Raw genomic sequence first — 144,179 nt, forward strand, 5'->3', positions numbered from 1 at the left:
GAAAGGTAAGGATGAGGTTGCTTTATTATTTTTCTTTTATTGCAGGAGATCGTTGGCTTCAGCTGGAATGGGCGTGATGGCAAGTATGGTTTAATTTAGAACAATAAAGGATTGTGTCTTTATTTCAATTAAAGGACTTTATTCTGGGTGTTTGTGTTTTTTTTTTAACTTTGACTATGGGGTTAGTAATGGGGGTGTCTTATAGACGCCTCTCCATTACTAACCTGGGCTTGATGTCAGCTGGCATTATAAGCTGACATCAACCCCAACCCTATTACCCCACTGCCACCGCACCAGGGCAGCGTGGAAGAGCGAGGCTAAGTGCCAGAATTGGCGCATCCTATGAATGCGCCATTTCTGGGGCGGCTGACGGCTGGTGTTTCTAGCCTGGGAGGGGGCCAATATTCATGGCTCCCTTCCTGGGCTATTAATATCAGCCCCCAGCTGTCTGCCTAGCCTTTGCTAGCTATTAAATTAGGGGGGACCCCACGTCATTTTTTTTGGGGGGTCCCCCAATTTAATAGCTAGTAAAGGCTATGTATTCAGCTGGAGGCTGATATTAGTAGCCTGGGAAGCTCCGTGGGTATTACCCCCTTCCCAGGCTTCAAACATCTGCCCCAGCCGTCTGCTTAACCTCCGCTAGAGCCTAAAATTAAGGGGAACCCCACGCCAATTTTTTTAATAATAAATCCTTTATTTTAATACTAAATGACAAGTACAGTAACCAACACTATCACTGTACTTCATATATATGTGACTGACATGTTTCTATCTATCTAATCTATGTGTGATGCTCTATCTTTCTGTTCTAAATTGTCGGGTACCGCTGCTGAATTGCCGGCCGGCTTTTTTAAAGAGACGGTGCATGAAAACACTAATATTTTTTTTAATAAATCCTTTACACTAAATGACAAGTGCAGTAACCAACACTGTCACTGTGCTTCTTATATGTGTGACTGACATGTTTCTATCTATCTAATCTATGTGTGATGCTCTATTCCTTCTTGTCTAAATTGTCGGGTACCGGTGTATGCCGCTGCTGAATTTGCCGGCCGGCTTTTTTAAAGAGAGTGTCTTCTGAGCAGTTTGTCAGCTTTTGGACACCTTTGCAGGTGTTTTCTATGTGTTTCTATGTGTTTTTGTTTGCCTGCCATTGGTTTTAACGGTGTTCGACGGTGTTCTAAGGTGTTCGACGAACAGTTCGACGAACAGTTCCTCGAACATCCCGGTGTTCGACGAACCGAACCGAACCCGAACACTACGGGGGTGGCTCAACACTACACATAACTTAAACACATGCTAAAAAGAAAGAAAGAAATGTTTATCAAATGGAAAGAGGGAGGCATATCTAAAGAAGATTATAAATCAGTCTGCAGATGCTGGAGGGCACGTATCAGGTTAGCTAAAGCTGACAATGAATTAAGGCTTGCAAGAGATGTCAAAAGCACTAAAAAGGATTTTGGGGGTATGTCAAAAGTAAAGGAAAAGTCAAAGATGCTATAGGATTTTTACAAAATTCCTATATTGCATCTGTTTTCTCTCAGAAAGAAAATGTAACATCAACTGATCTTCACTGTCCTATTAAAGGAATAGAAGAATCCAGGTTATCTGTAAACAGAAAGATTGTGAGGGAATATTTAGCTAACATAAATGAGTTCAAGTCTCCAGGTCCAGATGAATTACACCCCAGAGTACTGAAGGAGATCGTAGAAGAAATTTTAGAACCACTCTCCATAATCTTTGAAAATTCTTGGAGAACAGGAGAAGTCCTAGAAGACTTGAGAAGAGCAAATGTTGTTCCTATCTTCAAAAAGGGGAAGAAGGTGGACCCAGGGAACTATAGGCCGGTAAGTCTGACTTCTATACCAGGAAAGATCTTTGAACAAATTATTAAACAACATGTATGTAAGTACCTGGATAAGAATGAAGTGATTAACCAGAGTCAGCATGGGTTTGTAACTAACAAGTCATGTCAGACTAACTTAATTTCCTTCTATGACAGAATCACTGACTGGGTGGATCAGGGAAATGCTGTAGATATAGTAAATCTTGACTTCAGCAAAGCATTTGACAAAGTATCTCACACCATCCTTGTTGAAAAAATTACCAAGTATGGAATGGACAAGGCAACTGTTAGGTGGATTCATAACTGGCTTAGTGATCGGACTCAAAGAGTGGTCGTAAATGGCTTCACATCCAGTTGGATGAATTTCTCAAGTGAGGTACCATAGGGCTCTGTCCTGGGACATGTATTGTTCAACATCTTTATCAATGATTTAGATGAAGGAATTGAGGGTAAACTGATTAGATTTGCTGATGACACAAAGCTAGGAGGGATAGCTAATACTAGAGAAGAGAGAGAGAGGATTCAAAAAGACCTAAATAAACTGGAGCAGTGGGCAGTAACTAACAGAATGGTTTTTAACAGGGAAAAATGCAAAGTACTACATCTGGGCAATAAAAATGAAAAAAGCATATACAAAATGGGAGGAATAGAGCTAAGCAACAGTACATGTGAAAAAGACTTAGGTATACTAATAGATCATAGACTGAACACGAGTCAACAATGTGATGCAGCAGAAAAAAAGGCAAATACAATTCTGGGATGTATTAACAGAAGCATACAGTCTAGATCACGTGAAGTCATTATCGGATTTTACTCCTCTTTGGTCAGACCTCATCTGGAATACTGTGTCCAGTTATGGGCACCACATTTTAAAAAAGACATCGACAAACTGGAGCAAGTTCAAAGAAGAGCGACCAGAATGGTGACCGGTCTGCAAACCATGTCCTATGAGGAACGGTTACAGGATTTGGGAATGTTTAGCTTGCAAAAAAGAAGACTGAGAGGAGACTTAATAGCTGTCTACAAACATCTCAAGGGCTGTCACATTGTAGAAGGATCATCTTTATTCTCATTTGCACAAGGAAAGACTAGAAGCAATGGTATGAAACTGAATGGGAGGAGACACAAATAAGATATTAGAAAAAACTTTTGACAGTTAGGGTGATCAATGAGTGGAACAGGCTGCCACGAGAGGTGGTGAGTTCCCCTTCAATGGACGTTTCAAACAGAGGCTGGACAGATATCTGTCTGAGATGACTTAGTGAATCCTGCTTTGAGCAGGAGGTTGGACCAGATGACCCAGGAGGTCCCCTTCAACTCTACCATTCTAAGATTTTATGATTCTATGAACCATACAGGGTGATTACACACAGCCAAGCCTCATCTCATCCCAACGTGGATTGGGTGACAATGAGGAAGAGGAGGAGGAGGAGGAGGAAGGACAGGAGCTAGTTTCATGAACTATAAACGGTACTACCTGCACAGCTGTCATACCGTCTGTTCAGCGTGGATGGCCAGTGGACAGAGAGGAGGAGGAGGAAAGCATGGTCAGTCATCCTCTTGGTGAGAACACGGAAGTCTTGCCTGTTAGTAGTCTGGCACGCATGGCTGAGTTTATGAAACGCTGCCTTTCCCATGACCCTCGCGGTCTCAAAATTTTGGGTGACAGCCATTACTGGTTGGTGACACTTCTAGACCCACGCTACAAGGAGAATTTTCTATCTCTTATTCCTGAGGCGGACAGGTCTACAAAAATGGGACTGTACCAGAAGGCCCTTGTTGCGGAACTATTAAAAAAATTCCCATCTGAAAATGCTGGCGGCAGAGGGCACACTTCGTTGGACAACCAAGGAGTACAGGCGAGAGAGACACAACTTCAATCCAGCAGAGGCAGGGGAACACTGTCAAAGTTCAGGGAAAGTTTTCGCAGACCCTCCCATCGGACAGGCCCTGAGGCGCGGGGTACTCTCACAAGGAGTGCAAAGTTTGGGAAGATGCTGAGGGAGTACCTTGCCGACCGTACCAACGTCCTCCGTGATTCCGCTGTGCCTTATAATTATTGGGTATCCAAGCTGGATACGTGGAATGAACTGGCTCTCTATGCCTTAGAGGTCCTGGCCTGCCCTGCCGCCAGTGTTTTATCAGAGCGGGTTTTTAGTGCCGCTGGTGGAATTATAACTGATAAGCGCATCTGCCTGTCAACTGAAAATGCTGACAGTCTGACTCTTATAAAAATGAACAAGGTCTGGATTGGGCCAGACTTCTCAACACCACCAAATGATAGCAGCGTAACATAAACTCCAATCCAGTGTCTTTTCTTGAGAGGTGTATTCCCATGCACATTTTCACATCCACACATGGGTATAAGCTTTCTGATTTTGGCTATTTGCTCTTGTCCTCCTCCTTCTCCTCATCCTCCACCACCATATCACCAGGGTGACCATGGTCCGTGATGCAACACCCACCTTATTTTTTTAAAGGGTGTTTATGATGCCCGTAAAAAAATTTTTTTGATACAGTATGTTCATGTATACCCCCCAGGGGTAAATGTTTGTCAGCCCATACACTTAGTACATGGGCATTACAAGTATAGGAGGCCCGCTGCTTTCTAATGGGAACATTTTTTTATGAGGCCCTCCTCCACGTCTCTTCCAAGGGGCATTGGAGTGCCTCCAAATTTTTGGCAGCCCTTGCATTCACTGCATAGGCCAACACTATGGGAGACTCTCTCCTTTCTAAAGGGAATTTGTTGTTACTGTGGCCCTGCTCTATGTGTCTTTAAATTCTTAGTGGGGTTTTTCCTAAAATTGTCAGCCGTTGGACTCACTGTGTTAACAGTATCAGAGCGCCAGGGTCTTGCCGAACATGGCTGACAAACAGCAACTGCAGCGCTATATACAGCAACTTGAGGCCAGACTTAGGACTCTGTAACAAACTGCCTCGGTGGCTGATATCACTGCAGTAGCTACCCAGGCAGCTTCTCAGGTGGCCAATCTGGTTAACACGGCTGCGGCGAATGCTGCGGCAGCTGCAATTGCCCCATTACCCTGTTTTGCTCTCCCGGAAAAATTTTTTGGTGACAGCAAATCCTGCAGAGGTTTTATTAATCTGTGCTCCATTCAGTTGGAGATGATGGAGGCACAGTCCCCCTCCGAAAGGGCCAAAGTGGGTTATGTCATCTCGTTACTCTCACACAGGGCTCTGGAGTGAGCTATCCCTCTGTGGGAGCGGAATGACCCGGTAGTGGCTAATACGGGTCTCTTTCTTAGTACCCTAAAGAGTGTATTCCTAGGTCCTCAGGTCACGCATGATACTGCTCTTAAGCTTCTTGCGTTGGTTCAGGGTTCGGCCACCGCCAGCCACTATGCCATCCAGTTCAGAACCTTAGCGGCTGAACTGGATTGGTTGCTAATCCCGGTGTTTTGGAGGGTGCTGGCTGGGCATATTAAAGATGCTCTAGCTACCAGAGAGACCCCAACCTCTCTGGAAGAGTTAATCACTCTTGCTAATCGAATAGATCTGCATCATGCAGAACGCAAGTTAGAGCTGGAGGTTTCCAGACCTCGGTTTCGGTTGGCACCTTCATTCTCTAGACCTATCTCCAAACCCGCGGCTCCCGACCCGGAGTCTGAGGCTATGGATATATCCCGGACTAAGTCTAAGTCCCCTCGTTTCCGACCTGCACATCTCTTGGAGTACCCCATTAATAAGGATTCCAAGCGGTCGGGAAAAGAAGGTGTCTAACCACCGTTGGAGGGGGTGTGTTCGATTCAGGGGCTTCTTCCTCCAAATTATTGTATGAGGTGACGTTGTCCTTCGGAACAACCACGGTTACTGCCAGGGCGTGGGTGGATTCTGGTGCCGATGGCAATTTTTTGTCATCAACATTTGCCCAGAGGCACGCCATTCCTATGGAGTTACTGCCAAAACCAATGAACATTCCGGTAGTCAACGGTTCACTGCTGGACGCGCAAATCACTCACCAGTTGGTCCCTCTCACCATGTAGTTTCCTCAGGGTCACCGGGAGGTTATCTCCTTCCTTATTATCCCCGGGGGATTAGATGAGGTGCTATTGGGTCTTCCATGGCAACGTCATCACACTCCACACATTGACTGGAATACGGGGAGAATTTCTTCCTGGGGTGAGAATTGTGTCTCTCAATGTATGGTTACAGCCGCCCGGAGGGTAGTCTCCGAGTCTTCTACTGACTTGTCCGCTCTGCCTGTGCAATATCAGAGTTTTGCGGACGTCTTTACCTCCCCACCGACCGTATGACTGTCCTATTGATTTGGTTCCCAGCACGGAGCCTCCTCGCAGTAGGGTTTACCCCCTGTCTGTCCCCGAGACCCAGGCCATGACAGATTATATCAAAGAGAACCTGGTCCGGGGGTTTATCAGAAAATCGGTCTCTCCTGCTGGAGTGGGGTTTTTCTTTGTCTAGAAGAAAGAGTGTGATTTACGTCCCTGGATTGATTACAGAGGACTAAATGCCATCACCATCAAAAATAAATACCCTCTGCCCCTTATTTCTGAACTATTTGACAGGTTATGAGGGGCTAACATCTTCACTAAATTGGACCTGCGAGGGGCATATAATCTTGTGCGAATCCGTAAAGGTGACGAGTGGAAAACAGCCTTTAACACTCATGATGGTCATTACGAGTATCTCGTCATGCCTTTCGGGTTATGCAATGCCCCTGCTGTTTTTCAAGATTTTGTCAATGATATCTTTTGGGATTTGCTGCTATCATCCGTGGTAGTCTACCTTGATGATATCCTTATTTTTTCCCCGGACCTCTCCACACACAGAGAGGATGTTCGCAGAGTTTTTGAATGATTGCGTGCAAATTCTCTGTATTGTAAACTGGAGAAATGTCAGCTCGAACGAGAGTCCCTACCGTTCTTGGGCTACATCATATCCAGTAAGGGATTGGCCATGGACCCACAAAAGTTGTTGGTGGTACAGAACTGGCAGGAGCCCCATTCCCTTAAAGCGGTACAACGCTTCATGGGCTTTATCAGCTACTACCGGCAGTTCATACCACATTTTTCGACACTGGTGGCTCCTTTGGCCACTTTAACCAGGAAAGGTGCCAATCCAAAGAATTGGTCTAAGGAGACATCCGAGGCATTCCGGGAGATTAAATCCTATTTTTCTAGAGCTCCCATTCTCCGTCGCCCGGATGTGGACAAGCCATTCTTCCTGGAGGTTGACGCTTCCTCTGTCGCAGCAGGAGTGGTTCTCTCTCAAAAGAATGAACAGGGTCGGACAAGACCATGTTTTTTCTTCTCCAAGACCTTCTCTCCAGCAGAGAGGAATTATACGATTAGTGACAAAGAATTACTTGCTATTAAGATGGCTTTTTCGGAATGGAGGTACCTCTTGGAGGGAGCTAAACATCCTTTCGTGGTATATTCCGATCATAAAAATCTTTCGTACCTACAGACGGCACAGCGTCTTAACCCAAGGCAAGCCAGGTGGTCTCTTTTCTTTTCCCGATTCAATTTTTCCATTCACTTTTTAAAAGGGAAAAAGAACCCTCGGGCGGATGCTTTGTCCCGGTCTATGGATACGGCTGAGGATGATGACGAGCCCAGGCTTATTGTTCCTCCGGAGTGTATGTGGACGGTGGCTCCAGTGTCCCTAAACCAGGTTCCCCACGGGAGGACGTTCGTTCCTCCTAATTTACAAAATGAGTTGCTCTCCTAGGCACATGCCTCTAAGATCGGAGGTCATTTTGGGGTCAAACGTACCACGGAGTTTCTCCAACGGTCGTATTGGTGGCCTCGGTTACCCCAGGACGTTAAGAAATCTGTTCAAGCGTGTGTCTCCTGTGCGAGAAATAAGTCGTCCCGTCAGAGGCCGGCTGGTCTTCTTCATCCGTTACCCGTGGCGGATAGACCTTGGGAGCTGATTGAGATGGATTTCATTGTCAAGTTACCTAAATCCCAGGGAAACCATTTTTCCAAGATAGTTCACCTGGTTCCTTTGCCTAGGGTATCTTCTTCCCGGGTTCTGGCATCACTGTTCATTCGTCACGTTTTTCGTCTCCACGGAATGCCTGATAGGATTGTCTGTGACCGGGGTCCACAGTTTTCCTCCCTGTTCTGGAAAGAATTGTGTAACTTGCTTAGCATTGAACTGAATCTTTCTACTGCCTATCACCCAGACACCAATGGTCTGGTGGAATGCACTAACCAGACGTTCGTGACATACTTGCGCCAATTTGTTTCGGCCAATCATAATGATTGGGCGATATTGCTTCCTTGGGCAGAGTTTGCTCTAAACAACGCAGTAGCGGATTCCACAGGTCAGACTCCGTTTCTTCTAAATAATGGCCAACATCCGCGAGTCCCGGTTCCTATGCCAGTTTCCTCAGTGGAACCTGGGGTCAGAGATTGGGCTCTGGAGGCGCGGGAGGTTTGGGATCATACTCAGGATGCTATATTGGCCTCCAAGAATCGGATGAGAGAGTCGGCTAACACTCATCGCCGTCCAGCCCCCGTATTCTCTCCGGGTGACAGGGTGTGGCTCGCGGCTCGCAATATCAGAGTACGCGGGGAATCTGCTAAGTTTGCCCCCCGTTTTATTGGTCCTTTCAAAATTTTGGCCCAAATAAACCCCTTAGTGTACCGGTTACAGTTACCACGACACATGAGGATTCACAACACTTTTCATGTGTCGCTCCTTAAGCCGGTTCGCCTGACAAAATTCTCGGAACCCCAACCCACTTCAGACACCAGGGGTGATGATCTCGAGATACAGGCGATCGTGGGATCCAAGATGGTTCGTGGGAAAAAAATATTACCTAGTACACTGGAGGGACCATGGATCTGAGGATTGTTCCTGGGAACCAGTGGACCACATTCATGCTCCCCTGCTCATTGAGGAATTTGAGTGTCAAGTGGAGGTGGATGTTAGAAGGTGGGATAATGTTAGGTGTCAAGTGTTTGCTGGATCTGAAATGGGTTCAGAATCATCAGTGGATTCTGTGGTCTCCCATTCTGGTCAAGCTGGGGCCGATGCTGCTCAGCATTGCCGTTGGTCCCAACGCCTAGCTGGTGCACGAGATGTACAAGTTGTCTCTTGGGTCTTTGTTCCTAGCAACATGAAGCGTAGGTTGCGGAGGGAAACAGGGCTGCTACAGCCTAAGTCCAGGATGCACTGCACTGAGCATGCCCGTGACATGGCGGACCGTGATTGGTGGTTTGGGAGTCAGCTGATCCGGTGACCTGGCACCGCCAGATTGGTCGCGGGTGACATCACCAATAATGCGACGGTGGGCAGGGCTTAATCTTTAAATAGCCTGCCCACAAACATGGCGGCGCCCTCTGATCATTGAGCTGTGATGGTGTTATTGTGTGGACGCTTGGTCGTTTGGGCTCCACGTGTGCTATTGCTGTTATAGCTTCTGACAGGCAGGTTTAGCGGGGGATAGGCAGCCTTAGATGGAGGGACGCAGGTAGCTTCGTCTGACAGTCTGGCTCCGACAAGGGGGTCGCTATACACCCCGAGCAGACTGCATACTCTGTATTCCCGGCACCGCCTGTTAGCCACGTGGAGAGATACGCCTCAGTCCAGTAGCCCGCCGGCTGGGAGCACGTATACGCCGGCGTGAGTCACACACGCATCCTAGCACCTGCTGCGTAGTCCCTGTGCAGTAAACAGGGCTACGGATACATTATTTGTCGCACATCTCTCGTGCAGTTAACGGAAATAGTGCGAATCCCTATTCCCGTTCCGGTGTGCAGTAACACGGAAGGGATTGTTATTTCAGTTGGTTGTTTTACCTTCTTACCCGGAAGGTGTTCGGCCGCAGTCCTCCAGGCTGCATCGCGGACCCCGGGTTCGGTTGCTTTCCATTATTAATAAAGTTGTTTGCAACCGACCCCTTAACACACTGCATACCCTATAACTGTATAGCAGACTCTCTCCTTTCTAATGGGAACATGTCGTACCTTGTTACTGTGGCCCTGCTCTGTGTGTCTTTAAATTCTTAGTGGGGTTTTTCCTAAAATTGTCAGCCGTTGGACTCACTGCATACCCTATAACTGTATAGCAGACTCTCTCCTTTCTAATGGGAACATGTCGTACCTTGTTACTGTGACCCTGCTCTATGTATCTTTAAATTCTTAGTAGGGTTTTTCCCAAATTTTGGCAGCCCTTGCAGTCACAGCATGGGCATTACCACTTATAGCAGACCCGCTCCTTTATAATGGGAACATTTTTTTTACTGAGACCCTCGTCTATGTCTCTTCAAAGGGGTATTGGGTTGCGTCCAAATTTTTGGCAGCCCTTGCAGTCACTGGATACACAATAACAGTATAGGAGACCCACTTGTTAATAATGGGAACAACAAAGCATAGCCGGCTGATGGCTCTCTAACAATAGCTAGGGCCGACTGCTGGCCTTTTAAGAATAGTAAGGGCCGTCTGATGTCCCTATAAAAATAGGCTTTATGACTTTCAGAGTCCCTCCATTATAAATAAAACAGGAAGTGTCTGATAATGTGGCACACACCACATTGCCAGCTAAGGTTGCAAAATGTTAAAATGACATTTCCCGGTGAATGCATTTGTCTTAAAAAAAAACAAAACAATAGGATCTTTCTTTAGTATAAAAAACAGCGTCACCAATTTAACAACAATGTAATCACATTGTTAAGCTCATGCACCTCCTCCATCTCCGAAATGACCATATCAGTCACAAGCTGACAGCGCTGCAGCACTGCCTTGGCCAAGCGGCAACAGGCTGTGCTGAAGATAACATGCTTAATGCTTAATTGACAAACCGCCCAGCGCTGCAGAGTTGTTGAAATCTATAACACAGCAGCCTGATCTGTGGCTCTCACCGCTGAACATACAGCCAGGCATGGTCGTGTGTGACAATGGGCGGAACCTGGTGACGGAGAAATGACAGCCGGGGTAGATACGGTTTCCCTCTATGCCAGTCCTTTCACCGAGCTAAAGAATATGGCTGTGGTGAAATACAACTCCCACTGAGAAGCTGTTTCAGATTGAAAAACATTGTGCCCACCAGGGGATTTGATTCTGAGGGCTAACCTTTCTCCCCCACTCAAGAGCCCCATAGCACCTGCAAAGTTAGCGCTATCATGAACTTTCCTGAGGTAGAAGCCAAGGCACACCAGAGGATTCTCTGGTGGGACCGTCCAACCCTGCCGAGAAGCAGTCCTGGCTAAGAAAAGTGAGTGGAAAGGTTCCCGGACACTCTATGGCTGCTTTTTTAATGTGGATCGGCCATGCTTATGCATGTTATTTCTCAAACCGCATTACAGATCAGGCCATTGTCCAACTCTGAATTCAAGAAATTAAATGTGCAAAGAAAGATGTGTGTGTGCCAAAGCACCACCGACAAGGGCGAGTTGATGTTGGACGGGCTGCCATTGCTTTTGCAACTAGCTGCATTACAGGACTTCCTGTGAGAAATGACATGCAGGGCAGATAGGGTTCCCCTCTATGCCAGTCCTTTCACCGAGCTAAATACAACTATCATCAAAAAAAGTTGTGGACTGGCTCCGTACCGTCCCTGGCCACATTCACCTGTCCACGTGTTTGTGGTTAGGCGGTCCTTCCCAGTAAGTGCACTGGAGAGGGCACGGGTAATGTTGTGGGACCCGTGCTTGTGGAAGGCGGAGGCGATACCGGGAAATATAGTGGCGGCTGGGGACCGAGTATGGACACCCGGCCGCCGCCGGCAAGAGGTTGTGAAAAGCTTCTGCCTCCACGAGCTTAAAAGGCCATATTTCAAGTGCAAAAAGCTGCCCAGAAATCTGGCAGTTTAGTGTTGCAGCCTGTGGGTAGATGGGTGGCTGGCTGCATACTTGCACTTGCATTCCAAGTAACAGAAAACTAAGCAGATGGTGGCCTCTATCATCATCATGGCCTCACCTCGGCACTATGAACTCTCCTGAAGAAGAAGCCAGGGCCCGCCGGAGGAGTCTCCAGTTCTCTGGTGGGCCCGTCCAACCCTGCCGAAAAGCAGCCCTGGCTAAGAAAAGTATGGGACCTGTGCTTGTGGAAGGCGGAGGCGATACCGGGAAATATAGTGGCGGCTGGGGACCGAGTATGGACACCCGGCCGCCGCCGGCATGAGGTTGTGAAAAGCTTCCACCTCCATGAGCTTAATAGGCCATATTTCAAGTGCAAGCAGCTGTCAAAAATTTGGCAGTATAGTATTGCAGCCTGTGGGTGGGTGGCTGGCTGCCTGCATACTTGTGCTTGCATTCCAAGGAATGGGGTAGGGACAACTGAACACTGCAGTGGGACAAGGATGTGGACGGTGATTGTTGCAAGTCTGCAACGACAGGTGCATGGCGGGAGGCATCTTCGCATGCGCCAAGGATCACTTATGATGGGCACACTTTTAGGCAGTGACCTGGAAGTCAGAGATGCTTCCAGAGGTCTTCCCCATGCTGTTCCCATGTCTTTTAAGCACTGTATGCATGTGTCTGATGATGTGTCACACACCACATGGCCAGATAAGGTTGTAAAATGTTAAAATGACATTTCCTGGTGAATGCATTTGTCTTGGTTGAAAGCAATGCAAAAGTGCAAAAATGCAACTTGTGAACATAGCCCAAGGTGTGGAGGAGTATTTTTGGTTTTGGTTATTTATTTTGCCTTCTATACAAGTCATTACCCTGGAAAGGATGTTCCTTAACATATTTCCCAGGAAAATCCATTTTGGTTTTGTTTTTGTATGTTTTATTGTGAGTCCGTAAAAGTGGCTTAATACTCTGACAACGTTGTGACCTGGGAGTCAGAAATGCTTCCAGGGGTCATCCCCATGCTGTTCCCATGTCATTTGAGCACTGTTCCCATCGATTTGGGCAATTTTTAGGCACTCTTCAGACTGCCGGGGGGAGCCGCCTGAAAAATGCTCGAGTTTTCCATAGACTTACATTGGGCTCGTTGTTCGGGTCGAGCACCCGAGTATTCCAATTTGCTCGACCCGAACAACGAGTACCCGAGCATTTTAGTGCTCGCTCATCACTAATCATCTTCAGTTGAGGCAAATGTCAGAATTGGAGGTAGTTGCTCAGCAAAATCACCAGAAGTTAGACTCCATATACTATTGAGAGTTTGGGCCAGATGTTTCTTGAATTGCAAATAATTCTGGTTGTCATCATGGTGAAGGTACATGGATTCCCTTGAACAGTGTAAGGAGGCAGGTCGGTACAGCCAACATTATTTTGGAGTATATGGCATTTTACCATACCGGATGCAATTTTATTATCTCATGCTTGCTAATGTGATGTTTGACAGGCCGCCTTCTGTAGTCACAAAGGTGGCCTATCTAAGTCTTAGGTTTTCAGGTCTGTGAAAATCAACAGGTATCGCGGGTCGAGCAAATTGGAATGCTGTTGTTCGACTGGAGCAACGAGCCCAATGTAAGTCTATGGGAAACTCGAGCGGTCTGCAGGGGGCCTAAAAATTGCCCTAGTTGTTGGGAACAGTGCTCAAATGTCATGGGAACAGTATACTTAAGACCCCTGGAAGCAACTCTGACTGCCAGGTCACTGCTGTGAACAATGTTGTTAGAGTATTATACCACTTTTACAGGCTCACAATAAAACCTACAAAATTGAAACCAAAAGGAACATTCTTTCTAGGGTAATGATTTTCATATAAGGCAAAATAAATAACCCCCCTAAAAAGTGCTCCTCCACGCCTTGGGCTATGTTCACATGTAGCATTTTTGATGTGTTTTTGCATTGATTTAAATGTAATTTTAACATTTTACAACCTTATCTGGCCATGTGGTGTGTGAGACATGATCAGACACATTCATACAGTGCTGAAAAGAAATGGGAACAGCTTGGGGAAGACCCCTGGAAGCATCTGACTCCCAGGTCACTGCCTAAAACCGTGGTCATCAGACATGATCGTATATTACTGCGGTAATAATACAGACATTTTTGGCAACATGAGAAGTATTAAACTCCATTTTAAATGACCAAGGCTTGTGGCAAGGAACGGGGAAGTGAACGTAATGGTGATGGTGCACGCAGAGGCCAAGGCTGTGGGCAAGATGAAACTGTGCCTGCTGAGGGAGCACAACAAACACCAACGTCATGTCGAACTACCTTCCTGTCCCAATTTCTAGGGGGCCGCGGAACACCACTCTTGAAGCCAGAGCAGTGTGAAAAGGTTGATGATTGGAAAGCATATAATACTTCCCCACCCTGTCTTCCACATGGTCCAGTCTCAGTAGCCGTGAGTCTGGACCACATTATTATTATTACTATAGCGCCATTTATTCCATGGCGCTTTACATGTGAAAAAGGGGTATACATTGCAAAAACAATTACAATAATCTTGAACAAAAAGTGACAGCGACTGGTACAAGAGAGGAGAGGCCCTGCCTGCGAGGGCTCACAGTCTACAAGGGATGGGTGAGGATACAGTAGGTGAGAGTAGAGCTGATCATGCAGCGGTATGGTGGAGCGAGGGTTACTGCAGATTGTACTCTTGTTGGAAGAGGTGGGTCTTCAGCTTCCTTTTGAAGGTTTCAACAGTAGACAAGAGTCTGATATGTTGGGATACAGAGTTCCATAGTAGGGGGAATGCATGGGAGAAATCTTTTATGCGATTGTGGAAAGAAGAGATAAAAGGGGAGTAAAGAAGGAGACCTTGTGAGGATCGGAGGTTGCGTGCAGGTAAGTACCGGGAGACTAGGTCACAGAGGTGTATGGAGGACACAGGTTGTGGATGGCTTTGCATGCCAAGGTTAGGGTTTTGAACTGAAGTCTCTGGGCAATGGGGAGCCATTGAAGGGATTGACAGAGAGGAGAGGCTGGGGAAGAATGGGGGGGCAGCAGAGTTTAGGATAGATTGGAGGGGTGCGAGAGTGATAGAAGGGAGGCCAGAGAGCAGGAGGTTACAGTAATAGAGGTGGGAGATGATGAGGGCATGCACTAGTGTTTTTGCAGATCCTTGTTTGAGTAATATGCGGATCCGGGAAAAAAAAAATTTCACTTGGAGCTGGCATATTCCTCACCCTGAAACTCCTTCCTCCCACCATTCTGCGTGCCCTGAGACAACTGATCCCATACTTGGACACTCCGAAGAGCTGTGTTGTTCATTTTTCCATTTATAGACTCTGGCCTCTCGCTCGTTGCGCTTCATCCAGGGCAACAGGAGATCGCATATAGCGATGCCCAAATATTTAAGCAGCCATGGTCACATGAAGGTGATGGTGGGAAAGTGCAATTACTGTCGCAAAAGGTGAATGATGAGGAGACAGAATGGACAGAAAGTCAGGAGGAGGACCAGGGTGCAGAAGTGTAAGACAAGGTGGTGGACGATGAAGTCACTGACCCAACCTGGCAAGGTGACATGCATAGTGAGGATAGCAGCGCAGAGGGCAAGGGAGGCATAGCACCACAACAGGCAGGAACAAGCAGTGGGGTGGCCATAGACACAGGGTGGGCATCTGTTCCCCAAAACGCCAATACCAGGGAAGTTGCCTGTCCAACTGATTGGTTGGTCTTCAAGAGTCTGGCTCTTTTTTAAAGACTGTCTAGTTAACCCCAAAAAGGCCATTTACAACATATGCCATGCCAGCATCAGCAGGAGCAGCAAAACTATCAGCCTGACCACCACCAGCATGCTCAGGCACATGACAGCAAAGCACCTGACTAGTTTGGCCGAATACCAGGGCCAAGAAACAGTGTCTGTGGGTGACACCACTGCCTGTCCATGGTGCAGGCAAACATGCCTCCTGCCCTGCACCTGTTGCTGCACACTTGCAACCATCACCGTCACCGTCCACGTCCTTGTCCCAGCGCAGCATTGAGTTGTCCCTACCCCAGTCCTTGGAATGCAAGTGCAAATATGCAGCCAGCCACCCACCCACAGGCCATAATACTAAACTGCCACATTTCACAACTGGTTGCAATAGAAATTTAGCCTTTTAGGCTCGTGGAGGCGGAAGCTTTCCGCAACCTCAAGGTGGCGGCTTGCCCTCGGTCCCCAGCCACCAATATTTCTCCCGGTGTGGCGTCCCCATCTTACACAAGCACTTGTCCCAGAACATTTTCCGCGCCCTTACCAACGCAGTTATTGGGAAGGACCGCCTAACCACAAATACGTGGACAAGTGTTTGTGCCCAGGGACGGTACATCTCACTGACGGCACACTGGGATAATATTGTGGAAGCCGTGACACAGTCGGACCCTGGGACGGAACACGTCATTTTGACGCAGAGGACTGCGGGCTCTGGGTCAATCAGGGTTGCCCCCACATTCTACAGCTCCTGCATCTCCACCTGCTCCTCTTCAGCCTCCATCTACATCACTTGATTCATTTTTTTGACAGGAGATATTCCGATTTTATGCAATTAAACTTCATGGGTGCCAATAACAATGAGCAGGACTGTATGATTAGTTGGCAAACTGGGCACCGTTGCAGAGTTGTTGAAAGCTGTAACAGAGAAGGCAGATCTGTGGCTCTCACCGCTGAACCTACAGCCAGGCATGGTCATGTGTGACAATGGCTGGAACCTGGTGGCGGCTCTGAAGCTAGGCAAGCTCGCACACGTACCATGCCTGACCCATGTGCTGAACTTAGTGGTTCAGCAGTTTCTCAAAACTTACCCCGATCTGCCAGAGCTCTTGGGAAAGTACGCCACGTGTGTGTAAATTTCAGAAACTCAGCTACAGCTTTCACCACCCTGGCAGTGCTTCAGAAGCGTTTGCAGCTTACAGCTCACCGATTGGTTTGCGATGTGACCACGCATTTGAAATCAATGTTACAGATATTTGGAATGATTTGTGAGCAGCAGAGGGCAGTTCTTGAGTACCAGCTTCAACACGCCTGTCGGCATTCAGGTCAGCCTCCGCACATAAAAGCTGATGAGTGGGCTTTCTTGAGGACTCCACCAAGATGGTGAGCGGCACTGAAGCCATAATTAGTGTCACCATCCCACTTCTCTGTCTACTGAAACGCTCGCTGCTCACAATTAAAGAGGAGGCGTTGGAGGCGGAGCAAGGAACTATACAGGGTGATGCTACTCAGCCTCATTTCATCTCAACACGGATTGGGTAATAGTGAGACGGAAGAGAACATGGACAGTCGTCCTCTTGGTGAGAACAGGGAAGTATTGTCTGTTGGCAGTCTGGCACACATGGCTGACTTTATGTTCCGCTGCCTTTACCGTGACCCTCGCGTTGTACACATTTTGGGCATTACAGAAAACTGGTGCGGCACGAGGGAAGTTTTGGAGATGCAGGTTTTCTGATTAAGAAGGATGTTTGTCTTAGATCAGTTGCAGAACGGAGGGCACGGGAGGGGGTGATAGACAGAAATGAGGGATGAGATTTAGGGCGGTGCAGAACTATGGAGAGCTTGGTGGGTGAGAGAGATGAGTTTGTATTGTATTCTGTAGTGAATGGATAACCTAACCAGTTCAATGACTGGCACAGGGTAGAGGCGTTGGTTAAGCAGCTTGATAGAAAGTCAACCCTGGCTGCTGTATTCAGAATGGATTGGAGAGGAGAGAGATTGTTTACAGGGAGACCGATTAGAAGAGAGTTGCAGTAGTGAATAAGAGCGACAGTAAGAGTTTTTGCAGTATCAAAGGTGAGAAAAGGTTGGATTTGGGAGATCTTTTTAAGGTGCAGGTGACATGAGCGAGTGAGTGATTTTCCATGGGGAATAAAGGAAAGTTGTGTGTCAAATATGACTCCAAGACAGCAGGCGTGCCGAGTGGGAATTATGGTAGCACCATCTAAAGGAAATTGCAAAGTCAGGTATTGGTAGGTTAGTAAAAGTCAGGTATAGGTAGGTTAGTAGAGGGAGGAAACAGAAGGAGTTCATTTTTGGAGTTATTCAGTTCAAACCCTTGATGAAAAATTCTAAAAAAAAAAAAAAAAATTCCCATCTGACAACGCTGGCAGCAGAAGTCACAGACAGTTCATTGGACAAACAAGGAGTACAAGCGAGGGAGACACAAACCAGATGTGGCAAAGGCAGGAGAATGCTTTCAAAGGTCTGGGTCAGTTTTCTCAGACCCTCCCAGCGCCCGGGCTGAAGGACTACCCTGGTGACCATACCTGGAGATTCCTCTCTGTGCCTTACAACTGTTGGGTATAAAAGCTGGACACGTGGCATGAACTGTCTCTGTACGCATCAGAGGTTATGACCGCTAGTGTTTTGTCAGAGATGGTTTTAGTGCCGCCTGGAGGCATTATAACTGATATAACTGATAGGCGCATCCGCCTGTCAACTGAAAATGCTGACAGGCTGACTCTTATAAAAATGAACAAGGACTGGATTGGGCCAGACTTCTCAACACCACCGAATGATAGAATTGGAACATAAACTCAAATCCAGTGTTTTTTTAGGGGGGGGATCTATTCCTATACAACTGTTCACACCCAGACATGGGTATACGCTTCAGAAATTCTTCTATTTTATGTCACTCTCCTTTTTCTCCTCATCCTCCACCACCATATCACCAGGGTGACCATCATGCCATGCCCACATAACTTTTTAAGGGTGTTTATGATGAGTGACGAGCGAATATGTCGTTTCGGATTACGATTGCCGTTTTTGCAATATTCGCCAATGTAACTGTCGAATATTTTCCAAACGCAATTGGATTCAATGGGGACCAAAACCAAACACATACACAACACCTTCAAATGGCCCAAAAGCTGCCAAAACACATCAAATTAGGAGCAGACACAAGGAAAGTGCCATCAATTGACCCAGAGTACAAGCGCCATTTATTCCATGGTGCTTTACATGTGAAAACAGGTCACCGACTGGTACAAGAGGAGAGAGGCCCTGCCCGTGAGGGCGTACAAACAGTCTATAAGGGATGGGTGAGGATACAGTAGATGAGGGTAGAGCTGGTCGTGCTGCACTATGGTGGAGCGAGGGTTACTGCGATTGTACGCTTGTCGGAAAAGGTGAGTATTCAGCTTCTTTTTGAAGGTTTCAACAGTAGGCGAGAGTCTGATATGTTGGGATACAGAGTTCCAGAGTAGGGGGGATGCACAGAAGAAATCTTGTATGCGATTGTGGAAAAGAGGAGATAAGAGGGGAGTAGAGAAGGAGATCTTGTGAGGATCGGAGCTTGCGTGCAGGTAAGTACCGGGAGACTAGGTCACAGATATATGGAGGACACAGGTTGTGGATGGCTTTGTATGTCATGGTTAGGGTTTTGAACTGGAATCTCCAAGCAATGGGGAGCAAGTGAAGGGATTGACAAAGAGGAGAGGCCAGGGAATAGTGGGGGAACAGGTGGATTAGTTGGGCAGCAGAATTTAGGATAAATTGGAGGGGTGCGAGAGTGTTGGAAGGGAGGCCACAGAGCCGAAGGTTGCAGTAGTCAAGGCAGGAGATGATGAGGGCGTGCACTAGTGTTTTTGCAGATTTGTGACTGAGGAATGTGCGGATCCGGGAGACATTTTTGAGTTGGAGTCGGCAGGAAGTGGAAAGGGCTTGGATATGTGGTTTGAAGGAGAGATCAGAGTCCAGGGTTACCCTAAGGCATCGAGCTAGCGGGACTGGGGAGAGTGGACAGTCATTGACGTTGATAGATAGGTCAGATGGGGGGGGTTGAATGAGATGGTGGACAGATGATGAATTCTGTTTTATCCATGTTAAGTTTTAGAAATCTAGAAGAGAAGAAGGATGAAATAGTGGACAGACATTGCGGGATTTTGGTTATTACCTGATCCTCCATCCTCCCACCATGCTGAGTGCCCAGAGACAACTCATCCCACACTTAGACACTCCGAAGAGCTGTTCACTTTTCCATTTATAGATTCGGGCATCTCGCCCCGGCCCACTTAAAGCAGGGCAACAGAAGATCGCATGTATGGATGGCCAAATATTTGAGCAGCCATGGTCACCCAAAGGTGACGGTGGGAAAGTGCAATTACTGTCGCAAGAGGTGGATGATGATGAGACACAATGAACAAAGTCAGGAGGAGGACCAGGGTGCGGAAGTGTAAGACGAGGTGGTGGACGATGAAGTCGATAGGCCAAAAGCCAGGGTCCAGAAACAGTGTCTGCGGGTGACACCACTGCCTCTTTCCCTGTTGTACATGCACGCCAAGCTTCCATCCATGATGCAGGCGAAAATGCCTCCCACCCTGCACCTATTATTGCGCACTTGCAACCATCACCATCAACAACCACGTCCACGTCCTTGTCCCAGCGCAGCGTTCAGTTGTCTCTACCCCAGTCCTTTGAACGCAAGCGCAAATAAATATGCAGCCAACCACCCACAGGCCATAATACTAAACTACCACATTTCTCGACTGCTTGCACTAGAAATTTTGCCTTTTAGGCTCGTGGAGGTGGAAGCTTTCAGCAACTTCATGGCGGCTGGCCCTCGGTATTCTGTCCCCAGCCGCCACTATTTCTCCTGGTGTCGTCCCCGCCTTATGCAAGCATGGGTCCCAGAACATTACCCATACCCTCACCGGCACATTTAGTGAGATGCACCGCCTAACCACAGACACGTGGACAAGTGCTTATGACCAGGGATGGTACATCTCACTGACGCATCACTGGGTTAATATTGTGGAAGCCGGGACCCAGTCAGACCCTGGGATGGAACACGTCTTCCCGATGCATTGGATTGCGAGCCCTGGGTCAGTCAAGCTTCAACACAGTGTTCACAAGATAGACAGCAGCAGTGGTCGGTCTCCTAAACAACAAGCAAATTATTCATGATGATAGAGGCCACCATCTCCTTAGCTTTCTGGTACTTTGCTGTGGGAATGAGCTTGTCTCCAACTAGCCAGGAATATTTCTAGTGAATTATGGCACACCATGGTATTAGCAGTGCACTCAGTACCAGAAGTGAAGCCATCCACAATTTCCTTCTCAGGAATTTTATTTGGTAGACAGAGTGGCTGCCCAAACATTTAGTTCCTCACAAAGAAGCTGAAGATACTGAGCGGCAGTAGGTGCAAGTTTCTCCAGCATGTTAGATATCAGAGGATTTTGTATGTTGTCCCCGTGTTTACGTGGTTTTCCCCCTCAGTAAAAAAGCATCCATAGATTGTCAGGGGACCTTCCCACACACTTTTCTTAGCCAGTTCTGCTTCTGGGCAGGGTTGGACCAGCCCACCCGAGAACCGGGAATTCTCTGGTGGGCCCTGGCTTCTCCTTCAGGAGAGTTCATAGTGCAAACCTTGCAGCTGCTATGGAGCTCTTGAGCGGGGAGAAAGGTGGGCCTTCAGAATCAAATCCTCTGGTGGGCCCAATGTTCTTCAGTCTGACAACGCTTCTCGGTGAGAGTTGTATTTCACCACAGCCATATTCTTTAGCTCAGTGAAAGACTGGCATAGAGGGAAATCGTATCTACCCCGGCTGTCATTTCTCCCAAGAAGTCCTCTAATGCAGCTTGTTGCATAAGCAATGGCAGCCCATCCAACATTAGCTCACACTTCTCGGTGGTGCTTCGACACACAAAGATCTTTCTTTACACCTTGAATTTCATGACTACAGAGTTGGGCAATGGCCTCATCGGCAATGCATTTTGAGAACTATCGTGCATAAGCACGTCCAATCCACAGTAAAAAAGCAGCCATAGAGGGCTGCTTCTCGGTGAGAGTTGTATTTCACCACAGCCATATTCTTTAGGTTGGATGAAAGGACTTGCATAGAGGGAAACTGTATCTACTCCAGCTGTCATTTCTCCATCAACAGGTTCCGGCCATTGTCACACATGACCATACCTGGCTTTATGTTCAGCGGTGAGAGCCACAGATCTGCCTGCTCTGTTACAGCTTTCAACAGCTCTGCAGCGGTGTGCAGTTTGTCATCTAAGCATAAACATATTATCTTCAGCACAGCCTGTTGCCACTTGGCCGAGGCAGTGCTGCAGTGCTTTCAGCTTGCGACTCATGTGGTCTTTTCGGAGACAGAGGCCGGAGAGGAGGACGAGGTGCAGGAGCTGTACAATGTGATTACATTGAGGTTACATTGGCAAGTCTGGTTTTTATACTAAAGATCTTGCTGTGCTTTTATATTTTTTTTGTTTTTTACGTCTCTTCAAGTGTGTATTGGAGTGCGTCCTAATTTTTGCCAGCCTTTCTAATTGCTGCATATACGAAATAACAGTATAGGAGACCCACTCTTTAATAATGGGAAGGACAATTTAAATAGATTCTGTATTCTAGAGTATTACCTGTCTTATCTGAAATTCATTTACAGGAGAGGTATCGCAGTATGGATAGCGTATTACACTGATCCAGCCATGTAGGATGCAGCAGTAGGTCCTCTACCAGAAGGAACCATACTGGCCACCATGGATGTGGAATCTTTGTATTCTAATATCCCACACAAGGATGGATTAAATGCCTGCAAAATCTTCATAGAAAATACAGGAATTGTTGCTGATTCTGTGGTCAAACTTACAGAATTCATCCTCACCCACAATTACTTTGAATTTGATAACAACATATATCTACAGGAAACTGGTACAGCGATGGGAAGTAAAATGGCTCCACACTATGCAAATCTTTTCATAGCCAAGCTTGAAAGTGACTTTTTGTCCTCATGTCCCAATAGGCCTCTGGCCTACTATCGTTCCATTGACGATATTTTAATGATCTGGGCAGGGTCTGAACAACAGCTGAAGACGTTCCATGAACACTTTAATCGATTTCATCCCACCATCAACCTAACACTCAACTACTCCTGTACTGAAATTAACTTTATGGACTCCATCATCAAGCTACAGAACAATGAAATAGAGACATCCTTGTACCGGAAACCAATCGACCATCCTACATACCTTAAATGGGACAGTTTCCATCCAAAACACATAAAAAACTCTATTGTTTACAGCCAAGTCATCAGATACAATCGGATATGTTGCAACCAGATGGATAGAGACAAACACATTGATGGCCTCAGAAAGACCTTTTTGAAACAGGGCTACCATCCAAGAACAATTGAGAACCAGACTACAAGAGCCACCAGAATATCAAGGAATCATCTCCTACATTACAAAACCAAACAAGAAAACAACCGGGTGCCTCTAGTAGTCACCTACAATCCAAATCTGGAGCCACACGGAAACTACAACCCTTACTACAAAAAGATGCCCGATTACAATCCATATTTCCAGACCCCCACTTCTGTGTTTCAGGCAGCCCCCAAATCTAAGAAGCATCATTGTCAGATGCTCTCTGTCATCTCCACCAGCTACAGGTACCTTTCCTTGCAACCAGAAAAAAAAGTAAAACCTGTCCGTTTATAACGACCACAGACAAGATAAAGATTCCCGATTCACATCAGGACTATAAGATCCCAGGTACGTTCAGCTGTATCACATCTAATGTAGTGTACTTAATTATATGTACCAAATGTCCAGCTGGGGGTCTTTATGTAGGGGAGACAGGGCAAAAACTTAGAACAAGGATGAATCATCATCGCCACACAATGAAAGAAAAAAGAATAGATCTGCCTGTAGCCAAGCATTTTTGTTCCCCTGATCACAGCATAAAAGATATGAAATTACTGGTATTAAAAGGTAACTTCAAATCTCAAAGAGAAGAATCTCAGAATATAAACTGATGATGACCTTTAACACTTTCAGAGCAGGAATGAATGTGTCGCATGGATTTATCTCATTCTACATCAACTAAGGAATGTGCCCCTCAGAATTGTGAGGCCATCACAACACTGGACCTGGTCACAGGACAATAAAACCTTCACACTCCTTATCTATTAACTGCTAAAATATTTATAGCCAGAACTGTTTATCTCTTCCATAATAACTCTGCTTTTCATCACCTGTCTTACCTATTGCATTTTTTTTTTCTTGTGTGTCTTATTGTGTATAAATATGTGACTCTTCGGATTTTGTGGTATACTATGCCTGATGAAGAGACCTGAGTAGTCTCGAAAGCTTGTAATTTGTTACCATCTTTTCAGTTAGCCATTAAAAGGTATCAACCACTGAAGACTCTCAAATCTAAATATTTTTCATACAGATTAAAAACTTATCTCAGGTGCAATGAATGCTAACAAGGTAATTATTATTACAGAAAGACTGACATGTCCAATTTATCGTTTAGTCCTAGTTGACCTTGTGCATCAGCACTTAATATCCATTTACCCTCTCTGACTAGCAACAATCGATTGCGATCACCTCCATGAGTAAGATGTTTAACGTGTTCCAAACCTGCAAATCATAAGCAGAATGGGTCAGCATTATGACATTCTCTGATGTGTTTAATTAATTTAGGTGATCTCTTTCCTGTTGTTATAGAGTTAAAATACTCTCTGAACCTAATAAAAAGTGGGCGTATGGTTTTCCCTATGTAGAAGAACTGACAAGGACATAATAAAACATATACTACATATTTAATTCTGCAAGAGATAAAATCTTTGATTTCATAGTGAATAGAACCTACTCGTATATGTCTACCTGTAATATGCATTTTACAGTACGAACAACTACCGCATTTGCCAATACTTTTGTCCACCCCCTTTTTTTAAGTTTGGTTTGGAATTATATCCAATTTGGCTTTAGGACAATTCTTTTTGTGTTTTTTTCATTGAAGACAAATTAAATGAAGAGAATAATACCAAAGAATTTGTGACTGTAATCATTTTCAGGAAGAAACTGAGTATTATCTGACAGAATTGCAGGGGTGCCAATATTTTTGGCCAGCACTGTAGGTAGTAAATATTAAACAATAATTGTGCATCAATAAGAAATTCAATAATTAAAGTGACAGTACATCAGACCATAACCTAAAGCAAAGAATTATACATATACATTCATACATTTCAGTCCAGTAAACTTAAAGTGACAGTGCTCATCTATTATATTTGAGATGTATTACTAATACTCCATGTATGTAAAGTTCAATATGTATGGGGAATATGAGGACAGAAAAAGATGCAGCAGACAAATAAATAAATTAAAGTATGATAGCAGAAGTAAAGTTGATAGACATACCAAACAGTCTCAAGGTACTAGGCACATGCACGCCACTGTCTCCCAACGCACGTTTTGCTGCCAGATGGGCTTTAGCAAGCAGAGGGAAAGCTGACCGCTGAGGGCTAATATTACTAGCCGAGGAATGGGCCATTAGCCAAAGATGTTCCTTGGCTATTAATAACTCACAGCTGTTTGCTTAGCCTTTACTGGCTAAATTACAGGGGGACCCAGAAAAAAAATTGATGTAGGGTCCCCCTATAAAATCAAACCAGCAAAGGCTAAACAGACAGTTGTAAGCTGATATTAATAGCCCGGGAAGGGGCCATGGATCTTGACCCCTCCGAGGCTAATAATATCAGCCCTCAGTGGACCCAGAAAAGGCGCATCCATAAGATGCACCAAATCTGGCGCTTAGAATCGCTCTTCCCACTGCAATCTAGCGGTGGCAAGTGGTGTAATAGGGTGAGGTTCATGTCAGCCTTGTATTGGCGGTTGACATGAAGCCCAGGTTAGTAATGGAGAGGAGTCTGTAAGACGCCCCCATTACTAACCACCGTAGTAATGTTTACGACACCTTTTCAATAAAGATACGGCCAGAATAAAGTCTTTTAAATAAAATTCCACACGGTTTTAATAATTTATTTAAAAATAAATACTCACCTAACGTCCCCGAATCCCTCGCCTCCTGTAAGAAACCAAAAATAAAAAACAACCATATCCCCCACCTGTCCGCCATCATGAAGTAATCCCAGTGTCCCACGGTGATCCGGGTCACTTCTACAGCAGCCACATCAGCAATCACTGATGTCACTGCTGTAGAAGACAGCAATGTAAACACTGACATGAGTGTAATCACTTCTGTCAGTGTATAGTGCTGAGCTCCTGCGGGGGCAGAGGTCACTTGAGTTCATCAGCTGAAGATCAGCTGAGAGCTCCAGTGATCTCACTTACGGCATCAGTGTTGCGTGGAAAAACTCCCACACAGCACCAGTGCCATAACTGAGACCACTGCAGCGCTTAACTGAGCATCAGCTGTTTGAACTCCAGTGACCTCAGTGCCGGCAGCTTTTCGTGATACACTCTGGGAGCGAGCATGCTCCTGTCAGTGTATCGCTGGCTGCTTGATAGGATGGTCACATCTCCAGATGTGGTTGTGCTATCAGGGACATCGATGTTGGACACTCGCTATATGGACTACGGTGGACAGGTGAGGATGAGGTTGGTTTATTATTTTACCTTTATTGCAGGGGACAATGGTTTTGAGGACTAGGTGTTAGATGAGTATATGGTGTTTTTTTGATTTTTTACAGGGGACGAGAACATCAGGGTCAAGTTGTAGGTAAGAGGTAGGTGAGTATAATGTGTTTATTATTTTTATTTAAATAATTATTTATTTTAACTTTTTTTCTTTTACTTTCGCTTTCAGTGCACTTACTTCTCCCATCAGAGGTGCTTGCGTAGTGTGTGTACAGTGACAGCTGGCACCAGATGATGGGGCTAGTAGTCCCATCAGCCGGCGCCTGTCACCAGCGGTAAGCTTTTTGCCACGAGTGACTGTCACAGCTGCGGGATCATGCTGACACCTGTCAGTATGATCACGCAGCGCTGTGACCCACAGTAGCGATCTTACCGCCGGTCACAGCCCCTGATTCTTGCGCTGTCACGCAGATGACAGCGCGGGAAACCGGGGATATTCGGGGCCCTGTTCGCATTCGGGTTCGTGATCGGGTGCCCGAACACAAACATTTTTTTGATGTTTGTGTTTATTCGCCGAACCCGAAGATCAAAACATTCACTTGTCTCTACCGTTGTTTTTCACCCCATGTCTACATCAATAGTCTGACATAACTACATGTTCCTTTTCCGTTTTCCTTGACTATCTGTAGTAGCTCAGAGCACCACACAACCTGTCTCTGTCTTACTCCTGTCTTGCGTTCTGTGACCCTGCAGCTTCTCCATTTACTGCATTACATACTCTAGACTACAGTGTGAGAATGCAGTTCTGGACAGAATGTACTTCCAAATGTATGTTGCCTCCTGGTAACCCTCCTTATATGTTTTACTGGTCCCACCCATTGAAACACAATGAGAAATGTGCTTGTGGCTAAAATTCTCAACAAACATCATCAAAAGTTTGCAAATTTCTAGAAGACGTTGTGGATGACTAGCCTCACAAGGAATGACACCTATTGCCACATCGTCCCTCTGTCATTTTATTTAACTTGCCTAAAGGTTACTTGAATAATTTGACTATTGACCCTATCTCTACCTTGAAATGCACTTCCCCAATAAACAACATTTTAGTTTAAACCTTGCACAAAAGCATATGAACATTGGTTTAGAAAAAATAAAGATATGGTAGACACATGTATTAAAAATTGTAATCCTTCTAACTAATGTAATACTTCTAATAGCTTCCCTACTTGGCGTGAGGGATGCCTGCGGTATAGTGTGTCAAGGAAAAATTTTCTACTCTAAGAACCAAGTATTACCATTGTCAATTCTGGTTAATGCTATATATGTTCCCACCATGTAAGACTACAGCTCCAAGTAAGACGTAAAGAATGGCTAGGGCATGCTGAGAGTTGTTTTCAGACTAGATTGCTACAAGAAAAACAACTTGTCCGCATGTCCATTCTTGATTTGATTTGCGGATGAAAAAATTGATAGTGCTTTGATGGTATCCTTGTTGCATCCTAATGCAGTCCGTTTTTTCACTGTGTAAGGCTGAGTTCACACGATGTGTTTTTAATGCGTTTCCGCGGCGTTTTTGCAGTTGCGTAAACGCCGCGGAAACGCATGAAAAACGCATGGTAGAAGGGCAGCAATGTTCCCCAATTGAAATCCGCATGTGCTGTGCCCATGATGCGGATTTTTCCGCAGCGTAAACGCTGCACTCAAAAATCCGCAGCATGTCAATTAATTTTGCGGAAACGCTGCTTTTTTGGCGCCATTGACTTGCATTAGACCGCATGGAATCCGCATCACTGTATATGTTGATGCGCATTCCATGCGGTCTAATGTGCGGATGGTACACGGGTGTGGATGAGAGGACTCTCATCCAGACCCAGGTACCATTAAAAAAAAAAGAATAAAATAAAAAATATATATATACTCACCTTCTGACGGCCCGCTCAGCGCTCCTGCTTGGTTCCCGGCACTTCGCGGTTGAATGAAGAAGGACCTTCGCTGACGTCAGAGTCATGTGACGGGTCACGTGACGCTGACGTCGGCAGGTCCTTCAGTCTTCAGTGCCGGTAGCCGGGACCGAGCGAAGCAGGACACCGGGGGCCATCAGAGGGTAAAGTATATATTTATTTTTTATTTTTTGACATTCACACACTATATAAATCCATGCTGTTTGCATGGATTTATATAGTGTGAAGTTGACAAGCACTTTCCAAGTGATGCTAAAATCGCTTGGGAAGCGCTTGTCAACCCGCATGCGGAAATGAAAGTGAAGACCGCTTCATTTCCGCATGTCCCTGGCAGGAAACCGCATGTACAATCCGCATGCGTTTTTTCCTGCCAGGGAGATGCAGAAATGCTCAGGAAAAAATCCTGAGCATTTCTGCATCGTGTGCACATACCCTAATGCTAGGATAAGCCTATGAAACCTCCTTCAGCTTTTTTGTATAGAAGAAAAACTGATGACACAGTGAAAGTTCAGTAAACACTGACTCTCAGACCAAACACTGATGAAAATCTGATCCATAACATTTATAGAAATAAGTCAATTTTTTTTGTAAGAAAAAAAACCTGTTGTGTGAATAAGGCCTTATTCTGAGTCAGGTTTTCACAGATGGTCACTAGTTCATTAGACATGCTGTTACACTGTTTCCTACAAAGAACTGCATTGTTCTATGCATATTTGCACTTTTATTGTGTGTAGCAATTTAAGAAGTATGATTCAGTATGTCATACACCAGAGTCCACAGCTCTAGGTAGTTAATTAGTTAAGATCCAGAAGGGTAAGAGCAGTGGTGTAACTAGAGTCTGATGGGCCCCGATGCAAAATTTGCACCAAGGCCCCCACCTGCATATTGGTCAGATGTATGGACCCCTGTATTGTTCTAGATCCTATAAAGACATACGCGTTTGTCCCCCATTTAATAATATCCCCCCCCATCTTGGCTCATTCTAATAATCTCCCTTGATCTGGGCCCCTTCCAGGAATAATGCCCCCATCCTGGACTCCATGCTATAATGTGGCACCCCAGGGGTCTGGTTTCCACAGTAATAGCAATATTACGTCTGAGAGCAGGTGGGAGGTCTCCTGGTCAGGAATCCTATGCATGCCACACCTCCTGCCCAGTCCTGGGAGGGGAAGAACTTCCCCTATATAAGACTGGGGCTGAGGCAGGGTTAGGAAAAAGAGGAGAAGAGGAGTCCCAGACAGAGACATAGTCTGGTCTGGAGAGGAGCAGCTATAGGAAAGAAAGATCAGGAGCTCAGTGGGAGCAGTGCTAAAAGGAGTCAGGGGCTGGAAGCTGTAGAGCTCGCCCTGATTGAAGAGTTCTCACCGGACCCGGAGTCCGAGGCTGTGGGGACTAATCCTTACCCAGCAGCAGAAACCGACCGGCAGGGGATTTCAGGTCCTCTGGCCAAGAAACCCGAAGGCACGGTCACACGCAAGGGACCAGCACCGCCGTCGTGGAGCGGAAGCTACCAGAAGGCCCCGGCCATACGGGTGAGCACCACACGGTACACTCAGGGACGTGGGCTACTTTTACCCGCCTCTAGCAAGGTAGCCAGAAGAGTACAATTAGTTGGGGAGGCCTACAACTCCGCCTGGCCAGGGGAGATCCCACCTGCTCACGGACTGACCAGGCCCCGATCGCTAGCCAGTACTCCGGGAGGGTCTACCTTTGTCATCAGTAAAGACCCTGAACTACACCGCACCGTCTCTGAGTGGTTCCTGCTACCTGCATGCTATTCTGCTACCCCCTTCAAACACGTTGGCTGCCCTGAGGCCATACCCCTCCCGTTGGGGGTTATACCATCTACGCTGCACAATCGTACCACCGGCCTCAGCGGTCTGCCCTGCAGCGGCGGCCTCATAGCCGCATTCAACGGGTGGCGTAGTCGAACATTCTAACATCTACTGCTAAATACTGCCACTCAGTTTGACTCCCTGGGCACGGACCGGGTCACCGCCACGAGACTACTACCCCTATCAGATCCGGCTCCGGGTAGGCTCCCGCGTGCGCAACGCTGCGCGACTCAGGCCCAGGGGCGCGTCAACTTTGGCGTAGTCGGCAGGATTCCGTGCCCGCAACCACCGGGTACTGCGTGCCTGAAAGAAGACTGTTAAACTTACCTGTGGTGAAGATTCCCGCCATCCGGCGCCATCTTCTGCCTTCTTCCCGCCATCCGTGAAGTTTTCCCGCCATCCGGCGCCATCTTCTGCCTTCTTCCCGCCATCCGTGGAGTTTTCCCGCCGTTGGACGCCATCTTGAAGATGCCGCGCGGGGAGAAGAGGGGCGTGGACTCTGAAAGCGCGCGAGAACTGAAGCCCCGCCTCACGTCAGGACGTTGCGTAAGGTCCTGGAAGGAGCCCAGCAGACGCCGACGTCACAGGAGCGCGACGGAAGGTCCTCAACCCTGACGATCCACTGCGGAACCGCGGCCTACGGAAGAGGATCATCGCAAGGTAGGCCACGGTCCACTAGGGGGGAGGAGGATGTCGGATACGGAGGAGAGCTTCACTGCCACAGCCACCGCCAGCGCCGCCACTGCTGCGGTCATGCCTTTCACCATGCCCTATATCCCGGGGGCAGCCTGGCTACCCCAGTACTCAGGGGAGTCACATACCCTGAATGACTTTAGAGAAAAGCTGCATAGCCTCTTCCAGGTGTACCCCCTCACAGAAGAGCAAAAAGTGAGCATCCTGGTGGCCCAACTAACCGGGGCAGCCCAAAGGGAGGTAAAGTCCTGGCCACCTGGGAGGAGGACTGTCGCAGGGATATTAACCCGGCTGAAGGACACCTTTGATACCCGCACCTCAGCCGAGATTAAGCTTAGATTCTACGGGTGCAAACAGCGAGCACATGAGAATATAAGGGACTATGCACTAAACCTACAAGAGGCCCTGAGAGCCATTAAGCAGACCGACCCTGACGGCGTGGGAAACGAGGACAGGCTGTTGACCGAACAATAAATAGAGGGACTATATTGCAATGCCCACCGAACCCAGTTGCGGGCAATGGCCTTACAGGATCCTCATCTGGACTTTGCACAGTTCAAGGACAGAGCCATCCGGGTGCTCTGAGAACCGGCACCGGGTGGCGTGGTGACCCACAGGCGCCCTACTACCGCTTACCACCAGGAGGCGGCGCCCTTGTCGGCAGGGCCTGTGGGAGCTGACGCGCAGGCTTTGAACAATGACCCGGCTCCAGACCTGCACCATCAGGTCCAAGAGCTAGCTAAAAGCGTTGCTGCGCTAACCAGAACTGTGCAGTCTTTACAGGTTTCTGCTCCAGGGAAGATCCAGCTGGCATCCGGACCGGAGGACATCCCGTGGCGTCGACCAAGGAGGACCCCACCGGCCAGAGGAAGACACAGCGACCGATACAACGAGGACGGACAACCCATCTGCCGCCGCTGCAATCAACCCGGACATATGGCAAGGTACTGTCCTTTAAACTGGCACAACCTGGGGTAGAGGGCCAACCCCCAGGAATAAGATCACCAGGCCCATCGAACTGGCGTGACAAATATGTGGGAGGACGTCCAGTCTTGCCTGTAGTACTGGATGGCATTCCTATGAGTGCCCTACTTGACACCGGGTCACAGGTCACCACCATCCCGTACGTGCTCTTCAAGCAGTACTGGAATGACTCGGATATAACCCGCTACCCTGACGACGACTTGAGTATCATTGCCAGCAATGGTCAGCCCGTGCCACAGATCGGATTTAAAGAGATGACCATTAAAATCGGTAGAGTCGAACTGGCAGCACAGGGACTGATCATTGTAGACATTGACAAGCGCGAGAGTCACCCAAAGATAACTCTAGGAACTAATGTGATTGAAAATTGTCTTGCAGAGGTGATTTTCATTTTACAGCAGGTTGCCAAGAACGCCAGCTCCGGCCAGCAGCGAGTGCTCCAAAAAGAGATCCGGGCACTGATGCGGCGGCAACAGGTGGAACTCTCCGGTGGTGAGATAGGAAGCGTGAGAATGTGTGACCCTTTCCCTATTGCCATGCCCCCGAAAAGTGAAATGATGATTTGGTGCCGGGCAGCTATTGGTCTGAGAGGTAGAGATTACCAGGCAATGGTAGAACCAGTCTACTCAGACAGTAGGCCCACGATTTTGACGGCACGGGGGGTGGTTGATGTACGCCATGGGAGGGTGCCCGTTCGCATAATAAATATCGGGAAGAGGGAAGTATACCTGCCCCGGTATGCCACGCTAGCCAAATTGTATACCATCGACCAAAATTCTGTACAGTCAGTGGAACCCTTGCCTCCATCTCACCCAGAGGAAGGTAACGGCTCTAAGAAACCAATGGAGGACTGGTGTCAGCAACTACATTTGGGAACTGACTCCACTCCCTCACACCAGAAACAGGGAGTCTATCGGGTGGTTCAAGAGTACGAGAGAGTGTTTAGTAAACACCCGTTAGACTTCGGGCGAGTAAAGGGGGTAGAACACCACATCCCCACGGGAGACCATCCTCCCATAAAGGAGAGATACCGACCCGTACCCCCTGCACACTACCAACACGCCAAGGGGATGCTTAGAGACATGAAGGAGGCTGGGGTAATCAGGGACAGCTGTAGCCCCTGGGCAGCTCCACTAGTCTTGGTTAAAAAGAAAGACAACACCATGAGAATGTGTGTAGATTACCGGAAAATCAACCGTATCACACACAAAGATGCGTACCCCTTACCAAGGATAGAGGAGTCTTTGGCTGCTTTAAAATCTGCTAACTTCTTCTCCACTTTGGATCTCACTAGCGGGTACTGGCAGGTTCCTGTAGCAGAGGCGGACCAGGAGAAGACCGCATTCACCACCCCGATGGGACTTAGCGAGTTTACCTGCATGCCGTTCGGACTCTGCAACGCACCAGGAACCTTCCAACGATTGATGGAATGCTGTCTGGGACACCGAAACTTCGAGACGGTCCTGTTATACCTGGACGATGTCATCGTCTACTCCAAGACCTACGAGGACCACCTGAAACACCTGGCAGAAGTGTTCGAAGCCCTGGCAAACTACGGCCTAAAGGTGAAACCCTCCAAGTGTCACCTCCTGAAACCAAAGGTGCAGTACCTGGGACACGTGGTGAGTGCTGACGGAGTGGCTCCCGACCCTGATAAGATCACCGCAATTAAGGAATGGCCAAGCCCCTCCAGCGTAAAGGAAGTGCGGCAGTTCCTCGGGTTGGTAGGCTACTACCGAAGATTCATTCCCGGTTTCACCAAAAAGGCAGCTCCTATGCAGGACCTCCTGATAGGCCAGTCCAGAAAGGCCAAGAACCAGAAGCCACCCTTCAGATGGGAGAAGCTGGAAGAAGAGTCCTTCCGCCAGCTGAAGATGGCCCTCACGGGGGATGAAATCCTGGCGTACCCTGATTACAGCCAGCCCTTTATCCTCTACACCGACGCAAGTAACGTCGGGCTAGGAGCCGTACTGTCCCAGATCCAGCAGGGGAAAGAATGGGTAATTGCTTACGCCAGCCGAAAACTGCGACCCACCGAAAGAAACCCTGAGAATTACAGCTCATTCAAGCTAGAGTTCCTGGCAGTGGTGTGGGCAGTCACCGAACGCTTTAGGCACTACCTCGCCTCTTCCCGGTTCACCGTGTACACGGATAACAACCCGTTGACACACCTGGATACGGCAAGACTCGGTGCCCTGGAGCAGAGATGGATGGCCCGCCTGTCCAACTACGAGTTCACGATCAAATACCCGGCAGGACGCTCCAATACCAACGCGGATGCCTTGTCCAGAATGCCAAACCTACCGGACGTAGGGGAAGATCCAGAGGAACTGGAAGAAGTTGAACTCCCCGCGTTCCACCGTCATGGGACTATCCAGTATTCCCACCGTGTAAGGGGTAAGCAATCTGCTACGTTCAACCCCTTACCTCATTACAACTGGGCGGAAACGCAAGACAGTGACCCCGCCGTCCGACTGGTGAAGGAGATGCTGACTCAGCCAGATGCCCGCCTTGACCCAGACGCTCCGGAGGAGGCCAAGCAACTGTGGGTTGAGAAGAGTCGACTGTTCCTTTACAAGGGGAAGTTGTGCCGCAGAATGGTTAACTCCCGGACGCATGAACTGATCTGGCAAGTAGTGGTGCCAAGAAGAGACGCGGCTATGGTACTGGAGGCATACCACGACGGAGCTGGGCACTTCGGATGGAAGAAGCTGGAGTTCCTGCTGCGCGGGCGGTTCCATTGGGTAGGCATGAGAGGAACCATCGAGAGGTGGTGCAGAGACTGTGGCCCATGCAACCTAAGAAGGAAGGACCGTGCTAGCCAGAAGACTCCCCTGCAGTCCATCGTCACCAAGCAGCCGTTGGAACTGGTAGCCTTGGATCATGTAAAACTGACCCCCAGCAGAAGTGGCTACGTCTATGCGTTAACCATCGTGGATCACTACTCCCGGTTCTTGGTTGTCGTCCCCGTCAAGGACTTAACGGCTCAAACAGCAGCTAGAGCCTTCCAGCAGCACTTCTGCCGTCCACACGGATACCCAGAGCAGGTGCTGACGGACCAGGGACCTGCCTTTGAAGCGGAGGTCCTCCAGGAGTTCTGCACTCTGTATGGCTGCCGGAAGATAAGAACAACACCCTATCATCCACAAACCAATGGACTCTGCGAGAAAATGAACCAGGTGGTGATAGACCTTTTGAAAACATTGCCCCTGGAAGAACGCAGTCTGTGGCCTGAGAAACTGCCTGATCTGGTGGACCTATACAACCACATCCCTGTAGGTTCTACCAACTGTACCCCGGCTTACCTAATGAGAGCAAGACCTGATAAGCTGCCTGTTGACCTGGATATGGGAGTCCTGACACCCGAGGACACTTCACCAGAAGCAGACTGGGACACAGAGAGGCAGCAGCAGTACCGGAAAGTACAGGAGAGCGTGGAGCGAAGTCTCTGTCAAGCTAGAGAAAGACAGGAGAAGACTTACAACCAGTATGCTCCCGCTGTTCCCCTGGTACCTGGAGAGCAGGTCTTGAAGAGGAAGAGACGGCTCCACAAGTTGGACGACCAGTGGGAGAAGGACCCGTACACCGTACTGCCCTCAAGCCATGAGAACCCGAAAGTCTGCACAATCAGTAAGGATGGAGGAGAAACCACAGCCATTGTATCCCGAGATCACCTGAAGAAGTGTCCCGAACAGCTACGGAACCCTGAAGAAGAACAGGAAGACCCTTGACCCGCAGAGGAAAGGGAAGATATGGTCAGTACTGTGCTCGGAGACTTCCCTCGGTCTTGGACTCAAGTCAATGGCGCTGTTGTGGTACCCGCCCTCACCTTCCTCCAACCAGCATCTCAAGTACCTACGGAGAAACAGGTAGAGCTGGAAGAGCAGCCGGTCCAGGAGGCAGAAGACCCCACACAAGCAGATCAGGAGGATCAACCCTCTGCTTATAGTGAGCCTGCCGTGCCCCTAGTGAGCCAAAGAGCTCGTAGACAGCTGCCCAGTTTACCTTTGACAGCCCCTACACCCTGTAATTCAGGACCAGTCAGTCAGCTCCGTAGGTCTACTAGGGTCACTAGAGGCCAGTTGCCCGTACGTTGGAGGATTTAAAGTGCTCAAACTGTTTTATTTGTATTTACCTGTTTATTGTTGCTTGTGAATAATTATGTATTTCTAGTTATTTTATAGGTGTCGTTTATGGATTATCCGGAATCCTTTGTACATATGTTTGGAGCGTAACCCAGGAACGGACTAAAGACTGTTAAAGACTCGGGGCAGGACAGACCCCTACCTGGTTACGGCTCCCTGTTCTTTGGTGGAATGGACACCCTTGTTTTCTTCAAAAACTGCACCCGGTTGCGGACACGCCGTGACCATCCTAATGTGTTTTTCTTTATTGTACTGTTGCTGTTTATAACTTGTTATGTTTACAAAAGTATGTTTAGTCCCGGAGTACTAAATTTCACTAGGGGGGAATGTGGCACCCCAGGGGTCTGGTTTCCACAGTAATAGCAATATTACGTCTGAGAGCAGGTGGGAGGTCTCCTGGTCAGGAATCCTATGCATGCCACACCTCCTGCCCAGTCCTGGAAGGGGAAGAACTTCCCCTATATAAGACTGGGGCTGAGGCAGGGTTAGGAAAAAGAGGAGAAGAGGAGTCCCAGACAGAGACATAGTCTGGTCTGGAGAGGAGCAGCTATAGGAAAGAAAGATCAGGAGCTCAGTGGGAGCAGTGCTAAAAGGAGTCAGGGGCTGGAAGCTGTAGAGCTCGCCCTGATTGAAGAGTTCTCACCGGACCCGGAGTCCGAGGCTGTGGGGACTAATCCTTACCCAGCAGCAGAAACCGACCGGCAGGGGATTTCAGGTCCTCTGGCCAAGAAACCCGAAGGCACGGTCACACGCAAGGGACCAGCACCGCCGTCGTGGAGCGGAAGCTACCAGAAGGCCCCGAGTCACCGGCCATACGGGTGAGCACCACACGGTACACTCAGGGACGTGGGCTACTTTTACCCGCCTCTAGCAAGGTAGCCAGAAGAGTACAATTAGTTGGGGAGGCCTACAACTCCGCCTGGCCAGGGGAGATCCCACCTGCTCACGGACTGACCAGGCCCCGATCGCTAGCCAGTACTCCGGGAGGGTCTACCTTTGTCATCAGTAAAGACCCTGAACTACACCGCACCGTCTCTGAGTGGTTCCTGCTACCTGCATGCTATTCTGCTACCCCCTTCAAACACGTCGGCTGCCCTGAGGCCATACCCCTCCCGTTGGGGGTTATACCATCTACGCTGCACAATCGTACCACCGGCCTCAGCGGTCTGCCCTGCAGCGGCGGCCTCATAGCCGCATTCAACGGGTGGCGTAGTCGAACATTCTAACATTTACTGCTAAATACTGCCACTCAGTTTGACTACCTGGGCACGGACCGGGTCACCGCCACGAGACTACTACCCCTATCAGATCCGGCTCCGGGTAGGCTCCCGCGTGCGCAACGCTGCGCGACTCAGGCCCAGGGGCGCGTCAATAACATTTTCCCCCATCCTGGTCCCCTTCCTGGTATGTTGTCCCCCATCCTAGTATAATGTTCCCATCCTGTTATAATGTCCCACATCCTGGTATAACGCCCCCCTTCTGGTATAATGTCCCCCATCAAGTGCGACTTCTGTTATTCTCCAGCATATTTTAACAAGAAAAAAGATTATTCTCACCTTTCTCTGCTCCCACGCCGCGTGGCATCCTCTTCTGTATCCGATGTAGGAGCAGGTAGCTGACTTTGGTGTGCTGGCACAGTAACGCATGACATCACTGCCAGACGCCGCATGTCACTGGCAAGCCAACGTCAGATTTTGGCCTCTGATTGGCCAGCTGCGTGAATACATTTCACCTAAATGTGTGTCCCCAGGTGACATTGGCATCGGCGGGTCCTCCTCCTGTACGGGCCCTGTTACGTTTGCACCCTCTGAGACTGGGATAATCATGCCTCAGGATGGGAGGAGTAAAAGTTACAAAAGCTGCAGCCACCGGCTGTTGAACAGAGTGCTTTTGGTTTGAAGAAAGAGAGAGAGAGTAGTAGCTGTCTAGCAGCCACAGCAAGGATGTAGATGAGTAGCAGCCTCCCTGTCTGTTTTAGTAGGCCAACATGGCAGAACTAGCTGAAGAAAATGTAGTGCAGTTATGCCTGCTTACCCCTCAAAGAGGACGAATGCCCTGATCCCTAAATGCACCCTGTTGTGCCAGGATTCAGAGAAGCCACTGTGGTGAGGCCCAGGAAGGCAATGTGGCAGATGATGGGACTGGTCACAATCTACATGTAATACTAATGAAGAATAGAGGGTATAGGGATTTGGAGGCCCTTTAAGGTGTAGCATAGTGTGGAAGATAGTCAGAAAAATAGGCATTTAGTTTAGTCTTCCAGGTTAACAAGCAGAACCTACAGACTGTTCTGGAACATATTCTACTGCATTCCCAGTTATTCCCAGTATGACTGCTTTTGTTGATGTTAACTACTATCACTGCAACCTAGCTTAAGAAAGGTGCCTCTGTGATTATCAGACGCATAACTATCAAGCTTATGTATCACCATCATGGGGTTCGCCACTGACCATCCAACCTTGAGGTAACAGTAATAGCGGAGTCAACTCCCACACATTTATCACCATGTGCCAACCACCAATGACACTAGGGATCCGACCCATGCCCGATGTACTGGATATCCTGCACACTGCAGACATATGCAGTGTTTTTAAATATACAGTGAGGTGACTAAGGGAAAAGTACCATGTATATTAAATAATCTAGTGTCCTTCACCTCACCATGATCTCCTGTGTTGCTCCTGTGAATTGAGATGCACTACTAAGTTATGGGCCTGCAAAAATCTACTTCATGTTGTGGTGTAGGGTAGAACCTCTTTATAAAAAAAAAAAAAAAAAAAGTTGGAATGCCCCTTTAAATATTTTAAGATATTACGCCCTTAGTGGTACAGTGGTTCCTAATAGTGATGGGCAAGCACTAAAATGCTTGGGTGCTCGATGCTCGGGTCGAGCAAATTGGAATGCTCGAGTGCTCGACCCGAGCAACGAGCCCAGTGTAAGTCTATGGGAAACTCGAGCATTTTTCAGGCGGCTCCCCCCGGCGGTCTGCAGAGGGCCTAAAAATTGCCCAAATCGATTGGAACAGTGCTTAAATGGCATGGGAATAGCATGGGAAAGACCCCTGGAAGCATTTCTGACTCCCAGGTCACTGCTGTCAACAACATTGTCAGAGGTATTATGCCACTTTTACGGACTGTGGTAGGACGACTCGCTCAGCCACTTCCAGAAGTAGACTCAGGAACCCGGGTTTTCCTTGCAGGCTTTATTAACAGCATAAAGCTCTGCACTCTAGCCAAATAAATACAGCCTTACTTGGCTAAACCACAAAAACAAAAGATAAACTATAGCACAGTCCATATATCAGTGTACGGGTTGCACACACAAGTTATGTCCAGCCTTCAGCTCCCTCCTGAGCTATGGCTTTCCAGTCTGGAGACCTTGCCTCTCCAAACACAACTCAAAGAAAAAAAAAACAGGGCTGAACATTTAAACGATGTTCAGCCACACCCTGGGGTGGAGGTATGGGGAATGACATCCCTCCCATCACTGTCATTCCCCTAAAACCACGCCCTTTAAGTGAGTTAACCCACCAGCATATAACATGCTGGCAGAAAGTTCATTGGTTTCAGTTCACACAGGCTAGAAACCTATGCAACACATACCTCCCCTCATATATCATACCAGTGACTCTGTCACATATTCCCCCCCTCTGCCCAAAGCCGGGGGTTTGGGCACCTTCCGATACCAGACAGGGAATTCTAGAAAGGGCATCAGCGTTCCGTGTAACTTCCCGGGCCTATGCTCTACGTGAAAGTTGAAGTCCTGAAGAGCTAGGAACCATCTAGTTACCCTGGCATTTTTACCCCTCTTTTCCCTCAACCATCTCAATGGAGCATGGTCTGTTACCAACTTAAACTTCCGGCTTACTAGGTAATATCTTACTGTATCTATGCCCCATTTTATGGCTAGACACTCTTTTTCTACTATTGCGTAGTTTTTCTCGCAGGACGAAAGCTTCCGGCTCAGATAGAGAATGGGATGTTCTTGTCCATTTATCTCTTGAGAGAGTACGGCTCCTAGACCAACCGCTGAAGCGTCTGTCTGGACCACAAACTCTTTCTTGAAGTCTGGTGCGACCAGGACTGGCTGTTTACACAGTGCTGACTTCAACAGTTGAAACGCAGTCTGTTTCCTCCATCCACTTCACCATGGTGGATCTGGTGCCTTTTAGGAGATCCGTCAGTGACGCGGCCATCATGGCAAAATTTGGGATAAACCGCCGGTAATATCCCATCATTCCCAAGAATCCTCTCACTTGCTTCTTGGAGAGCGAGTTCGGCCAGGTCTGGATTGCCTCCACTTTATTAACTTGCGGCTTTATTTCGCCTCTCCCGACGACATAGCCCAAGTACTTGGCCTCCTCTTTTCCAATGGCGCATTTTTTGGGATTTATTGTAAATCCCACCTTCCTTAGAGCATCCAGAACGGCCTGCAGTTTAGGTAGATGACTTTCCTAGTCTGGGCTAAAGACTACAATGTCGTCAAGGTAGGCTGCGGCATACTTCTTATGTGGGGCTAGGATCCGATCCATAGCCCTCTGGAAGGAGGCTGGGGCCCCCTGTAGTCCGAACGGCATCCGAGTGTATTGGAAGCACCCATCAGGTGTTGAGAAAGCCGTCTTCTCTTTGGCCGTCTGGGACATGGGATCTGCCAGTAGCCCTTCGTCAGGTCCAGAGAGGTGATGTACCTCACCGGTCCAAGCCTCTTGATGAGTTCATCGACGCGGGGCATCAGGTACACGTCACACTTGGACACCTCATTCAGCCGGAGGTAATCATTACAAAACCTCCACTCTCCGTTGGGTTTTGGCTCCGTTGGGTTTTGGCACGAGGACAGTGGGGCTCGACCATCCACTCTTTGACTCCTCTATCACACAGAGGTCTAACATCCTCTTTACCTCGGTCGAGATCATCTCCCAGCGTGCTTCAGGAATCCTGTATGGCTTCAGGTTCACCCTTATATGCGGCTCTGTTAGCACATCATGTTCTACCACCTGGGTATGCCCCGGCAACTCTGAGAACAGGTCCCAATTCTGCTGGAGTAGTTATCGACACTGTTGCTTTTGGGCTGGCGAAAGGGTCTCCGCTATCATGACATCTTCCACCTGGCCTTCGGGAGTGGCTCCCAGGCAAGGAGTTCCCATGGGTTCTCGATCTCGCCACGGCTTGAGCAGGTTTACATGGTACACCTGGTGTGACTTTCTTCGGCCAGGCTGGTGGACTATGTAGTTCACTTCACCGAGCTTCTCCACCACCTCCTATGTGCCTTGCCACTTGGCCAGAAACTTGCTTTCAACAGTGGGAATAAGAACTAGGACGCGATCCCCAGGTAGGAACTGTCTCAGCCTTGCCGACCTGTTATACACCCTCGCCTGGGCTTCCTGTGCCTGGAGGAGATGTTCCTTCACAATGGGCATCACCTTTGCCATTCTCTCCTGTAACTGGGCGACATGTTTGATGATGCTCTGGTGGGGCGTGACCTCAGCCTCCCAGGTTTCCTTGGCGATGTCTAGGAGTCCTCTTGGATGCCGTCCATACAGGAGCTGAAATGGAGAGAAGCCAGTGGAGGCTTGAGGAACTTCTCTGGTAGAGAAAAGCAGAAATGGGAGCAGGTAGTCCCAGTCTCGCCCATCCTTTTCAACGACCTTCCTGAGCATCGCCTTTAAGGTTTTATTGAAGCATTCCACTAAGCCGTCCGTCTGTGGATGATAAAATGAGGTCCGAATCTGGGCAATCTGAAGGACTCTGCATAGCTCCTTCATCACCTTGCTCATGAAGGGGGTTCCTTGGTCTGTGAAAATCTCTTTTGGCAGACTTGTCCAAGCAAAAATATGAACTAGCTCTCGGGCTATACTTTTACTGGACGAGTTCCTTAGGGGTACCGCTTCGGGTTACCGGGTCGCATAGTCCATGACCACCACGATATATTGGTGGCCTCAGGCCGATTTAACTAAGGGACCCACGAGGTCCATGGCAATCCTCTCAAAGGGAACCTCTATGACAGGTAGTGGAACTAAGGGACTATGGAAGCGGGAGGTGGGCGCGGTTATCTGGCAGGTGGGGCAGGACCTACAATAGTTTAAGATTTCCCGACAACATCCTGGCCAATAAAGCCTCCTTATTCTCTCCTGGGTTTTCTCAACCCCTAGGTGTCCCCCCAGAATATGTGAGTGTGCCATGTTTAATATCCTCTGACTGTATGAACCTGGAACTAACAGCTGTTCCACTACCTCTTCACTTTTTAGTTTGGTCACCCGGTATAATAGCTCCCCCTGAACTGCAAAGTGTGGGTACCTGGTGTCTGCCCCCGGCTCTTGAGCAACACCATTACAAACAGTAACATTATCCCACGCCCCTTTCAAGGTCAAGTCCCGAACCGGAGCTGACCCAAAGTTCTCTCCAGGCACCTCTAATTCAGGGAGGTTGACACACAGTGGGAACTCATCCACTTCCGATGTCGACCGGGGTATTTCTCTAGGGTCCTGGCTTTTTCCCACGGGAATCGGTCTGGATCCCGTCCCCCACAAGTCCCAGAACAAGGGAAAATCGCGTCACAAAATGACGTGATGTATTAGGTCCCTGACCACCCCGACCTCGTGGGATTGGGCACCACAGTCTGTTCCGACTGTCACTCTGGCCACCGGGTAGTTCTTGACGTCCCCATGTATGCAGCGGACGCCCACAGATTTGGTATGGATCAGCTGGTGGGGAAGGGTGGCACTGATTAAGGTTACCAGACTCCCAGGGTCCAACAGTCCCAGGACCATCACTCCATTAATGGATATGTGGCACCCCGAGGTCTGGTTGCCACAGTGGCAGCAATGTCATGTCTGAGAGCAGGTGGGAGGTTCCCTGGTTGGGGACAATTAGCATGCAGCACCTCCTGCCTCAGTCCAGGGAGGGGAGAAATCTGCCCTTTATAAACTGGATCTGGGGCGGGGCTAGCTCAGAACAGTGAGAGTCCAGAGAAGTTGCAGATAGGGACAGGTCAGCAGCAGGCTGAGGAGTCCCTGTAGGCAGAGGAGGAACACGAGGCCAGGAGGGGAGCTAGCAGAGCTCGTCCTGCCTAAAGACTTGCAAAGCCGGACACTGGAGTCCGAGGCTGTGAGGGTTATAAGCCCAGCAGCAGAAAACCACCACACAGGGGACTTCAAGTCCTCTGGTCCAAGGAAGCCCAGAGGCTCAGCCACACAAGAGGGACCACTACTACCCCGGAGGGGTGAGAGGTACGGAAGGCCCGAGTCGCCAGTAATACGGGTGAGAACAACACGGTAGACTCAGAGACGTGGGCTACCTCTACACTACAGCAGGATAGCCAAGAAAGAGTGAAGTCAGCATGGTAGGCCTACAAACTCCCCCTGACCAGTGGGATTTCTCAGTAGCTCTCAGACTGACCAGGCCTCCATTGTTAACCTGTATTCCGGAAGGGTCCCTTAATACCACCAACAGTAAAGACCCTGAATTGCATGACAGACTCCGTGTGGTTACTGCTGCTCCCGCGCACCATCACCACCAACATCCCCATTTACTGCCCTGAGGCTATACTCCTCCCGTGGGGAGTTATACTACGCTCAGCTGCACCCACAACACCAGCCTTAGCGGTCAGCCCTGCAGCGGCAGTTCACTCTGACCGCAATCCACGGGTGGCGTAGTCGGACATTCAGCTTATAGACTGCCATTTGGTTTGACCACCCTGAGCCACGGACCGGGTCACCGCCAAGCGGAGACTACAACCCCCAGCATCCCACAAAAGGCCCGGTTCCTTGTTCCCCACACGGCCCAGGGGGCGCGTCAGATACGGCACACGCCTGCGAGCCCTCGCTGGGTTGACAGTCCACACTGCAGGCTGGGTAAGCATAATATGAACATCGTCTACCTAGGCTGCAGTCCATTGGCTTAGCAGACGTATGACACTGGGCGGCTTCGTGTCCTGGATTGCGACATCGCCAACAGATCACATCCTTAACAACAGTCCTTGCGGCACCTTCAGTGGAAGTGGGACACCCCCCAGTTGTGGCTCTGAACCCCTTCTGTGGTGAACCCGCCTCCTTTTGGGCACTCCAGTAGGGGGAGGTGATTATGTCGGGTTTCCCTAGGGACTTTTCGACCACTTGGTACCTCTCTGCCAGGCCAACAAGGTCGTCCGCATTCCGAGGGTCGCCCTGGGCAACCCAGTTCTGTACCGGCCTGGGTAGGGAATTGATGAACCTGTCCATCACCACACGCTCAACCATCTGGGCAGGAGTGGAAGACTCTGGCTGCAGCCACTTCTGGACTAGATGTAACAAGTCAAACATCTGTGAGCGTGGAGGTTGGTCGCCAGCATACGCCCAGTGGTGGACCCTTTGGGCTCTGACAGACATTGTCACTCCTGAGGGTGCCAATATCTCGGATTTTAATTTTGCATACTCCTTTGCATCTTGTAAAGTCAGATCGTAATAGGCCTTCTGCGACTCCCCGGTCAAATATGGCGCCAGAACCTCCGCCCACTGCTCCTGAGGTAATCTCTCCCGTTCTGCCACCCTTTCAAAAACAGTCAGGAATACCTCAACGTCATCCCCCGGGGTCATCTTCTGTAAGGTTCTCCTTACCGTTTTCCTGACGTGTGCGTCCTCACCTGGATCTGGGGGTGGAGCGGATGTCCTGCCACGGATCTTCCCTGCTAGGAGCTCCATCTGTCATTGCTGCTGCTGGATTTGCTGTATCAGGAGTTTATTTGTCTCCCGCTGCTACTCCCGTTGCTGCTGAAGCTGCTCTCTGTGCTGCTGCTGCATGCTCTGCTGGGTCTGCAAGTGCAGTTGCTGCATGCTCTGCTGGTTTTGGGCCAGGTGCTTAACGAGCTCCTCCATGCTGCCGGACTTCTCTGGCTGGCTGGCGGCCTTTACCCAGGACATCCGCTGGTCTCTGTGGCAGGTACACGTGTTCCTGGAATCTTGCACACACTCTTGCACCAACTGTGGTAGGACGACTTGCTCGGCCACTTCCGGAAGTAGACTCAGGAACCCAGGTTTTCCTTGCAGGCTTTATTAACAGCACAAAGCTCTGCACTCCAGCAAAATAAATACAGCCTTACCTGGCTAAACAAAAAAACAAAAGATAAACTATAGCACAGTCCATATATGTGTGTGCGGGTCGCTCACACAAGTTATGTCCAGCGTTCAGCTCCCTCCTGAGCTATGGCTGTCCAGTCTGGAGACCTTGCCTTTCCAAACACAACTCAAAGAAAAAAAAACAGGGCTGAACATTTAAACGATGCTCAGCCACACCCTCAGGTGGAGGTATGGGGAATGACATCCCTCCCATCACTGTCATTCCCCTAAAACCACGCCCTTTAAGTGAGTTAACCCACCAGCATATAACATGCTGGCAGAAAGTTCATTGGTTTCAGTTCACACAGGCTAGCAACCTGTGCGACACATACCTCCCCTCATATATCATACCAGTGACTCTGTCACAGGACTCACAATAAAACATACAAAGAAGAAACCAAAATGGATTTTCCTGGGAAATATGTTAAGGAACATCCTTTCCAGGGTAATGACTTGTATATAAGGCAAACTAAATAACCAAAACCAAAAATACTCCTCCACACCGTGGGCTTTGTTAACAGGTAGCGTTTTTGATGTGTTTTTGCACTTTTGCATTGCTTTCAACCTAGACAAATGCATTCACTGGGAAATGTAATTTTAACATTTTACAACCTTATCTGGCCATGTGGTGTGTGACACATCATCAGACACATGCATACAGTGCTGAAAAGACATGGGAACAGCATGGGGAAGACCCCTGGAAGCATCTCTGACTCCCAGGTCACTGCCTAAAAGTGCGCCCATCATAAGTGATCCTTGGCGCATGCGAAGATGCCTCCCACCATGCACCTGTCGATGCAGACTTGCAACAATCACCGTCTATGTCCTTGTCCCAGTGCAGCGTTCAGCTGTCCCTACCCCATTCCTTGGAATGCAAGCGCAAGTATGCAGCCAGCCACTCACCCACCCACAGGCTGCAATACTATACTGCCAAATTTTTGACAGCTGCTTGCACTTGAAATGTGGCCTTTTAGGCTAGTGGACGTGGAAGCTGTCCACAATCTTATGGCGGCGGTGACCGGTATCCATACTCGGTCCCCAGCCGCCACTAATTGTCCCGGTGTCGTCTCCGCCTTCCACAAGCACGAGTCCTACAACATTACCCATGCCCTCCCCAGTGAACTGGGAAGGACCGCCTACCCACAAACACGTGGTCAAGTGAATGTGGCCAGGAACGGTATGGAGCCAGTCCACGGCTTTTTTTGCTGATAGTTGTATTTCACTACAGCCATATTCTTTAGCTTGGTGAAAGGACTTGGGAAACCATATCTACTCCACCTGTCATTTCTCCCAGGAAGTCCTTTAAAGATGCTTTCACTTGAAATGTGGCCTTTTAGGCTCGTGGAGGCAAAGACTTTTCACGACCTCAAGCCGGCGGCGGCTGGGTGTCCATACTCGGTCCCCAGCCGCCACTATTTCTCCCGGTATAGTCTCGGGCTTCCACAAGCGCGGGTCCCACAATATTACCCGTGCCCTCCCCAGTACACTTACTGGGAAGGACCACCTAACCACAAACACGTGGACAGATGAATGTGGCCAGGGATGGTACGGAGCCAGTCCACATTAAAAATGCAGCCATAGAGTGTTCGGGAACCTTCCCACACACTTTTCTTAACCAGGGCTGCTTCTCAGCAGCTTTGGACGGGCCCACCAGAGAATCCTCGGGTGGGCCCTGACTTCTCCATCAGGAGAGTTCACCACAGCCATATTCTTTAGCTCGGTGAAAGCACTGGCATAGAGGGAAACTGTATCTACTCTCATTTCTCCTAGGAAGTCCTCTAATGTAGCTTGTTGCAGAAGCAATAGCAGCCTGTCCAACATCAGCTCGCACTTGTCGGTGGTGCTTCGACACACAAACATCTTTCTTTGCGCCTTTAATTTCTTGACTACAGAGTTGGGCAATGGTCAGATCTGCAATGCGGTTTGAGAAATAACATGCATAAGCATTTCCAATCCACATTAAAATAGTAGCCATAGAGTGTCCGGGAACCTTCCCACACACTTTTCTTAGCCAGGGCTGCTTCTCGGCAGGGTTGGACGGGCCCACCAGAGAAACGGAGACTCCTCCGGTGGGCCCTAGCTTCTCCTTCAGGAAAGTTTATAGTGCCAAGGTAAGGCCATGATGATGATAGAGGCCACCATCTGCTTAGTTTTCTTTTGCTTGGACTGCAAGCGCAAGTATGCAGTCAGCCACCCACCCACAGGCCGCAAAACTAAACTGCCAGATTTCCGGGCAGCTGCTTGCACTTAAAATGTGGCCTTTTAGGCTCGTGGAGGTGGAAGCTGTCCAGAACCTCATGGCGGCGGCAGCGGGGTGCCCATACTCAGTCCCCAGCCGCCACTATTTCTCCTGGTATTGTCTCCACCTTCTACAAGCGCGGGTCCCTGAACATTACTGCTGGTAGTTTTCTGTGGGAATCTGCTTACCTCCTAACTGCCTGGAATATTTCCAGTAAACTATGGTACGACACCATGGAATTAGCACTACCCCCAGTACCAGTAGCGAAGCCATCCCCAATTTCCTTCTCAGGAATTTTATTTGGTAGACTGAGCGGCTGCCCAAATACATTAGTTTCTCACAAAGGAGATGAAGATAGAGTGGCAGTAGGTGCTAGTTTCTCCAGCCTGTTAGATATCAGAGGGTGAATGGCAGCACATTGAATCAGTGGTTAGCACTGAAGTCTTGCAGCGCTGGGATCCAGGGTTCAAATCCCAGCAAGGACAACATCTGCAAGGATTTTGTATGTTCTTCCCGTGTTTGCGTGGGTTTCCACCTCAGTAAAAAAGTAGCCATAGAGTGTCTGGGAACCTTCCCACATGCTTTTCTTAGCCAGGACTGCTTCTTGACAGGGTTGGACAGTCCCATCAGAGAATCCTCTGGTGTGCCCTGGCTTCTACATCAGGAGAGTTCATGATAGCGCTAACTTTGCAGCTGCTATGGGGCTCTTGAGCGGGGGAGAAAGGTGAGCCCTCAGAATCAAATCCTCTGGTGGGCGCAATGTTTTTCAATCTGAAACAGTTTCTCAGTGGGAGTTGTATTTCACCACAGTCATATTCTTTAGCTTGGTGAAAGGACTGGCATAGAGGGAAACCGTATCTACTCCAGCTGTCATTTCTCCGTCACCAGGTTCCGCCCATTGTCACACACGACCATGCCTGGCTGTATGTTCAGCGGTGAGAGCCACAGATCAGGCTGCTGTGTTACAGCTTTCAACAACTCTGCAGCGCTGGGCAGTTTGTCACCTAAGCATTAAGCATGTTATCTTCAGCAAAGCCTGTTGCCGCTTGGCCAAGGCAGTGCTGCAGTGCTTTCAGCTTGTGACTGATGTGGTCATTTCGGAGATGGAGGAGGAGGCGCAGGAGCTGAACAATGTGATTACATTGAGGTTACATTGGTGACTCTGTTTTTTTATACTAAAGAAAGATCCTACTGTTTGTTTGTTTTTTAAGTTATTTTGTAAGACAAATGCATTCACCGGGAAATGTCATTTTAACATTTTACAACCTTATCAGGCCATGTGGTGTGTGACACATCCTGTTTCATTTATGATGTAGGGACTCTGAAAGTCACAAAGCCTATTTTTATAGGGCCATCAGACGGCCCTTACTATTCTTAAAAGGCCAAGCAGTCGGCCCTCGCTATTGTTAGAGAGCCATCAGCCGGCTATGCTTTGCTGTTCCCATTATTAACGAGTGGGTCTCCTATACTGTTATTGCACATGCAGTGACTGCAAGGGCTGCCAAAAATTCGGACGCAACCCAATACCCCTTTGAAGAGACATAGAGGAGAGTCTCAGTAAAAAAAATGGCACCATTATAAAGGAGCGTGTCTCCTATAGTGGTAATGCCCATGCAGTGACTGCAAGGGCAGCCAAAACTTAGGAAAAACCCTACTAACAATTTAAAGATGCATAGAGCTGGGCCACAGTAATGACATGTTCCTATTAGAAAGAAGAGGGTCTGCTATACAGTTATAGGGTATACAGTGAGTCCAACGGCTGCCAAAACTTTGGAGGCATTTCAATGTCCCTGCAAGAAACGTATAGGTCAGAGGGCCTTCTGAAAACATTGTTCCTATTATTAGGAAGTGGGTCTCCCATACTGTTTGCCTATGCACTGATGCAACGGCTGCCAAAAATTTAGTAAAAACCCCACTAACAATTTAAAACATGTAGAGAAGTGCCACAGTAATGACATGTTTCCATTACAAAGGAGCGGGTGTGCTATACAGTTATAGGGTATTCAGTGAGTCCAACGGCTGACAAAATTTAGGAAAAACCCCACTAAGAATTTAAAGACACATAAAGCAGGGCCACAGTAACGAGTACGACATGTTCCCATTAGAAAGGAGAGGGTCTGATATACAGTCATAGGGTATGCAGTGAGTCCAACGGCTGACAAAATTTAGGAAAAACCCCACTAACAATTTAAAGACACATAGAGCAGGGCAACAATAACGACAAATTCCCATTAGAAAGGAGAGGGTCTCCCATACTGTTTGCCTATGCAGTGAAGCAATGGCTGCCAAAAATTTGGAGGAACTCCAATGCCCCTTGGAAGAGATGTAGAAGGCCTCATGAAAAAATGTTCCCATTATTAGGAAGTGGGTCTCCAATAGTGTGGGCCTATGCAGTGAATGCAACGGCTGCCAAAAATTGGGAGGCACTCCAATGCACCTTGGAAGAGACATAGAAGGCCTCATGAAAAAATGTTCCCATTATTAGGAAGTGGGTCTCCCATATTGTTGGCCTATGCAGTGAATGCAAGGGCTGAAAAAAAAATTGGGAGGCACTCCAATGCCCCTTGGAAGAGATGTAGAGGAGGGCCTCAAAAAAGAATTTTCCCATTAGGAAGGAGCGGGCCTCCTATACTTGTAATGCCCATGCACTAACTGTATGGGCTGACAAACATTTACCCCTGGGGGGTATACGTGAACATACTGAATAAACATTTTTTTTTACGGGCATCATAAACACCCTTTAAAAAAAATGATGTGGGTGTTGCATCACGGACCAAGGTCACTCTGCTGATATGGTGGTGGAGGATGAGGAGAAGGAGGAGGATAAGAGCAAATAGCCAAAATTAGGAAGCGTATACCCTTGTGTGTGTGTGAAAAGGTGCATGGGAACACACCACCCAAAAAAATACACTGTATTTGAGTTTATGTTATGCTGCTATCATTCGGTGGTGTTGAGAAGTCTGGCAGAATCTAGCCCTTGTTCATTTTTATAAGAGTCAGCCTGTCAGCATTTTCAGTTGACAGGCGGATGCGCTTATCAGTTATAATTCCACCAGCGGCACTAAAAACCCGCTCTGATAAAACGCTAGCGGCAGGGCAGGCCAGGACCTCCAAGGCGTAGAGAGCCAGTTCATGCCACGTATCCAGCTTGGATACCCAATAATTATAAGGCACAGAGAAATCACGGAGGACGTTGGTACTGTTAGCAAGGTACTCCCTCACCATCTTCACAAACTTTTCACTCCTTGTGAGAGTGCCCCGCACGTCAGGGCCTGTGCGATGGGAGGGGCTAAGAAAATTGTCCCAGAACTTTGACAGTGTTTCCCTGCCTCTGCTGGATTGGAGTTGTGTCTCTCTCGCCTGTAGTCCTTGGTTGTCCAACGAACTGTGACCTCTGCCGCCAGTGTTTTCAGATGGTAATTTTTTAATAGTTCCGCAACAAGGGCCTTCTGGTACTGCCCCATTTTTGTAGACCTGTCCGCTTCAGGAATAAGAGATATAAATTTCTCCTTGTAGCCTGGGTCTAGAAGTATCACCAACCAGTAATGACTGTCACCCAAAATGTTGAGAACTCGAGGGTCATGGGAAAGGCAGCGTAACATTGGCACTCATGGCTGAGTTTGACTGCTAACAGGCAAGACTTCCGTGTCCTCACCAAGAGGACAAGTGACTATGCTCTCTTCCTCCTCCTCCTCTCTGTCCTCAGGCCATCCACGCTGAACAGACGGTATGACAGTTGTGCAGGTAGTACCGTCTATAGTGCATGAAACTAGCTCCTGTTCTTCCTCCTCCTCCTCCTCATTGTCACCCAATCCACTTTGGGATGACATGAGGCTGGCCTGTGTGTAATCACCCTGTATGGTTTCTTGCTCCATCTCATCGTGCTCAGCCTGAAATGCATCCTCTTTAATTGTGAGCAGAGAGCGTTTCAGAAGACAGAGAAGCAGGATGGAGATGCTAATTATGGCGTTATCGCCGCTCACCATCTTGGTGGAGTCCTCAAAGTTTTGGAGGATGGTACATATGTCTGACATCCATGTCCACTCCTGAGGTCTTGTGTGGAGTGTGAACTGAATACCGACGGCCTTGTTGATGCTGGTACTCAACAACTGCCCTCTTCTGCTCACAAATCCTTCCCAACATCTGCATTGTAGAGTTCCAACACGTGGGGACATCACACACCAGACTGTGAGCCGGAAGCTGCAAACTCTGCTGAAACACTGCAAGGGCAGCAGAAGCTGTAGGTGACTTTCTAAAATGGGCACACAGGTTGCGTACGTTAACAAGCAGATCCGGCAGCTCCGGGTAGGAGAATCACTGAGCCACGAGGTTAAGCACATTGGCCAGGCATGGTACGTGTGTGAGCTCGCCTCGCCTCAGAGCCGCAACCAGGTTCCGGCCATTGTCACACACGACCATGCCTGGCTGTAGGTTCAAGGGTGAGCCACAGATCTGCCTGCTCTTTCAGAGCTGTCCACAACTCTTCAGTATTGTGCGGTTTGTCACCTAAGCATATTAGCTTCATCACAGCCTGTTGCCGCTTGGCCGAGGCAGTGCTTCCAGCTTCCCAGGGCTTGCGATCCTTGGCGTCGGGAGGATGTGTTCCGTCCCAAGGTCCGACTGGGTCCCTGCTTCCACTATGTTAACCTAGTGTGCCATCATCGAGATGTACCGTCCCTGCCTACAAGCACTTGTCCACGTGTCCGTGGTTAGGTGGACTTTCCCCGTAACTGCGTTGTTGAGGGCACAGCTAACATTTTGGGACACGTGCTTGTGTAATGCGGGGATGGCACACTGAGAGAAATAGTGGCGGCTGGGGTACCGAGGAACGACCGCCACCATCAGGTAGCGGAATGCTTCCGTCTTCACGAGCCTAAAAGGCAACATTTCTAGCGCAAGCAGTCATGAAATGTGGGAATTTAGTAGTGTGGCCTGTGGGGCGTTGGCTGCGTATTTGCGCTTGCGGTCCAAGGACTGGGGTATGGACAACTGAACACTGCGCTGGGACAAGGATGTGGACGTGCTTCCTGATTCTTCTACTTGAGAGTGTGCAATGACAGGTGCAGGGCAGGAGGCATCTTCGCATGCACCATGGACAGGGGATTGGCTTGCATGCACAACAGCGGAAGCAGTGGTGCCACCCGCAGTCATTGTTCCTGGACCCTGGGGTTCGGCCCACAAAGTCGGGTGCTTTCCTGCCATGTGCCTAATCATGCTGGTGGTTGTAAGGCTGGTCGTTTTGCCACCCCTGCTGATGCTGGCCTGACAGGTGGTGCAAATGGCCTTTTTGGGGTTATCGGCAGAGTCTTTAAAAAACAACCAGACTCAGGAAGCCCTAACAGTTGTACTGGCAACTTCCTTTGTGTTGGTGTTACCGGGAACGGTTGCCTGCCTTCTTTCTGCGGCCACCACACTGCTCCATCTCTGCCTCCCTCCCCCTGTGTGCTGCTCTCCACGCTCTGCATGTCCTCCTGCCAGGTTGGGTCAGTTATTATATCATCCACGACCTTGTCTTCCACTTCCACACTCCGGTCCTTTTCCTGACTTTCTGGCAATTGTGTCTCATCATCATCCACCTCTTGTGACACTTTCCCACCGTTGTCTTTGTGTGACCGTGGCTGCTAAAATATTTGGGCATTGCTACATGTGATCTCCTCTTGCCCCGCTTCAAGTGGACCGGGCAAGAGGCCCTAATCTATAAATGGAAAATTGAACAGCTCTTCGGAGTGTCCAAGTGTGGGATCAGTTGTCTCTGGCACTCGGCTTGGTGGGAGGAAGGAGGTTCAGGGTGAGGAATATGCAGTTCAGACTCACAGCTACTGAGACTTGACCGTGTGGAAGACAAGGTGGTGGTGGTGGCTAAGTGACTGGAAGCATTATCTGCTATCCAACCAATAACCTTTTCACACTGCTCTGTGTTAAATAGTGGTGTTCTGCGGTCCCCTATTAATTGGGACAGGAAGGTCGAGCCAGAAGATGTGGGTGTTTGTTGTGGCACAATATCAGCTTGCCCACGGCCTTGGCCTCTGCATGCACCATCACCATCACATCCAGTTCCCTGTCCCTTGCCACGTGCCTTGCCCATTCTAAATGGAGGACAATATCTTCCATGCTCACTACAAATGACTGAATTTGGAGCTAACTTATATGTGATCTGTGTGACAGACAAACCATAGTTTTAAATACGTGGCCTGTAGGTAACTATTTTGAACAGCAAACTGGTGTCAATTGCTTCACTGACACACTGAAATTTTTTTTAATGGAGGCCAGAAATGGCAGTATTTTCTGAAAACGTATATGTGATCCGTGTTACGGAGAAAACATAGTTTTAAATACTTGGCCTGTAGGTAACTATTTTGAACAGCAAACTGGTGTCAATTGCCTCACTGACACGCTGAAACAAATGAAACAAATGTTTAATGGAGGGCAGTATTGTTAGTATTTTCAGTGCAATTATATGTGATCCGTGTGAGGGACAAACCACAGTTTTAAATAGTTGTAATATGGAAAGGACCTGGCTGTATTCTGCAGTGCCAACAAAAACGGTGTTCTCTGGATTGCTTTTTAAGCAAATAATGAGGATTAAGATCCAACAAAAAATTATTACTGGCCCCTGAGACCTTGGCCTTTTTCTTGAAATATCTAACAGCAGCAGCAGACAGAACTGGAATGGAGCCTCTTGTGCTATGTGCACTGCAGTCTGCTATATACCCTGCCTGCCTGTCTATATACACTGCCTGCCTGATATCTCTACAGATGGATTAGTCCTCAGAAGGACTGTTTGTTGAGATGGATATGTGTCTCTAATAGTGTTGAGCGAGTATGTTCTATTAACCCTTTCGGCGAGTACGCTCGGGCCGAGCTCCGAGTATTTACAGCTGCTCGGTGATGTGTTTGAATCGCTCCCGTGTGAATGATTTGACCGTTTTCTTACACATTCCTTCCATGTAATAAAGCTGTCAAACAGTTGCAAATCATGCACACGGGAGCGATTCAACCATATCACCGAGCAGCTGTAAATACTCGGAGCTCGGCCCGAGCGTACTCTGAACAGAACATACTCGCTCAACACTAGTCTCTAATATAATTTGGTGCACCTACACTAACTAGAAACAAGCAAATCTCCCCCTAGCTCAGCAGCACCTCTCCTTACACTGTCTGATTCGGGAGTGACTGTGACGAACATGGTGGCACCAGGTCTGATATAGACCTGATGACGCTGTGCGGCCAGCCAATCACTGTAATGCCACAACCAACATGGCTGCGGCATTACAGTGAGTGGCAGGCAATCCCTGCATGTTCATTGGCTCTGTAAAGAGCGCCAAACATGCAGGGAGGGGACCCGAGTTAATGTCGAGCAACCCCGGAAATACTCGGCGAGCACCAAGCATCTCGAGCAGTGAGATGCTCGGGCGAGCACCGAGCAGTAGCGAGGATGCTTGCTCATCACTAGTTCCTAACTCAGCTATGGAGAAAAATACTGTGGATAAATTAGAGATGGGGGCACTCCCCTAGGTAATATTGTTTGAGCTATGGTGGTTAGGTAAACAAATAAATGGTGGTTACATTGTGAGCTATGCAAATGTAGCGCCCCGGGGGTTCGGTCGCTACAGAGGTATTGCACCTCAACCAGAGGTGTGATATCCCACTCCCGGATAAGGATGGTGTGTAGACCGGGACTCAGTTAGCTGCATGCATCACACACACCCCATTTCTGGGGGACAGCTCAACGGTGCTCCCATTAGTACAGTAATGCAGGCACGACAGAACATGTCCCTGGCTGGAGTGGGGAGGGGGGAGGAAAACCCAGTGATGTAGGAGCAGATAGGGGTTGGGTTTCTGGGCATAGGTAGGAGCCCATTGGTTGCAAGTCACCTGGGCTCATACACAGAGAGGGAGGTATATAAGGTGGGCACCATCTTAGAACAGTGTTCAGTCTGAGAGAGGAAGTGACAGAGCAGGGCCTCTGTGGAGCTCTGCTCTGGAGGCGGGCCTAGCCTGTGAGGCCCAGCCAGCACTGAAAGAGAAGAAGGTCAGTTCAGTCAGGAGGAGAAGAGAAGAGGAGTTCAGCCAGAGAGGGCTGACAGGGAGCTGTGACTCAGTCTGGGCCCAGCTCCACGAGGCAGGCCTAGGAGGAAGGCTAGAGCCAGCAGAAAGGAGCAGAAACAGAAAGGAACAGAAACAGAAAGGAACAGCAAAGAAAGAGAAGTACCCAAAGTGTAGAAGGGCCCAGAGACACGAAAGCAGAAGGAACCCTAAGGACCCAGGAGATTGCGGGTGACGGGTTGGCAGAACAGGGTACCGGATCCCAAGTTGGTGGAGGCGACTAATCCTTAACCAAGGACCGGCGGTCGTGACCATTTACTGGTGCGACCCCTCACTACACCTACTAGAAAGGCACACCACATAGGGTCAGGGAAGTGGACACCCAGTCCTCCCAGGAGAAGACCCGAGGCAGCTGGACAGAAGTAGTGTCACTGGTGGGGCACGGCTGGCAAAAGGATAGAAGGGAGTCCTGTGCCACACTCCGGAATAACCTGGGGGTTGATCGAGCCCCCTGCCTGGTTGACGCAGCACGGCTCGGGCGGTCCTATCTGTGCACAAGTGACCCGGATGAGAACTGTGAGTAAAGAACCTGAACTGCAACACCTTGTCTCTGTGCTTTCTCACCGCGTCAGCACTACTAGTACTGGGACGCCCCGCACCACAACCACCATCATCGCTCCACATTGCCCTGAGGCTAAACTCTTCCCGTGGGGAGTCATACCACACTCTGCTGCCCTTACAACATCAGCCTCAGAGGTCGGTTCGGCAGCGGCGGTTCTTATTAACCGCAATCCACGGGTGGCGTAGTCGGACATTAAAACCATAAAAACCCCTATAAAAGACTGCCATTGGTTTGACCACCCTGAGCCACGGGACCGGGTCTCCGCCACAGAGACTACAACCCCCAGAGACCCGGCTCCGGGTATCCTACACTCGTGCACACACGGCCCAGGGGGCGCGTCACAAACAAGCATAGCGTTATAGAATTGCTGCTGCTCCATGCGGAGCACTGTGTCCGAGATGAATGAAATGGGTACAAAAAGAATAAAGTTCTATGGCGCTGTCGTGGAGAATACAATCCACTAGATTTATTAAAGGTACAATGGCGACCAAAAATGTGGCATTTTTTTTAAAAGTGTGATTACTTCTGTCTGGTTGTTGTGATGCCATTTCCCTGGTGATGAATTGAAAGTGCGTGAAGTTGTCGTCATGCAAATCCTTAATTTTAACCAAAATGCTTTTGAATATAGATATGGTCATTTAATTAAAGGGATTTGTCATGTCCTAGCTACTAATTACACTGCCCCCATTGCTTTGTTAGTGATGCAATGTGCATCACCAACAAGCTTTTTTCATTAAAATTAGTGGTATTATAATGATTTTATAACCTTTTATATACTTTGTCCTGCCTGCTCGTTTTCAGTCATAGGGATGTGATTCTCACATTCAGTCATGGGCGGGCGCTGCATTCAGTCAGTACTGGCGCTGCCCATGTATTTGAATATTGCTCCCGGCAAGCGCTTTTATTGTGGGGCGCATGCGCATTTGTACATGTTCGGCCGCTGGTCCCGCGCCTGCGCAGTGAGGCTGTGGGATTACCAGCAGTGAGGCTGTGTAGTTCGCAGCTTCACTGTGCACGCGCTATGATCTGTGAATCCACACGTGTGCACAGTCAAGCTGGAAACCACACATCCTCACTGCGCAGGTGTGGGACCAGGGGCCAAACATGTACAAATGCGCATGCGCCCCTCAATAATAGCGCTTGCCGGGAGCAATATTCAAATACATGGGCGGCGCCAGCATTTTAATGAAAAAATCTTGTTAGTGATGCACATTGCATCAATAACAACACTATGGGGGCAGTGTAGATAGTAGCTAGGATGTGACAGGTTCCCTTTAAAGAAATCTGACTGCCAAAAGTTTTGCATATACTATTTATTGATCACAACATAGAGAGTAATTCATTGTAATGCCATAACTTAGTATTTTGTAGCATAACCTCTTGATTTAATTATTGCACTATACCGACGGGGCATTGAAGCCACTGGGGTATTCAAGACATCTTGTGGGATCTTGCTCCATTCCATTTGCAAATCTGCAAACGATTCATCTTTATTGCTATGGGTACGGACCCCACTTCATCGCCCTAACTCATCCCATAAATCCTCATACATTTTTTCTCTTGTTATGCCCAGTCCAAAGAAAAATATTTTTACCTGTGCCAAAAGTCATACAGTGCTATAAGCCAGCTACTACGTCAGTGGCAGTCAAAGTCAGCTGGACGCAGAGCTTATGCAGAGTAACCCAAAAATATTTTTTGCTCTGAGTGATACAGCTGGCTAGATCTGAGTTTGAAATATTTTGGAGCAAATATTCTATGTCATACTGGCCTCATCCACATTCAAAAAAAAAATTTCTTCTGTTCCTAAAGTAATACAGCAGGGGACATCTCAGTTTGAAATTGTTTGGAAAATATCTCGTAGGTTTTATTGGCCTCATGCACACTAACAAATTTCTTTTGTCTGTTAGTAACGTTATACGGCAGGCCATATCTTACCTTGTCATTTAGTGTCGCTGAAATTCAGGTGTGTACTGAGCTATTGCACAGGAAAAAAACGTATTTTTCTTTAGTTAATTGCGTGCCCCTACCACTGTATCTGACCAACATGAGTGGGAAAAAGAGAGGGCGTGGTGGAAGGGGGAATAGGCTTTGTGTTCAAGGTGTAAGTGGGGTACGTGGTAATGTTAGTGAAAGCACTAGTGAACCAACACAAACAGGTCCTATCCAAAGACAACTGACAACTTCTGTTACTGGACAGCCTACTCCACTCCCTTCTTTTGGCAGCCGCACAGCGATACGCCTTGTTGATAAGGCGCAGAAAGAGCAGGTGCTCCAGTGGATGGCAAGCCCTGCTTCCAGTGCCCTGTCCTCTTCTTCCTCCACCTCAACATCACACGCAGTACAGTGCAGAAAGGTGGCACCCCAATTACCCATGCTTTCCCCCGCGTCACAACTGGCTTACTGCCCAACTGACTGTAGCGAACCACAGATGGGCGAGTCTGTAGAACTCTTCACCCATTCTACACCATGGGCATCAGAAGTGTACTCCAAACAGTCACAGAGTCAAGGGGAGGAAAGCATCTGCACCGATGCCCAAAATTTTTTTAGCTTGGATTCGGGGCAGGACGAAGTAGGGTCCGAGCAGGTTCCTGACCCTCGTCACCAGACGTTAACCACAGGGGAGGGAGGTGATCCCGATGAGACTCAGATACCTGAGGCTCATGCAGACTGTAATGTGCTATCAGGGCAACAAGAGGAGAGGGGTCACTCTGAGAACAAGAAATGGAATAACACATTGGATGATGACGAGGTTGAAGATCCTACTTGGTGTGAACCCAGAGTCACACAGCCGAGTAGCTCATTTGAGGAGGTGGAGGAGGAAGACGAGGAGGTTACATTTCGCCTTACGGCGCAGACACGGAGTGATGCAAGCACGAGGAGCATTGGATCCTTAGCCACAACCGTGGCTGTGGCCAGCAGCGGTCACGGGTCTGCAGCTCGCAGGGGCAGCAAGGGTTGCCTAGCATGGGCCTTTTTTGTCACTGCAAAGGATGAGCCAACTCACGTTATCTGCAAACATTGCCATAAAAAACTCAGTAGAGGGAAAAATTGCAATATGTTGGAGTATCAAAACAAGCTTTTAAGCAACCTTAATAGAGGTTTTCCCCAAGATAACAGTGAGGCACACAGTGTGCATCGCAGCTGTAGTCTTTCAACCTCCAGCATGTCAGTTTGTCAACGCCAAAACATTAGCAGCAGCAGAGTAAGTCGCAGAAGCAATTTCTGTGAGTCCTTTCACACATTTTTTGCACCAGCACAACAGACTACAAGTCTGACACGTGGTGAATGACTGGAGAGGATGGTGCAGGAGTATCTAGAGTTCAATATCAATACCATCAGGGAGGGTTTGGACCCTTTTACATTTTGGTATTCAAAAATGGATGAATGGCCTGAGCTCGCCTCTCAGGCCTTGGAGGTTTTATCATGCCCGGCAGCCAGCGTTCTCTCTCTAATCGTGTCTTCAGCACTGCTGGTAGTGTCTTGACGGATAAGCGCACCAGGCTGTCCCCTGAAAGTTAGTTTCCATCAAAAAGGTCATAAACATAGACTACCTCAATAAAGATTACCAATAACCATAAAAAACTGCGTTTACGTAAACCAGATTTTTTGAAAAGAGGATATGAAACAAATGATATTTAGAATTATTTATTTTTATTACATCAATTTAAAACCTTCAATAAAAGAACATAAAAGAGCAGTGGCCTATTGATCCCATGCAAGAAGTCTTCCAATTAATAGATCATAGTAATAATGTATCATATATTGTACTATTGCACAAGAGGGAGGGGGGAAAGTGATGTAAACATAAGACCAATAAATATAATGTTTATAATGTCAATTACAGCTGTAGAAAAGTCAAATATTGATCAAAAATTATTATAATATATTATATTGCACTATTGCACAAGAAACAGAGGGGGAGGTGATGTAAACAAAAAAACAATAAATATAATATTTATAATGTCAATTATAGCTATATAAATGCAAAAGATCAAATATTAGTCAAGGATTGCTCTCCCCTTGAAGAGTATTATATACCACAATTTATGGGAATATATATATGAGTGCATATATTTCCTGAAAGGAGATTATTTTCCCCAAACCATGTTCTATCAATTATGTAAATCTAATATTAATTGCAAGTGTAGGAGTAGCCTTCCATTCATCAATGTGTTATTGATTGCATAACTCTCAAAGGATTCATAATGGTGTGACTGGTGGAAGTATAAACTGGTGGAAGTATAAATCTGTTAATTACAGGTGTAATGATAAATTTCCATCAGTCTCCCCATTCTAATTATCAGGACAGTGCCTTGGAATGATCATGCAAAATAATCAACATAGAGGAGGTCCAGACAATACACTTACTGAGTGTTTCAAAGACATGGAGACAATCTCACTGCTGGTAGTGTCTTGACGGATAAGCGCACCAGGCTGTCCCCTGAAAGTGTAGACCGCCTAACTTTCATCAAGATGAACAAGTCATGGATCTCCAAGGACTTTTGCACCCCAATTGCAGACTGTACAGAGTAGGCGATGTTGTCGTTTTGAGTGTGCTGCATTGATCTCTTGAAATTGCAGTCTGTGATATGGCTTCTGTGCCTGCTCTTGCTGCTGCTGCTGCTGCAGGTTTTAGGCCCTAATTTTGGGAAATGTGGAGAATTCTGAATGTGTCTCCATCCATTGGGTTGGCTGTAGTGGGACAGGTTTGGGTCTGCGTTAAACTACTTGTAGTCTGATGACATTGATGCCACTTCGGTGGTGTTAGGCCCTCATTTAGGGCAATGTGAACACTCCTGGTTAGGTCTCTATCTCCTGGGTTGGCTGTACTGGAAGAGGTGTGGGTCTTATTTACACTATTTGTACAGTAGTGAAATTGATGCCACTTTTCTGGCGTCTGCCACAAATTTTTTCAAATGTGGGGAATCCTGATTGGGTCTCCATCTATTGGGTTGGCTTTAGAGGAACTGGTATTGGCCTCCTTTGCAATACTTATACTCTAGTGAAATTGATGCCACTTCCGTGGTGTTTGTTAGGCCCTCATTTAGGGCAATGTGAACACTCCTGATTCAGTCTCCATCTCTTGGGTTGTCTGTACTGGAAGAGATGTGGGTCTTATTTACACTATTTCTACTGTAGTGAAATTGATTACACGTAGCTGGCGTCTGCCTCTATTTTTTGGAAATGTGGGGAATCCTGAATGGGCCTGAATTTGGTCTCCATGCATTTCTATAGTTATACTGTAATGAAATTGAGCATTTGGTGCAGATATTATTCTCCCTAAACGGGTACACAAACATGATAAACTCTAAATTGATTTTCAATAAACAACCATCAGCAGCCCCATCAAAACACCTCTGCTGCTTCTTCCTCCTTCTCTGTTACCGTGCCAAGTTGTGTCATGCAGGTGTCTGAGAGAACCAGCTGTATATGTAACACGGGTACTTTAGATGCAGTGACACAGAAACATAGACCAGCCAATACAGGGTTAATAAACAGCGGAGGTTTATGATAACAGGGTTAATCTCCACGCAGGGAGTAACAGTGGAAAATATGGGGATGAACAAGGGAAGTAGCGGTAAAAGTCTATAACTGACAGTTCACAGTTTGACTAGATGTAGCAGAGTCGAACCAGTTGTTACTGGTTTTTACACTTAGCTGACTCTTATCCTCCACAAGGCAGTTGCCAGCTGATGCCGGTGTTGCTTTCTTCAGGCTTCCCAGCCCAAACAATGCTCCGTCTTCTGGCGGCAGCGGGCGGTCTCCGGTTTTACCCGCTGAGCCCCTAGTCTATAACACAACACCTCACGTGCTAGGCTCCACGGAACCTGCGTCTCTTCTCCCTCTAGTTGGCTTGACTCCTCCGGTCCACTGCACTCGGATCTTGCTCCAAGTACTGGAGCCAGGAGCCTGGACCCTCTCACACTGCTCTCCAGAGCGGTACTCTCCTGCCGGTTTCCCCCGCAAAATTCCTCGTCTTCCCCTCTGTCTAGCCACGCCACCAGTTTACCAGTCACCTGACCTCCCAGCTCTCACTCTGGACATGCCCCCAGCTTCCCAGTCACCTGACTCCTGTGCTCTCAGTCTGTCTTCCCCCTGCAACCAGAGGTACGGCCCCGGCAGTTCTGGATCCCTTGTTCTGAAAGTACTTACAGCCCGGTCTTCCCCCTTACAACCCCGCTCTCCTTTAACTCACCATTCCACGGGCGAGAGTTCCTTCACCAAACGTTCACATTCTTGGACTTCCTGGACGATACGGTGCCATATAAATTGATCTTGTTCGTAACGGTGAGGAGGCACTCCTGCTGTTGTCCGTTCTGACCGGCGTAACTCAGTTTGACCGATGGGGGGTGCAGGGTCACTCGGATTCCCATTCTCCGCTTGCCCGGTGGCTTCAACCGATGTTGTTCCCTCGGTGCCTGCACTGGGGACTGCAGATAATCGAATGCTGGGGCTCAGAGGTAGAATCAAAAATTCTTCTTCGTCCACATCGTGGCTTGGGGCAACTGTGACAGGACACTCTCTAGAAGCAGGTGATTATTCTCCATCCTCGTCATCTTTAGACAGACAGGGTCGCAGCATACTACGATGAACCACTCTGGTAGGGGCTCCTTCAGCCCCCTTGGGTTGAACTTCTTCATACACATGTCCTTCAGCGCCAATCCTGCGCTTCACTCGGTGCGGGGTCCGTTCCCACCGCCTACTCAATTTGCCCCGGGGCCGCCTGTCCCGAACCAACACCCGCTCCCCGGGCCTCAGAGCTGTCCCTCGAAGAGACAATGTCTCATGATGTTTGAGCTCCTGAAACTTTTGTTGTACCAACCATCGGAGGGTCTGCAGTCGATGCCGATGTTCCCAGACCCAGGAAGACATCCCCATCCGTGGGTAGTCCTCCTCGGGGTCCAGCTCTAGCTCTGTAATCGCTCGCCCCTTTCGCCCGAACAGCAAGGTATAAAGAGTGAACCCCGTCATACTATTCACTCGGTTGTTGTAGACCCACACCAGCTCGGCCACAAACTCTGGCCATCGTACCTTCCGATCTTCCTCCAACGTGCGGAGCATTTGGATCAGTGTCCGATTAAAGCGTTCACAGGCCCCATTTCCTTGAGGGTGGTAAGGAGTAGTCCGTGACTTCTCAATCTTGTACAACCGGTGCAGCTCTTCCATCACCCGGCGTTGGAAGCAGGCGCCTTGATCGGAATGGCAGCCGTACACCCGAATGAAGTCTCGGCAGATGGCCTGCACAGCTGACTCGGCGGTCTGGTCTCTGGTCGGGGTCGGGGTCACTACCGCAAACTTTGTGAAGTGGTCTGTCATTAACAGGCAATGATCATACCCGAGATGCGCCGGTCCAACAGTCAAATAGTCGATCATCAGCACCTCCAAGGGGGCAGAAGTCACACGGATTTGTTGATTTGTATGGGGACTCGTTGCTCCGGGGGCTTAACCAGCTCACAGCTCCGACATCTTCGACAAGTGTCTTCTATTGTTGCTCGCAGTCAGGGATGATACACCAGCCTCTGCAGCCACTGAAATGTCTTCTCTGATCCGAAGTGAGCCCCTGGTTCATGAGCCTCCTTAGCCACTACTCCGACCAACTTCTCTGGGATCACCACTTGCCAGGTGGTCCCGAACTCTCGCAGTAGCTGCACCCGTTGGTACAGCAGCCCGTCTCGCAAACACAGTCTCTCCCATTGTCCCAGCATTTTCAGTGCTCCTGGGGACAGGGTACTCCTCTCTTCTCGACTGGGGACTTGCCGCAAAGCCACCCATTGACTTAATTGAGCAACTTCTCTGTCAGTCTGTTGAAGTCGGATCCAGTCATCTCTTGGCCGCCCTAGCACTTGTTCTTCCGACATCTCTCCGATCTGTCCCTGCGCCGCAGCCAGCGGTCCCACGAAACTTCGGAGGCTAGGGGTCTCATCCGCCTCCAAATCTTCATCGCGGTCATGATCAGGCCGTTCATATGTCACTCTGGAGAGGGCGTCTGCTCCAGGGCCCCCAATTTCGCATTCTTCAGGTGGGCCAACAGGTTGTTATCTGTTCTCACCAGTATTTCGGACCCGGACAAATACTCTGCAAACTTCTCGGTCATTGCCCAAACCAGAGCCAGCAACTCTAATTTGAAAGAGCTATAATTATCTGGGTTCCTCTCGGAGTCGTGAAGGGAGCGGCTGGCATACGCAATCACGCGCTCTTTCCCCTCCTGTACTTGGGATAACACGGCTCCCAGACCATGTAGGCTCCCATCAGTGTGGAGTATGAATGGTTGGGAGAAATCTGCATAGGCAAGTATTGGGGCCTCGGTCAGGGCCATTTTTAGGGCATGGAAGGCCTCTTCCTGGCTGCTTCCCCACCGAATCACCTGATTCTTGGAGCCCGCCGGCACTCCCTTAAGTAGCTCCAGCAATAGGTTGGCTATGCGGGTGAAGTTCTTCACGAATCTTCGGTAGTATCCGGTAAGTCCCAGCAAGGCCCGAACATCCTTCACTGTCTTCGGGGTAGGCCACGCCTGTACGGCGGCCACCTTTTCCTGGGAGGGCCTGACTCCTTCACCAGACACAGTATGACCGAGATATTCGATCTGTTTGCGGAACAGGTGGCACTTCTGGGGCTTCACCTTTAGGCCATGACTCTGTAGGCGACTCAGTAATTGCTCCAGTCGCTGGAGGTGCTCCTCGAAGGTGGCTGCATAGACAATTATGTCGTCAAGGTAAATCAGTGTCGTCTCGAAGTTCAAATCGCCCAGGCACCTCTCCATCAGATGCTGGAACGTCCTGGGGGCATTAGTCAGGCCGAAGAGCATCTGATTGAATTCAAACAGTCCCATGGGTAATATGAATGCCGTCTTCGCATGGTCATGTTCGGCCACGGGCACCTGCCAGTACCCACTGGCCAGATCCAAGGAGGAGAAGTATCTTGCCTTCCCCAAGGCCGACAGGGACTCTTTGATTCGGGGTAGTGGGTACTGTACTGTACAGGCATTTAGTCGTCTATAGTCCACACAGAACCACAGGGTCCCATCTTTCTTCCGGACCAGGACAATCGTGGCTGCCCACGGATTCTGACTCTCCCATATCACACCATTCTGTAACATATGGGCTAGCATCTCCTTAACCTCTTTATACATCTGGGGAGGTATCTGCCGGTATCTCTCCTGCACTGGGGCAGCTCTCCCCCTGGGAATCTCGTGGGTAATGGCTTTGGTGCAACAAAAATCATCCTCATGGCGAGCAAAGACTTCCTTGTACCGCTCCAGTACCTCCTCAACCTGCAGCACCTGTCGAGGTGTAAGTCCCATCAATTCAGCCCGCATTCGTTCTAGGATTCTTCGTCCCCCCTTCGCACTAGCCCGGTGGGATTTCGACGGCACGGTGACCGCCAGAGTCCGGGGGTCTCCTCGTACAGCAGAGATGGACTGCTCTGCAGTGTCTGTGTCTAACGACTGCATCCTGCCGACTACGCCAAATGTAACACGGGTACTTTAGATGCAGTGACACAGAAACACAGAGCAGCCAATACAGGGTTAATAAACAGGGGAGATTTATGATAACAGGGTCAATCTCCACACAGGGAGTAACAGGGGAAAATATGGGGATGAACAAGGGAAGTAGCAGGTAAAAGTCTGTTACTGACAGTTCATAGTTTAACTAGATGTAGCAGAGTTGAACCGGTTGTAATCAACAGTTTTTACACTTAGCTGACTCTTATCCTCCACAAGGCAGTTGCCAGCTGATGCCAGTGTTGCTTTCTTCAGGTTTCCCCGCCCAAACAATGCTCCGTTTTCTGGTGGCAGTGGGCGGCTCCGGTTTTAACCGCTGAGCCCCTAGTACATAACATGGCCCCTCACGTGCTCGGCTCCACGGAACCTGCGTCTCTTCTCCCTCTAGTCGGCTTGACTCCTCCAGTCCACTGCACTCGGATCTTGCTCCAAGTACTGGAGCCAGGAGTCTAGACCCTCTCACACTGCTCTCCTGAGCGGGACTCTCCTGCTGCTTTCCCACGCAAAAGTCCTCGTCTTCCCCTCTGTCTAGCCACGCCACCAGTTTCCCGGTCACCTGACCTCCCAGCTCTCACTCTGGACACGGCCCCAGCTTCCCAGTCACCTGACTCCTGTGCTCGCAGTCTGTCTTCCCCCTGCAACCAGAGGTACGGCCCCGGCAGTTCTGGATCCCTTGTTCTGAAAGTACTTACACCCTGGTCTTCCCCCTTACATATACATGCTGCAGTTAGGCTGAGTGACAGCCTGTCAGCTGTAAGTGAAGCGGACATGCCTGCTGTGTCTGTTTGACTGAGCACACCACACGTTTCTCAATCCACCGTAACATCTCCGCCTGCACCTCACTCACGGTCTTTCGGTTTGTCTGTTTCACCGTACTCTTCCATCTCTCAGCACTGCAGCCAGCCCTCAATCTCGCTGTTGTGGTCACGTAAAAGATTGTTTCAATCTACACATGACAAAGCTAAGAGGTTGAACTCCACCATCTCCAATCTGTTGGCCACAGAAATGGTGGTGTTAGGCCCTATTTTTTTAAATGTAAACACTTTCGATTGAGTCTGCATCTCCTGGGTTGGCTGTAGAGGGACAGGTATGGGTCTGCGTTAAACTACTTGTAGTCTGATGACATTGATGCCACTTCGGTGGTGTTAGGCCCTCATTTAGGGCAATGTGAACACTCCTGGTTAGGTCTCCATCTCCTGGGTTGGCTGTACTGGAAGAGGTGTGGGTCTTATTTACACTATTTGTACAGTAGTGAAAGCCCGATTTTGGTAAGAACTTACCTGTAAAATCCTTTTCAGCAAAGGAAGGAAGGGAGACACAGATTCTCTACTTCGTGGGTAGGCGGAGCCCCATAGGATAGTCACCTCAGATTGGAAAAAGACGACCGGCCCCTCCAGTATATAGGCTCCTCCTACTCCCATGTTCATCAGTCCGTACACAAGCTAAGGAAGAGCAGACCAACCAGCAGAACAACATATCCCCTTCTGAAATTTCAGAAATGAGAGAAAACAGGTTATGTAATAGAAACACACAGTCTTAGGCATACCCCATTGGACCTGACAACTGTGTAGAGCTGGCGAAACTGGAAGGAGAGCCGTAGAGCGCTAAACCCAGTCCAGAAGATCGACATCAGGAAGGAGACGCGCTGCATCTAGAAACACAAAAAAACACTTCTGCCCTGGGAGGGTGCTGTGTCTCCCTTCCTTCCTTCGCTGAAAAGGATTTTACAGGTAAGTTCTTACCAAAATCCGGCTTTCAGCAGCAGAAGGGAAGGAAGGGAGACACAGATTCTCTACTTCATGGGACGTCCTAAAGCAGTACCTACTTAAGGGTGGGAAATAGAGGCAGAAGCTTCCATACCCCAAAACTTAGGCAAGAGCGCAAACCGCGCTAAATAACGGAAAACTAAGTAAAGGGATAACTTAAATTACCGCCGCCTGCAGGACCCTGCGTCCCAGGGCCGCATTGGCTGAAGCACTTACGTCCACCTTATAAAACTTAGTAAAGGTGTGAACGGAGCGCCAGGTGGCCGCCCGGCAGAGCTGCGATGCCGAGGCCCCCTGACGAAAAGCCCACGATGACCCAATGGCTCTCGTGGAATGAGCTTTAACTTTAACCGGACAAGGCTCGCCCTTGAGCCGGTACGCTTCCAGGATAGCTGAACGGATCCACCGAGCTATCGTGTCTTTGGAAGCACGTTGACCACGCCGACGACCTGCCGGAATTATAAAAAGAGAGTCCGACTTCCGAAAACCTTGGGTGATCGTAAGATAGAACTTCAATGCCCGCACTAAGTCCAACGAGTGCAAGGCCCGCTCCCTTGGATTCTTAGGTCCAGGACAAAGAGAAGGTAACACAATGTCCTGATTAATGTGGAATTGTGACACTACCTTAGGCAAAAAATCTTCACGAGTACGAAGCACCACGCGATCCGGAAAAAATTCCAGAAAAGGAGGTGAGCAAGAAAGTGCTGCCAATTCCGATACCCTTCTCAAAGAGGTGACTGCCACCAAGAAGGCCACCTTCCAAGAAAGTAGTGAAAGTTTAGCAGAATCCATAGGCTCAAAAGGCCTATGCTGAAGGGCTTCCAGGACTAGATTAAGCCGCCATGGAGCCACAACTGCCCTCCGTGGCGGAAACTGATGTGCGACTCCGCGAAAAAAAGAGCGCACATCCCTGCGAGAGGCAATAGCCTTCCTAAAAAGTGCGGAAAGAGCAGATACCTGTCCCCGCACCGCACTAACTGCCAAACCCCTGGCCAGACTAGATTGCAGAAAGGCCAAGAAGTTGGGGATGGAAAAAACCCTCGGGTTTCTTGAGGATCCAGAACACCATGAATAGAAAGACTCCCAAGTTCTGTGATAAATCCTGGACGTAGCAGGACTCCGGGCCGCCCGCAAGGTAGCAATAACCTCGGGCGAAAAACCGCGACGGGTCAAGATCTCGGTCTCAAGAGCCACGCCGTCAAACGAAGGGACCTCAGGTCCGGATGACGAATGGGCCCCTGAGTGAGCACGTCCGGGCGAAGGGGCAGCGGAAACGGAGGTGCCGCCTGAAGAGACACCAGCGTCGAATACCATGTCCTCCACGGCCAGTCTGGTGCTATCAGAATTATTGATACCCTTTCGAGTTTGATCCGTCGGATCACCGGAGGTAGTAAGGATATTGGCGGAAACGCATAGATCAGCTTGAACTGACCCCACGGGGCCACTAGAGCATCCACCGCCACCGCCTCCGGGTCCCTGTACCTGGACATGAACGTCGGAACCCTGGCGTTCAGCCTGGATGCCATCAAGTCCACCTGAGGAGTCCCCCAACGGGAACACAGCAGAGAAAACACTTCTGGATGGAGACTCCATTCCCCAGGGTCCACTTGCTCGCGACTGAGGAAGTCCGCCGAGATATTCAACACCCCTGGAATGTGAATTGCAGAAATTGCTGGAACTTTGGACTCGGCCCAGACCAGGATCCGAGAGACCTCCGACACGAGACTGGAACTCCTCGTCCTGCCTTGATGGTTGATGTATGCGACAGCCGTAGCGTTGTCCGACTGGATCCGGACCGGTAGACCGCTCAATAAGACCGTCCAATGTTGGAGGCAGAGAAATATTGCTCTCACCTCCAAAATGTTGATCGGGAGAGACGACTCCTTTGGCGACCAGACTCCCTGAATCCAGAGGTTGTTCCAAACTCCCCCCCAGCCTGTCCGGCTGGCATCGGTTGTCACCACCGACCATCTCGGAGGAAGGAAGGATTTCCCCACGGATAGAGTCTCCGGACGTAACCACCATCCAAGAGATTCTCGCACCCTGCGGGAGATAATGACCGAGCGATCCAGAGAAGTTAGCGATCGATCCCAATGGGTCAGAATAAGGCTCTGGAGATCCCGGGAATGAAATTGTGCAAATGGTACTGCTTCCATAGTTGCCACCATTTGACCCAGAAGGCGCATGAATTCCCGAAGGGACATTGACAGCGCCGACCTCATAGCCTGGACCAGAAGACGAAGGTTCGTCCGTTTGACAGGAGGCAGGGACACAACTGCCCGAACAGTATCGAACTGCATCCCCAGGAAAAGAATGGACTGTGCTGGCTCCAATGACGATTTCTTCCAATTGATCAGCCACCCGAAGTCCATCAGGTACTGAAGGGAGAGATCGCGAGCCGCTATTGCCTCCTCCGCTGTGGGTGACACTATGAACAGGTCGTCCAGGTAGGGGAGGATCGTAACCCCCTGTCTTCGAAGAAGCGCCATGAGAGGAGCCAGAATTTTTGTAAAATCCCTGGGAGCTGAGGCCAACCCGAAAGGCAGGGCCCCAAACTGGTAATGGGTTTGACCTATAGCGAAACGCAAGAAACGCTGGTGAGCCCTGCCGATAGGGATATGCAAATAGGCGTCGCGGATGTCTATGGACACCGAGAAATCGTACTGCGACAGGGTCGCTATCACCGATCGGAGAGACTCCATGCGGAACTTCCGTGTCCGGACGTAAATATTCAAATCCCTGAGATCCAGCACCGGACGAAACTTGTCCTCCTTTTTGGGGACCACAAAAAGGTTGGAATAAAAACCCTTTCCCTGGTCTTCCGGAGGAACCTGAACCACCACACCCTGCTGTAGGAGAGAGTCGAGCTCCTGAAACAGTGCGGCAGCCAGTCTTGGCACGGACGGAATGCCCATCAGACGAAACCTGTCTGGAGGCAGCGAATGAAACTCTATGAAATAGCCTGCCGACATAACCCGTGTCACCCAGGCGTCTGCTATGTGGGATGCCCAGATCGACCCGAATTGTAGCAGACGACCTCCCACCCGAGAGCCCTCGGGGGGATCCCTGGCGTCAGTCAGCCTTAGCGGACTTTTTATCAACCTCCCGTCTGTCCTGACGGGACCGTTGCTTCCAAGGAGTACAAGATTTCTGGGTGGATCTGCCGGAGGGTGAGGGACGACCCAATCTCCAAGAAGGCTGACTGAATCGTCTCCTGGCCCGAAAGGACCGAAGAACTCTGCCGGGCCCTGTCTTGCTGGCTGTGGATGCCACTGCCTTTTTCCCAGGCAGAGTAACATCCTTAGCTTTAGCTTTGGCAATTAGTTCCGAAAGATCTGAACCAAAGAGCTGACCGCCCTTATATGCCAGACTAAGCAATCCCTGTTTGGATACTGCATCCCCGGTCCACTGTTTAAGCCACAGAGCTCTTCTAATCGTGACTGCCGAAGCCTGAGCCCTGGACAGAATTGAAGCAGTGTCCAGTACTGCATCTCTGCCATAACACATAGCTTCTTCCATTCGCTGAAAAAGCTTTTCCACTTCTGAGCGCGAAGTCCCATCCTGCCACGCCGCACGCAGCTGATCCAACCACCGCAGAGAAGCCTCACCGGCCCACATGGCCCCCAAGGCTGCTCGGAAACCATGACCCGCGGCTTCATAGATGGATTTCGCCGCTGACTCCGATCTTCTGTCCAAAGGATCCTGAAGATTGGCTCTCCCTTTAACAGGAAGCAGGGAAGACTTGGTCAGCTGAGACAGAGATATATCCACCTCAGGAGAGGGAACCCAATTAGTAACCATCTCCTTGGCACAGGGATATAGGGCATCAAAAAAACGCGTTCCTCGGAAGCGTTTATCCGGACACTGACGCTCCTTCTCCACCACTTCGTTAAGTTCCTCATGCGCAGGTAATGTAGAACGAACACGGCGCGTCTTCTGATACAGACGGCCCAACCTAGACTGTCTTGTCGGCTCTTCAGACAGCTCTAATACTTCCCGCATGTCCTTACTAAGCCCATCTACGCGACCAGAAAGAGAAACAGAGCGATCCTGTTGATCCTCCTCTTCGGACTCAGAAATTTCATCAACCGAATCTGTTGGTGAATCCGAAGCCTCTGATGCGCTCTGCGAGGGAGACAACGCCACCATAGTCTTGCGGCGCTTTTTACCTCGTGGCATTGGGTGTGATCTAGCTGACACCCACTGTCCCAGGAGACTAGAGAGACTATCAATGGAGCGAGTGAGCCACCTTAACATCACTGAGCGTTGAACTTGATGTAGTAGAAGGCCTGAGTGTATCAGAGGCGTGCGACTGAACCTGAAACGGATCAGGAGACCGATCCGCACTCCCAGGCCCCTGATCCGACATGCCACCCACACCAGATGCCAGGATGTACAACAAGGATGGCAAAAAAGTGTGAAAGCTGCACAGCCTGTTTTCAAAACTCACTTTTTTTTTTTTTTCATATATATGCGACAGGCTCTGAAGGGGTAAAGCTCACCCTTAGAAAAGAGCTACCCCAGAAATGCCAAGCAAAAAATCAATAGGGGGAAACTCCCTTAAACACCATGTGTTTCCCCTAAAGTTCCACTTTTCAGAAGGGGTTAACATCACAGCAACTATAATACTACACAGCCTAATAGGTCAGTGAAGTAAATAGCTTTAGGAGAGAAAGCGGCAGTGCTCACGAGGACTCCTAATAGGTAGCCTGGAGAGACAGCACTGACAAAGAACCCCTGCCAGAGGCAGAGGGGACTCACCGGTACTGCGGCGACCGCTCCTCCTAAGTGTGTGGACGGACGGGGAGCAGAGAGCAGGAGGCGCCGCTGGACGCCGGAGGGAGAAGCAGGGACCGCCAGCGCACGCTCAACCAAGCGCTTCCTGCCTAAGTAATGACGGCAGGAAGCCAGGAGACGCTAAGCCATGCCCCCGCTAGGCCACGCCCCCCGCCTTATTCAAACAACAAAGATGAGGGCAGAAAACTTCCTACCTCTATGAAGGCAGGAAGCAAGTCAATAAAAGCAAGAAAACGCGCGCCAATACAGGGAGCTTCCTGCCTCAATGAAGGCAGGAAGCAAAAACGAAAAAGCATGCGCAAATAAAAAATAAAAATAAAAATTACTGGCCTCCGTCTCTGCTCCCCAGTCAAGGCAGCGTCTGAAATAGACAAGAAACACACAGGCAGTACACTTGCCGTAGCGTTCAAAGATACTCTTTAGACCAAAGAGCACTTACCCGGCTGAACGCCACAGGGATCCTCAGGGATGTGTGGCGCCATGGCCCTTTGCTCCCCCCTATGGCGGAGCACGCAGGGACCCTCTCAGATGTGTGGTGTGCGCCTCCGCCAGGGAGCGCCCTGTATCCCCCGGGGCCGGCAGGCATAAGTGGGAACCTCCTCAAGGGGTACACAGAGCTGCCAGGGGAGGGTCAGGGGTCTCAGCAGCGCCGAGACCCCCAGAGACCTCTAGACCACGGGAGGTCCAGGACTCGCTGGATATAAAATAACAACTCTTCTGAGGAGCTGCCGAAGCAGCGACTATCCTCTGAGACCTCAGATAAAAAGACTGATGAACATGGGAGTAGGAGGAGCCTATATACTGGAGGGGCCGGTCGTCTTTTTCCAATCTGAGGTGACTATCCTATGGGGCTCCGCCTACCCACGAAGTAGAGAATCTGTGTCTCCCTTCCTTCCCTTCTGCTGCTGAAATTGATGCCACTTTGCTGGTGTCTGCCACTAATTTTTTTAAATGTGGGGAATCCTGATTGGGTCTCCATCTATTGGTTTGACTGTAGTGGAATCTTCCTGTTCTGCAGTCTAAGTTGTGTAAGGTTGCGTACCAGTCCTTGCTGCACTCCTGATACAGACTCTGCCTGCTCCACTCCTGATACAGACTCTGCCTGCTGCACTCTGATACAGACTCTGCCTGCTACACTCTGATACAGACTCTGCCTGCTGCACTCCTGATACAGACTCTGCCTGCTGCACTCCTGATACAGATTCTGCCTGCTGCACTCCTGATACGGACTCTGCCTGCTGCACTCCTGATACAGAAGCTCCCTGCTGCACTCCTGATAATACTCTGCCTGCTGCACTCTGATACATACTCTGCCTGCTGCACTCCTGATACAGACTCTGCCTGCTGCACTCCTGATACAGACTCTGCCTGCTGCACTCCTGATACAGACTCTGCCTTCTACACTCTTGATACAGACTCTGCCTGCTGCACTCTTGATACAGACTCTGCCTGCTGCACTCTTGATACAGACTCTGCCTGCTGCACTCTTGATACAGACTTTGCCTGTTGCACTCTTGATACAGACTCTGCCTGCTGCACTCCTGATACAGACTCTGCCTGCTGCACTCCTGATACAGACTCTGCCTGCTGCACTCCTGATACAGACTCTGCTTTCTACATTCCTGATACAGACTCTGCCTTCTACATTCCTGATACAGACTCTGCCTTCTACACTCCTGATACAGACTCTGCCTTCTACACTCTTGATACAGACTCTGCCGGCTGCACTCTTGATACTGACTCTGCCTGCTGCATTCTGATAGAGACTCTGCCTGCAGCATGTTACGCTCACGCCCGGACTGACTGATGTGAGCATGGTTAGTGGTCCCATTGGGCCACGAACCGAGGAGTGCCTGGAGGGGCGTGACTAGGGGCCTCGCCAGATCCGACCACGAACACACGGTGGCTTAATTGACTCCATGGTCCGAGGAGGGACATGCGAGGTGGCCCAGGTGCTACTCCAGGTCAGACCCCGGTCACAGCTGTTGACCCACACCGGGGAATGCAGGAATGGGCAGGCACGGCTGGTATGCAGACAGGTGGGTATTGGCAGGCACGGCTGGTATGCAGACAAGTGGGTATTGGCAGGCACGGCTAGTATGCAGACAGGCGGGTACTGGCAGGCACGGCTGGTATGCAGACAGGCGGGTACTGGCAGGCAAGGCCGGTATGCAGACAGGCAGATACTTGCAGGTAGGAATGCAGGCTGGATAGGGACCAGTACAGACTGGGATACAGGAACAGAGCCACAGGTGCAGTGGACAAGCAGAGCAGAACCGCAGGCGTGGAGGACAAGCTGAGCAGAGCAGAGCTAAAACCGCAGGTACGGAGGACAAGCAGAGCAGAGCGAAACTGCAGGTGTGGAGGACGAGCAGAGCAAAACCGCAGGTGCGGAGGACGAACAGAGCAGAGCGAAACCGCAGGTGCGGAGGACGAGCAGAGCAGAGCGAAGCCGCAGGTGCGGAGGACAAGCAGAGCAGAGCGAAGCCGCAGGTGCGGAGGACGAGCAGAGCAGAGTGAATCCGCAGGTGCGGAGGATGAGCAGAGCAATGCCGCAGGTGCGGAGGACAAGCAGAGCAGAGCGAAACTGCAGGTGCGGAGGACAAGCAGAGCAGTGCGAAACCACAGGTGCGGAGGACAAGCAGAGCAGAGTGAAACCGCAGGTGCGGAGGACAAGCAGAGCAGAGCGCATTGCTGACTGTCCTGAAGGTATGGGGACTGGACACCCCTTGTACCTCAGCAGTCCCCCAAGAAACACCATGCACGATCTCCAGACCTGAGCGGGCACTAGATCTCTCGGCTCTGGACGACCTGTGGGTAAACCAGACAGCACCTGGAATGTGAACTTCTTCATGTGTAATGCTCCAATCTGGAGCTTAATTTGTACAGACATATTTTGACTGTTTCTGAGTAGGGCTCGTCCCTCCTCTGACAATGCCCAAACCGGATTCTGGAGTAGTCGGGCTGGGGAACTGGTGGGCTACCTACACGCATCACCCATCGGGACTGCTCCAGGATATTGGGAAGGGAAGCTTTAGCAGAAGCTTCAGTGTTAGGGTGATCGAAGGCCATTAGAAAGGCCACCAGGAAGGCCTGCAGGTCAGAGACGATAGGATCCCATGCTTCACATAGGGGGGTGATCCAATTCAAGGCATCACCCGCTAGGTAGGACATCAGAAATGCTACTTTAACCTGATCGGTGGGAAAATAGTGAGCATAGAATTTGAAATGCAGCATGCATTGCTCCACAAACGCACGGCTTTGTTTTGGATCCTCATAGTACCGTGGTGGAGCCGCAGGAACGAGTGCTGATAGCTCCATTTGGGCTGGTGCGTAAATCGCCTGGACCTCAACTTGAGAAAATTTTTTTCCTTGGTGCACGTATTCGCCAGACAAGGATTCAAATGTTTCCGAGAGCGAAGGGCCGTGGGGCTCAACGGGGACCATGGCCTGAGCAAACTGTTATGCTCACCCCCGGACTGACTGACGTGAGCGTGGTTATTGGTCCCACTGGGCCATGTACCAAGGAGTGCCTGGAGGGGTGTGACTAGGGGCCTCGCCAGATCCGACCACGAACACACAGCGGCTTAATTGACTCCACAGGCACGGAGGACAAGTGGAGCAGAGCAAATCTAAAACCGCAGGTGCGGAGGACAAGCAGAGCAGAGTGAAACCGCAGGTGTGGAGGACAACCAGAGCAGAGCGAAACCGCAGGTGTGGAGGACAAGCAGAGCAGAGCAAAGCCGCAGGTGCGGAGGACAAGCAGAGCAGAGCAAAACCGCAGGTGCGGAGGACAAGCAGAGCAGAGCGAAACCGCAGGTGCAGAGGACGAGCAGAGCGAAACCGCAGGTGCGGAGGACAAGCAGAGGAGAGCGAAACCGCAGAGCAGAAGGTACAGGCAGACAGGACAGGGCTCTGTTCACATGGAAGAGACTGGGAAACACAGGAAGATAGCTAGAACACAGGAGGTTGAAATGGAGGCAGGGAAACGGGACAAGCAGAACCAGATACACACAAGGTACTTGCAATGAAGTAACGAGTGGACACAAAACTCACAAACAGAAGTACAGAGACAACGAAAGTTAGGTGCAGGTTCAGACACTGCAGGAAAAGGAAAGGATCGGACATAGAGACAAATAGGTAATGGGCTAGGACACTGTTCAGACAGGAACTGAACCTGGAACAAGATACAGGAACGAGCCTGGGTACAGACTAGAAGTCACAGATACAGGTAACAGACCTGGGTACTCAGCCCCCAGGGTGGTGGAAACAGACCAAATACAGGACAGGACCTGGCAACTCAGTTGCACAGAACACACTGAAAGAAAGTATTGCTCAGGCACCTCCTACTGGGTGGAGGGGGTTTAAGTATCCAGTGACTCACAGCAATAGGCTGGGGACGCATTAGGACTGCGCACACTGTAACTTTAAGAATCAGGAAGTAACAGGACCGCCGCCCTAAGCAATCAGACAAGAGACATGCACACAGCAAGTAATGGAGCAAAGTGCGCAGCCTGGACTGATAGGTAAGTTAGCGGTCTTCCATGGTGGGAGATGGTAAGCCATGCCAGCACGCCGCCAGGGATGTTACACAGCACTCCGGATAAAGACTCTTCCTGCTGCACTCTGATACAGACTCTGCCTGCTGCACTCCTGATACAGACTCTGCCTGCTGCACTCCTGATACAGACTCTGCCTGCTGCACTCCTGATACAGACTCTGCCTGCTGCACTCCTGACACAGACTCTGCCTGCTGCACTCCTGATACAGACTCTGCCTGCTGCACCATCTAGTCTGTCCTACTGGGTCCAGCTGCTGCTCGTCCGTTTGTCTATCCTGGAGTGGCACCTGGCGTTCATCGGGAGCCAAGTCTAACCTCACCATTAGAGGCTCTAGTGAACAGTCTGGTGCTCTGTCACGCCCCTCCAGGCTCTCTGGGGTCCTTGGCACAGTGGCTCCACAAACCACGTCCATGACACTGCGCCCTCGCAGGCAGGGTCCTGTCTCCTGTTGTACCAGTCGGTGACCCCTTTTGACATGTAAAGCGCAACTGAATAATTGTCGCTGTCACGGTAATAATAATTATAGTACTTGTACTCTGGGTCACTTACCTGGTGTCTACACCTAATTTGATGTGTTTAGGCAGCTTTTGGTCCCGATTCTAGGTGTTGTATATGCACTTCTTTGGTCCCTCCATTGACTCCTATTGGATTCGGAAATGTTAATAAATTCGTCGAATATCAATTTGTTTGAACTTTTCGGAACCGAACATTGAAATTCGCTCATGCCTATTCCATAACCTTCTTTTTCTTTCTATAATATACGTGACACTTGACTCTGAGAACAGTTCAATTACATAGCTACTAGTGTTGAGCGAGTATGTTCTATTAACCCTTTCACCGAGTATGCTCAGGCCGAGCTCCGAGTATTTATAGCTGCTCGGTGATATGGTTGAATCGCTCCCGTGTGCATGATTTACAACTGTTTGACAGCTTTATTACATGTGAGGAATGTCTATTTCTTACACATTCATCACATGTAATAAAGCTGTCAAAAAGTCACAAATCATGCACACGGGAGGGATTCAACCATATCACCGAGCAGCTATAAATACTCGGAGCTCGGCCCGAGCATACTCAAACAGAACATACTCGCTCAACCCTAATAGCTACCTCTTTTTGGCTTTTGCCTGACTTCACTCTCAGAATAATAAGCTTCCTGATATCAGGTGATAAAATTGGCTTTGTCTTTGCCATCTTTTAACCTAAAAACACACACAAAAAAACTACCCATGACAACATATGCAAAACATTTGGCCCAGCAAATGTTGAAAACTAACACATAAAGGGATAAAACAAGGTTAAACACAATTTTCGTCCTTATAGATATGTAAGGGTGTGACAGGGCCTGTCACATGCCTCTCCCTCTCTAAACAGTGTTCATGCTGATTTGTGACTGTTATCATATGTGGAATGTATAGAGTTCTATGAGCACTAGTGTGCTCAGTTAATGTATTGTAATATAGGGAATGTATAATGTTCTTTATATAAAACATATATGGTTAAGTGTAGGACATAGGTATAGTATAGGGCTCATAGTTTAGGTTATTAATGGGAAAGGGCACTGTAGTTCAGGAAGTTAGTTAAGTTCAGTACAGAAGTAGTTAAGCATTACACCCACAGCACATGGGCCGAGTGCACAGAACCGGGGTAGGTTCTGTTCCATATACAGAGAGAGAGGCGGAGTGTGGAGGACAACTGAGCAGATAGGAAAGCAGACTCCATCAGCAGTATCAGCAGTGAAGAAGTGTTTTACTGGTGCAAGTTATCAGAACAGAATGAGGACACATTTGAGACAGAATCTGGATGCTGGCACAGTCCTAGGCTCATGTTAGAGGTGCTCAAGGCGAGGCCTCTGTATCAATAGAGGGGAGATTCTCAGCCGGGTCTGAGAAGAAGTGGAAGATGTTGCGTCTCAGAAAGGGATGAGGGCAAACACTGGAAAGGCCCATTACCAAGGGGATTCACTAACTAAAGAACTTGTCTTGATCTGTATACTACAGCTACTCCATCAGCTACATTGCTGGCAACTGAGGTCAGCGCATGCGCGGTATTTTCCCACGCTTGCGTCAATGAGTTGAACTCAGTTATTACAGGTGATCATGGGCTTCGGGGATTGGCTGTAAGGTGAGTACATGGTGTTTTTTTATTTTTATTTTTTGCAGGGGCGGAGAACATCGGGGACAAGGTGTAGGTTAGTATAATGTGTTTTAATTTTATTTGAATATTTTTTTATTACTTTAACATTTTTTTTACCTTGAGCACAGGCACCACTGGTGAGAGACTACTGCTCCCATCCAGCGGCGCCTGCGCTCGCTGTTTCTTATGGCAGTAGGCGCCGGCTGATGGTGGTAGTAACATAGTAACATAGTTTTTAAGGTTGAAGGAAAACTAAGTCCATGTAGTTCAACCCACAGCCTAACATGTTGATCCAGAGGAAGGCAAAAAAAAAAAACACGTGGCAAACACTAAGCTCCACATTGGGGAAAAAAATTCCTTCCTGACTCCACATACGGCAATCAGACTAGTTCCCTGGATTAACGCCCTATCAAGGAATCTAGTGTATATATAACCTGGAATATTATACTTTTCAAGAAAGGCATCCAGGCCCTTCTTAAATTTTAGTAGTGAATCGCTCATTACAAACTCATGAAGCAGAGAGTTCCATAGTCTCACTACTCTTATAGTAAAGATTCCGCGTCGGTGATTATGATTAAACCTTCTTTCCTCCAGATGTAGAAGATGCCCCCTTGTCCCCGTCTCAAGCCTCAGAGTAAAAAGATCAGTAGAAAGGTCTTTATATTGTCCCCTCATATATTTGTACATATTGTGGCAATAAAAACATAATTTTATTCAATAAGGGTTACATAATAAGACATACCAAAAGAAATTCATATGGACAAGACAAGAGGTATAAAGTGCAAGGTGCCAAGCACACTAGGGACACACGGGCTTTGGGCTCAGAAGTGTTGATGGTAAATAAGGGCATAAGAAAGAGGCAGACGAAACGCGCGTCGGGACGGGTGTGCTTCATCACCACCTGCACACCAGGGGCACTTTAGACCAGAGGGCTTCATACTTCTAAACTTTTGGGGTGAGTGGCACTTGAGACCTATAGTTCTGGGGGCGGCATAATATGCTGTGTATCAGATGGTAGTTCCTATATACAGTACAGACCAAAAGTTTGGACACACCTTCTCATTTAAAGATTTTTCTGTATTTTCATGACTATGAAAATTGTACATTCACACTGAAGGCATCAAAACTATGAATTAACACATGTGGAATTATATACTTAACAAAAAAGTGTGAAGCAACTGAAAATATGTGTTATATTCTAGATTCTTCAAAGTAGCCACCTTTTGCTTTGATGACTGCTTTGCACACTCTTGGCATTCTCTTGATGAGCTTCAAGAGGTAGTCACCGAAAATGGTTTTCACTTCACAGGTGTGCCCTGTCAGGTTTAATAAGTGGGATTTCTTGCCTTATAAATGGGGTTGGAACCATCAGTTGTTTTGTGCAGAAGTCAGGTGGATACACAGCTGATAGTCCTACTGAATAGACTGTTAGAATTTGTATTATGGCAAGAAAAAAGCAGCTAAGTTAAGAAAAACGAGTGGCTATCATTACTTTAAGAAATGAAGGTCAGTCAGTCCGAAAAATTGGGCAAACTTTGAAAGTGTCCCCAAGTACAGTTGCAAAAACCATCAAGCGCTACAAAGAAACTAGCTCACATGAGGACCGCCCCAGGAAAGGAAGACCAAGAGTCACCTCTGCTTCTGAGGATAAGTTTATCCAAGTCACCAGCCTCAGAAATCGCAGGTTAACAGCAGCTCAGATTAGAGACAAGGTCAATGCCACACAGAGTTCTAGCAGCAGACACATCTCTACAACAACTGTTAAGAGGAGACTTTGTGCAGCAGGCCTTCATGGTAAAATAGCTGCTAGGAAACCACTGCTAAGGACAGGCAGCAAGCAGAAGAGACTTGTTAGGGCTAAAGAACACAAGGAATGGACATTAGACCAGTGGAAATCTGTGCTTTGGTCTGATGAGTCCAAATTTGTGATCTTTGGTTCCAACCACCGTGTCTTTGTGTGACGCAGAAAAGGTGAAAGGATGGACTCTACATGCCTGGTTCCCACTGTGAAGCATGGAGGAGGAGGTGTGATGATGTGGGGGTGCTTTGCTGGTGACACTGTTGGGGATTTATTCAAAATTGAAGGCATACTGAACCAGCATGGCTACCACAGCATCTTGCAGCGGCACGCTATTTGACCAAGAAGGAGAGTGATGGGGTGCTACGCCAGATGACCTGGCCTCCACAGTCACCAGACCTGAAGCCAATCGAGATGGTTTGGGGTGTGCTGGACCGCAGAGTGAAGGCAAAAGGGCCAACAAGCGCTAAGCATCTCTGGGAACTCCTTCAAGATTGTTGGAAGACCATTTCCGGTGACTACCTCTTGAAGCTCATCAAGAGAATGCCAAGAGTGTGCAAAGCAGTCATCAAAGCAAAAGGTGGCTACTTTGAAGAACCTAGAATATAAGACATATTTTCAGTTGTTTCACACTTTTTTGTTAAGTATATAATTCCACATGTGTTAATTCATAGTTTTGATGCCTTCAGTGTGAACGTACAATTTTCATAGTCATGAAAATACAGAAAAATCTTTAAATGAGAAGGTGTGTCCAAACTTTTGGTCTGTACTGTACCTTGGTCCACTTGGACTTTATTAGTTTTAGGGAATTCCGTTGCCATTTATGCCCTTATTTACCATCAACACTTCTGAGCCCAAAACCCGTGTGTCCCTAGTGTGCTTGGCACCTTGCACTTTGTACCTCTTGTCCATATGAATTTCTTTTGGTATGTCTTATTATGTAACCCTTATTGAATAAAATTATGTTTTTATTGCCGCAATACTCATATTTTCTCCTTTTTCAATGCATACATTGTCTGAGTAGGCTACAATCGGCCCATGTCCTGGTATTTGCGACAAGGGACCATGGTTCGTCGAGTAGATTAAGGTGGGCCATCTTTTGTTTATATATTTGTACATAGTAATAAGATTACCCTTAAGCCTTCGTTTTTCCGAACTAAATAACCCCAAGTGTAATAACCTTTCTTGGTATTGCAGACCCCCCTGTCCTCTAATAACCTTCGTCGCTCTTCTCTGCACCCACTGTATTTCAGCTATGTCTTTCTTATACACCGTAGACCAGAACTGTACACAGTATTCCAAGTGTGGTCGCACTAGTGACTTATATAGAGGTAAAATTATGTTCTCCTCATGAGCATCTATGCCTCTTTTAATGCATCCCATTATTTTGTTTGCCTTTGCAGCAGCTGCCTGACACTGGCCACCAAACGTGAGTTTGTCGTCCACCAATACACCCAGGTCTTTTTTAGTGACAGTTTTGCCCAGTGTTTTACAATTAAGCATATACAACCTGTGAGGAACTGCCCACTTACTAAAGACTATGATACTTTTCCAGCAACGGACCACCATTTTTGTCAATATTATTATTGTGTTTTATTAGTGATTTACTTGTTATGTTTTATATAGTTCTGCTTACTTGTCAGTATGTAAAGGCCCTGTCACACTAAGCGACGCTACAGCGATCCCGACAACGATACGACCTGTCAGGGATCGTTGCTGCGTCGCTATGTGGTCGCCTGTGAGATGTCAAACAGTCAGATCTTCCCAATGACGCAGCAGCGATGCAGCGACCCGTAACGATCTGTATAATGATGCACGCCTATGTGTTTCTGTGTCTGAGTCGGCAACAAGGTCGTTGGTAAGGTGTCAAACACACCAATGCATGCTACCCAGCGGGGCCTCAACGATCAAAGAAATGTCCAGACCATTCCGACACGACCAGCGATCTCACAGCAGGGGCTTGGTCGCTGCTAAGTGTCACACGTAGTGAGATCGCTACTGAGGTTGCTGTTGCGTCACAAAACTTGTGACTCAGCAGCGATCTCGCTAGCGATCTCGCTTAGTGTGCCGGGGGCTTTAGATTCACTTGTAAAATGTCCAGCATTCCACTAATCTCATATTTATCTCAGGAGTCCATTGTTTCAACAGACAATAATCTCATTAGGTGAGTGTAGATTGAGACACAGTGGAGCCATCACCACAGGAGGTCTTACATGCAGTCTCAGATGAAGGCTTCTAGAATATTCTTCATTGTTTTAGAGAACAGTGAATGTTTAAGGGGGAGGGTGTGATCACTTCTGACCTGGGAGGGGACTGAGCCCAGTGGAAGAAAGTGGAGACATGGTTTAGAGAGAGTTGTGTGGAAGGAGTGAAGGAAGAGGATGGAGACCGGAAGGATAAATGGATAAACATTATGGATTATGTCGTTTGGATTTACCCTTTCTTAAAAGGACTGCTGCTACTGGATACCTGGGCTTTCATCATTTTATCTGCTGTCTAGAGGATCATGGACTGTGGCTACAGACTATACTGGCTAGAGATACGAAATCTGTGGGCCAACCAAAAGTTGGGAGACAGTGAGTATGGCCTTATACAAAACCAGTGGAACTACTGAACCCAGATTGGGAATTTGAGGACTGAGAGAACTGTATTTTGGCCATTTACCTGGAATTTTTATATTACCATGGCTGTGATCAATAAAATATTGCTGCATCGTTAGCCTGCCTAGGTGATTACTTACAACCCACAACCTCAGATCTTTACACAACCCCTGGCAAAAATTATGGAATCACAGGGCTCGGAGGATGTTCATTGTTTGTCACTAGTGTTGAGCGAGCATGCTCGACACTGCTCGTTACTCGCCCGAGCATCACGCTACTCGGGATGTTCGGCGAGCACCGAGCATTTCTGGGTTACTCGGGTCTCCGCCCTGCACGTTTGGCGCTCTTTACAGAGCCAATGAACATGTGACGCGCCCCCTGGGACATATTCCTTTTTGAGGGGAATACCCGGCACCGGATCAGATGGGGGGTTGTAGTCTCCGAGCGGCTGTGACCCGGCCCCGTGCCCAGGGCGTCAAGCTCAGTGTTATGTGGCAGTCCTACAGATGTTATTAAGAGTTCTTTTGTGTCGACTACGCCACCCGTTGTGATGCAGTCACTGTGGCCGCCGCTGCAGCAGGGTCCGCTGAGGCTGATGGTGGGTGCGCAGCTTGGTGGGATAACCCCCAACGGGAGGGGTATAGCCTCAGGGAGGACAGGTGCAGAGGATGGGGGTTGTGGTGGTGCAGTGCAGACGGCAATGAAGACAGAGTCGGGTTGTGCAGTTAAGGGTGTTTACTTACTGCAGATGTTGTACTGGTCACTCCAGCTCCGAGTGACCACCCGAGCCGTGCTGCGTCCACCAGGTCCTGGATCCAGCCAACCCCCAAACAAGTCCGGAGCGTGGCCCTGAGCTCTCCTTCTGTCCCGTTCTCTGGCCGTCCCCACCAGTGATCCACCTAGGTCCAGCTCCCTCGGGCCTTCTGTTGGGACACCCTTGGCCTTGGGTTCCCTGACCCTTCATGTGGTGTGCCTTCGGGGTGGATGTGATGGGTGGCCGTGGCAGATGCTGCCCACGGCCTCCGGTCTCTGGCTAGGGTGTGTTTTCTGCCCCCACCAGCTTGGGTTCCGATACCCTGTGCCGACTCCTCACCCGGTGCTTTAATTTGGGTTCTTGGGTCCTCTCTGTTCTCCCCTCTGGGTACTCCTTCTCTGCTCCTCTCTCACTCAGGGACTGCTCTTCTCCCTTGCTGCAGGCTGACTTCCTCTCTGCTTGCTGTCTGCTCCTCTGCAGCTGTCTTGCTGTCTCCAACTGACTTGTTCTCTGCATCTGACCCTGATCTTAGTTGGTGCCCACCTTATATACACCCTCTATGTGTGAGCTCAGGTGACCAGCACCCAATGAGCTCCTAACTTTACCCAGGCTGCTCCCCCTATCTGCCCCTACACTACTTGGGATGTACCACCCCCCTCCCACTCCAGCCAGGAACAGACTCGGTCGTACCTGCACATTTCTAAGTGGGAGTACCGTCGGCCTGTTCCTCGGAAATGGGATGTGTGTAGTGCATGCAGCTGACTGAGCTCAGTTCCACTCTCCATCCTTGCCCGGGAGTGGAATATCACACCTCTGGGTTGAGGTGCAATACTCCTGTAGCAGCCGAATCCTCAGGGTGCTACACATGCAGGGATTGCCAGCCAGTCACTGTAATGCCGCAGCCATGTTGTTTGTGGGCATTACAGTGATTGGCTGGCCGCACAGCGTCACCTCGAGTATTTAAAACCGGGCGCCACCATCTTGGACACAGTCGCTCCGGATCAGCCAGTGTAGGGTCAGTGCTGCTGAGTTAGGGAGAGATTTCTAGTGCGAAATAGGTAGTGTAGGGTCTCTAAAGCCTTCCAAATCAAACAAACAGTCCTTCTCAGGACTAATATCCTTCCTAGATATCAGGCAGGCAGGCTGTATAGGAGACACAGTGGTTATACCTGCAAACGCTGCATTACAGTCCTGTGTGCTCCTGTTGGTCAAATTGCTAGACTTATCACCCTGGTCTCAGGGGCCAGGAATTTTTTTTTTTTTTAATCTAAATCCTGTATTTTTTTTTCCTCAGTCAGACTGTACAAATACGCGTCTTATTAAACTTTTGGTATCCCCCCCCCCAAAAAAAAATTGAGTGTGTCTGTGACTGTTCAGACACCAATATATCTGTTTAAAAGAGTCTGGTGTAGGCAAGAAAAATAGAACTGTGGTTTTGCAGTTCCACGGGTCAAATCTCTGTATTATCCTGTTTTTGGCATTTTTTGCCGTAAAAAAAAAACTGTAATAGTGTCTCCCTGACTGGTCAGACACCAATATATCTGTTTAAAAGAGTCTGGTGTACGCCACATAATTATAACTGTGTATTTGCAGTTCCACGGGTACAAATCTCTGAATTATCCTGTTTTTGGCATTTTTTACAGTAAAAAAAACCTGTAATAGTGTCTCCCTGACTGGTCAGACACCAATATATCTGTTTAAAAGAGTCTGGTGTACGCCACATAACTATAACTGTGGTTTTGCAGTTCCACGGGTCAAATCTCTGTATTATCCTGTTTTTTGGCATTTTTTGCCATAAAAAAAACAGTAATAGTGTCTCCCTGACTGTTCAGACACCAATATATCTGTTTAAAAGAGTCTGGTGTAAGCCAGAAAAATAGAACTGTGGTTTTGGAGTTCCACGGGTCAAATCTCTGTATTATCCTGTTTTTGGCATTTTTTGCCGTAAAAAAAAACTGTAATAGTGTCTCCCTGACTGGTCAGACACCAATATATCTGTTTAAAAGAGTCTGGTGTACGCCACATAACTATAACTGTGGTTTTGCAGTTCCACGGGTCAAATTTCTGTATTATCCTGCTTTTGGCATTTTTTGCCGTAATAAAAAAGCAGTAATAGTGTCTCCCTGACTGTTCAGACACCAATATATCTGTTTAAAAGAGTCTGATGTAGGCCAGAAAAATATAACTGTGGTTTTGCAGTTCCACGGGTCAAATCTCTGAATTATCCTGTTTTTGGCATTTTTTGCCGTAAAAAAAACAGTAATAGTGTCTCCTAGTGTTGAGCGAGCACTAAAATGCTCGGGTGCTCGAAGCTCGGACCAAGATTGCTGTAATACTCGGGTGCTCGACCCGAGCAACGAGCCCAATGTTAGTCTATGGGAGACCTGAGCATTTTTGCGGCGGCACCCCCGGCAGTCTGTAGAAAGCCTAAAAAGTGCCCAAAACGATAGTGACAGTGCTCAAAAAACACGGGGACAGCATGGGCATCGCCCCAGGAAGCATTTCTGACGCCCAGGTCACTGCTGTCAACAACGTGGTCAGAGGTATTAAGCCACTTTTACGGGCTCACAATAAAACGTTCAAAAACGAAACTGAAACGGTTTTCCTGTGAAATATGTTAAGGAACTTCCTTGCCAGGGTAAAGACTTGTGTATAAGGTAAAATAAATAACCAAAAACAAAAATACTCCTCCACACCTTGGGCTATGTTCACAAGTAGCATTTTTTATGCACTTTTGTATTGCTTTCAACCGTTACAAATGCATTCACAGGGAAATGTCATTTTAACATTTTACAATCTTATCTGGCCATGTGCTGTGTGACACATGCATACAGTGCTGAAAAGACATGGGAACAGCATGGGGAAGACCCCTGGAAGCATCTCTGACACCCAGGTCACTGCCTAAAAGTGTGCCCATCAGAAGTGATCCTTTCCGCATCAGAAGATGCAGACTTGCAACTATCCCCGTGCAAGTCCTTGTCCCAGGGCAGTGTTCAATTGTACCTCCCCCATTCCTTGGAATGCAAGCGCAAGTATGCAGCCTGACACCCACCCACCCCGAGGCTGCAATACCATACTGCTAGCTTGCTTGCACTTGAAATGGGGCCTTTTAGTTTGGAGGAGGCTGAAGCTGGCCACTACCTCATGGCTGCTTCGGCAGCGAGGTATCCATACTCAGTCCCCAGCCGCCCGGCGTCCGGGTGTCCACGCTCGGTCCCCAGCCGCCAGGGGGCAGTCAGGTGTCCATAAACGGTCCCCAGCCGCCCCCATTTCTCCTTGGATCATCCCCACACACACTTTTCTTAGCCCTGCCTGCTTTAGGGCAGCATTGGACAAGCCCACCAGAGAACCAGACTCCTCCCGTGGGCCCTGGCTTCTCCATCAGGGTAGTTGAGAGTGCCAAGGTGAGGAGCATGATGATGATGATAGAAATTAGCATCTGCTTTGTTTTCTTGGAATGCAAGCGTAAGTGTGCAACCAAACACCCACCCACCCCCAGCCTGCAATACCATACTGCTAGCTTGCACTTGAAATGGGGCCTTTTAGTTTGGAGAAGGCTGAAGCTGGCCACTACCTCATGGCTCCTTCGGCAGCGAGGTATCCATACTCAGTCCCCAGCCGCCCAGCGGCCGGGTGTCCACGCTCGGTTCCCAGCCGCCAGGGGGCGGCCGGGTGTCCATACTCGGTCCCCAGCCGCCCCCATTACTCCTTGGAACATCCCCCCACACACTTTTCTTAGCCGGCCTGCTTTAGGGCAGCATTGGACGAGCATTGGACCACTCCTCCGGTGGGCCCTGGCTTCTCCATCAGGGGAGTTGAGAGTGCCAAGGTGAGGAGCATGATGATGATGATAGAAGTTAGCGTCTGCTTTGTTTTCTTGCAATGCAAGTGCATGTATGTAGTAGCGGCTAGGCCTGAGGTGGTCAGCGTTTTCACGCATATCCTACCTCCTCCGAGGATTGCTGGATGCTTTCCTGCTACTATCCCAGTTCTATGACTCCCGTTAAAACAAAGCTTCAGGTGATGAATGATGGATGAGGTGGTGGCAAAGGAGAAAGAGCAGGAGGAACAGAGACCATTCACATCAATATAAGGCCAGTCAACCACACATGTCTTGTAGGATATGTTTCTGTACCAAAAGGAGGGGTTCGGCTACAACGTTAAAGGGCATGCAGTGAGTACAATACCTACCAAAAATTTCGAGGCACTCCAATGCCCCTTGGAAGTGACATGGAGGTCAGAGGGCCTTAACTGAACCATTTTTTCCATTTATAGCAACTGGGTCTCCTGTACACTGTTGGCCTAAGCAGTGAATAGAAGGCTTTCCAAAAATTATGAGGAACTGCAATGCCCCTTGAAACAGACGTGGATTACAGCATACTAAAAACCTTCTACCCATTATTGGGGAGTGGGTCTCCCATAATGTTCGAATATGCATTGAAAAGCAAAAGCTGACTAAAATTAGGAGGAAATGCAATGCCCGTTGGAAGAGTTGTGGAGGTTAGAGGTAATTAAAAACAACATTTCAATGCCCCTTGGAAGAGCTGTGGAGTTCAGAGTGGTTTAACAAGAAGGTTTTAATGCCCCTTGGAAGAGACGTGGAGGTCACAGTAGCTTAACAAAACGGTTTTAATGCCCCTTGGAGAAGTGGTGGAGGTCGCAGTAGCTTAACAAGACGCTTTTAATGCCCCTTGGAAGAGACGTGGAGGTCGCAGTAGCTTAACAAGACGGTTTTAATGCCCCTTGGAAAAGTGGTGGAGGTCGCAGTAGCTTAACAAGATGGTTTTAATGCCCCTTGGAGAAGTGGTGGAGGTCGCAGTAGCTTAACAAGACGGTTTTAATGCCCCTTGGAAGTGTGTTGGAGGTCACAGTAGCTTAAAAAGACAGTTTTAATGCCCCTTGGTAGAGCGGTGGAGGACGCAGTAGCTTAACAAGACGGTTTTAATGCCCCTTTTAAAAGTGGTGGAGGTCGCAGTAGCTTAAAAAGACGGTTTTAATGCCCCTTGGAAGAGCGGTGGAGGTCGCAGTAGCTTAACAAGACGGTTTTAATGCCACTTGGAAGATACGTGGAAGTCGCAGCAGCTTAACAAGACGGTTTTAATGCCCCTTGGAATAGACGTGGAGGTCACAGTAGCTTTACAAGACGGTTTTACTGCCCCTTGGAAGAGCGGTGGAGGTCACAGTAGCTTGAAAAGATGGTTTTAATGCCCCTTGGAAGAGCGGTGGAGGTCGCAGTAGATTAACAAGACAGTTTTAATGCCCCTTGGAAAAGTGGTGGAGGTCACTGTGGCTTAAAAACATGGTTTTAATGCCCCTTGGAAGAGCAGTGGAGGTCGCAGTAGCTTAAGAAGACAGTTTTAATGCCCCTTGGAAAAGTGGTGGAGGTTGCAGTAGCTTAACAAGACGGTTTTAATGCCCTTTGGGAGAGCGGTGGAGGTCGCAGTAGCTAAACAAGACGGTTTTAATGCCCCTTGGAAAAGTGGTGGAGGTCGCAGTAGCTTAACAAGACGGTTTTAATGCCTCTTGGAAAAGCGGTGGAGGTCGCAGTAGCTTAACAAGACGGTTTTAGTGCCCCTTGGAGAAGTGGTGGAGGTCGCAGTAGCTTAAAAAGACGGTTTTAATGCCCCTTGGAAGAGCGGTGGAGGTCGCAGTAGCTTAACAAGACGGTTTTAATGCCCCTTTTAAAAGTGGTGGAGGTCGCAGTAGCTTAAAAAGACGAGTTTAATGCCCCTTGGAAGAGCGGTGGAGGTCGCAGTAGCTTAACAAGACGGTTTTAATGCCACTTGGAAGATACGTGGAGGTCGCAGCAGCTTAACAAGACGGTTTTAATGCCACTTGGAAGATACGTGGAGGTCGCAGCAGCTTAACAAGACGGTTTTAATGGCCCTTGGAATAGACGTGGAGGTCACAGTAGCTTTACAAGACGGTTTTACTGCCCCTTGGAAGAGCGGTGGAGGTCACAGTAGCTTGAAAAGATGGTTTTAATGCCCCTTGAAAGAGCGGTGGAGGTCGCAGTAGATTAACAAGACAGTTTTAATGCCCCTTGGAAAAGTGGTGGAGGTCACAGTGGCTTAAAAAGATGGTTTTAATGCCCCTTGGAAGAGCAGTGGAGGTCGCAGTAGCTTAAGAAGACAGTTTTAATGCCCCTTGGAAAAGTGGTGGAGGTCGCAGTAGCTTAACAAGACGGTTTTAATGCCCTTTGGAAGAGCGGTGGAGATCGCAGTAGCTTAACAAGACGGTTTTAATGCCCCTTGGAAAAGTGGTGGAGGTCGCAGTAGCTTAACAAGACGGTTTTAATGCCTCTTGGAAAAGCGGTGGAGGTCGCAGTAGCTTAACAAGACGGTTTTAATGCCCCTTGGAGAAGTGGTGGAGGTCGCAGTAGCTTAAAAAGACGGTTTTAATGCCCCTTGGAAGAGCGGTGGAGGTCGCAGTAGCTTAACAAGACGGTTTTAATGCCCCTTTTAAAAGTGGTGGAGTTCGCAGTAGCTTAAAAAGACGGTTTTAATGCCCCTTGGAAGAGCGGTGGAGGTCGCAGTAGCTTAACAAGACGGTTTTAATGCCCCTTGGAGAAGTGGTGGAGGTCGCAGTAGCTTAAAAAGACGGTTTTAATGCCCCTTGGAAGAGCGGTGGAGGTCGCAGTAGCTTAACAAGACGGTTTTAATGCCCCTTGGAAAAGTGGTGGAGGTCGCAGTAGCTTAACAAGACGGTTTTAATGCCCCTTGGAGGAGCGGTGGAGGTCGCAGTAGCTTAACAAGATGGTTTTAATGCCCCTTGGAAGAGACGTGGAGGTCGCAGTAGCTTAATAAGACGGTTTTAATGCCCCTTGGAATAGACGTGGAGGTCACAGTAGCTTAACAAGATGGTTTTAATGCCCCTTGGAAGAACGGTGGAGGTCACAGTAGCTTTACAAGACGGTTTTACTGCCCCTTGGAAGAGCGGTGGAGGTCACAGTAGCTTGAAAAGATGGCTTTAATGCCCCTTGGAAGAGCGGTGGAGGTCGCAGTAGATTAACAAGACAGTTTTAATGCCCCTTGGAAAAGTGGTGGTCACAGTGGCTTAAAAAGATGGTTTTAATGCCCCTTGGAAGAGCAGTGGAGGTCGCAGTAGCTTAAGAAGACAGTTTTAATGCCCCTTGGAAAAGTGGTGGAGGTCGCAGTAGCTTAACAAGAGGGTTTTAATGCCCTTTGGAAGAGCGGTGGAGGTCGCAGTAGCTTAACAAGACGGTTTTAATGCCCCTTGGTAGATTGGTGGAGGTCGCAGTAGCTTAACAAGACGGTTTTAATGCCCCTTGGAGAAGTGGTGGAGGTCGCAGTAGCTTAAAAAGACGGTTTTAATGCCCCTTGGAAGAGCGGTGGAGGTCGCAGTAGCTTAACAAGACGGTTTTAATGCCCCTTGGAAAAGTGGTGGAGGTCGCAGTAGCTTAACAAGACGGTTTTAATGCCCCTTGGAGGAGCGGTGGAGGTCACAGTAGTTTTACAAGACAGTTTAACTGCCCCTTGGAAGAGTGGTGGAGGTCGCAGTAGCTTAATAAGACGGTTTTAATGCCCCTTGGAATAGACGTGGAGGTCACAGTAGCTTAACAAGATGGTTTTAAAGCCCCTTGGAAGAGCGGTGGAGGTCACAGTAGGTTAAAAAACGGTTTTAATGCCCCTTTGAAGAGCGGTGGAGGTTGCAGTAGATTAACAAGACAGTTTTAATGCCCCTTGGAAAAGTGGTGGAGGTCGCAGTAGCTTAACAAGACGGTTTTAATGCCCTTTGGGAGAGCGGTGGAGGTCGCAGTAGCTAAACAAGACGGTTTTAATGCCCCTTGGAAAAGTGGTGGAGGTCGCAGTAGCATAACAAGACGGTTTTAATGCCTCTTGGAAAAGCGGTGGAGGTCGCAGTAGCTTAACAAGACGGTTTTAATTCCCCTTGGAGAAGTGGTGGAGGTCGCAGTAGCTTAAAAAGACGGTTTTAATGCCCCTTGGAAGAGCGGTGGAGGTCGCAGTAGCTTAACAAGACGGTTTTAATGCCCCTTTTAAAAGTGGTGGAGGTCGCAGTAGCTTAAAAAGACGGGTTTAATGCCCCTTGGAAGAGCGGTGGAGGTCGCAGTAGCTTAACAAGACGGTTTTAATGCCACTTGGAAGATACGTGGAGGTCGCAGCAGCTTAACAAGACGATTTTAATGCCCCTTGGAATAGACGTGGAGGTCACAGTAGCTTTACAAGACGGTTTTACTGCCCCTTGGAAGAGCGGTGGAGGTCACAGTAGCTTGAAAAGATGGTTTTAATGCCCCTTGAAAGAGCGGTGGAGGTCGCAGTAGATTAACAAGACAGTTTTAATGCCCCTTGGAAAACTGGTGGAGGTCACAGTGGCTTAAAAAGATGGATTTAATGCCCCTTGGAAGAGCAGTGGAGGTCGCAGTAGCTTAAGAAGACAGTTTTAATGCCCCTTGGAAAAGTGGTGGAGGTCGCAGTAGCTTAACAAGACGGTTTTAATGCCCTTTGGAAGAGCGGTGGAGATCGCAGTAGCTTAACAAGACGGTTTTAATGCCCCTTGGAATAGACGTGGAGGTCACAGTAGCTTTACAAGACGGTTTTACTGCCCCTTGGAAGAGCGGTGGAGGTCACAGTAGCTTGAAAAGATGGTTTTAATGCCCCTTGGAAGAGCGGTGGAGGTCGCAGTAGATTAACAAGACAGTTTTAATGCCCCTTGGAAAAGTGGTGGAGGTCACAGTGGCTTAAAAACATGGTTTTAATGCCCCTTGGAAGAGCAGTGGAGGTCGCAGTAGCTTAAGAAGACAGTTTTAATGCCCCTTGGAAAAGTGGTGGAGGTCGCAGTAGCTTAACAAGACGGTTTTAATGCCCTTTGGGAGAGCGGTGGAGGTCGCAGTAGATAAACAAGACGGTTTTAATGCCCCTTGGAAAAGTGGTGGAGGTCGCAGTAGCTTAACAAGACGGTTTTAATGCCTCTTGGAAAAGCGGTGGAGGTCGCAGTAGCTTAACAAGACGGTTTTAATGCCCCTTGGAGAAGTGGTGGAGGTCGCAGTAGCTTAAAAAGACGGTTTTAATGCCCCTTGGAAGAGCGGTGGAGGTCGCAGTAGCTTAACAAGACGGTTTTAATGCCCCTTTTAAAAGTGGTGGAGTTCGCAGTAGCTTAAAAAGACGGTTTTAATGCCCCTTGGAAGAGCGGTGGAGGTCGCAGTAGCTTAACAAGATGGTTTTAATGCCACTTGGAAGATACGTGGAGGTCGCAGCAGCTTAACAAGACGGTTTTAATGCCCCTTGGAATAGACGTGGAGGTCACAGGAGTTTTACAAGACAGTTTTACTGCCCCTTGGAAGAGTGGTGGAGGTCACAGTAGCTTGAAAAGATGGTTTTAATGCCACTTGGAAGAGCAGTGGAGGTCGCAGTAGATTAACAAGACAGTTTTAATGCCCCTTGGAAAAGTGGTGGAGGTCACAGTGGCTTAAAAAGATCGTTTTAATGCCCCTTGGAAGAGCAGTGGAGGTCGCAGTAGCTTAAGAAGACAGTTTTAATGCCCCTTGGAAAAGAGGTGGAGGTCGCAGTAGCTTAACAAGACGGTTTTAATGCCCTTTGGAAGAGCGGTGGAGGTCGCAGTAGCTTAACAAGACGGTTTTAATGCCCCTTGGAAAAGTGGAGGAGGTCGCAGTAGCTTAACAAGACGGTTTTAATGCCTCTTGGAAAAGCGGTGGAGGTCGCAGTAGCTTAACAAGACGGTTTTAATGCCCCTTGGAGAAGTGGTGGAGGTCGCAGTAGCTTAAAAAGACGGTTTTAATGCCCCTTGGAAGAGCGGTGGAGGTCGCAGTAGCTTAACAAGACGGTTTTAATGCCCCTTGGAAAAGTGGTGGAGGTCGCAGTAGCTTAACAAGACGGTTTTAATGCCCCTTGGAGGAGCGGTGGAGGTCGCAGTAGCTTAACAAGACGGTTTTAATGCCCCTTGGAAGAGACGTGGAGGTCGCAGTAGCTTAATAAGACGGTTTTAATGCCCCTTGGAATAGACGTGGAGGTCACAGTAGCTTAACAAGACGGTTTTAATGCCCCTTGGAAGAACGGTGGAGGTCACAGTAGCTTTACAAGACGGTTTTACTGCCCCTTGGAAGAGCGGTGGAGGTCACAGTAGCTTGAAAAGATGGTTTTAATGCCCCTTGGAAGAGCGGTGGAGGTCGCAGTAGATTAACAAGACAGTTTTAATGCCCCTTGGAAAAGTGGTGGTCACAGTGGCTTAAAAAGATGGTTTTAATGCCCCTTGGAAGAGCAGTGGAGGTCGCAGTAGCTTAAGAAGACAGTTTTAATGCCCCTTGGAAAAGTGGTGGAGGTCGCAGTAGCTTAACAAGACGGTTTTAATGCCCTTTGGAAGAGCGGTGGAGGTCGCAGTAGCTTAACAAGACGGTTTTAATGCCGCTTGGTAGATTGGTGGAGGTCGCAGTAGCTTAACAAGACGGTTTTAATTCCTCTTGGAAAAGCGGTGGAAGTCGAAGTAGCTTAACAAGACGGTTTTAATGCCCCTTGGAGAAGTGGTGGAGGTCGCAGTAGCTTAAAAAGACGGTTTTAATGCCCCTTGGAAGAGCGGTGGAGGTCACAGTAGTTTTACAAGACAGTTTTACTGCCCCTTGGAAGAGTGGTGGAGGTCGCAGTAGCTTAATAAGACGGTTTTAATGCCCCTTGGAATAGACGTGGAGGTCACAGTAGCTTAAGAAGATGGTTTTAAAGCCCCTTGGAAGAGCGGTGGAGGTCACAGTAGGTTAAAAAACGGTTTTAATGCCCCTTTGAAGAGCGGTGGAGGTTGCAGTAGATTAACAAGACAGTTTTAATGCCCCTTGGAAAAGTGGTGGAGGTCGCAGTAGCTTAACAAGACGGTTTTAATGCCCTTTGGGAGAGCGGTGGAGGTCGCAGTAGCTAAACAAGACGGTTTTAATGCCCCTTGGAAAAGTGGTGGAGGTCGCAGTAGCTTAACAAGACGGTTTTAATGCCTCTTGGAAAAGCGGTGGAGGTCGCAGTAGCTTAACAAGACGGTTTTAATGCCCCTTGGAGAAGTGGTGGAGGTCGCAGTAGCTTAAAAAGACGGTTTTAATGCCCCTTGGAAGAGCGGTGGAGGTCGCAGTAGCTTAACAAGACGGTTTTAATGCCCCTTTTAAAAGTGGTGGAGGTCGCAGTAGCTTAAAAAGACGGGTTTAATGCCCCTTGGAAGAGCGGTGGAGGTCGCAGTAGCTTAACAAGACGGTTTTAATGCCACTTGGAAGATACGTGGAGGTCGCAGCAGCTTAACAAGACGGTTTTAATGCCCCTTGGAATAGACGTGGAGGTCACAGTAGCTTTACAAGACGGTTTTACTGCCCCTTGGAAGAGCGGTGGAGGTCACAGTAGCTTGAAAAGATGGTTTTAATGCCCCTTGAAAGAGCGGTGGAGGTCGCAGTAGATTAACAAGACAGTTTTAATGCCCCTTGGAAAAGTGGTGGAGGTCACAGTGGCTTAAAAAGATGGTTTTAATGCCCCTTGGAAGAGCAGTGGAGGTCGCAGTAGCTTAAGAAGACAGTTTTAATGCCCCTTGGAAAAGTGGTGGAGGTCGCAGTAGCTTAACAAGACGGTTTTAATGCCCTTTGGAAGAGCGGTGGAGATCGCAGTAGCTTAACAAGACGGTTTTAATGCCCCTTGGAAAAGTGGTGGAGGTCGCAGTAGCTTAACAAGACGGTTTTAATGCCTCTTGGAAAAGCGGTGGAGGTCGCAGTAGCTTAACAAGACGGTTTTAATGCCCCTTGGAGAAGTGGTGGAGGTCGCAGTAGCTTAAAAAGACGGTTTTAATGCCCCTTGGAAGAGCGGTGGAGGTCGCAGTAGCTTAGCAAGACGGTTTTAATGCCCCTTTTAAAAGTGGTGGAGGTCACAGTAGCTTAAAAAGACGGTTTTAATGCCCCTTGGAAGAGCGGTGGAGGTCGCAGTAGCTTAACAAGACGGTTTTAATGCCACTTGGAAGATACGTGGAGGTCGCAGCAGCTTAACAAGACGGTTTTAATGCCCCTTGGAATAGACGTGGAGGTCACAGTAGTTTTACAAGACAGTTTTACTGCCCCTTGGAAGAGTGGTGGAGGTCACAGTAGCTTGAAAAGATGGTTTTAATGCCCCTTGGAAGAGCAGTGGAGGTCGCAGTAGATTAACAAGACAGTTTTATTGCCCCTTGGAAAAGTGGTGGAGGTCACAGTGGCTTAAAAAGATGGTTTTAATGCCCCTTGGAAGAGCAGTGGAGGTCGCAGTAGCTTAAGAAGACAGTTTTAATGCCCCTTGGAAAAGTGGTTTAGGTCGCAGTAGCTTAACAAGACGGTTTTAATGCCCTTTGGAAGAGCGGTGGAGGTCGCAGTAGCTTAACAAGACGGTTTTAATGCCCCTTGGAAAAGTGGTGGAGGTCGCAGTAGCTTAACAAGACGGTTTTAATGCCTCTTGGAAAAGCGGTGGAGGTCGCAGTAGCTTAACAAGACGGTTTTAATGCCCCTTGGAGAAGTGGTGGAGGTCGCAGTAGCTTAAAAAGACGGTTTTAATGCCCCTTGGAAGAGCGGTGGAGGTCGCAGTAGCTTAACAAGACGGTTTTAATGCCCCTTGGAAAAGTGGTGGAGGTCGCAGTAGCTTAACAAGACGGTTTTAATGCCCCTTGGAGGAGCGGTGGAGGTCGCAGTAGCTTAACAAGACGGTTTTAATGCCCCTTGGAAGAGATGTGGAGGTCGCAGTAGCTTAATAAGACGGTTTTAATGCCCCTTGGAATAGACGTGGAGGTCACAGTAGCTTAAAAAGACGGTTTTAATGCCCCTTGGAAGAAAGGTGGAGGTCACAGTAGCTTTACAAGACGGTTTTACTGCCCCTTGGAAGAGCGGTGGAGGTCACAGTAGCTTGAAAAGATGGTTTTAATGCCCCTTGGAAGAGCGGTGGAGGTCGCAGTAGATTAACAAGACAGTTTTAATGCCCCTTGGAAAAGTGGTGGTCACAGTGGCTTAAAAAGATGGTTTTAATGCCCCTTGGAAGAGCAGTGGAGGTCGCAGTAGCTTAAGAAGACAGTTTTAATGCCCCTTGGAAAAGTGGTGGAGGTCGCAGTAGCTTAACAAGACGGTTTTAATGCCCTTTGGAAGAGCGGTGGAGGTCGCAGTAGCTTAACAAGACGGTTTTAATGCCCCTTGGTAGATTGGTGGAGGTCGCAGTAGCTTAACAAGACGGTTTTAATTCCTCTTGGAAAAGCGGTGGAAGTCGCAGTAGCTTAACAAGACGGTTTTAATGCCCCTTGGAGAAGTGCTGGAGGTCGCAGTAGCTTAAAAAGACGGTTTTAATGCCCCTTGGAAGAGCGGTGGAGGTCGCAGTAGCTTAACAAGACGGTTTTAATGCCCCTTGGAAAAGTGGTGGAGGTCGCAGTAGCTTAACAAGACGGTTTTAATGCCCCTTGGAGGAGCGGTGGAGGTCGCAGTAGCTTAACAAGACGGTTTTAATGCCCCTTGGAAGAGACGTGGAGGTCGCAGTAGCTTAATAAGACGGTTTTAATGCCCCTTGGAATAGACGTGGAGGTCACAGTAGCTTAACAAGATGGTTTTAATGCCCCTTGGAAGAGCGGTGGAGGTCACAGTAGGTTAAAAAACGGTTTTAATGCCCCTTTGAAGAGCGGTGGAGGTTGCAGTAGCTTAACAAGACGGTTTTAATGCCCCTTGAAAGAGTGGTGGAGGTCACAGTAGCTTAAAAAGACGGTTTTAATGCCCCTTGGAAGAGCGGTGGAGGTCGCAGTAGCTTAACAAGACGGTTTTAATTCCCCTTGGAAAAGTGGTGGAGGTCACAGTAGCTTAACAAGACGGTTTTAATGCCCCTTGGAAGAGACGTGGAGGTCGCAGTAGCTTATCAAGATGGTTTTACTGCCCCTTGGAAAAGTGGTGGAGGTCGCAGTAGCTTAACAAGATGGTTTTAATGCCCCTTGGAGAAGTGGTGGAGGTCGCAGTAGCTTAACAAGGCGGTTTTAATGCCCTTTGGAAGAGCGGTGGAGGTCGCAGTAGCTTAACAAGACGGTTTTAATGCCCCTTGGAAGAGTGGTGGAGGTCGCAGTAGCTTAACAAGACGGTTTTAATGCCTCTTGGAAAAGCGGTGGAAGTCGCAGTAGCTTAACAAGACGGTTTTAATGCCCCTTGGAGAAGTGGTGCAGGTCGCAGTAGCTTAAAAAGACGTTTTTAATGCCCCTTGGAAGAGACGTGGAGGTCGCAGTAGCTTAAAAAGACAGTTTTAATGCCCCTTGGAAAAGTGGTGGAGGTCGCAGTAGCTTAACAAGACGGTTTTAATGCCCCTTGGAGGAGCGGTGGAGGTCGCAGTAGCTTAACAAGATGGTTTTAATGCCCCTTGGAAGAGACATGGAGGTCGCAGTAGCTTAATAAGACTGTTTTAATGCCCCTTGGAATAGACGTGGAGGTCACAGTAGCTTAACAAGATGGTTTTAATGCCCCTTGGAAGAGCGGTGGAGGTCACAGTAGGTTAAAAAACGGTTTTAATGCCCCTTTGAAGAGCGGTGGAGGTTGCAGTAGCTTAACAAGACGGTTTTAATGCCCCTTGAAAGAGTGGTGGAGGTCACAGTAGCTTAAAAAGACGGTTTTAATGCCCCTTGGAAGAGCGGTGGAGGTCGCAGTAGCTTAACAAGACGGTTTTAATGCGCTTTGGAAAAGTGTGGAGGTCACAGTAGCTTAACAAGATGGTTTTAATGCCCCTTGGAGAAGTGGTGGAGGTCGCAGTAGCTTAACAAGACAGTTTTAATGCCCCTTGGAAGAGCGGTGGAGGTCGCAGTGGAGGTCGCAGTGGAATAAAAAGACAATATCAATGCCCCTTGAAAATGTGGTGGAGGTCGCAGTAGCTTAACAAGACGGTTTTAATGCCCCTTGGAAGAATGGTGGAGGTCACAGTAGCTTAAAAAGACGGTTTTAATGCCCCTTGGAAGAGCGGTGGAGGTTGCAGTGGAATAAAAAGACAATATCAATGCCCCTTGAAAATGTGGTGGAGGTCACAGTAGCTTAACAAGACGGTTTTAATGCCCCTTGGAAGAGACGTGGAGGTCGCAGTAGCTTATCAAGACGGTTTTACTACCCCTTGGAAAAGTGGTGGAGGTCGCAGTAGCTTAACAAGATGGTTTTAATGCCCCTTGGAGAAGTGGTGGAGGTCGCAGTAGCTTAAAAAGACGGTTTTAATGCCCTTTGGAAGAGCGGTGGAGGTCGCAGTAGCTTAACAAGACGGTTTTAATGCCCCTTGGAAAAGTGGTGGAGGTCGCAGTAGCTTAACAAGACGGTTTTAATGCCCCTTGGAGGAGCGGTGGAGGTCGCAGTAGCTTAACAAGACGGTTTTAATGCCCCTTGGAAGAGACGTGGAGGTCGCAGTAGCTTAATAAGACGGTTTTAATGCCCCTTGGAATAGACGTGGAGGTCACAGTAGCTGAACAAGATGGTTTTAATGCCCCTTGGAAGAGCGGTGGAGGTCACAGTAGGTTAAAAAACGGTTTTAATGCCCCTTTGAAGAGCGGTGGAGGTTGCAGTAGCTTAACAAGACGGTTTTAATGCCCCTTGAAAGAGTGGTGGAGGTCACAGTAGCTTAAAAAGACGGTTTTAATGCCCCTTGGAAGAGCGGTGGAGGTCGCAGTAGCTTAACAAGACGGTTTTAATGTCCCTTGGAAAAGTGGTGGAGGTCACAGTAGCTTAACAAGACGGTTTAAATGCCCCTTGGAAGAGACGTGGAGGTCGCAGTAGCTTATCAAGACGGTTTTACTGCCCCTTGGAAAAGTGGTGGAGGTCGCAGTAGCTTAACAAGATGGTTTTAATGCCCCTTGGAGAAGTGGTGGAGGTCGCAGTAGCTTAACAAGACGGTTTTAATGCCCCTTGGAAGAGCGGTGGAGGTCGCAGTGGAATAAAAAGACAATATCAATGCACCTTGAAAATGTGGTGGAGGTCGCAGTAGCTTAACAAGACGGTTTTAATGCCCCTTGGAAGAATGGTGGAGGTCACAGTAGCTTAAAAAGACGGTTTTAATGCCCCTTGGAAGAGCGGTGGAGGTTGCAGTGGAATAAAAAGACAATATCAATGCCCCTTGAAAATGTGGTGAAGGTCGCAGTAGCTTAACAAGACGGTTTTAATGCCCCTTGGAAGAGCGGTGGAGGTCACAGTGGAATAAAAAGACAATATCAATGCCCCTTGAAAATGTGGTGGAGGTCGCAGTAGCTTAACAAGACGGTTTTAATGCCCCTTGGAAGAGCGGTGGAGATCGCAGTAGCTTAACAAGACGGTTTTAATGCCCCTTGGAAGAGCGGTGGAGGTCGCAGTAGCTTAACAAGACGGTTTTAATGCCCTTTGAAAGAGTGGTGGAGGTCACAGTAGCTTAAAAAGACGGTTTTAATGCCCCTTGGAAGAGCGGTGGAGGTCGCAGTAGCTTAACAAGACGGTTTTAATGCCCCTTGGAAAAGTGGTGGAGGTCACAGTAGCTTAACAAGACGGTTTTAATGCCCCTTGATAGAGCGGTGGAGGTCGCAGTGGAATAAAAAGACAATATCAATGCCCCTTGAAAATGTGGTGGAGGTCGCAGTAGCTTAACAAGATGGTTTTAATGCTCCTTGGAAGAGCGGTGGAGATCGCAGTAGCTTAACAAGACGGTTTTAATGCCCCTTGGAAGAGACGTGGAGCTCGCAGTAGCAAAACAATATGATTTTAATGCCCCTTGGAATAGACGTGGAGGTCGCAGTAGCTTAACAAGACGGTTTTAATGCCCCTTGGAAGAGACGTGGAGGTCACAGTAGCTTAACAAGATGGTTTTAATGCCCCTTGGAATAGACGTGGAGGTCACAGTAGCTTAACAAGACGGTTTTAATGCCCCTTGGAAGAGCGGTGGAGGTCACAGTAGCTTAAAAAACGGTTTTAATGCCCCTTTGAAGAGCGATGGAGGTTGCAGTAGCTTAACAAGACGGTTTTAATGCCCCTTGAAAGAGTGGTGGAGGTCACAGTAGCTTAAAAAGACGGTTTTAATGCCCCTTGGAAGAGACGTGGAGGTCGCAGTAGCTTAACAAGACGGTTTTAATGGCCCTTGGAAAAGTGGTGGAGGTCGCAGTAGCTTAACAAGACGGTTTTAATGCCCCTTGGAGGAGCGGTGGAGGTCGCAGTAGCTTAACAAGACGGTTTTAATGCCCCTTGGAAGAGACGTGGAGGTCGCAGTAGCTTAATAAGACGGTTTTAATGCCCCTTGGAATAGACGTGGAGGTCACAGTAGCTTAACAAGATGGTTTTAATGCCCCTTGGAAAAGCAGTGGAGGTCACAGTAGCTTAAAAAACGGTTTTAATGCCCCTTTGAAGAGCGGTGGAGGTTGCAGTAGCTTAACAAGACGGTTTTAATGCCCCTTGAAAGAGTGGTGGAGGTCACAGTAGCTTAAAAAGACGGTTTTAATGCCCCTTGGAAGAGCGGTGGAGGTCGCAGTAGCTTAACAAGACGGTTTTAATGCCCCTTGGAAAAGTGGTGGAGGTCACAGTAGCTTAACAAGACGGTTTAAATGCCCCTTGGAAGAGACGTGGAGGTCGCAGTAGCTTATCAAGACGGTTTTTCTGCCCCTTGGAAAAGGGGTGGAGGTCGCAGTAGCTTAACAAGATGGTTTTAATGCCCCTTGGAGAAGTGGTGGAGGTCGCAGTAGCTTAACAAGACGGTTTTAATGCCCCTTGGAAGAGCGGTGGAGGTCGCAGTGGAATAAAAAGACAATATCAATGCCCCTTGAAAATGTGGTGGAGGTCGCAGTAGCTTAACAAGACGGTTTTAATGCCCTTTGGAAGAATGGTGGAGGTCACAGTAGCTTAAAAAGACGGTTTTAATGCCCCTTGGAAGAGCGGTGGAGGTCACAGTGGAATAAAAAGACAATATCAATGCCCCTTGAAAATGTGGTGGAGGTCGCAGTAGCTTAACAAGACGGTTTTAATGCCCCTTGGAAGAGCGGTGGAGGTCACAGTAGCTTAAAAAGACGGTTTTCATGCCCCTTGGAAGAGCGGTGGAGGTCACAGTGGAATAAAAAGACAATATCAATGCCCCTTGAAAATGTGGTGGAAGTCGCAGTAGCTTAACAAGACGGTTTTAATGCCCCTTGGAAGAGCGGTGGAGGTCGCAGTAGCTTAACAAGACTGTTTTAATGCCCCTTGGAAAAGTGGTGGAGGTCACAGTAGCTTAACAAGACGGTTTTAATGCCCCTTGGAAGAGCGGTGGAGGTCGCAGTGGAATAAAAAGACAATATCAATGCCCCTTGAAAATGTGGTGGAGGTCGCAGTAGCTTAACAAGATGGTTTTGATGCCCCTTGGAAGAGCGGTGGAGATCGCAGTAGCTTAACAAGACGGTTTTAATGCCCCTTGGAAGAGACGTGGAGGTCGCAGTAGCAAAACAATATGATTTTAATGCCCCTTGGAATAGACGTGGAGGTCGCAGTAGCTTAACAAGACGGTTTTAATGCCCATTGGAAGAGACGTGGAGGTCACAGTAGCTTAACAAGATGGTTTTAATGCCCCTTGGAATAGACGTGGAGGTCACAGTAGCTTAACAAGACGGTTTTAATGCCCCTTGGAAGAGCGGTGGAGGTCACAGTAGCTTAAAAAACGGTTTTAATGCCCCTTTGAAGAGCGATGGAGGTTGCAGTAGCTTAACAAGACGGTTTTAATGCCTCTTGAAAGAGTGGTGGAGGTCACAGTAGCTTAAAAAGACGGTTTTAATGCCCCTTGGAAGAGCGGTGGAGGTCGCAGTAGCTTAACAAGATGGTTTTAATGCCCCTTGGAAAAGTGGTGGAGGTCACAGTAGCTTAACAAGACGGTTTTAATGCCCCTTGGAAGAGACATGGAGGTCGCAGTAGCTTATCAAGACGGTTTTAATGCCCCTTGGAAAAGTGGTGGAGGTCGCAGTAGCTTAACAAGATGGTTTTAATGCCCCTTGGAGAAGTGGTGGAGGTCGCAGTAGCTTAACAAGACGGTTTTAATGCCCCTTGGAAGAGCGGTGGAGGTCGCAGTGGAATAAAAAGACAATATCAATGCCCCTTGAAAATGTGGTGGAGGTCGCAGTAGCTTAACAAGACGGTTTTAATGCCCCTTGGAAGAATGGTGGAGGTCACAGTAGCTTAAAAAGACGGTTTTAATGCCCCTTGGAAGAGCGGTGGAGGTTGCAGTGAAATAAAAAGACAATATCAATGCCCCTTGAAAATGTGGTGGAGGTCGAAGTAGCTTAACAAGACGGTTTTAATGCCCCTTGGAAGAGCGGTGGAGGTCACAGTGGAATAAAAAGACAATATAAATGCCCCTTGAAAATGTGGTGGAGGTCGCAGTAGCTTAACAAGACGGTTTTAATGCCCCTTGGAAGAGCGGTGGAGATCGCAGTAGCATAACAAGATGGTTTTAATGCCCCTTGGAAGAGCGGTGGAGGTCGCAGTAGCTTAACAAGACGGTTTTAATGCCCCTTGAAAGAGTGGTGGAGGTCACAGTAGCTTAAAAAGACGGTTTTAATGCCCCTTGGAAGAGCGGTGGAGGTCGCAGTAGCTTAACAAGACGGTTTTAATGCCCCTTGGAAAAGTGGTGGAGGTCACAGTAGCTTAACAAGACGGTTTTAATGCCCCTTGGAAGAGCGGTGGAGGTCGCAGTGGAATAAAAAGACAATATCAATGCCCCTTGAAAATGTGGTGGAGGTCGCAGTAGCTTAACAAGATGGTTTTAATGCCCTTTGGAAGAGCGGTGGAGATCGCAGTAGCTTAACAAGACGGTTTTAATGCCCCTTGGAAGAGACGTGGAGGTCGCAGTAGCAAAACAATATGGTTTTAATGCCCCTTGGAATAGACGTGGAGGTCGCAGTAGCTTAACAAGACGGTTTTAATGCCCCTTGGAAGAGACGTGGAGGTCACAGTAGCTTAACAAGATGGTTTTAATGCCCCTTGGAAGAGCGGTGGAGGTCGCAGTAGCTTAAGAAGACGGTTTTAATGCCCCTTGGAGAAGTGGTGGAGGTCGCAGTAGCTTAGCAAGACGGTTTTAATGCCCCTTAGAAGAGCGGTGGAGGTCGCAGTGGCTTAACAAGACGGTTTTAATGCCCCTTGGAAGAGACGTGGAGGTCTCAGTAGCTTAACAAGATGGTTTTAATGCCCCTTGGAATAGACGTGGAGGTCACAGTAGCTTAACAAGACGGTTTTAATGCCCCTTGGTAGAGCGGTGGAGGTAACAGTAGCTTAAAAAGACGGTTTTAATGCCCCTTGGAAGAGCGGTGGAAGTCGCAGTAGCTTAACAAGATGGTTTTAATGCCCCTTGGAAGTGTGGTGGAGGTCACAGTAGCTTAAAAAGACGGTTTTAATGCCCCTTGGAAGAGCGGTGAAGGTCACAGTAGCTTAACAAGTCGGTTTAAATGCCCCTTGGAAGAGCCATGCAGTACAGCATCTTAAAAACATTATTCCCATTATTGGGGAGTGGGTCTCCCATAGTCTTTGCCTATGCCTTCCAAGCAAAAGCTGCCAAAAATTAGGACGGAGGAACTTGCAATGCTGGCAGCACGGACGAAGGTCACCCTGGTGGTATAGTGGTGGTGGAGGCTGAGGATATGGAGAAGAGCAAAATACAGCCAAAATGAGGAAGCGTATACCCATGTGTGGGTGTGAAGCGGTGCATGGGAATACACCTCCCGAAATAACACAGTGGATTTGACTTTGTTACTCTGCTGTCATTTGGTGGGGGTGAGAAGTCTGGCCCAATCCAGCCCTTGTCCATTTTGATAAGGGTCACCTTGTCAGCATTGTCAGTTGACAGGCGAGTGCGCTTATCTGTTGTAATTCCCCCAGCGGCACTAAAAACACGCTCCGATAACACGCTAGTGGCAAGGCAGGCCAGGACTAGAGATGAGCGTTGTTCGACTCGAACTGTTCGCCAATCTCAAATTCGAGCTGTTTTGGGCGGTGTTCGAGCCGTTCGGCGAACACGAACGATTTGAGAAAAATTCGGCTGTTCGAGGTTATTTTCGATAACTGTTCGTGCACCAAAATCATAACTGGATTTTTTCTCAGTAATGATGAAAATTAATGTTAATACGCAGTTTGAGTGTACAGCGGGGTGGGGGGAGGGTCAGGGGATGGATCTCTGCAGGAATAATGAAGATCTCCATTTTTTTTTCTCTTTCCCGCATTTACAGTGGGGAGGTGCAATCTGTCAGCCTATCAGCAGCGCACACACGGAGCGAAGTGCTTTTTTTCACACAAGCAAGGGCATGTGTCATTGGCAGTGTATGTCACATGTCCTTGCCCTATAAGACCAAGCCATTTTCCCCGTCGCCACCATTTTCTCACTGCTGCAGCTGCGTGTTAGACGGCACCGCTGTTGCTGTGTGCGCTATACCTTGTTAATTTCAAGCCAATTTTCGCACAAATCTACAGATAGCTTGGGAGTAGGGAATAGTTGTGATTGCAGTCCTTTTAAGGACTAGGTTACAGCATTTCCTACGACTTTTATCAGGCAGGTCTGTGCTCTTAAATAGATAGATTGTGGGAGTAAAGACTAATTGTAATTGCAGTCCTTTTCAGGACTAGGTTACATCAGTTCCTATCAGTTTTTGCCAGGCAGGTCTGTGCCAGTGCTGTGCAAGTTTTTTTCACAGCATTTGGCTGAATCTAGCAAAGCTAATCCTTTTTGGCCTATTGCAGAGTGTGTTAGTCAGTGGAGTAGCCTATCTGTGTTGCAAGATATACCACCTGTGTATAGAATACCAATTTTTTTACTGCACCTAGTGAAGTAAAATCTTTTGGGCATAGCATCATTCTATTAGTCCATCTATACTGACCTCCATCAGGTTGCAAATTGAATATAATTTTTTTCTGCATCTAGCTCTGAAAAAATATTTGGACTTCTAGCAGTGTGTGGGACTTGTTCTATTAGTCCATCTATACTGACCTCCATCACGCTGCAAATTCAAAATAATTTTTTGTCTGCATCTAGCTCTGAAAAAATATTTGGCCTTCTAGCAGTGTGTGGGACTTTCTCTATTAGTCCATCTATACTGACCTCCATCAGGTTGCAAATTAAAAATAATTTTTATCTGCATCTACCTCTGAAAAAATATTTGGGCTTCTAGCTGTGTGTGGGACTTGTTCTATTAGTCCATCTATACTGACCTCCATCAGGTTGCAAACTGAATATCATTTTTTTCTGCATCTAGCTCTAAAAAAATATTTGGCCTTCTAGCAGTGTGTGGGACTTTCTCTATTAGTCCATCTATACTGACCTCCATCAGGTTGCAAATTAAAAATAATTTTTATCTGCATCTAGCTCTGAAAAAATATTTGGCCTTCTAGCAGTGTGTGGGACTTTCTCTATTAGTCCATCTATACTGACCTCCATCAGGTTGCAAATTAAAAATAATTTTTTGTCTGCATCTAGCTCTGAAAAAATATTTGGCCTTCTAGCAGTGTGTGGGACTTTCTCTATTAATCCATCTATACTGACCTCCATCAGGTTGCAAATTCAAAATAAATTTTTGTCTGCATCTAGCTCTGAAAAAATATTTGGCCTTCTAGCAGTGTGTGGGACTTTCTCTATTAGTCCATCTATACTGACCTCCATCAGGCTGCAAATTAAAAATAATTTTTATCTGCATCTACCTCTGAAAAAATATTTGGCCTTCTAGCTGTGTGTGGGACTTGTTCTATTAGTCCGTCTATACTGACCTCCATCAGGTTGCAAACTGAATATAATTTTTTTCTGCATCTAGCTCTGAAAAAATATTTGGCCTTCTAGCAGTGTGTGTGACTTTCTCTATTAGTCCATCTATACTGACCTCCATCAGGTTGCAAATTAAAAATAATTTATATCTGCATCTAGCTCTGAAAAAATATTTGGCCTTCTAGCAGTGTGTGGGACTTTCTCTATTAGTCCATCTATACTGACCTCCATCAGGTTGCAAACTGAATATAATTTTTTTCTGCATCTAGCTCTGAAAAAATATTTGGCCTTCTTGCAGTGTGTGGGACTTTCTCTATTAGTCCATCTATACTGACCTCCATCAGGTTGCAAATTAAAAATAATTTTTATCTGCATCTAGCTCTGAAAAAATATTTGGCCTTCTAGCAGTGTGTGGGACTTTCTCTATTAGTCCATCTATACTGACCTCCATCAGGTTGCAAATTAAAAATAATTTTTTGTCTGCATCTAGCTCTGAAAAAATATTTGGCCTTCTAGGAGTGTGTGGGACTTTCTCTATTAGTCCATCTATACTGACCTCCATCAGGTTGCAAATTCAAAATAATTTTTTGTCTGCATCTAGCTCTGAAAAAATATTTGGCCTTCTAGCAGTGTGTGGGACTTTCTCTATTAGTCCATCTATACTGACCTCCATCAGGCTGCAAATTAAAAATAATTTTTATCTGCATCTACCTCTGAAAAAATATTTGGCCTTCTAGCTGTGTGTGGGATTTGTTCTATTAGTCCATCTATACTGACCTCCATCAGGTTGCAAACTGAATATAATTTTTTTCTGCATCTAGCTCTGAAAAAATATTTGGCCTTCTAGCAGTGTGTGGGACTTTCTCTATTAGTCCATCTATACTGACCTCCATCAGGTTGCAAATTAAAAATAATTTATATCTGCATCTAGCTCTGAAAAAATATTTGGCCTTCTAGCAGTGTGTGGGACTTTCTCTATTAGTCCATCAATACTGACCTCCATCAGGTTGCAAATTAAAAATAATTTTTTGTCTGCATCTAGCTCTGAAAAAATATTTGGCCTTCTAGCAGTGTGTGGGACTTTCTCTATTAGTCCATCTATACTGACCTCCATCAGGTTGCAAACTGAATATATATTTTTTCTGCATCTACCTCTGAAAAAATATTGGGCTTCTAGCTGTGTGTGGAACTTGTTCTATTAATCCATCTATACAGACCTCCATCAGGTTGCAAACTGAATATAATTTTTTTCTGCATCTAGCTCTGAAAAAATATTTGGCCTTCTAGCAGTGTGTGTGACTTTCTCTATTAGTCCATCTATACTGACCTCCATCAGGTTGCAAATTAAAAATAATTTATATCTGCATCTAGCTCTGAAAAAATATTTGGCCTTCTAGCAGTGTGTGGGACTTTCTCTATTAGTCCATCTATACTGACCTCCATCAGGTTGCAAACTGAATATAATTTTTTTCTGCATCTAGCTCTGAAAAAATATTTGGCCTTCTTGCAGTGTGTGGGACTTTCTCTATTAGTCCATCTATACTGACCTCCATCAGGTTGCAAATTAAAAATAATTTTTTGTCTGCATCTAGCTCTGAAAAAATATTTGGCCTTCTAGGAGTGTGTGGGACTTTCTCTATTAGTCCATCTATACTGACCTCCATCAGGTTGCAAATTCAAAATAATTTTTTGTCTGCATCTAGCTCTGAAAAAATATTTGGCCTTCTAGCAGTGTGTGGGACTTTCTCTATTAGTCCATCTATACTGACCTCCATCAGGCTGCAAATTAAAAATAATTTTTATCTGCATCTACCTCTGAAAAAATATTTGGCCTTCTAGCTGTGTGTGGGATTTGTTCTATTAGTCCATCTATACTGACCTCCATCAGGTTGCAAACTGAATATAATTTTTTTCTGCATCTAGCTCTGAAAAAATATTTGGCCTTCTAGCAGTGTGTGGGACTTTCTCTATTAGTCCATCTATACTGACCTCCATCAGGTTGCAAATTAAAAATAATTTATATCTGCATCTAGCTCTGAAAAAATATTTGGCCTTCTAGCAGTGTGTGGGACTTTCTCTATTAGTCCATCAATACTGACCTCCATCAGGTTGCAAATTAAAAATAATTTTTTGTCTGCATCTAGCTCTGAAAAAATATTTGGCCTTCTAGCAGTGTGTGGGACTTTCTCTATTAGTCCATCTATACTGACCTCCATCAGGTTGCAAACTGAATATATATTTTTTCTGCATCTACCTCTGAAAAAATATTGGGCTTCTAGCTGTGTGTGGAACTTGTTCTATTAATCCATCTATACAGACCTCCATCAGGTTGCAAACTGAATATAATTTTTTTCTGCATCTACCTCTGAAAAAATATTTGGGCTTCTAGCTGTGTGTGGGACTTGTTCTATTAGTCCATCTATACTGACCTCCATCAGGTTGCAAACTGAATATAATTTTTTTCTGCATCTAGCTCTGAAAAAATATTTGGCCTTCTAGCAGTGTGTTGGACTTTCTCTATTAGTCCATCTATACTGACCTCCATCAAGTTACAAATTAAAAATAATTTTTATCTGCATCTAGCTCTGAAAAAATATTTGGCCTTCTAGCAGTGTGTGGGACTTTCTCTATTAGTCCATCTATACTGACCTCCATCAGGTTGCAAACTGAATATTTTTTTTTTCTGCATCTACCTCTGAAAAAATATTGGGCTTCTAGCAGTGTGTGGGACTTTCTCTATTAGTCCATCTATGCTGACCTCCATCACGCTGCAAATTCAAAATAATTTTTTGTCTGCATCTAGCTCTGAAAAAATATTTGGCCTTCTAGCAGTGTGTGGGACTTTCCCTATTAGTCCATCTATACTGACCTCCATCAGGTTGCAAATTAAAAATAATTTTTATCTGCATCTACCTCTGAAAAAATATTTGGGCTTCTAGCTGTGTGTGGGACTTGTTCTATTAGTCCATCTATACTGACCTCCATCAGGTTGCAAACTGAATATAATTTTTTTCTGCATCTAGCTCTGAAAAAATATTTGGCCTTCTAGCAGTGTGTGGGACTTTCTCTATTAGTCCATCTATACTGACCTCCATCAGGCTGCAAATTAAAAATAATTTTTATCTGCATCTACCTCTGAAAAAATATTTGGCCTTCTAGCTGTGTGTGGGACTTGTTCTATTAGTCCGTCTATACTGACCTCCATCAGGTTGCAAACTGAATATAATTTTTTTCTGCATCTAGCTCTGAAAAAATATTTGGCCTTCTAGCAGTGTGTGTGACTTTCTCTATTAGTCCATCTATACTGACCTCCATCAGGTTGCAAATTAAAAATAATTTATATCTGCATCTAGCTCTGAAAAAATATTTGGCCTTCTAGCAGTGTGTGGGACTTTCTCTATTAGTCCATCTATACTGACCTCCATCAGGTTGCAAACTGAATATAATTTTTTTCTGCATCTAGCTCTGAAAAAATATTTGGCCTTCTTGCAGTGTGTGGGACTTTCTCTATTAGTCCATCTATACTGACCTCCATCAGGTTGCAAATTAAAAATAATTTTTATCTGCATCTAGCTCTGAAAAAATATTTGGCCTTCTAGCAGTGTGTGGGACTTTCTCTATTAGTCCATCTATACTGACCTCCATCAGGTTGCAAATTAAAAATAATTTTTTGTCTGCATCTAGCTCTGAAAAAATATTTGGCCTTCTAGGAGTGTGTGGGACTTTCTCTATTAGTCCATCTATACTGACCTCCATCAGGTTGCAAATTCAAAATAATTTTTTGTCTGCATCTAGCTCTGAAAAAATATTTGGCCTTCTAGCAGTGTGTGGGACTTTCTCTATTAGTCCATCTATACTGACCTCCATCAGGCTGCAAATTAAAAATAATTTTTATCTGCATCTACCTCTGAAAAAATATTTGGCCTTCTAGCTGTGTGTGGGATTTGTTCTATTAGTCCATCTATACTGACCTCCATCAGGTTGCAAACTGAATATAATTTTTTTCTGCATCTAGCTCTGAAAAAATATTTGGCCTTCTAGCAGTGTGTGGGACTTTCTCTATTAGTCCATCTATACTGACCTCCATCAGGTTGCAAATTAAAAATAATTTATATCTGCATCTAGCTCTGAAAAAATATTTGGCCTTCTAGCAGTGTGTGGGACTTTCTCTATTAGTCCATCAATACTGACCTCCATCAGGTTGCAAATTAAAAATAATTTTTTGTCTGCATCTAGCTCTGAAAAAATATTTGGCCTTCTAGCAGTGTGTGGGACTTTCTCTATTAGTCCATCTATACTGACCTCCATCAGGTTGCAAACTGAATATATATTTTTTCTGCATCTACCTCTGAAAAAATATTGGGCTTCTAGCTGTGTGTGGAACTTGTTCTATTAATCCATCTATACAGACCTCCATCAGGTTGCAAACTGAATATAATTTTTTTCTGCATCTACCTCTGAAAAAATATTTGGGCTTCTAGCTGTGTGTGGGACTTGTTCTATTAGTCCATCTATACTGACCTCCATCAGGTTGCAAACTGAATATAATTTTTTTCTGCATCTAGCTCTGAAAAAATATTTGGCCTTCTAGCAGTGTGTGGGACTTTCTCTATTAGTCCATCTATACTGACCTCCATCAAGTTACAAATTAAAAATAATTTTTATCTGCATCTAGCTCTGAAAAAATATTTGGCCTTCTAGCAGTGTGTGGGACTTTCTCTATTAGTCCATCTATACTGACCTCCATCAGGTTGCAAACTGAATATATTTTTTTTCTGCATCTACCTCTGAAAAAATATTGGGCTTCTAGCAGTGTGTGGGACTTTCTCTATTAGTCCATCTATGCTGACCTCCATCACGCTGCAAATTCAAAATAATTTTTTGTCTGCATCTAGCTCTGAAAAAATATTTGGCCTTCTAGCAGTGTGTGGGACTTTCCCTATTAGTCCATCTATACTGACCTCCATCAGGTTGCAAATTAAAAATAATTTTTATCTGCATCTACCTCTGAAAAAATATTTGGGCTTCTAGCTGTGTGTGGGACTTGTTCTATTAGTCCATCTATACTGACCTCCATCAGGTTGCAAACTGAATATAATTTTTTTCTGCATCTAGCTCTGAAAAAATATTTGGCCTTCTAGCAGTGTGTGGGACTTTCTCTATTAGTCCATCTATACTGACCTTCATCAGGTTGCAAATTAAAAATAATTTTTATCTGCATCTAGCTCTGAAAAAATATTTGGCCTTCTAGCAGTGTGTGGGACTTTCTCTATTAGTCCATCTATACTGACCTCCATCAGGCTGCAAATTAAAAATAATTTTTATCTGCATCTACCTCTGAAAAAATATTTGGCCTTCTAGCTGTGTGTGGGACTTGTTCTAATAGTCCGTCTATACTGACCTCCATCAGGTTGCAAACTGAATATAATTTTTTGTCTGCATCTAGCTCTGAAAAAATATTTGGCCTTCTAGCAGTGTGTGGGACTTTCTCTATTAGTCCATCTATACTGACCTCCATCAGGTTGCAAATTAAAAATAATTTATATCTGCATCTAGCTCTGAAAAAATATTTGGCCTTCTAGCAGTGTGTGGGACTTTCTCTATTAGTCCATCTATACTGACCTCCATCAGGTTGCAAACTGAATATAATTTTTTTCTGCATCTAGCTCAGAAAAAATATTTGGCCTTCTTGCAGTGTGTGGGATTTTCTCTATTAGTCCATCTATACTGACCTCCATCAGGTTGCAAATTAAAAATAATTTTTATCTGCATCTAGCTCTGAAAAAATATTTGGCCTTCTAGCAGTGTGTGGGACTTTCTCTATTAGGCCATCTATACTGACCTCCATCAGGTTGCAAATTAAAAATAATTTTTTGTCTGCATCTAGCTCTGAAAAAATATTTGGCCTTCTAGCAGTGTGTGGGACTTTCTCTATTAGTCCATCTATACTGACCTCCATCAGGTTGCAAACTGAATATAATTTTTTTCTGCATCTAGCTCTGAAAAAATATTTGGCCTTCTTGCAGTGTGTGGGACTTTCTCTATTAGTCCATCTATACTGACCTCCATCAGGTTGCAAATTAAAAATAATTTTTATCTGCATCTAGCTCTGAAAAAATATTTGGCCTTCTAGCAGTGTGTGGGACTTTCTCTATTAGTCCATCTATACTGACCTCCATCAGGTTGCAAATTAAAAATAATTTTTTGTCTGCATCTAGCTCTGAAAAAATATTTGGCCTTCTAGGAGTGTGTGGGACTTTCTCTATTAGTCCATCTATACTGACCTCCATCAGGTTGCAAATTCAAAATAATTTTTTGTCTGCATCTAGCTCTGAAAAAATATTTGGCCTTCTAGCAGTGTGTGGGACTTTCTCTATTAGTCCATCTATACTGACCTCCATCAGGCTGCAAATTGAAAATAATTTTTATCTGCATCTACCTCTGAAAAAATATTTGGCCTTCTAGCTGTGTGTGGGATTTGTTGTATTAGTCCATCTATACTGACCTCCATCAGGTTGCAAACTGAATATAATTTTTTTCTGCATCTAGCTCTGAAAAAATATTTGGCCTTCTAGCAGTGTGTGGGACTTTCTCTATTAGTCCCTCTATACTGACCTCCATCAGGTTGCAAATTAAAAATAATTTATATCTGCATCTAGCTCTGAAAAAATATTTGGCCTTCTAGCAGTGTGTGGGACTTTCTCTATTAGTCAATCAATACTGACCTCCATCAGGTTGCAAATTAAAAATAATTTTTTGTCTGCATCTAGCTCTGAAAAAATATTTGGCCTTCTAGCAGTGTGTGGGACTTTCTCTATTAGTCCATCTATACTGACCTCCATCAGGTTGCAAACTGAATATATATTTTTTCTGCATCTACCTCTGAAAAAATATTGGGCTTCTAGCTGTGTGTGGAACTTGTTCTATTAATCCATCTATACAGACCTCCATCAGGTTGCAAACTGAATATAATTTTTTTCTGCATCTACCTCTGAAAAAATATTTGGGCTTCTAGCTGTGTGTGGGACTTGTTCTATTAGTCCATCTATACTGACCTCCATCAGGTTGCAAACTGAATATAATTTTTTTCTGCATCTAGCTCTGAAAAAATATTTGGCCTTCTAGCAGTGTGTGGGACTTTCTCTATTAGTCTATCTATACTGACCTCCATCAGGTTGCAAATTCAAAATAATTTTTTGTCTGCATCTACCTCTGAAAAAATATTTGGCCTTCTAGCTGTGTGTGGGACTTGTTCTATTAGTCCATCTATACTGACCTCCATCAGGTTGCAAACTGAATATAATTTTTTTCTGCATCTAGCTCTGAAAAAATATTTGGCCTTCTAGCAGTGTGTGGGACTTTCTCTATTAGTCCATCTATACTGACCTCCATCAGGTTGCAAATTAAAAATAATTTATATCTGCATCTAGCTCTGAAAAAATATTTGGCCTTCTAGCAGTGTGTGGGACTTTCTCTATTAGTCCATCTATACTGACCTCCATCAGGTTGCAAACTGAATATATTTTTTTTCTGCATCTACCTCTGAAAAAATATTTGGGCTTCTAGCTGTGTGTAGGACTTGTTCTATTAGTCCATCTATACTGACCTCCATCAGGTTGCAGACTGAATACAATTTTTTTTATGCATCTACCTCTGAAAAAATATTTGGGCTTCTAGCTGTGTGTGGGACTTGTTCTATTAGTCCATCTATAGTGACCTCCATCAGGTTGCAAATTGAATATAATTTTTTTCTGCATCTATCCCAGCCAATAGTTTTGGCCTAATACCACAGTTTGGCCACTCAGCTCTGCTCGGTTCCCATCCATTGTTTTTTTGTGCAAACAACTCCAGAGTTGTGAATTAGTTAACCACCAAAATGAGTGGAAAAAGGCCTGCTGCTGGTGGAAAGGGGAATAGGCGTGTTGGGAAGGGGAAAAAAGGTTGTGTCCGTGGGGTAGGTGTTAAAGCAACAGTAACATCTGCAGAAGAAAGACCATCTTCCAGCCAAACTAAAATGTCTACTTCTTTTAGCGGACAATGTGATAAGATCCCTTTCTTACGGCCACGCCAATCGCTACAAATTCCAGATGAGGCACAAAAACAGCAGGTGCTTTAACGGATATCAAGTGCTCCTTTAAGTGGGCTCTCCTCCACATCAACTTCAACATCACAAATACTCCAGTCCTCAAAGGTGTCACCCCAATCGCACTTGCTTCCTCACAGCTCCCAAATCTCCAGCTGCCCGTCTGAGTATGAGGTAGAACAGATGGTTGAGTCTGCAGAGCTGTTTACTCATACTATAGCCTGGGAATCAGAGGTCGACTCCAGCGCTTCTGTGAATCCAGACGAGGAAATGATCTGCACTGATGCCCAGAATCTTTATGAGTCGGATCCAGGACCAGACGCAGAAGGTTCTGACCATAATGTAGACCCTCATTCCCAAACTGTAACTCCTGTTGGTGGAGACAATGAGGAAGACGATGATGAGACTCAAATACCTGATTGGAGCGACAACTTTAGTTTTTTGTCAGGGCAGGAACAGGTTGGCTCTGAGGACGACGGGTGTGATAACGCACAGGGTGATGATGATGAGGTTGGAGATCCCACTTACTGTCAACCCACAGTCAGCCAAGAGATGAGGTCAGCAGAGGAGGTGGAGGAAGATGCTAGTGACGACGAGGTCAGGTTGCGCCTTCCTGGACAGAGACGTAGTACTGGAAGCACGTCAACAACTGCATCCTCAAACACAACTCTGCCTCTCACCACAAGTCGTGGTGGCTCTTCAGGTCGCATGGGTGCTAAGCCTTGCATAGCCTGGGCATTTTTTCAGATCGATAAAGATGACCCAACTCGTGTTATCTGTAACATTTGTCAGCAAAAGCTAAGTAGAGGCCAAAAAATACATAGTTTGAGTACTTCATGCATGAACCGGCACATGGACATGAAGCATAAGTTGCAGTGGGAAGCTCAGTGTGCTACAATGCGGCCTAGCCGGCCAGGCCAACCACCGTCTGCCATATCTTGTGCATCCGCGGCCTCTTCATCCTCTGTGACTGGGGGGACAGCAGTCACACCTGTTTTGGGGCGCAGACCTGCCACCTCTTTACCCGCAACAGCCAGCGTGATTGGCATGTCATCATTTTCTTTGGAGGTGGTAACACCAGCTGGTGTTGAGCGCTGTCCGACATCGATAGCACCACCTTTGGATCAAGGCAACCTAACATGTCCGCCTGCATCTTCCTCACAGACCGGCAGTTTGCCGGGGACACCGTTATCAACCCCTTCTAAGCACAATAGCCAGCCCTCGGTCCCTCAGATGTGGACAAGTAAAAGACCATTTCCTCCTAGCCATGAGAAAGCTAAGAGGTTGAATTTCACCATCTGCAAGCTCTTGGCTACAGAAATGCTGCCTTTCCGCCTGGTGGACACAGAGGATTTTCGAGACCTTATGTCCGTCGCAGTGCCCCAGTACCAGATGCCCAGTCGGCACTACTTCTCAAAGAAAGGTGTGCCTGCGCTCCACCAGCATGTCGCACACAACATCACCGCTTCTTTGAGAAACTCTGTGTGTGACAGGGTGCATTTCACCACAGACACTTGGATGAGTAGGCATGGACAGGGGCGTTACATGTCGCTGACTGGGCACTGGGTAACTATGGTGACAGCAGGACAAGGGGCTGCTGTCCAAGTCTTGCCGTCCCCACGAGTTGTGTGTCAATCCTCTTTATGTCAAAGTTCCTCCACTGCTTCTGCCTCCTCAACCTCCTCTCGGTCTTCCACCTGCACCCAAAGCCTGTCTGGTCATGCCACAAGCTTTCTAACTGCGCAGAAGGGATCCTGCACACCTCCTTACTATGCTGGCAGTAGGGCTCAACGTCATCAGGCGGTTTTTACTTTGAAATGTCTGGGAAATGTGAGTCACACAGCTGAGGAGTTGTGGTCAGCTCTGGAGAACCAATTTCATGAATGGTTGTCTCCACTGGACCTGAAACCAGGGAAGGCCGTGTGCGACAATGCTGCAAACCTGGGTGCGGCCCTTCGCCGGGGCAATGTCACACACGTGCCTTGTATGGCTCACGTGTTGAACCTGGTTGTCCAGCAATTTTTAGCCCACTATCCCAGACTAGATGGCATTCTGCAGAGGGCACGGTCGCTGTGTGCTCACTTCCGCCGTTCGCATCCCGCAGCTCAGCGACTTACATCTCTACAGAAGTCGTTGGGCCTGCCACTTCACCGGCTAAAATGCGATGTGCCTACCCGGTGGAATTCAACTCTGCACATGTTGCAGCGACTGTGGCAGCACCGACAAGCCCTGGTGCAATACGTTCTGACGTATAGCCTGGGCCAACGAGATCCAGAGGTGGGGCAAATCACGCTGGAGGAGTGGTCTCAGATCAGGGACCTATGCACCCTTCTGCACAGTTTTGAAATGGCGACGAAGATGTTTAGTGCTGACGATGCCATTATCAGCATGACTATTCCGGTGATTTACATGCTGGAGCACATGTTAAACAGAATTCGGAGTCAGGTGGTGGCACAAGAGGAGGTGGAGGAAGTAGAGGAGGAGGAGTTGTATGCGGAAGGGCTAACATCTGCAAGGTCCAGACGGTCGGCAGCACCAAGGCGGCAGGCATGTGAGGGTGGGGGAGATGGTTTTACCAGGGCGCATGGCAGCAGCCAAACTAGTGAGGAAGGTGCAGGAGCCCAGGAAGAAGTGGAGGACGAACTGATGGAAGACTCATCAGATGAGGGAGACCTTGATCACATTTCTGTTGTGCGAGGTTGGGGGGAGAGGACAGAGGAAGGAAGCATGATTGTTACCTCGCCACCAACACAACAGGGACTTGGTGCTCCTGGATGCGCAACACACATGAGTGCCTTCTTGCTGCACTACCTGCAACATGACCCTCGAATTGTGAGAATTAGAAATAATCCTGACTACTGGGTTGCCACACTGTTAGATCCCCGGTACAAAAGTAAATTTGCAGAAATTATTCCTGCCATAGAAAGGGATGCATGCATGCAGGAGTATCAGCAGAGACTGTTGCAGAATCTTACATGTGCTTTTCCACAAAACACCAGTGGTGCACGTAGTGAATCTCACAGTTCCAACTTGCCAACCGTGGGACCGTCAAGTGTTCAGCACACAAACCGTAACAGAACTACAGTATCTCCTGGTAACATCAATTTTGCGGAATCATTTCACCACTTTTTTAGCCCATCCTTTGCAAGGCCACAGGAGACAAGAAGTCTGACACATAGTCAACGCCTAGAGACGATGGTACAGGAGTATCTCCAAGTAAACATTGAAGCCATGACTGTGTCACTGGACCCTTGCTCTTTTTGGGCTTCCAATCTGGATAAATGGCCGGAGCTAGCCACTTACGCCTTGGAAATCTTGTCATGCCCCGCAGCCAGCGTTCTGTCTGAACGTGTGTTCAGCGCTGCTGGTGGTGTGCTGACAGATAAGCGCACGCGGCTCTCCACTGATAATGTAGACAGACTCACGTTCATAAAGATGAACAAATCATGGATCCGAAACGACTTTTCTACCCCTGTGTCATCCTGGGGAGAGTAAAAGCTTGATGATTGGTTAAAATCACCCTACCAACCGTTTTAAGCTTTCAAATTACTAATCATGTTTATCTGTATCTTGGCTGGAAAATAATTTGGGCTTTGTAGCAGTGTGCAGCACTGATTCTATTAGGCCATCTATAATAAGCTCCACCAGATTTAAAATTACTAATCATGTTTATCTGTATCTTGACTGGAAAATAATTTGGGCTTTGTAGCAGTGTGCAGCACTGATCCTATTAGGCCATCTATACTAAGCTCCACCAGATTTAAAATTAATAATAATTTTTAGCTGCATCTAGCCCGGAAAATAATTTTGGGGCTCCGAGATGCGCAAGACACATAAGTGCCTTCTTGCTGCACTACCTGCAACATGACCCTCATATTGTCAGAATTCGAAGTAATCATGACTACTGGGTTGCCACACTCTTAGATCCCCCAAACTTTTCGATCAACCTTTTCATTTTAATAAAGACCAAAAAAATGGTCATTTTTGAAATTATAAGCATTAGCAGGTTATTAGAAACTGAAATCAAACAGTTTTCAACTCAAAACTTTATTCTAGGTGATGTTACATTTTCACATAGGACCCCTTGTTCGAAAGGAGCTTCTGAACTCTCTCGTCCATTGAATTTGTCAGGTTTTGGATGGTTTCTGCTTCAATTGTTTTGCATGAGGACAGAATACCCTCCCAGAGCTGTTGCTTAGATGTGAACTGCCTCCCGCCATCATAGACACTCCTTTTGATGATGCTCCAGAGGTTCTGAATGGGGTAGAGGTCAGGGGAGCATGGGGGTCACACCATAAGTTTGTCCCCTTTTATGCCCATATCAGCCAGAGATGCAGATGTTTTATGTGCAGCATGAGATGGTGCATTATCATGCAAAAAAATGATCTTGCTGTGAAATACACGGTTCTTCTTCTTGAACCATGGCAGGAAGTGCTGTTTGAGAAAATCCACATACATTATGAAGTTCATCTTTAGCGCCTTCAGGGATCCTAAAGGGGCCGACAATCTCTCTCCCCATGATTCCAGCCCAAAACATTACTCCACCTCCTCCTTGTTGGCGCTGTAGCCGTGTTTGCGTGGGGTGTCCATCAACCAGCCATCCTCCACTCCATCCATCTGGACCATCGAGCGCTGCACGGCACTCATCCGTGAACAAAACAGTTTTGAAATCAGTCTTCATGTAATGTTTGGCCCACTGGAGCCGTTTCTGCTTGTGTGAAGTGGATAGAGGAGGTCGACAGGATGGCGTATGCACAGCTGCAAACCTCTGAAGGACCCTGCATCTTGTTGTTCGGGGGACGTTGGAGGCACAAGCAGCTTCAAAAACTTGTCTGCTGCTATGACAAGGCTTTTTTGCCGCTGCTCTTTCAACCTGACGTAATTGCCTGTAGGAAAGAGTCCTCAATTTGCCCTTATCAGCACGCACACGTGTGTACTGTGAATCAGCTACATACTTCTTGATTGCCAAGACACTTCATCCTGATCATCGCACAATGTTGATTGTAGTCATGCCTTGACCTAAACACTCCACAATTTGTTGCTTCTCAGCAGCCGACACATCCTTTTTCTTTCCCATTTTGGCAGAAAATGTAGGCTGCTTAATAATGTGAGACAGCCTTCTTAAGTAGTCTTGCCTTTCATTGGACACACCTGCCAAACTAATTAGCACAGGTGTCTACAATTGCTTACAGTGATATAAAGAGCCCTGACACACATCACCATCAATGAGTTTAACTGACAAACAAACAAATTCTTCCCTTATCACTCCTAAACACTTTTTGCATAATAATTTGGAACACAGTGTACATGTGCTTTTCCACAAAACACCAGTGGTTCACGTAGTGAATCTTACAGTTCTAACTTGCCAACCGTGGTCTGTATGGAGTTGTTCAATAAAGGGCCCAAAATTAAGATAACATAGATGGGAGAGGTCTCTATGAATAGGAATTCCTAAGTATTTGATACCCTGTGAGGGCCAGGCAAAGGGAAAGTTGGACTGGATGGAATCCTATATGGATTTGGGGAGGGAGACATCGAGGGCCTCAGACTTCGCTGCATTGATTTTAAAATTTGACCATGTAACAAAGTGATCTATTTCAGCCATAACAGCATGGATGGATATATGTGATTGAGTGATATATACTAGAACATCATCAGCAAATAGAGAGCACTTGTACTCGGTGCCTCCCACCTCAATCCACCTAATATTGGGGTTATGGCGAATTGATGAGAGCAGGTGCTCCGTCACTAGGATGTATAAGAGAGGGGACAGAGGACATCCCTGCTTTGTCCCATTGGTGATTGTGAAAGGTGATGAAAATGTTCTGATGCACCCCCTGGGCCTTGGGACACCCGGAGCCGGACCCTTTTGGTGGATGCTGGTGGTTGTAGTCTTCGTGGCGGCGACCCGGTTCCGTGGCTCAGGGTGGTCAAACCAGTGGCGGAACTATTTATGTGGTTTTGATGTTTAAATGTCCGACTACGCCACCCGTGGATTGCGGTCAGAGTGAACCGCCGCTGCAGGGCAGACCGCTGAGGCTGGTGTTGTGGGTGTAGCAGAGCGTAGCATAACTCCCCACGTGAGGAGTATAGCCTCAGGGCAGTGTATGCGGAGGATGGGGGTGATGGTGCAGGGCAGCAGCAGTAACGACACGGAGTCAGTGATGCAGTCCAGGGCCTTTACTCACAGTTCTTATTATCCAGACCATGTCTGCAGGTAACGGCTGCCCATGTCGTACTGTGCTCACCAGGTGAGGGGCTCAGACAACTCCCAGATAACTTTGGAGCGCTTCACAGGACCCCCTTTGTGTGTCCTTTGTCTGGCCTTTCTTACCAACCCTTCTGTCCGGCTGCCTCGGGCCTCCTCTTGGTAAACTTGGCGCCAGTTTCCCTGACCCTATGTGGTGCCTTCCTAGCGGGTGTAGCGAGGGGCTGCGCCACATAATATGTCACAGCCTCCGGTTTCTAGCTGAGGGTCGTTTCCTGCCTCCACTAGTTTCGGGGACCGGTCTCCCCCTTTGGCCTGACCCCTCCACGCAGGTGGATTCGGGCGTGCGGTGGCGACTCGCCCGTCCGCACCCCTGGGATCCCTTCATTCCTCGTTCCTGGAGCCTTCTCCGCTCCTCTTCCTTCCTTCTCCCTCTTCCAGGCCTGGGCCTCTGTTACTAGGCCCGCCTCCGGAGCAGAGCTCATGCAGAGCCCCTGCTCCCTGCCACTTCTGCTCAGACTTCTCTGCACTGAACTAAGATGGTGCCCACCTTTTATACTCCCTTCTCAATGCACCCAGGAACTGCTTCCTCCCTGCTCCTGCACTACAGGGTTCCCCTTCCTCAGTGTTCCCTCCCCCCACTCCAGCCAGGGACAGGGACTGTCGTGCCCATCTCAGGGGCATATTGGTCGCCCTGCCCCACAGCAATGTGGTGTAATGCATGCAGGTGTCGGGTCCTGATCCACACTCCATCCTTACCTGAGAGTGAGATATCACACCTCTGGGTGAGGTGCAATACCTCTGTAGTAACCGAGCCCTCAGGGTGCTACAGTTCCATTTATCTTCAGCCTAGGTGACGTATTGTGATACAGGGCCGTGATTTTGGCTATAAAAGGGTCCCCTAGACCCCTACCCCAAGCTTTTTAAGAGAATCATATATGGCGTGCCAGGAGACTCTATGGAATGCTTTCTCAGCATCCAACGAGAGTATCTAATTACAAATTTTTAACTGCATCTAGCCCAGGAAATACTTTGTGCCTAGTAGCAGTGTCTGCTAGTCAGCGGATTATCCTGGCTGTTAAGCAAGCTACACCACCTGTAGTTTGGACACTTAATTTTTTCAAAGGAAATGCTTCGGGACCACGGGATACTCAGTGAAGAGCATCAGGAGGCACCCCAAGGCATAGGGGCTGGGACTGGCAGTAGGATGCCTTGCGGTGGACAGCCGAGCTCGATCCTTATAAAAGCTTTTTAACTGCAGCAGCTTTAGTGGACGCTACTGGAGCTGGAATTACGCGGCTGCTGGCATGAGACTTGCCCTCCTATAGATCCTTGTAAATGGATTTAAAGTGTATTCATTCAAATTAGAGAGACAATTTAAATTAAAAAGCTTAGAGCTGCCTCCACCACAGGGGGGTTCGCTCGACCCACCAGCGGACAGGCACCAGTATTGGGAGAGGGGGGATGGCCGTCAGGGTTCACCGCGGCTCTGGCACAAACCCGGCGACACGGAGGTGGCACGGGCAGGAGCGGACTGAACGTGTCGGCTTCTCACTTTTTGGATTTTAGAAGGGCATGACATGCCTATATCTGTGTCTCCCCCTCCTTTTACTCCTCCACCTCTTTTCTTGTCGCATGACTATATGTACTTGTCACTTTTCCATGTGTTAGTTGTGTCTTCTGAGCAGTTTGTCAGCTTTTGGACACCTTTGAAGGTGTTTTCTATGTGTTTCTATGTGTTTTTGTTTGCCTGCCATTGGTTTTAACGGTGTTCGAAGGTGTTCGACGAACAGTTCGACGAACAGTTCGGCGAACACACGGGTGTTCGACGAACCGAACCGAACTCGAACACTACGGGGGTGGCTCAACACTAGCCAGGACCTCCAAGGCGTACAGAGCGAGTTCATTCCAAGTGTCCAGCTTGGATACCCAATAATTAAAAGGCACAGAGGAATCATGGAGGACACTGGTACGGTCCCTCACCATCTTTTGAAACTTTCCACTCCTTGTGAGAGTACCCCGCGCCTCAGGGCCTATAAGCTGGGCGGGTCTCAGAAAACTGTCCCAGAACGTTGACAGTCTTCCCCTGCCTCTGCTGGATTGGAGTTGTGTCTCTCTCGCCTGTACGCCTTGGTTGGGCAACGAACTGTGACCTCTGCCGCTAGCGTGTTCAGATGGGAATTTTTTTAACAGTTCTGCAACAAGGGCCTTCTGGTACTGCCCCATTTTTGTAGACCTCACCACCTCAGGAATAAGAGAGTAAAAGTTCTCCTTGTAGCGGGGGTCTAAAAGTGTCACCAACCAGTAATGACTGCCACCCAACATTTTTACAACGCGAGGGTCACGGTTAAGGCAGTGTAACATAAAGTCAGCCATGCGTGCCAGACTGGTAACGGGCAAGACTTACGTGTCCTCACCAAGATGACGACAGACCATGCTCTCCTCCTCCTCTTACTCCTCCTCCCCCCTGTCCTCAGGCCACCCACGGTGAACCGACGGTATGACAGTTGTACAGGTACTACCATCTACAGCGCATGATACCAGCTCCTGTTCTTCCTCCTCTCCCTCATTGTCCCCCAATGCACGTTGGGATGAGATGAGGCTGGGCTGTGTGTAATCGCCCGCTATGGCTTCTTGATCCATCTCATCATACTCTGGCTGAAATGCCTCCTCTTTAATTCTCTGCAGAGAACGTTGCAAAAGACAGATAAGTGGGATGCTGACGCTAATGATGGCGTCATCGCCACCCACCATCTTGGTGGACTCCTCAAAGTTTGTCAGGAAGGTACATATGTCAGACATCCAGGTCCACTCCTGAGGTCTTATGTGTGGAGTCTGACCTGAATATCGACGGCCTTGTTGCAGCTGGTACTCCACAACTGTTCTCTTCTGCTCACAAATCCTTTGCAACATGTGGAGGGTAGAGTTCCAACGTGTGGGGACATCACACACCCGTCTGTGTTCCGGAAGCTGCAAACGCTGCTGTAACACAGCAAGGGCGGCGGAAGCTGTAGCTGACTTGCGAAAATCAGCTGACAGGCGGCGGACTTTGACGAGCAGATCTGGCAACTCAGGGTACGATTTAAGAAACTGCTGAACCACGAGATTAAGCACATGAGCCAGGCATGGTACGTGTGTGATCTCGCCTCGCCTCAGAGTCGCCACCAGATTATGGCCATTGTCACACACAACCATGCCTGGATGTAGGTTCAGCGGTCTCAGCCACAGATCAGCCTGCTCTTTCACAGCTGTCCACAACTCTCAAGCAGTGTGAGGTTTCTCACCTAAGCTTATGAGTTTCAGCACAGCCTGTTGCCGCTTGCTTGAGGCAGTACTGCAGTGCTTCCAGCTTGTAACTGATGTGGTGATATCTGAGATGGAGGCTGAACATGAGGAGGAGGAGGAGGATGATGCGCAGGAGCTGTACACTGTGGGTGCAACTCTGACTGACATAGGGCCCGCAATCCTCAGTGTGGGGAGGATGTGTTCCGTCGCAAGGTCCGACTGGGTCCCGGCTTCCACTATGTTTACCCAGTGTGCCGTCAGGGAGATGTACCGTCCCTGGCCACAAGCACTTGTCCACGTGTCCGTTGTCAGGTGGACTCTCCCAGTAACTGCGTTGTAGAGGGCACGGCAGATGTTTTGGGACACGTGTTGGGTAGTGCGGGGATGGCACACCGGGCAAAATAGTGTCGGCTGGGGACCGAGTACCGAGGGACAGCCAAAGCCATAAGGTTGCGGAAGGATTCCGTCTCCACCAGCCTAAAAGGCAGCATTTCCAACGCAAGCAGTCGTGAAATGTGCGAATTTAGGACTGTGGCCTGTGCGGCGTTGGCTGCGAATTTGCGCTTTCATTCAAAGCTCTGGGATATGGACAATTGAACGCTGCGGTGGGACGTGGATGTGGACGTTAATGCTGTTTCTTGAGAAACTGCCATAACAAGTGAAAACTGAGAGGAGGGGGCATCTTTGCATGCAGTATGGACAGGGGATTGCCTTGCACGCACAACAGGGGGTTCTATTACACGCACAACAGTGGAAGAAGCAGTGGTGACACCCGCTGCCACTGGTCGTGGACTCTGGGGTTCGCCCCACAAAGTCGGGTGCTTTGCTGCCATGTGCCTGATCATGCTGGTGGTGGTCAGGCTGGTAGTTTTGTCACCACTGCTGATGCTGGCATGGCATGTGGTACAAATGGCCTTTTTGGGGTTATCATCAGAGTCTTTAAAAAAATTCCAGACTCTGGAAGACCTACCGGTTGTACTGGCAACGTCCCTTGTGTTGTTGTTACGGGGAACTGTTGCCCGCCTTCTGTGTGCGGCCACCACACTGCTTCTTCCTGCCTGTTGGGGTACTCTGCCTCCTTCCCCCTGTGTGCTGCTGGCCTCGCTCTGCGTGTCCTCCTGCCACGTTGGGTCAGTTACTAAATCATCCACCACCTCATCCTCTTCCACTTGCGCATAATGATCCTCCTCCTCACTTCGTGGCAATTGTGTCTCATCATCGTCCACCTCTTGTGACAAATTGCCAGCGTCGAGTTCCTGTGGCCGTGGCTGGTCAAATATTTGGGCATCGCTACATGGGATCTCCTCTTCCACCACTTCAAGCGGAGCAGGCGAGGGGCACAAATATGGAAATGGACCAGTGAACAGCTCTTCAGAGTGTCCAAGTGTGGGATCAGTTGCTGTCTGATGACACTCGGCATGGTGGGAGGAAGAAGCATCAGGGTGAGGAGGAGTATGCGGTCGAGACTCACGGCTACTAAAACTTGACCGTGTGGAAGACAGACCGGAGTTGGTGGTGCCCAGGTAACTGGAAGTATTATCTGCTATCCAATTAATAACCTGTTCACACTGATCAGTTCGCAATACTGGTGTTGTAGTGTGCTTCCCTAGTAATTCGGTCAAGAAGTGGGAGCGATAAGATGTGGCTGTTGGTTTCACCTTGGCCACGGCCCCGTCCTCTATACGCACCATCACCAGAACGTCCAGTTCCACGTCCCATGCCACGCGCCTTGCCCATTGGAAATTAAGTAAAATAGCTAACACTCGCACTATCAATGGAAAAAGGGTAAAAAAAAGAAGATTAGAACAGTGGACGAGGAAAACCACAGTTCTATTTTTCTGGCCTACACCAGACTCTTTTAAACAGATATATTGGTGTCTGACCAGTCAGGGAGACACTATTACTCTTTTTCTTTACGGAAAAAATACCAAAAGCTGGATAATACAGAGATTTGAACCGTGGAACTGCAAAACCACAGTTATATTTTTCTGGCCTACACCAGAATCTATCAAACAGATATATTTGTATCTGAACAATCAGGGAGACACTATTACTGTTTTTCTTTACGAAAAAAATACCAAAAGCTGGATAATACAGAGATTTCACCCGTGGTACTGTAAAACCACAGTTATATTTTTCTAGCCTACACCAGACTCTTTTAAACAGATATATTGGTGTCTGACCAGTCAGGGAGACACTATTACAGTTTTTTTTTGCGGCAAAAAATGCCAGAAAAAGGATAATACAGAGATTTGACCCGTGGAGCTACAAAACTACAGTTATATTTTTCTGGCCTACACCAGACTCTTTTAAACAGATATATTGGTGTCTGACTAGTCAGGGAGACACTATTACAGGTTTTTTTACAGCAAAAAAAGAATAATACAGAGATTTAACCTGCGGAATTGCAAAACAACAGTTATATTTTTCTGGCCTACACCAGACGCTTTCAAACAGACATATTTGTGTCTGAACAATCAGGGAGACACTATTACTGTTTTTCTTTACGGAAAAAATACCAAAACCTGGATAATTCAGAGATTTGAACCGTGGAACTGCAAAACCACAGTTATATTTTTCTGGCCTACACCAGAATCTTTCAAGCAGATATATTTGTGTCTGAACAATCAGGGAGACAGTATTACTGTTTTTCTTTACGGAAAAAAATACCAAAAGCTGTATAATACAGAGATTTGAACCGTGGAACTGCAAAACCACAGTTATATTTTTCTGGCCTACACCAGAATCTTTCAAACAGATATATTTGTGTCTGAACAATCAGGGAGACACTATTACGGGTTTTTTTACGGCAAAAAATGCCATAAACAGGATAATACAGGGATTTGACCCGTGGAACTGCAAAACCACAGTTATATTTTTCTGGCCTACACCAGAATCTTTCAAACAGATATATTGGTGTCTGACCAGTCAGGGAGACACTATTAGTTTTTTTTTAAGTCAACAAATGCCAAGAAAAGGATAATACAGAGATTTCACCCGTGGAACTGCAAAACCACAGTTATATTTTTCGGGCCTACACCAGACTCTTCTAAACAAATATATTGGTGTCTGACCAGTCAGGGAGACACTATTACTGTTTTTCTTTACTGTAAAAATACTTAAAGCTGGATAATACAGAGATTTGACCCATGGATCTGCAAAACCACATTTATATTTTTCTGGCCTACACCAGACTCTTTCAAACAGATATATTTGTGTCAGAACAATCAGGGAGACACTATTACTGTTTTTCTTTACGGAAAAAATACCAAGAGCTGGATAATACAGAGATTTGAACCGTGGAACTGCAAAACCACAGTTATATTTTTCTGGCCTACACCAGACTCTTTCAAACAGATATATTTGTGTCTGAACAATCAGGGAGACACTATTACTGTTTTCTTTACGGAAAAAATACCAAAAGCTGGATAATACAGAGATTTGAACCGTGGAACTGCAAAACCACCGTTATATTTTTCTGGCCTACACCATAATCTTTCAAACAGATATATTTGTATCTGAACAATCAGGGAGACACTATTACGGGGTATTTTTACAGCAAAAAAAAGCCAAAAACAGGATAATACAGAGATTTGACCCGTGGTACTGGAAAACCACAGTTATATTTTTCTGGCCTACACCAGAATGTTTCAAACAGATATATTTGTGTCTGAACAATCATGGAGACACTATTACTGTTTTTCTTCACGGAAAAAATACCAAAAGCTGGATAATACAGAGATTTGACCCGTGGAACTGGAAAACCAGTTATATTTTTCTGGCCTACACCAGAATCTTTCAAACAGATATATTTGTGTCTGAACAATCAGGGAGATACTATTAGTTTTTTTTACAGCAAAAAATGCCCAAAAAAAGGATAATACAGAGATTTGACCCGTGGAACTACAAAACTACAGTTATATTTTTCTGGCCTACCCCAGACTCTTTTAAACAGATATATTGGTGTCTGACCAGTCAGGGAGACACTATTACAGTTCTTTTTTACAGCAAAAAATGCCAAAAAAAAGGATAATACAGAGATTTGACCTGTGGAACTGCAAAACCACAGTTATATTTTTCTGGCCTACACCAGAATCTTTCAAACAGATATATTTGTGTCTGAACAATCAGGGTGACACTGTTTTTTTTTTTTCTTACGGCAAAAAATGCCAAAAAAAAGTATAATACGGAGATTTGACCCGTGGAACTGCAAAACCACAGTTATATTTTTCTGGCCTACACCAGACTCTTTTAAACAGATATATTGGTGTCTCACCAGTCAGGGAGACACTATTACTGTTTTTCTTTATTGTAAAAATACATAAAGCTGGATAATACAGAGATTTGAACCGTGGAACTGCAAAACCACAGTTATATTTTTCTGGAGTACACCAGAATCTATCAAACTGATATATTTGTATCTGAACAATCAGGGAGACACTATTACTGTTTTTCTTTACGAAAAAAATACCAAAAGCTGGATAATACAGAGATTTCACCCGTGGTACTGTAAAACCACAGTTATATTTTTCTAGCCTACACCAGACTCTTTTAAACAGATATATTGGTGTCTGACCAGTCAGGGAGACACTATTACAGTATTTTTTTGCGGCAAAAAATGCCAGAAAAAGGATAATACAGAGATTTGACCCGTGGAGCTACAAAACTACAGTTATATTTTTCTGGCCTACACCAGACTCTTTTAAACAGATATATTGGTGTCTGACTAGTCAGGGAGACACTATTACAGTTTTTTTTACAGCAAAAAAAGAATAATACAGAGATTTAACCTGCGGAATTGCAAAACAACAGTTATATTTTTCTGGCCTACACCAGACGCTTTCAAACAGACATATTTGTGTCTGAACAATCAGGGAGACACTATTACTGTTTTTCTTTACGGAAAAAATACCAAAACCTGGATAATTCAGAGATTTGAACCGTGGAACTGCAAAACCACAGTTATATTTTTCTGGCCTACACCAGAATCTTTCAAGCAGATATATTTGTGTCTGAACAATCAGGGAGACAGTATTACTGTTTTTCTTTACGGAAAAAAATACCAAAAGCTGTATAATACAGAGATTTGAACCGTGGAACTGCAAAACCACAGTTATATTTTTCTGGCCTACACCAGAATCTTTCAAACAGATATATTTGTGTCTGAACAATCAGGGAGACACTATTACGGGTTTTTTTACGGCAAAAAATGCCATAAACAGGATAATACAGGGATTTGACCCGTGGAACTGCAAAACCACAGTTATATTTTTCTGGCCTACACCAGAATCTTTCAAACAGATATATTGGTGTCTGACCAGTCAGGGAGACACTATTAGTTTTTTTTTAAGTCAACAAATGCCAAGAAAAGGATAATACAGAGATTTCACCCGTGGAACTGCAAAACCACAGTTATATTTTTCGGGCCTACACCAGACTCTTCTAAACAAATATATTGGTGTCTGACCAGTCAGGGAGATACTATTACTGTTTTTCTTTACTGTAAAAATACTTAAAGCTGGATAATACAGAGATTTGACCCATGGATCTGCAAAACCACATTTATATTTTTCTGGCCTACACCAGACTCTTTCAAACAGATATATTTGTGTCAGAACAATCAGGGAGACACTATTACTGTTTTTCTTTACGGAAAAAATACCAAGAGCTGGATAATACAGAGATTTGAACCGTGGAACTGCAAAACCACAGTTATATTTTTCTGGCCTACACCAGACTCTTTCAAACAGATATATTTGTGTCTGAACAATCAGGGAGACACTATTACTGTTTTCTTTACGGAAAAAATACGAAAAGCTGGATAATACAGAGATTTGAACCGTGGAACTGCAAAACCACCGTTATATTTTTCTGGCCTACACCATAATCTTTCAAACAGATATATTTGTATCTGAACAATCAGGGAGACACTATTACGGGGTATTTTTACAGCAAAAAAAAGCCAAAAACAGGATAATACAGAGATTTGACCCGTGGTACTGGAAAACCACAGTTATATTTTTCTGGCCTACACCAGAATGTTTCAAACAGATATATTTGTGTCTGAACAATCATGGAGACACTATTACTGTTTTTCTTCACGGAAAAAATACCAAAAGCTGGATAATACAGAGATTTGACCCGTGGAACTGGAAAACCAGTTATATTTTTCTGGCCTACACCAGAATCTTTCAAACAGATATATTTGTGTCTGAACAATCAGGGAGATACTATTAGTTTTTTTTACAGCAAAAAATGCCCAAAAAAAGGATAATACAGAGATTTGACCCGTGGAACGACAAAACTACAGTTATATTTTTCTGGCCTACCCCAGACTCTTTTAAACAGATATATTGGTGTCTGACCAGTCAGGGAGACACTATTACAGTTCTTTTTTACAGCAAAAAATGCCAAAAAAAAGGATAATACAGAGATTTGACCTGTGGAACTGCAAAACCACAGTTATATTTTTCTGGCCTACACCAGAATCTTTCAAACAGATATATTTGTGTCTGAACAATCAGGGTGACACTGTTTTTTTTTTTTCTTACGGCAAAAAATGCCAAAAAAAAGTATAATACGGAGATTTGACCCGTGGAACTGCAAAACCACAGTTATATTTTTCTGGCCTACACCAGACTCTTTTAAACAGATATATTGGTGTCTCACCAGTCAGGGAGACACTATTACTGTTTTTCTTTATTGTAAAAATACATAAAGCTGGATAATACAGAGATTTGACCCGTGGAAATGCAAAACCACCGTTCTATTTTTCTGGCCTACACCAGAATCTTTCAAGCAGATATATTTGTGTCTGAACAATCAGGGAGACACTATTAGTTTTTCTTTACGGAAAAAAATGCCAAAAAAAGGATAATACAGAGATTTGACCCGTGGAACTGCAAAACAACAGTTATATTTTTCTGGCCTACACCAGACTCTTTTAAAAAGATATATTGGTGTCTGACCAGTCAGGGAGACACTATTACAGTTTTTTTTTTGCGACAAAAAATACCAAAAGCTGGATAATACAGAGATTTGAACCGTGGAACTGCAAAACCATAGTTATATTTTTCTGGCCCACGCCAGAATCTTTCAAACAGATATATTTGTGCCTGAACAATCAGAGAGACACTATTACTGTTTTTCTTTACGGAAAAAATACCAAAAGCTGGATAATACAGAGATTTGAACCGTGGAAATGCAAAACCACAATTACATTTTTCTGGCCTACACCAGAATCTTTCAAACAGATATATTTGTGTCTGAACAATCAGGGAGACACTATTACGGTATTTTTTTATGGCAAAAAATGGCAAAAACAGGATAATATAGAGATTTGACCCGTGGAACTGCAAAACCACCGTTATATTTTTCTGGCCTACGCCAGAATCTTTCAAACAGATTTATTTGTGTCTGAACAATCAGGGAGACAATATTAGTTTTTTTTTTACGGCAAAAATTGCCAAAAAAAGGATAATACAGAGATTTGACCCGTTGAACTGCAAAACCAGAGTTATATTTTTCTGGCCTACACCAGAATCTTTTAAACAGATATATTTGTGTCTGACCAGTCAGGGAGACACTATTACAGTTTTTTACGTCAAAAAATGCCAAGAAAAGGATAATGCAGAGATTTGACCCGTGGAACTGCAAAACCAGTTATATTTTTCTGGCCTACACCAGCCCCTTTAAACAGATATATTTGTGTCTGAACAATGAGGGAGACACAATTACTTTTTTTCTTCATGGAAAAAATACCAAAAGCTGGATAATACAGAGATTTGAACTGTGGAACTGCAAAACCAGTTATATATTTCTGACCTACACCAGAAACTTTCAAACAGATATATTTGTGTCTGAACAATTAGGGAGACACTATTACGGGTTTTTTTACAGCAAAAAATGCCAAAAACAGGATAATACAGAGATTTTACCCGTGGAACTGCAAAACCACAGTTATATTTCTCTGGCCTACACCAGACTCTTTTAAACAGATATATTGGTGTCTGACCAGTTAAGGAGACACTTTTACAGTTTTTTCACGGCAAAAAATGCCCAAAAAAAAGGATAATACAGAGATTTGACCCGTGGAACTGCAAAACCACAGTTATATTTTTCTGGCCTACACCAGAATCTTTCAAACAGATATATTTGTGTCTGAACAATCAGGGAGACACAGTTACTGTTTTTATTTAAGGAAAAAATACCAAAAGCTGGATAATACAGAGATTTGACCCGTGGAACTGCAAAACCAGTTTTATTTTTCTGGCCTACACCAGAATCTTTCAAACAAATATATTTGTGTCTGAACAATCAGGGAGACACTATTACGGGTATTTTTACAGCAAAAACTGCCAAAAACAGGATAATACAGAGATTTGACCCGTGGAACTGCAAAACCACAGTTATATTTTTCTGGCCTACACCAGAATCTCTCAAACAAATATATTTGTGTCTGAACAATCAGGGAGACACTATTACTGTTTTTCTTTACGCAAAAAATACCAAAAGCTGGATAGTACAGAGATTTGACCCGTGGAACTGCAAAACCAGAGATATATTTTAATGGCCTACACCAGAATCTTTCAAACAGATATATTCATGTCTGAACATTCAGTGAGACACTATTGGGTTTTTTTTTACGGCAAAAAATGCCAAAAAAAGGGTAATACAGAGATTTAACCAGTGGTACTGCAAAACCACAGTTATATTTTTCTGGCCTACACCAGTCTCTTTTAAACAGATATATTGGTGTCTGACCAGTCAGGGAGACACTATTATAGTATTTTTTACGGCAAAAAATGCCAAAAAACAAATAATACAGAGATTTAACCTGTGGAACTGCAAAACCAGTTTTATTTTTCTGGCCTACACCAGAATCTTTCAAACAAATATATTTGTGTCTGAACAATCAGGGAGACACTATTACTGTTTTTCTTTACAGAAAAAATACCAAAAGCAGGATAATACAGAGATTTGAACAGTTGAACTGCAAAACCACAGTTATATTTTTCTGGCCTACCCCAGAATCTTTCAAACAGATATATTTGTGTCTGAACAATCAGGGAGACACTATTACAGTTTTTATTTATGGCAAAAAATGCCAAAAACAGGATAATACAGAGATTTGACCCGGGGAACTGCAAATCCACAGTTATATTTTTCTGGCCTACACCAGAATCTTTCAAACAGATATATTTGTGTCTGAACAATCAGGGAGACGCTATTACTGTTTTTCTTTACGGAAAAAAACCCAAAAGCTGGATAATACAGAGATTTGAAGCGTGGAACTGCAAAACCACAGTTATATTTTTCTGGCCTACACCAGAATCTTTCATACAGATATATTTGTGTCTGAACAATTAGGGAGACACTATTACGGGTTTTTTTACGGCAAAAACTGCCAAAAACAGGATAATACAGAGATTTGACCTGTGGAACTGCAAAACCACAGTTATATTTTTCTGGCCTACACCAGAATCCCTCAAACAGATATATTTGTTTCTGAACAATCAGGGAGACACTATTACTGTTTTTCTTTACGGAAAAAATACCAAAAGCTGGATAGTACAGAGATTTGACCCGTGGAACTGCAAAACCAGAGTTATATTTTAATGGCCTACACCAGAATCTTTCAAACAGATATATTCATGTCTGAACATTCAGTGAGACACTATTGGGTTTTTTTTTACGGCAAAAAATGCCAAAAAAAGGATAATACGGAGATTTGAAGCGTGGAACTGCAAAACCACAGTTATATTTTTCTGGCCTACACCAGAATCTCTCAAACAAATATATTTGTGTCTGAACAACAAGGGAGACACTATTACTGTTTTTCTTTACGGAAAAAATACCAAAAGCAGGATAATACAGAGATTTGAACAGTGGAACTGCAAAACCACAGTTATATTTTTCTGGCCTACCCCAGAATCTTTCAAACAGATATATTTGTGTCTGAACAATCAGGGAGACACTATTATTTTTTTTTTACGGCAAAAAATGACAAAAAAAAGGATAATACAGAGATTTGACCCGTGGAACTGCAAAACCACAGTTATATTTTTCTGGCCTGCACCAGAATCTTTCTAACAGATATATTTGCATCTGAACAATCAGGGAGACACTATTATTTTTTGTTTTACGGCAAAAAATGCCAAAAAAAAGGATAATACAGAGATTTGACCTGTGGAACTGCAAAACCACAGTTATATTTTTCTGGCCTGCACCAGACTCTTTCAAACAGATATATTTGTGTCTGAACAATCAGGGAGACACTATTACTGTTTTTCTTTTTGGAAAAAATACCAAAAGCTGGAAATACAGAGATTTGAACCGTAGAACTGCAAAACCACAGTTATATTTTTCTGGCCTACACCAGAATCTTTCAAACAGATTTATTTGTGTTTGAACAATAAGGGAGACACTATTAGTTTTTTTTTACAGCAAAAATTGCCAAAAAAAGGATAATAGAGAGATTTGACCCGTGGAACTGCAAAACCACAGTTATATTTTTCTGGCCTACACCAGAATCTTTTAAACAGATATATTGGTGTCTGACCAGTCAGGGAGACACTATTACTGTTTTTCTTTGCGGAAAAAAAACCAAAAGCTGGATAATACCGAGATTTGAACCGTGGAACTGCAAAACCACAGTTATATTTTTCTGGCCTACACCAGAATCTTTCAAACAGATGGATTTGTGTCTGAACAATCAAGGAGACACTATTATGGGTTTTTTTACGGAAAAAATACCAAAAGCTGGATAATACAGAGATTTGAACCGTAGAACTGCAAAACCACAGTTATATTTTTCTGGCCTACACCAGAATCTTTCATACAGATATATTTTTGTCTGAACAATCAGGGAGACACTATTACTGTTTTTCTTTATGGAAAAAATACCAAAAGCTGGATAATACAGAGATTTGACATTTGGAACTGCAAAACCACAGTTATATTTTTCTGGCCTACACCAGAATCTTTCAAACAGATATATTTGTGTCTGAACAATCAGGGAGACACTATTACGGGTTTTTTTTACGGAAAAAATACCAAAAGCTGGATAATACAGAGATTTGACCCGTGGAACTGCAAAACCACAGTTATATTTTTCTGGCCTACACCAGACTCTTTTAAACAGATATATTGGTGTCTGAACAATCAGGGAGACACAATTACGAGTCTTTTTTACGGCACGAAATGCCAAAATAAGGATAATTTTGAGATTTGACCTGTGGAACTGCAAAACCACAGTTATATTTTTCTGGCCTACACCACTATCTTTCAAACACATATATTTGTGTCTGAACAATCAGGGAGACACTATTACTGTTTTTCTTTATGGAAAAAATACCAAAAGCTGGATAGTACAGAGATTTGACCCGTGGAACTGCAAAACCAGAGTTATATTTTAATGGCCTACACCAGAATCTTTCCAACAGATATATTCGTGTCTGAACATTCAGGGAGACACTATTGGGTTTTTTTTTACGGCAAAAAAGGCCAAAAAAAGGATAATACAGAGATTTGACCCATGGTACTGCAAAACCACAGTTATATTTTTCTGGCCTACACCAGACTCTTTTAAACAGATATATTGGTGTCTGACCAGTCAGGGAGACACTATTATAGTATTTTTTACGGCAAAAAATGCCAAAAAACGGATAATACAGAGATTTGACCCGTGGAACTGCAAAAGCAGTTTTATTTTTCTGGCCTACACCAGAATCTTTCAAACAAATATATTTGTGTCTGAACAATCAGGGAGACACTATTACTGTTTTTCTTTACATAAAAAATACCAAAAGCAGGATAATACAGAGATTTGAACAGTTGAACTGCATAACCACAGTTATATTTTTCTGGCCTACCCCTGAATCTTTCAAACAGATATAGTTGTGTCTGAACAATCAGGTAGACACTATTACGGTTTTTATTTATGGCAAAAAATGCCAAAAACAGGATAATACAGAGATTTGACCCGGGGAACTGCAAAATCACAGTTATATTTTTTTGACCTACACCAGAATCTTTCAAACAGATATATTTGTGTCTGAACAATCAGGGAGACACTATTAGTTTTTTTTTACAGCAAAAAATGCCAAAAAAAGTATAATAGAGAGATTTGACCCGTGGAACTGCAATACCGCAGTTATATTTTTCTGGCCTACACCAGAATCTTTCAAACTGATATATTTGTGTCTGAACAATCAGGGAGACACTATTACTGTTTTTCTTTATGGAAAAAAAAAACCAAAAGCTGGATAATACAGAGATTTGAAGCGTGGAACTGCAAAACCACAGTCATAATTTTCTGGCCTATACCAGAATCTTTCAAACAGATATATTTTTGTCTGAACAATCAGGGAGACACTATTACTGTTTTTCTTTATGGAAAAAATACCAAAAGCTGGATAATACAGAGATTTGAAATTTATAACTGCAAAACCACAGTTATATTTTTCTGGCCTACACCAGAATCTTTCAAACAGATATATTTGTGTCTGAACAATCAGGTAGACACTATTACGGGTTTTTTTTACGGAAAAAATACCAAAAGCTGGATAATACAGAGATTTGAACCGTGGAACTGCAAAACCACAGTTATATTTTTCTGGCCTACAGCAGAATCTTTCATACAGATATATTTGTGTCTGAACAATTAGGGAGACACTATTACGGGTTTTTTTACGGCAAAAACTGTCAAAAACAGGATAATAAAGAGCTTTGACCCGTGGAACTGCAAAACCAGTTTTATTTTTCTGGCCTACACCAGAATCTTTCACACAAATATATTTGTGTCTGAACAATCAGGGAGACACTATTACTGTTTTTCTTTACGGAAAAAAACCCCAAAAGCTGGATAATACAGAGATTTGACCCGTGGAACTGCAAAACCACAGTTATATTTTTCTGGCCTACACCAGACTCTTTCAAACAGATATATTTGTGTCTGAACAATCAGGGAGTCACTATTACTGTTTTTCTTTTTGGAAAAAATACCAAAAGCTGGAAATACAGAGATTTGAACCGTGGAACTGCAAAACCACAGTTATATTTTTCTGGCCTACACCAGAATCTTTCAAACAGATTTATTTGTGTCTGAACAATAAGGGAGACACTATTAGTTTTTTTTTACAGCAAAAAATGCCAAAAAAAGGATAATAGAGAGATTTGACCCATGGAACTGCAAAACCACAGTTATATTTTTCTGGCCTACACCAGAATCTTTTAAACAGATATATTGGTGTCTGACCAGTCAGGGAGACACTATTACTGTTTTTCTTTACGAAAAAAAAACAAAATCTGGATAATACCGAGATTTGAACCGTGGAACTGCAAAAACACAGTTATATTTTTCTGGCCTATACTAGAGTCTTTCAAACAGATATATTTGTGTCTGATCAATCAGGGAGACACTATTACTGTTTTTCTTTATGGAAAAAATACCAAAAGGTGGATAATACAGAGATTTGAACTTTGGAACTGCAAAACCACAGTTATATTTTTCTGGCCTACACCAGAATCTTTCAAACAGATATATTTGTGTCTGAACAATCAGGGAGACACTATTATGGGTTTTTTTACGGAAAAAATACCAAAAGCTGGATAATACAGAGATTTGAACCATAGAACTGCAAAACCACAGTTATATTTTTCTGGCCTACACCAGAATCTTTCATACAGATATATTTTTGTCTGAACAATCAGGGAGACACTATTACTGTTTTTCTTTATGGAAAAAATACCAAAAGCTGGATAATACAGAGATTTGAAATTTGGAACTGCAAAACCACAGTTATATTTTTCTGGCCTACACCAGAATCTTTCAAACAGATATATTTGTGTCTGAACAATCAGGGAGACACTATTACGGGTTTTTTTTACGAAAAAAAATACCAAAAGCTGGATAATACAGAGATTTGAACCGTGGAACTGCAAAACCACAGTTATATTTTTCTGGCCTACACCAGAATCTTTCATACAGATATATTTGTGTCTGAACAATTAGGGAGACACTATTACGGGTTTTTTTACGGCAAAAACTGCCAAAAACAGGATAATACAGAGATTTGACCCGTGGAACTGCAAAACCAGAGTTATATTTTAATGGCCTACTCCAGAATCTTTCAAACAGATATATTCGTGTCTGAACATTCAGGGAGACACTATTGGGGTTTTTTTTACGGCAAAAAAGGCCAAAAAAAGGATAATACAGAGATTTGACCCGTGGTACTGCAAAACCACAGTTATATTTTTCTGGCCTACACCAGACTCTTTTAAACAGATATATTGGTGTCTGACCAGTCAGGGAGACACTATTATAGTATTTTTTACGTCAAAAAATGCCAAAAAACGGATAATACAGAGATTTGACCCGTGGAACTGCAAAACCAGTTTTATTTTTCTGGCCTACACCAGAATCTTTCAAACAAATATATTTGTGTCTGAGCAATCAGGGAGACACTATTACTGTTTTTCTTTACAGAAAAAATACCAAAAGCAGGATAATACAGAGATTTGAACAGTTGAACTGCATAACCACAGTTATATTTTTCTGGCCTACCCCTGAATCTTTCAAACAGATATAGTTGTGTCTGAACAATCAGGTAGACACTATTACGGTTTTTATTTATGGCAAAAAATGCCAAAAACAGGATAATACAGAGATTTGACCCGGGGAACTGCAAAATCACAGTTATATTTTTTTGACCTACACCAGAATCTTTCAAACAGATATATTTGTGTCTGAACAATCAGGGAGACACTATTAGTTTTTTTTTACAGCAAAAAATGCCAAAAAAAGTATAATAGAGAGATTTGACCCGTGGAACTGCAATACCGCAGTTATATTTTTCTGGCCTACACCAGAATCTTTCAAACTGATATATTTGTGTCTGAACAATCAGGGAGACACTATTACTGTTTTTCTTTATGGAAAAAAAAAACCAAAAGCTGGATAATACAGAGATTTGAAGCGTGGAACTGCAAAACCACAGTCATAATTTTCTGGCCTATACCAGAATCTTTCAAACAGATATATTTTTGTCTGAACAATCAGGGAGACACTATTACTGTTTTTCTTTATGGAACAAATACCAAAAGCTGGATAATACAGAGATTTGAAATTTATAACTGCAAAACCACAGTTATATTTTTCTGGCCTACACCAGAATCTTTCAAACAGATATATTTGTGTCTGAACAATCAGGTAGACACTATTACGGGTTTTTTTTACGGAAAAAATACCAAAAGCTGGATAATACAGAGATTTGAACCGTGGAACTGCAAAACCACAGTTATATTTTTCTGGCCTACAGCAGAATCTTTCATACAGATATATTTGTGTCTGAACAATTAGGGAGACACTATTACGGGTTTTTTTACGGCAAAAACTGTCAAAAACAGGATAATAAAGAGCTTTGACCCGTGGAACTGCAAAACCAGTTTTATTTTTCTGGCCTACACCAGAATCTTTCACACAAATATATTTGTGTCTGAACAATCAGGGAGACACTATTACTGTTTTTCTTTACGGAAAAAAACCCCAAAAGCTGGATAATACAGAGATTTGACCCGTGGAACTGCAAAACCACAGTTATATTTTTCTGGCCTACACCAGACTCTTTCAAACAGATATATTTGTGTCTGAACAATCAGGGAGTCACTATTACTGTTTTTCTTTTTGGAAAAAATACCAAAAGCTGGAAATACAGAGATTTGAACCGTGGAACTGCAAAACCACAGTTATATTTTTCTGGCCTACACCAGAATCTTTCAAACAGATTTATTTGTGTCTGAACAATAAGGGAGACACTATTAGTTTTTTTTTACAGCAAAAAATGCCAAAAAAAGGATAATAGAGAGATTTGACCCATGGAACTGCAAAACCACAGTTATATTTTTCTGGCCTACACCAGAATCTTTTAAACAGATATATTGGTGTCTGACCAGTCAGGGAGACACTATTACTGTTTTTCTTTACGAAAAAAAAACAAAATCTGGATAATACCGAGATTTGAACCGTGGAACTGCAAAAACACAGTTATATTTTTCTGGCCTATACTAGAGTCTTTCAAACAGATATATTTGTGTCTGATCAATCAGGGAGACACTATTACTGTTTTTCTTTATGGAAAAAATACCAAAAGGTGGATAATACAGAGATTTGAACTTTGGAACTGCAAAACCACAGTTATATTTTTCTGGCCTACACCAGAATCTTTCAAACAGATATATTTGTGTCTGAACAATCAGGGAGACACTATTATGGGTTTTTTTACGGAAAAAATACCAAAAGCTGGATAATACAGAGATTTGAACCATAGAACTGCAAAACCACAGTTATATTTTTCTGGCCTACACCAGAATCTTTCATACAGATATATTTTTGTCTGAACAATCAGGGAGACACTATTACTGTTTTTCTTTATGGAAAAAATACCAAAAGCTGGATAATACAGAGATTTGAAATTTGGAACTGCAAAACCACAGTTATATTTTTCTGGCCTACACCAGAATCTTTCAAACAGATATATTTGTGTCTGAACAATCAGGGAGACACTATTACGGGTTTTTTTTACGAAAAAAAATACCAAAAGCTGGATAATACAGAGATTTGAACCGTGGAACTGCAAAACCACAGTTATATTTTTCTGGCCTACACCAGAATCTTTCATACAGATATATTTGTGTCTGAACAATTAGGGAGACACTATTACGGGTTTTTTTACGGCAAAAACTGCCAAAAACAGGATAATACAGAGATTTGACCCGTGGAACTGCAAAACCACAGTTATATTTTTCTGGCCTACTCCAGAATCTCTCAAACAAATATATTTGTGTCTGAACAATCAGGGAGACACTATTACTGTTTTTCTTTACATAAAAAATACCAAAAGCAGGATAGTACAGAGATTTGAACAGTTGAACTGCAAAACCACAGTTATATTTTTCTGGCCTACCCCAGAATCTTTCTAACAGATATATTTGTGTCTGAACAATCAGGGAGACACTATTACGGTTTTTATTTATGGCAAAAAATGCCAAAAACAGGATAATACAGAGATTTGACCCGGGGAACTGCAAAACCACAGTTATATTTTTCTGGCCTACACCAGAATCTTTCAAACAGATATATTTGTGTCTGAACAATCAGGGAGACACTATTACTGTTTTTCTTTACGGAAAAAAACCCAAAAGCTGGATAATACAGAGATTTGAACAGTGGAACTGCAAAACCACAGTTATATTTTTCTGGCCTACACCAGAATCTTTCAAACAGATATATTTGTGTCTGAACAATCAAGGAGACACTATTATGGGTTTTTTTACGGAAAAAATACCAAAAGCTGGATAATACAGAGATTTGAACCGTGGAACTGCAAAACCACAGTTATATTTTTCTGGCCTACACCAGAATCTTTCATACAGATATATTTGTGTCTGAACAATTAGGGAGACACTATTACGGGGTTTTTTTTACGGCAAAAAATGCCAAAAACAGGATAATACAGAGATTTGACCCGTGGAACTGCAAAACCACAGTTATATTTTTCTGGCCTACACCAGAATCTTTCAAACAGATATATTTGTGTCTGAACAATCAGGGAGACACTATTAGTTTTTTTTTTTACGTCAAAAAATGCCCAAAAAAGGATAATACAGAGATTTGACCCGTGGAACTGCAAAACCACAGTTCTATTTTTCTGGCCTACGCCAGACTCTTTCAAACAGATATATTGGTGTCTGATCAGTCAGGGAGACACTATTATATTTTTTTTTACGGCAAAAAATGCCAAAAAACGGATAATACAGAGATTTGACCGGTGGAATTGCAAAACCACAGTTCTATTTTTCTGGCCTACACCAGACTCTTTCAAACAGATATATTTGTGTCTAAACAATCAGGGAGACACTATGACTGTTTTTCTGTACGGAAAAAATACCAAAAGCTGGATAATACAGAGATTTGAACCGTGGAACTGCAAAACCACAGTTATAGTTTTCTGGCCTACACCAGAATCTTTCAAACAGATATATTTGTGTCTGAACAATCAGGGAGACACTATTAGTTTTTTTTATGGCAAAAAAAGCCAAAAAAAGGATAATACAGATATTTAACCCATGGAACTGCAAAACCACAGTTATAGTTTTCTGGCCTACACCAGAATCTTTCAAACAGATATATTTGTGTCTGAACAATCAGGGAGACACTATTAGTTTTTTTTACGGCAAAAAAAGCCAAAAAAAGGATAATACAGATATTTAACCCATGGAACTGCAAAACCACAGTTATATTTTTCTGGCCTACACCAGAATCTTTCAAACAGATATATTTGTGTCTGAACAATCAGGGAGACACTATTAGTTTTTTTTTACGGCAAAAAATGCCAAAAAAAGGATAATACAGAGATTTGACCCGTGGAACTGCAAAACCACAGTTCTATTTTTCTGGCCTATGCCACACTCTTTCAAACAGATATATTGGTGTCTGATCAGTCAGGGAGACACTATTATATTTTTTTTTACAGCAAAAACTGCCAAAAAACGGATAATGCAGAGATTTGACCGGTGGAATTGCAAAACCACAGTTCTATTTTTCTGGCCTACACCAGAATCTTTCAAACAGATATATTTGTGTCTAAACAATCAGGGAGACACTATTACGTTTTTTTTTTTTTACGGCAAAAAATGCCAAAAAAAGGATAATACAGAGATTTGACCCATGGTACTGCAAAACCACAGTTATATTTTTCTGGCCTACACCAGACACTTTTAAACAGATATTTTTGTGTCTGACCAGTCAGGAAGACACTATTACTGTTTTTTTTTATGTCAAAAAATGCCAAAAACAGGATAATACAGAGATTTGACCCGTGGAACTGCAAGACCAGCTATATTTTTCTGGCCTACACCAGACTCTTTCAAACAGATATATTTGTGTCTCAACAATCAGGGAGACACTATTACTGTTTTTCTTTACGGAAAAAATACGAAAAGCTGCATAATACAGAGATTTGACCCGTGGAACTGCAAAACCACAGTTATATTTTTCTGGCCTACACCACTATCTTTCAAACAGATATATTTGTGTCTGAACAATCAGGGAGACACTATTAGTGTTTTTCTTTACGGAAAAAATACCAAAAGCTGGATAATACAGAGATTTGACCCGTGGAACTGCAAAACCAGAGTTATATTTTAACGGCCTACCCCAGAATCTTTCAAACAGATATATTTGTGTCTGAACAATCATGGAGACACTATTAGTTATTTTTTTATGGCAAAAAAATGCCAAAAAAAGGATAATACAGAGATTTGACACGGGGAACTGCAAAACCACAGTTATATTTTTCTGGCCTACACCACTATCTTTCAAACAGATATATTTGTGTCTGAACAATCAGGGAGACACTATTACTGTTTTTCTTTACGGAAAAAATACCAAAAGCTGGATAATACAGAGATTTGACCCATGGAACTGCAAAACCAGAGTTATATTTTAATGGCCTACACCAGAATCTTTCAAACAGATATATTTGTGTGTGAACAATCAGGGAGACACTATTAGTTTTTTTTTTACGGCAAAAAAATGCCTTAAAAAGGATAATACAGAGATTTGACCTATGGAACTGCAAAACCACAGTTATATTTTTCTGGCCTACGCCAGACTCTTTCAAACAGATATATTGGTGTCTGATCAGTCAGGGAGACACTATTATATTTTTTTTTACGGCAAAAAATTCCAAAAAACGGATAATGCAGAGATTTGACCGGTGGAATTGCAAAACCACAGTTCTATTTTTCTGGCCTACACCAGAATCTTTCAAACAGATATATTTGTGTCTAAACAATCAGTGAGACACTATGACTGTTTTTCTTTACGGAAAAAAAAACAAAAGCTGGATAATACAGAGATTTGAACCGTGGAACTGCAAAACCACAGTTATATTTTTCTGGCCTACACCAGAATATTTCAAACAGATATATTTGTGTCTAAACAATCAGGGAGACACTATTACGTTTTTTTTTTTTACGGCAAAAAATGCCAAAAAAAGGATAATACAGAGATTTGACCCATGGTACTGCAAAACCACAGTTATCTTTTTCTGGCCTACACCAGACACTTTTAAACAGATATTTTGGTGTCTGACCAGTCAGGGAGACACTATTACAGTTTTTTTTTTACGTCAAAAAATGCTAAAAACAGGATAATACAGAGATTTGACCCGTGGAACTGCAAAACCAGTTATATTTTTCTGGCCTACACCAGACTCTTTCAAACAGATATATTTGTGTCTGAACAATCAGGGAGACACTATTAGTTTTTTTTTACGGCAAAAAATGCCAAAAAAAGGATAATACAGAGATTTGACCCGTGGAACTGCAAAACCACAG

This window comes from Phyllobates terribilis, unplaced genomic scaffold, assembly GCF_046119375.1.
Source record: "Phyllobates terribilis strain yellow unplaced genomic scaffold, ASM4611937v1 Scaffold_1__5_contigs__length_1240528914, whole genome shotgun sequence".
In the NCBI taxonomy this organism is placed as follows: Eukaryota; Metazoa; Chordata; class Amphibia; order Anura; family Dendrobatidae; genus Phyllobates; species Phyllobates terribilis.